The sequence below is a fragment of the Microtus oregoni genome, unplaced genomic scaffold (assembly GCF_018167655.1).
Source record: "Microtus oregoni isolate MIOR12 unplaced genomic scaffold, Mior012 000005F_ref0000423, whole genome shotgun sequence".
NCBI lineage: Eukaryota > Metazoa > Chordata > Mammalia > Rodentia > Cricetidae > Microtus > Microtus oregoni.
This window is the reverse complement of record NW_024543064.1, coordinates 23376026-23517032: the sequence shown is the minus strand read 5'-3', so window position 1 is coordinate 23517032 and position 141007 is coordinate 23376026. Positions and strand designations below refer to the sequence as shown.

Sequence of the window (141007 nt, the reverse complement as noted above, 5' to 3'; positions counted from 1 at the left end):
TCTGGGGTGAGTAAAGAAGTGTTTTGTCTTCCCCCAAGGAAAGTTTTGTCACACAACAGTGGTGCACGCCTTTAACCCCAGCACCTAGCGGGGCAGAGGCAACCAGATCACTGTGCGTGCGTTCGGGCCAGCCTGGTCTACATAGATGGCACCGGCTAATCCAGGGCTGTCAAAAAAGAAAAAAAAGAAAGAAAGAAAAGAAAAAAGAAAGAAAGAAAGAAAGAAAGAAAAGGAGGAGCCTACAAGAGCAGATTTTTGTCTCCTGTTCTGTTTTGTTTACTGGAATAGAGGAGTCACAAAGATGATGGAACCGGCTTGGACATGTTGAGAACAAGGTATCTCCATGACACAGGTTGCTGACTTTGACGTCTTCATTCTTCCTGTAAGTACGGACGTCATCTGAAAGCCCGGAGCAGTAGTTCCAGGGTCAGTGCTTCAGGCTGGGTTTTTTTCTTCTTCTTTTTCTTTGCTTTGTCATCTTAGCCCAGATCAGGATCATGTGGGAAGAGGGGAGTTCAGTTGGGAGGACACCTCTATCGGACTGGCCTATAAGCAAGGCTGTGGGGTCATTTTCTTGACTGATGATTAATGTGGGATGCCCCAGCTCGCTGTGACTGGTGCCACCACTGGGCAGGTGGCCCTGGGTTACGTAAGAAGGCAGGTGGCCCAAGCCGTGGGGAACAAGGCAGTAAGTATTGTTCCTCTGGGGTTCTGCCTCAGTTCCTGCCTCATTTGAGTTCCTGTCATGGCTTCTGTCAGTGATGGGATGTGAGCAGGACATGTAAGCCAAATAAATAAACCCTTTCTTCTCCAAGCGGCTTTCCTTATGGTGTTTATCACAGCAATAGAAAAAAGTTAAGGCAGCTTTTGTTTTGGAGCAGTTCCCCCTATATAGCCACACTGACCTTAAACCTACTTCTGCCTCAGCCTCCTGTGTGCCAGGATTCTAGACACGGGCCACCACTCCAGTCTAGGACCAAATTTTAAGCAATCCCTTCATCTAGTGGAGAGAAGAAGATGAAATTGCAAGTGAGTCCGAGAAGGGATTGGAGAGGGGGGAAGAGACACATGGGTCGATGTATTGTTACTGAAACCACAGAAGACCTCAATTCAAGAAGGTGGATAGAATTGGACAGGCATAGTTATCGCTAAGACATCAGGTCTTGGAGAAGGTACTGCTAGTCTTAACAAGCTGGAGATATTGATCTTTTGTTTGTTTGCTTGTTTGTTTTGTTTTGTGTTTTGAGACAGGGTTTCTCTGTAGCTTTGGAGCCTGTCCTGGAACTAGCTCTTGTAGACCAGGCTGTCCTGGAACTCACAGAGATCTGCCTGCCTCTGCCTCCCAAGTGCTGGGATTAAAGGTGTGCACCACCACCACCACCCGACCAAACAAAGACTCTTACTTGCCACACGGGAGTCATTTAAATAGAAGAGTAGAATAGAAACAAGAGTCCACCAATCAGGAGAGACTCACACCTGTCCCCAGCATTTGAAGCTAAAGGCTGGGAGGATCAGGAACTCAAGGTCATCCTTAGCCACACAGAGAAGTTGAGACTGTCTCAACCTTACCCTGTGCTTCAAAGAAACCAAAACAAGAGCGTCTACTTTCCCACGCTATTTACTAGGGCGCTGGAATTCTCAGGGCCCTCCAATCAGAAAAGCACCAGAAAAAGGACATGAACAGGAAGTGAAGCAGCCATGGTGCCCCTCCTTGCTGACGACATGATTCTATCATAAGACCCTAAAATGTCTTGGAAATGAGTAACCGTTTTCACAAGGGGCAGGATACAACGTAAACATAGAAATCGCCTTAGCTGGGTGTTGGTGGTGCACGCCTGCCTTTAATCCCAGCACTCGGGAGGCAGAGGCAGGCAGATCTGTGAGTTCGAGGCCAGCCTGGTCTACAAGAGCTAGTTCCAGGAAAGGCTCCAAAAACCTTGAGAGAAACCCTGTCTTGAAAAAGAAAGAAAGGAAGAAAGGAAGAAAGGAAGAAAGGAAGAAAGAAAGAAAGAAAGGAAAATTAATCCCAGCACTCGGGAGGCAGAGGCAGGCGGATCTCTGTGAGTTCGAGACCAGCCTGGTCTACAGTGCGAGTTCCAGGACAGGCTCCAAAGCCACAGAGAAACCCTGTCTCGAAAAACCAAAAAAAAAAAAAAAAAAAAGAAAGAAAGAAAGAAAGAAATCATTCACTGTCCTTCACACCTGTGGCAAACATGTTGAGGAAGAAATCGAGAAATCAAGAAACAGGCCTGTTCAAAATTGCCTCAATAAAGAAAGGAAGGAAGGAGGCAAACGGGGGACAGAGAATTTGCTCACAGGAGAGGCACTTGTTGCCAAGCCTGATGACTGAGTTGATCCTTGGGACCCACATGGTTGAAGGACAGAATGGACTCCCCGAAGTTCTCTCTCTCTCTCTCTCTCTCTCTCTCTCTCACACACACACACACACACCATACAATGAATAAATGAATAATAAAGTTTAAAAACAGGCCTTGCAATACCCAGAACCAGAGAAATGAACAATTTCTATATTAAAATCTTCAGAACATTCAGGGGAATGATGAGAACTGAAGGAGGTGGAATGACCTCCCATGCTTGGGCAGAGGAAGAATCAGCATTGTGAAAACGGCCATCTCATCAGAACAGATTTAATACCATCCCCACCAAAATCTCGATGCTGGGAACTGGAGAAACAGTCAGTGGTTACAAGCTCTTGCTGTTCTTGCAGAAAAATGGGGTTCAGTACACACACACACACACACACACACACACACAACAGCTCACAAGTGCCTGTAACTCCAGTTCCATGGAATCTGGCGCCCTCTGCTGGCCTGCTCGGTCATTTACACACATGGCGCATTCAGACACACACATATACATAAAAACACCAGCACCAGGCTTCCCAGAAATAGCACACTAAAAATTCATTTGTGGCCGGGCGGTGGTGGCGCACGCCTTTGATCCCAGCACTCCGGAGGCAAAGGCAGGCGGATCTCTGTGAGTTCGAGACCAGCCTGGTCTACAAGAGCTAGTTCCAGGATAGGCTCCAAAACCACAGAGAAACCCTGTCTCGAAAAAACCAAAAAAAAAAAAAAAAAAAAAAAAAAAAAAAAGAGCTAGTTCCGGGGACCGGCACCAAAGCTACAGAGAAACCCTGTCTCGAAAAACAAAAACAAAACAAAACAAAAAAAATGAAAATTTCTATGGGCATTTTCTTTCCATCCTTATCACGGACCATGGATACAGGCCATTTCTTGAAGCACATGTGACTAGTATCGTCCTAATGTTTGTTTGGAACTGGTGTTCTCAGGACGTGGACTTCCTTCCAGTTTTACCACGTGACTTTTTTTTTTTTTTTGAGACAGGGTTTCTCAGTATAATGGTCTTGGCACTCATTTTGTAGTCCAGGCTGGCCTCGAACTCACTGAGATCCGCCTGCCTCTGTCTCCCGAGTGCTGGGATTAAAGGTGTGCACCACCGCCACCCAACCTAGCATGTGTCTTTTAAGGCTTTTGAAGGGTAGGATATGTTGCGTACCTGCTTGCCAGGCTTGGGTGTGCTACTAGAGCTGGTGGTGTTCGCAGTGGCAGCATGCCGGTCCTGAGCAGGAACTCCAAGAAGTTTTGTGCATATCCATTGGTTCCCTTGCTCTTCCTCTCTGCTATAATGGGATCTTTTTACTGCAGAGATGTGAACAAGAGTCTATTCACTTCAGATAGGCCACCTATAGACCAAAGAAACAAGTCCCCTGAAGTGCAATGTGGTTTAAAAATGAGTTTATTGGGATTATTTCCAGAAGCATGGGTGAGAGGTAATTTACAGAAGCTTGAGTGATTAAAAAAAAAAAAAAGTCGCCGGGCGATGGTGGCGCACGCCTTTAATCCCAGCACTTGGGAGGCAGAGGCAGGCGGATCTCTGTGAGTTCGAGACCAGCCTGGTCTACAAGAGCTAGTACCAGGACAGGCTCCAAAACCACAGAGAAACCCTGTCTCGAAAAACCAAAAAAAAAAAAAAAAAAAAAAAGTCATGCCCCCCCCCACAATGACCTCATGAAAGCTGCGTCATGGAATCCCACCTTCAACTGTCTACCTCTTCTACACTGTCTTAGTTAGGGTTTCTATTGCTGTGAAGAGACACCGTGACCACAGCAACTCTTAACAAATGAAACGCATTCAGTTAGGGTGGCTGACATTTTCTGAGATTTAGTTTATGATCATCATAGCATCATGGTGGCATGCAGGCAGACATGGTGCTAAAGATGAAGCCAAGTGTCCTACATCTCGGCTTGCAGGCAACAGGAAGTAGTCTGTTTCACTGGATGTAGTTTAGGAGCTTAGCAGACCTCAAAGCCCACTCCCAGAGTGACGTACTTCCTCCAACAAGTCCACACCTACTCCAAAACTGCACTTCCTAATAGTACTACATGCCTTGGGGGGGTCATCATATTGGAAACCGCCATGTATGCTGTAGCGTCCCCCTCCACGTTCCCTCCCAGATTATGTTTTGCTGGGGGGCAGGAAGGACTGATGGGGGGATACCAGATGAGGGCCTGTGACCCCTGACTTCCTACTACTAAGGAGTGTTACCAGCTCACTAGTTCCTCTGGAGCTAACTATTAGTATTCAGGCATCTGTACTGAACAGATACTTGGGATATGTGTTCTCTGCTGTAGCCACTAAGAGCACCTACTGCGCACATTCACTACTTTCTCCTTCAAAAGGGCCCTGCCCACCTCTCATCTCTCCCTCTTTCTCTCTGTCTCTGTCTGCGTCTCTCTTCTCTTCTGCCATCCCTGTCCCCAGAGGCCAGTCTCACCTCTTCCCTCCCCCATTTCCCCATTCACTTTCTCCCAATAAAAACCCCCTCCACCTGAGCGCTGCCACATTGTATCTTTCTCTGGCGCTGCTTTTTCTAAATGACAACATTGGTCCCTGATCCGGAAAGCCTCTTCTGACACTTCCTCCAGCCTGCAAGCAGTCTGAGGCACACCAGGACCCTGGAACCCAGTCCACGTCTGTTAGCCTCTCTTTCTTCTCCAGATCGCCTGGTCCCTCCGTCTAAAACCGGCATGATTGGTTAGCCCCTCCCTTTCCCTCACCTCTGGCTATTTCCTCAGTGAGGACTCATCTCTCGAGCATTTTCATTTTTCGCCTTTTGGCCTTGTTAAGTCCTGGTACCAGGCAACCATAGCTCTTTCCAGCTCAGAGCCCTTGGCCCCCGCTCTTTGCCTGATGACTCACGGGGCAGCCTGTGCCTGTCTTGTTTCTCAGACCCTCGGGTCTTTCGACGGCCCCGCCACCACCCACCACACTCCTTCAGTGACTCACTGGGCCACTTGTGCCTTTCTCATTCAATCCTCGCTTGATAAAAACCTCTTGGATCTTGCTCTGCCTCACTCATGGGGAATAAGCTTACTAAAAACCTGCTTCCCAGGATTTCTCCATGTAACGGCCTTGGCTGGCCTGGAACTATCTCTGTGGTCCAGGCTGGCCTGGAACTCACAGAGATCCACCTGCCTCTGCCTCCCAAGTGCTGGGATTGAAGGCATGCGCCACCACCTCCCGGCTTCCTGGCACTCTATATCCTGACATTGTACAGGACCTCCGCAACATTCTCTCAGCCATCCTGATAGATGGAAGGAAGGAGGTTATCACTCTTCTGCTTCCCCCTCCCTCGATAAACCTCTTACATTAACTCTGTTGCCTGCGCTATGTTTGCTCAATGGCAGAGCCCACCGAAAGGTAATCACGGGGGACCCTACCCACCTGCTTCACCCTCAACAGATCTGCTCTCTTCCTCCTGCAACGAACCTGCTTTCTTTATTAACTAGCAGCTTGGCCTTCCATTCAATACTAGCAATCGGGTCTCTGGCAGGGTACCTGTCTCTGACCATTCTTTCCCAAGCACAGTCCTCTCTTCATCTTCTGTCTTTCCTCGAAGTCCTGGTTTCAGATGATTGTGTCTTTCTCAGGCTCAGAGCCCTTAGCCCCACATGCTTTGCGTGATGACCCACTGGGCAGCCTGTGCCTCTCGCGAAATCGACCCTCTCTGAATTCCTGGGACGCTAGGAATTGCAGACCCTTGGGTCTGAATCTCTGCCTGGTTCATGGGAACTGACTGCTTATACCTCCTTGTTCTCACTGGGATGTTTTTTGGAGACCCCCTGGCCATTCCTAATCAGCTATTGTTGCAGGACTACCAACTGTTGGCCATAGTGTGTGAGGCACAAGACCATCAAACATGTCCCTGTGGTGCTGTGGTGATGGGCAAGGATCAGATGTTTTAAGCCCTAGGGAGTTGACTTGGATGCACCTCGAACAGCATGTTGCCAAGTCCAAGCCACGCCTGATGGTTCCATAGAGCCTGGACAGTGAAGCTAAACAACCAGCTACTCCAGGACGTGGCCAGCATCCCAGCTTTCCCAGGACCCCCAGAGATGAACAACAACCCCCAGGTCAGCAGGAAGTAGTCTTGAGAATATGGCGGCTTCATCCCCGCCTTACCTGCTACCCCTCACCTTTTATAATAACTCCTCACCTTTTTATAATAAATAAGAAGGGATGAATGTTAGTATTCAGGCATCTGTACTGGCCTGCCCTTGGGGTCCTGACAGGATACATCCTCAGCTGCAGCCACTAAGAGCACCTCCTGCGCACATTCACTAGATTCTCCTTTCAAAGTGCCTTGACCACCTCCCATCTCTCCGTCTTTCTCTTCTCTTCTGCCACTCCTGTCCCCAAAGGCCAATCTCCTACCTCCTCTCCCACTTCCCCCATTCACTTTCCCCCCAATTAAAAACAAAACAAAACAAAAACTCCCTCCAGTATGAAGACAAAAGCAGGCAGATCTTTGAGTTCAAGGCCAAACTGGTCTACAGAGAGAGTTCTAGGAGTGGGGGGGGGGGGGTTCTCAGAGAAACCCTGTCTTAAAGAAAGCAAAACAAAACAAAAACAACAAAAATCAAAGAAGAAAAAAGCAAACAAAACCCAGGAGATATATGCAAATGTCAGCTGTTGTAAACCAAGGGTTGGTAAATTACAGACCACGTGCCCAATCTTGTCCATTGTCCTTTTTTTCCTTAAAGCTTATATTCTAACATTGTCTTTGTTTTACATTTTTTTACGGGTTGAAAGTAACCAAAGAAGAACATGTTATGAGATGTTATTTTTCTGTCTGCTTGCTTCAGGGCTGCATCTGAAACAGGTATTTTGACTGCCTTCTGCTGCCCTGCAGCCCCTCAGTGCTTAGGCCAGGGTATGGTGGGACTTCTGGACCCACTGGCAACAACTCTGTTGCTGCCACCAAATGCAGTTTTTTTTAATCTTTTTTTAAAAAATATTTATTTATTTATTATGTATACAATATTCTGTGTATATGCCTGCAGCCAGAAGAGGACATCAGACCTCATTACAGATGGTTGTGAGCCACCATGTGGGTGCTGGAAATTGAACTCAGGACCTTTGGAAGAGCAGGCAATGCTCTTAACCACTGAGCCATCTCTCCAGCCCTAGTTTTTTTTTTTTCAACTAAGTCTCTATTGTTCTATTTGAAATTACCTGGCTCTTAGCCGGGCGGTGGTGGCACACGCCTTTAATCCCAGCACTCGGGAGGCAGAGGCAGGCGGATCTCTGTGAGTTCGAGACCACCCTGGTCTACAAGAGCTAGTTCCAGGACAGGCTCCAAAACCACAGAGAAACCCTGTCTCGAAAAACCAAAAAAAAAAAAGAAATTACCTGGCTCTTAACTGCCGAGCCATCTCTCCAGCCCACACACCTTAATTTTTTTTTAGATAGTTGTTTTCACTGACCTTGGAGCTCCCTTAATTCGGTTAGACTAGCTGGTCAGTGAGCTCCAGAGACCTGCGCATCCCCCAACCCAGCACTGGGGCTGCAGGTGACCTCAGAATCCCACTTCTAAGTGGGTCCTGGGGATCCAAACTCAGGTCCTCATGCCAGTGTGGAATCATGTCTCCAAGTCTCCAGCCCTGAGTTTTTTTGCCCTGAGGGGGAGTCTCACTATGGCGCCTAGCCTGGCCTCAAAATGAAGGGTTGGTGGCCTTAAGCCATTCTCCTGTTTCTGCCTTCCAAGTAGCTGAGTCAACCAGTGTATTCTGACATATTGGGCTAGTGAAGAACTCAGAACTACACAGATTGCCTCCAAATAACATGGCTCAGTTAGGTTTGTTGGTTTGTTTTTTTGAGACAGGGTTTCTCTGTGTAGACCTGGCTGTCCTGGAACTCACTCTGTAGACCAGGCTGGCCTCAGAGATCCATCTACCTCTGCCTCCTGAGTGCTGGGATTAAAGGCATGTTATTTATTTTGAGAGATGGTCTTGGAACTTTCTCTGTAGCCCAGGTTGGCTTCAAAGTCCAAACAATCTTCCTGTCTTAACCTCCTGAGGGTGAGGCATAAAGGTGTGTGATCTTATACTAGTTTCTCATGGCATTTCTCTCTCTGTCTCTCTTTCTCCCTCCCTCTTTTTTTCCCTCCTTTGGTTTTCTAAGACAGGGTTTCTCTGTGTAGTCCGGGCTGTCCTGGAACTCACTTTGTAGATCAGGCTGGCCTCGAACTCACAGAGATCTGCCTGTCTCTGCCTTCCAAGTGCTGGGGTTAAAGGTGTGTGCCACCACTGTCTGGCTCCCATAACATTTTCAAACATGGATTAAGTAGCCAGTTTGAAACCATGATGGATCGAGGGGTCAGGAAGACAGCTCAGGCCCTGAAATGCTTGCAGTGAAAGCTGGAGGACTTGAATTAGGTTCCCAGATTGCAGCCTAGTGGCAAGGATTTGTAATCCCAGCAACTAAGAGGTGAAGACAGGAACATCCATGCGGTTGGTTCTCTGGATACAACTTAACAGCTCGGCAAACAGCAGACCAATGGGAGACACTGTCTCAAAAGACAAAGGTAGACTCCATAAATTCAACGAATTAAAAAAAAAATCATAGGGGGCTGGAGAGTTAGCTCAGTGGTTAAGAGCACTGCCTGCTGTTCCAAAGGTCCTGAGTTCAATTCCCAGCAACCACATGGTGGCTCACAACCATCTATAATGAGATCTGGTGCCCTCTTCTGGCCTGAAGAACAATGTATATCTAATGAATAAATAAATCTTTAAAAAAAATCATAAAAATAAGATATGGAGCTAGGAGAAAGACATGGAGAGGGGGGGTATGGGAGGTAGATATGAGCAAGCTATATTATATACATGTATAAAATGCTTGAATAAATAATACATTTAAGACGAAACAATGAAGGCAGACGGCTGCTGAGGAATGGCATCAGGACTTCTGATCTCCACACAGCAATATCAACACAACACATACATACACACATGCACACACAATTATGATTAAACTCTAATATTGCAAAGCCAGCAAACTTTTTTCTGTAAAGGGCAGATAGACATTTGGAGTCCTCAGGCAATTTAGTCTCCTTGAACAAGCCCATGTGACAGGGCTCCAAGGGAGCCGGCCACTTAGGGACACTTAACTTCAGAATGGATGTCGTTTTCACATGTCAGGAAATATTATTGCTCTTTTGATTTTGTTTCAGCCATTTAAAGTTTAAAAACTAATTTTAGCTCACAAGGATACACTAATGGGCAGAGAGCCAGCTCGGGCCTGTAGGTTGTAATTTGCCTACCTCTGCAAAATTGCTTTCACAGTACGATTTCAAGGAACTAAAAGGAAACATCTACTACACAAAGAAAAGGCTGAGGGGCCGGCAAGGTGGCTCAGTGGGCAGCGGTGCCTGCCACCAAGACTGACTGCCTGAGTTCCGTCTCTGGGACCTGTATGACAGAAGGCAAGAACTGATCCCTGTTTTATCTGCCCTCCACTCCACACGTGTGTTGTGACATGTGATATTCCCATAACACCCATAACAAATAAATGAATTAAATGATTAAAAGGCTGAGTATAACCCTACCAAAGCGTGGGCTGGTGTTGTGTTTCTTTGAGATAATCTTGTTTTGGAGCACTGGTTATCCTGGATGTCTCCATCCTCCTGCCTCAGCTTTCTGAATGCCAGGATTACATGGCTGTGGTGGCTGGTTTTCCTTTCTTTACTTTTGGTCTGAATTTTACTGATGTGTAGGAGCTGAAGAGTTGGCTCCGTGGTTAAGAGCACTGACTGCTCTTCCAGAGGACGCAGGTTCAGTTCCATGACTCCACATAGCAGCTCACAACTACCCATGACTCCAAATGTAAGGGGTCCGACACCCTCTTCTGGCCTCCAAGGGCATCGGGCATACTTGTGGCACACATCCACTCACAGAAAACTAAAACTTTCAATTTTGCTGAATTTTTACTTTACTGTAATGACAGAAATGAAGAACACATGTGTTAGCGCTCATCCACACACGTGTTAGCGCTCGTCCTTCCTGCAGGTATTTACACGTGTGTTAGCACCTGTCCTTCCTGCGGGTATTTACACGTGTGTTAGCACCTGTCCTTCCTGAGGGTATTTACACGTGTGTTAGCACCTGTCCTTCCTGCAGGTATTTACACGTGTGTTAGCACCTGTCCTTCCTGAGGGTATTTACACGTGTGTTAGCACCTGTCCTTCCTGCGGGTATTTACACGTGTGTTAGCACCTGTCCTTCCTGCGGGTATTTACACGTGTGTTAGCACCTGTCCTTCCTGCGGGTATTTACACGTGTGTTAGCACCTGTCCTTCCTGCGGGTATTTACACGTGTGTTAGCACCTGTCCTTCCTGCGGGTATTTACACGTGTGTTAGCACCTGTCCTTCCTGCGAGTATTTACAGGTGTTAGTGCTCATCCTTCCTGCAGGTATTTACAGGTGTGTAGCACCTGTTCTTCCTGCAGGTATTTACAGGTGTTAGTGCTCATCCTTACTGCAGGTATTTACACGTGTGTTAGCACCTGTCCTTCCTGCGGGTATTTACACGTGTGTTAGCACCTGTCCTTCCTGAGGGTATTTACAGGTGTTAGTGCTCATCCTTCCTGCAGGTATTTACAGGTGTTAGTGCTCATCCTTACTGCAGGTATTTACACGTGTGTTAGCACCTGTCCTTCCTGCAGGTATTTACACGTGTGTTAGCATCTGTCCTTCCTGCGGGTATTTACACGTGTGTTAGCACCTGTCCTTCCTGCGGGTATTTACAGGTGTTAGTGCTCATCCTTCCTGCAGGTATTTACAGGTGTGTTAGCACCTGTCCTTCCTGCAGGTATTTACAGGTGTTAGTGCTCATCCTTCCTGCAGGTATTTACACGTGTGTTAGCACCTGTCCTTCCTGCGGGTATTTACACGTGTGTTAGCACCTGTCCTTCCTGAGGGTATTTACAGGTGTTAGTGCTCATCCTTCCTGCAGGTATTTACAGGTGTGTTAGCACCTGTCTTTCCTGCAGGTATTTACAGGTGTTAGTGCTCATCCTTCCTGCAGGTATTTACAGGTGTGTTAGCACCTGTTCTTCCTGCAGGTATTTACAGGTGTTAGTGCTCATCCTTACTGCAAGTATTTAGAAAAATAGCAGAGGGAGGAAAATACAGTGATGACTGTTACGGGGTTGATTGGAACTGGAGTCTGTCCAGCCAATCACTGTATGTATTTTATTCTATGTATAACTCCATAATCACTGTATGTGATTTTCTTTTTTTTTTATTTTTTATTTATTTATTTATTATGTATACATATATTCTGTTTGTGTGCATGTCTGTGGGCCAGAAGAGGGCACCAGACCTCTTTACAGATGGTTGTGAGCCACCATGTGGTTGCCGGGAATTGAACTCAGGACCTTTGGAAGAGCAGGCAATGCTCTTAACCACTGAGCCATCTCTCCAGCCCCCTGTATGTGATTTTCCTATGCCATCTAAGTCACCTATCAGTGTATGAGATCTCCACTGAGGGCCTCACAGCAGCAACACTGCAAAAGCTATGAACTCCCATATAAACCTTTGTTTCTTTTTTCCTTCTCTTCCTCCTCTCCCTCCTCCTCACCCACTTCTTCATGACAGGACTCACTGTGTAGCCCTGCTGGCCTGGAAGTCACAACTCAATATGTACACTCAGAGATTTGTATACCTCCCCCTCTGAGTACCGGAATTAGAGGTGTGTGTGTATAAAGGTATAGATATAGATATAGGCACATTTGTATGTGACGCCCAGCCCACCATGATTCTTTTTATTTTGTTTTTCTTTTTTTCTTTTGTTTTCAAAGGTGAGGTCTCCTGTGACAACATCTGCTTTTTCCTGTCTCTGTGCACCTGTGCTCAGATTACAGGTGTGTACCACACTGGGCTCAGATCTGGTTTATAAATTCCTGCTCTCTGGTGGGGCCTACATATAGAATCGTAATATTTGGGAGGCCCAGGAGGCAGGCTCCAAAATCTAAAACCAGCCTGAGCCTGAGGAAGACCCTGTCTGATGTGGGCTGTCCTTCTGTATATGTGTTGCTTTTATTGGTTAATGAATAAAGTGGCTCTGGCCTATGGCAGGGCAGAACATAGCCAGGCTGGAAGAGATAGAGAGAGCAGGCGGAGTCAAGGAGACGCCATGTAGCTGCCAATGGAGAAGGAAACATTACTGGATAGAAATGGGTTCATTTAAGGTATAGGAGCTAGCTAGAAATATGCCTGAGACATTGACCAAACGGTGTTATCATTAACACAGTTTCTGTGTGATTATTTGGGTCTGGGTGCCCAGGAAACGAATGAGCAGTCTCTGTATATAGCCGTTTCAAGCTGATGTGTTCTTTATTAAGCAGGACCAGGACAACCTGTAGAAGTATGTGATTCTAAGCCTCAGCCTGGCCTGGAGAACGTCCGAGAGTCCAGAACGCCCTGTGTCAGGAGGAGGGATAGTCAAAGAGCAACTGGGGCACATCGAGTGGGAACACAGGCAGCTCACTTGAAAAAGCTCTCATTGGCTTAGCTTTGGAACATTAAAAATGAATGGCATAGCAGATTACAACCCCGAGAATAAAATAAGACACGGTGAGTCTGCGTTTTAAAAAATGATTACATTTAAAGTGTTTAAAAAGAAACAGGTGTGGCAGGAGAGATAGCCCAGTGGTTTAGAGCCTTGCTGTTCCAGAGAACCTGGGTTCAACTCCCATACCCATTCGGTGGCTCACAACCATCCAAAACTCCAGTTGCAGGGGATTCTCTGATCTCCAGGCACCAGGCACACATGTGAGGCACATACATACAGTCAGGAAAAACATTCGTGCATGTAAAATAAGTAATTTTAAAAATAAATGTAAAAGAAGAGAAATTGGTAATTTAAGTACAAAATTCTTTTTAATTGCCAGGGGTAACTTTCCAGCAAAAAATTCTGGCAGACGTCACCTTAATTTAGGACAAAAACGAACATTATCAGTAATGAGACCTGACAGATTTAAACTGTGTACTGGTGAATACCAAGCGCCGAGGACGCAGCATCGCTTCTGCAAGAGCCTAAGATGCACAGCAGAAGTGAATCAAGACCAACACAGCCTCCATAAATCCAGGCTTGACCCTCCCATGGCTGCGCGCCCGACTGCTGCCTCATCTGCCCTGCTGCCGCCAGAAGGCTCGGGTGCCTTCCTTGCCTTTCACCGGCAGAGGCCGGGTATAGCTCAGCCATTATCCCACAGTCCTTCCAGGGGAGCATCCTCTACCATGGGGTCTCCCAGGAGTCCAGAAACAGTAACTGGACTTTTTCATTATGGCAAAATACACATCGATGTGTTGCATGATAAAAGTTTAACATTTTAAAGGACAATTTAGCTAGGTGTGTGGGTGCATACCTGCAACCCCAGCCCTCAGCAGGCAGAGGCAGAAGATCAGGAGTTCAAGGTTATCCCTCAACTGCACAAGGAGTTAAAGCCCCACCCCGTGCAGGTCCGGCCAGCCCAGTCAGGCAGCCACCACTACGTGGCAGTCTCTAAGGTCTTGCCTATTCTGGATGTTAGCTATAAATGGAATTGAAGAAAACACAGCAGCCCTTTGTCACCGATTCTCTCAAGTTGGAAACAAAATTCCTCAAAGGAATGAGGATAATCTAAAAGGTGTTTGTGTCTCTCTGGTTACCTGGGCCATTGAAACAAAGCAGCCTTGGAAGTCGGGATTTTCCCTCAGGCTTCACAGACTGGGAGAAGGAAAAGGCTGAAGCCTGCTGCCAAACAGGGAATATGGATCCGTGAAAAGGGAAGTGATTTCAGCGGGAGCCAAGACAATGGCTGGTCAGTGATGGGCAGAACCACACCTTAGCTGGGACTGATTAGATATACACATTATTAATATTTATTTATTTCTAAAGATTTATTTATTTACTATGTATACAATATTCTATCTGAATGTGTGCCTGTAGGCCAGAGGAGGTACCAGGTCTCATTATGGATGGTTGTGAGCCACCATATGGTTGCTGGGAATTGAACTCAGGTCCTCTGGAAGAGCAGCCAGGGCTCTTAACCCTGAACCATCTCTCCAGCCCACTTAATTGTTTTTACTTCTTGCCCTCAGTTGGAACCTTACTCTCGTGTTCATATGTGGATATCCTTGGAAGGCCACTGAATCTCTTTGTACCTTGTCCCAGTGTGGCCGTTATGAATAAATCTCTCTCTTTTTTTTCTTTTCATTATCTCTTGGGGTCTTTTAATTGGCTTATCAAGGACATGTGACTGAGCCTGGCTTGCTAGGGCTTCCAGGGACACAGGCTCTCACCCTAACTCAGGTAACATTATCACCTCTAGTGCCCCCCCGCTCTAATGTATGAATGTTTGCCTATGTGAATGTATTTTACCACATTCATGCCTGCTGCCTGTGGAGGTCAGGAGAGGGAACTGGATACACTGGGACTGGAGTTACAGACGGTGGTAAGGCCATGTGGGAGCTGGAAACTGAACCTGGGTCCTCTGGAAGAGCAGCCAACGCTTTTACCTGCCGAGCCCCCTCTTCAAGCCCATAATTTTTATTCTGGCGATGCTGGGGGTTGAACCAGGAGCCTCATGCCTGCTAGGTAAGAGTTCTGCCACTGAGCTACATTCCCAGCTCCATGACACAATTTTCTTCTTCTGTGAATCTGATCCTACCCCAATTTCCAAATGAGCCATTGCACCCCACCATACCCAGCCTGCCTGGCTGAAGGGGTGCCCTGTCATCTGAGGAAATGCCTTTTCTGGGCATTGAAATGTTTTCCAACCTGTGCCAGGCAAGATTTCACCCATTAAGCGACATAGACCCTTAGTCCACTTTGGAAGAGTTTTGCTTTTTTCCCCCTGTAGTGCTGGGCAACCTCGCAGGGCCTCTTGTGTGCTGGGCACCACTCTTGTTCTGAGCTCAACCCCTTTCTCTTTTTATTCTCTAGTTTATTTGTTTTTTTGTTTGTTTGTTTTTCGAGACAGGGTTTCTCTGTGGCTTTGGAACCTGTCCTGGAACTAGCTCTTGTAGACCAGGCTGGTCTCGAACTCACAGAGATCCGCCTGCCTCTGCCTCCCAAGCGCTGGGTTTAAAGGCGTGCGCCACCACCGCCCGGCGGTATTCTCTAGTTTAAACTGAGTTGTCCAAGCTGACCTAGAACTCACTTTATAGCCCAGCAGGCTTTGATATTCACTCTTCCCTCCCGAACCTCCCAAGTCTGTGCCACTAGGCCTGCCTCTCCCTGAAGGATTTTATGTGTTTTGTTAAGGCAAGGTCTCACTATGTAGCCCTGGAACGCACTCTGTAGACCAGGATGGCTTCTCTCTAACACCGCCTTCCTCCTCCCATGCTATAGGTCAAGTCAATTCTTTATTCATAAACCAATAAAAGCAACACATAGACAGAAGTACCTCCTACGCCAGCCAGATGTTTGGGATCCCAAGCCTTTCCCAGGGTGAGCTTTTAAGCACAAAAACCATGCCTTGGGCTGACACTTTGGTTAACAGGAAGAGTTAGCCATAACCAGATCTACAGAAGCCAAAAAAAAAAAAAAAAAAAAAAAAAAGCAAGGTTAATACATTTATAGGCTTTCCCAGAACCATGGACTTTGCTTGATTAGGTCTTTGTTTTCTTTTGGCTGGTGGTGCTGTCTAATGCTGAGTTTTACAGCCTACATGGGACTTCCACCATGCACTAAGGTCTGGGTTCGTGCTGGAAAACACAACTCCTCTCAGACCTTGTCTCCTACTGTCACAGATGCAGCTGAAGTTGGTAGTTCTGACACCAGCCACTCTTTGACATCTGTTGCCTTACGCTTACAGGTGTTTGTTCCTTGAAAGTAAAGGCGCTCTGATCAAAACAAATGCTCTGCCTGGCAGTGGTGGTGCACACCTTTAATTCCAGCACATGGAATGCAGAAACTGGCAGATCTCTGTGAATTTGAAACCGATGTAGTCTATACAGTGAATTCTAGGACAGCTAGGACTATGTAGAGAAACCCTATATCAACCACCAGGCCCCCCCAAAAAGTCCCAATGCTACGGCATCCCTCTGGGATGTCTACTGCTAAACCGGAGGTGCCTGGAAGGCAGATCCTGTGGATAGGGGTGTGGTTGAGCTGGTGACTGCTTCCCTGACATGAGTGAAACCCTGGTTTCAATGCCCAGCAGAGAATAAGATGGACATTGGTTGCATCCACCTGCAATCTCAGCACTCAGGAGGTGGAGTGCAAAAGATTGGCACTTTACGGTCATCAGCTACAGTTTGAGGTCAGCCTGGGCGACAAGAGCCACTGTCTTACAACAGAGCAGACCATGGCTGTCTCTATTGTTAGCTCATCAGCCAGACTTCAGCTCTCTGCCACTATCTGTCAGCCAGAGGAGTACTAGATACTACCCCGAGGTGCTGGGTGCCGTGACAGAGCAGGCAGAGCCCCTGTTCTCCCTCCTTACAGATTGGTCTAAACCTCCTGGAGGAAGAGTAACAGCTCTGCAGTCCTGTCCGTGAGAATAATAGGTAGGCAAATGTGGAAAGTAGTGGTGAACAGCATATATGTTAATCTTCTGTTGCTATGGTAAGATACCATGACCAAGGCAACTTATGGAAGAAAGAGCTGGAGTCCACGGCAGCAGGAAGAGGAAGCCTGAGAGCTCCCATGTTGAACCCAAAGCAGAGAGAAGGAAAACTAGGAACCGCGTGGTGAGTCTTTAAACTCTCAACTCCCGCTCCAGTTGCGTATTTCCTCCAGCAAGGTCTCACCTCCCAAACCACCCAAACAACACCACTAACTGGGCACCAAGCGTATGATGCCTGAGGTTATGGGGGACATCTCATTCAGAACCACCACAAACATTTTAGGCTTTGCAGATAAAAGATGCCAGTCACAACCAATATATGTTGCCACTACAATGGAAAAACTGGCATTGGCAACACAGAGGGGGACCTGGAAAAAAAAAATCGTTTACAAAAACCAGGCAGCAAGCAAGAAGTGGCCTAATCCCTGTTCCACCAGTAACAGAATAAGAGCTTTTTTTCTTATACTAAATGAAGTTAATGAGTCTTCAGACAGACGGGAAGTGTATTTAACATTAACAGTTATATATTGTTATGTGGAATCTATAAATGTTTTCCCCAAGTGCAGGCAGCGAGCCCAGCTCATCTTAAATAAACTCAGCTTCAACATTTTAAAAAATGTAAAATTATATCAATATATTGCTGAAACTGGACCAACTTCCTGCTTTCAAATGAAAAATATTTGAAACTGTTGTTCAGCTGAGATCACTCTAAAACCCAAATATGCACATATGTTTTAAAACCATCAAGATAAAATGTTGAGACAGCAGAGATGAGAAGTCAGTTTCCTGTGGGTGATAGCCACTGATTTATTACTTTACTATTTCATGGTTTTATATATATATATATATATATATAGTTATGTGTACATATATATAAGTATACACACACACACACACACTCACACATATATATAAACCCAAAACAGGGGTTAGAGAGATGAATCAGAGGTTAAGAGCACTGGCTACTTTTCCAGAGATACTGAGTTCAATTCCCAGCACCCACATGGTGACTCACAACCATCTATAATGAGATCTGGTGCCCTCTTCTGGCCTGCAGGGATATATGCAGGCAGAACATTGTATACTTAAAATAAATCTTTTTTTTTAATATTTATTTATTTATTTATTTATTATGTATACAATATTCTGTCTGTGTGTATGTCTGTAGGCCAGAAGAGGGCACCAGACCTTATTACAGATGGTTGTGAGCCACCATGTGGTTGCTGGGAATTGAACTCAGGACCTTTGGAAGAGCAGGCACTGCTCTTAACCACTGAGCCATCTCTCCAGCCCCCCCTAAAATAAATCTTTAAAAAGAAACTTGAACCAGCAAAGCAACACAGAATGTGGACACTGCTGGACCAGAAGACCGGACCTGGCTTGAACATGAAGGCCCCAAAGTTCTTCATTTGGAGGGAGGAAGGCTTGAGGTTGCGTCTGGTCTCAGGACGGGTCTCAAGTTTGTGGCCGTCTTCCCCACCACACCTGTCTTTCTCCCACATGCTAGGATGACAGGTGTGAGCAGCTGTGTTGGTTGCTTCTCACCTTTTTTTAAGGATTGATTATCAGCTGCTGTTTGGCTCATGATCAAGATTATTACCAATTTTGACTTCTCTCCTTCCCTGCCCCCCCCCTACACTTTTTTTGAGACAAGGCCTCTCTCAACTTTAACCTTAGGCAAACTCTTCAGACGAGGGCAAAAAGCAGTCATACTCTTCACCAAAATATCCCAAGCACGATTTCTAGGCAACGTGCTAAAATTCTTCTCTGAAACTTTTTTTTTTAATTTTTTTATTTTTCAAGACAGGGTTTCTCCGTAGCTTTTGGTTCCTGTCCTGGAACTAGCTCTTGTAGACCAGGCTGGCCTCGAACTCACAGAGATCTGCCTGCCTCTGCCTCCCGAGTGCTGGGATTAAAGGCGTGCGCCACCACCGCCCGGTGCTCCTCTGAAACTTCTTGAGCCAGTCCCTGCAGTTCAAATCGGTCTTAGTACCGCTGTCTCCCGTGTTCTTACTAATGTGACCCATGAAGCAGCACTTAAAGCATTCATTCCACTGCTTTCTTAGCCCAAACTCCCAAAGTCCAGACTCCTCCAAACCAAAGCTTGGTCAGGTCTTTCATAGCAATACCCCACTCCTGGTACTAACTTCTGTCTTAGTTAGGGTTTCTATTGCTGTGAAGAGACATCATGACCACGGCAACTCTTATAAAGGAAAAACATTTAATTAGGGTGGCTTACATTTTCAGAGGTTTAGTCCATCTTCAGCATGGTGAGACATGGCGGCGTGCACACAGACATGGTGCTGGAGAAGGAGCTGCTACATGTTGATATGCAGGCAACACGCAGTAGACTGTCTCATAGGCATGGCTTGAGAACATATGAGATGTCAAAGCCCTCCTCCACAATGCCACAATGCCTGGAACAGAAGGTGCTGAGGATCACACTATCAAGAGAACTACATCTCTAGCTCTGAAGCGTGTACACTTTGTTTCTGTCCCGGAACAATCGGGAGTTCACTGCCGTGGGGTCACAACGAAGGAACTTGGTCAAGACAGCCTGTGCTGAGGCTGTAAGTCAGGGTGAGGGCTCCCACCTGCCTGTTCCCTGAGCTCCTGCTGGCATCCACCACACACTGTGTGACAACCGCTTTCCCTGAAAAGCACGGTGCTCGCTCACTGACAAAAATCAGAGTCTGACGTACAGTCAGAACTTCATAAATAATTGTTGGGTAACTCCTGAATAAATAACCAGCTATCTTCACTTATTGATGGGAAACAACTGAAGCAGGCAAGGGCACTCGGGCACTCCATGACATAGCAATCACGGAGCCCAGTGTTTGCTGGCTCCTGGGTGAGTACAGGGTTCCCATCAGACTACCACAGGTGGGACCTCAGGAGCTTCCAGTCAATAATCTCCCTATAGTAAGACATATACACCTGTACATCATATATACGACTATGAACAGCACCAGAGAATATAGGATTTTTAAAAAGAGCTTCCTTTGTAGATAGATAGATAGATAGATAGATAGATAGATAGACGGATATATGTAGTGGTTTAGTTTTTTTTTTTTTTTTTGGTTTTTCGAGACAGGGTTTCTCTGTGGCTTTGGAGCCTGTCCTGGAACTAGCTCTGTAGACCAGGCTGGTCTCGAACTCACAGAGATCCGCCTGCTTCTGCCTCCCGAGTGCTGGGATTAAAGGCGTGCGCCACCATCGCCCGGCTTTAGTTTTATTTTTAAAGTCAAACTGAATTATTTTTAGCTATTTATTTTTATTTTCTGTACAATGGTGTTTTGCCTGTATGTATGTCTGTATGAAGGGGCAGATGCCCTGGACAGGAGTTACAGGCAGTTGGGAGCTGCCGTGTTGGTGCTGGGAATTGAACCCAGGCCCTCTAGAAGTGCAGCCAGTGCTCTTAACCACTAACCCATCTAGCCCCTAAGGAGAGGTTCTTAGTATTCCTGGTAGAACTCAAACTTGCTATGTAGCAAAAGATGACATTGGACTTTTAGAAATAATTATTTTATTTTATTTATTGGTTTTTCAAGTCAGGATTTCTCTGTGTAGCTTTGGAGCCTGTCCTGGAAATAGCTCTGTAGACCAGGCTGGCCTTGAACTCACAGAGATCTGCCTGCCTCTGCCTCCCAAGTGCTGGGATTAAAGGTATGCATCACCACCACCCAGCTTAAAACACATTTTTTTTTCGATTTTTCGAGGCAGGGTTTCTCTGTGTAAGAGTCCTGGCTGTCCTGGAACTAGCTCTTGTACACCAGGCTGGCCTCAAACTCACAGAGATCCACCTGTCTCTGCCTCCCAATTTCTGGGACTAAAGGTGTGTGCCACCACTGCCCAGCTTAACACATATTTTCTGTTAAGATTTATTTATGTAATATATATATATATATATATATACACACATACATACATACATAGTGTTCTGCCTGCGTGTATGCCTGCAGGCCAGAAGAGGGCACTAGATCTCATTACAGATGGTTGTGAGCCACCATGTGGTTGCTGGGAATTGACTCAGGACCTCTGGAAGAGCAGTCAGTGCTTTAACCTCTGAGCCACCTCTTGAAACCCTGTAACACATATTTTTATATGTATTATATATGGGTGCTTTGTCTGTACGTACATCTGGACATCAGAAGAGGGCATCAGATAGTTGTAAGCTGCCATGTGAGTGGTGGCAACTGAACTCTGTAGACAGAAGTTTCTGTCCAGCCTGGTCCTACAGCCTTTCAGTCCCAAAGAGATCCTCTTGCCTCTGCCTATGCCTCTCGAGTGCTGGGATTAAAGGTGTACACCATCACTATCTGGCTTTATGACATTTTTTTTTAAAGAATACTTTTCACTTAAATATTTTAATCATACCAGGCAGTGCTGGTGCACAATTTTAACCCCAGCACTTGGATACAGAGGCAGGTGAATCTCTGTGAGTTCAAGGCCAGCCTGGTCTACACAGTGAGTTCTAGGACTATCTCCATGGCTACTGGGAAACTCTGTCTCAATAAAAAAAAAAAAAACAAAAAAAAGAAAATGTTTGATCATATTTCCTCCTCAAATTCCTCAAAGTTCTTCCCCACCTCCCAACTTTGTTCTTTTTTACTTCTCTCTCTTTTTTTTTTTTTTTTTTTTGGTTTTTCGAGACAGGGTTTCTCTGTGGTTTTGGAGCCTGTCCTGGAACTAGCTCTTATAGACCAGGCTGGTCTCGAACTCACAGAGATCCGCCTGCCTCTGCCTCCCGAGTGCTGGGATTAAAGGCGTGAGCCACCACGGCCCGGCTTTACTTCTCTCTTTAAAAATAAACAAATAAAAGACAAAATAAATAAACAAGAAACATACACACAAAAAAAAAATCCCACAAAAAAATGAGGCTAGAGCTCAATAGGCTGCGTTCTTTTGGAACGCACGCAGATCGGGGTTCTGGTGACTCTATCCGCGTTCGCTCCTCCGTCCTTTCGCTCACCCACCGCCGTAGCCGGCAGACCCACCCCCTCCTGTGCCAGGAACGTGCTGTCACTGGCACCATGCATTACCCATACCCAGCACTAACCCCGGAGCAGAAGAAGGAGCTGTCTGACATCGCTCACCGAATTGTGGCTCCGGGCAAGGGCATCCTGGCTGCAGATGAGTCCACTGGAAGCATTGCTAAGCGGCTGGAGTCCATTGGCACTGAGAACACTGAAGAGAACAGGCGCTTCTACCGCCAGCTGCTGCTAACTGCTGATGTTCGTGTGAATCCCTGCATTGGGGGGGTGATCCTCTTCCACGAAACACTCTACCAGAAGGCGGATGATGGACGTCCCTTCCCCCAAGTTATCAAGTCCAAGGGCGGTGTTGTGGGCATTAAGGTAGATAAAGGCGTGGTACCCCTGGCAGGAACCAATGGTGAGACCACCACCCAAGGGCTGGATGGGCTGTCAGAACGCTGTGCCCAGTATAAGAAGGATGGAGCTGACTTTGCCAAATGGCGCTGTGTGCTCAAGATTGGGGAGCATACTCCTTCAGCCCTTGCCATCATGGAAAATGCCAATGTTCTGGCCCGTTATGCCAGCATCTGCCAGCAGAATGGCATTGTATCCATTGTGGAGCCTGAAATCCTTCCTGATGGAGACCATGACCTAAAGCGCTGCCAATATGTAACCGAGAAGGTACTGGCTGCTGTGTACAAGGCTCTGAGTGACCACCATGTCTATCTGGAAGGCACACTGCTAAAGCCCAACATGGTCACCCCAGGCCATGCGTGTACCCAGAAGTATTCCAATGAGGAGATTGCCATGGCAACTGTCACAGCCCTGCGTTGCACAGTGCCCCCTGCTGTCACTGGAGTCACTTTCCTGTCTGGAGGGCAGAGCGAGGAAGAGGCGTCCATCAACCTCAATGCCATCAACAAGTGCCCACTGCTGAAGCCATGGGCCTTGACTTTCTCTTATGGCCGGGCCCTGCAGGCCTCTGCTCTGAAGGCCTGGGGCGGGAAGAAGGAGAACCTGAAGGCTGCCCAGGAGGAATACATCAAGCGAGCCCTGGCCAACAGCCTTGCTTGTCAAGGAAAGTACACCCCAAGTGGTCAGTCTGGAGCCGCAGCCAGCGAATCTCTTCATCTCCAACCATGCCTACTAAGCAGAGGTGATCCGAGGCTGCCCCATCAACACTCCAGGCCCCCGCCTACGCACTTGCTTTTGAAGAGGGGGCCTTCAGGCTTTCCCATCCATCACTATTGCTGCCCTTGTGACTGGTGTGGTGTTGTCTGCGAATGCTAATTCTACCATCCCTTCCATCCCACTGCCAATAAACAACTATTTAAGGGCGAAAAAAAAAAATGAGGCTAGGGCTGGGGCTGCGCGCCTTTAATCCCAGCACTCAGGAGGCAGAGGAAGGCAGATCTCTGTGAGTTTGAGTTCTGGCTTATATAGTGAGTTCCAGAACAGATTGGGCTATGTAGAGAGACCCTGTCTGGAAAAAGAAATTTAAAACAGATAGAAAAATAAACAAGCAAAAGACCAATAAGACAAAAAAATGCCAAACAAAGCAAAATGAGACAAAGTCTACAAAAAATACTACTTTGTTTTGTGTTGATGAACTTCTATTGGTTAATATTCTCAGGGAGACTCCACAGAAGGAACTGGTTTTGTTTGTTTGTTTGCCAGCAAGTGTCTTGGTTAGGGGTGGGGGTCTGTGTCCCCTTTCCCCTTTCAGTGCTGTTACCCTATGTTCTCTAAACCTGTAAAGCCTTGTGTGTGTTACTACAGTCTTTGTGAGTTCATATATGCATCTGTCCTGATGTATCTGAAATACACCATTTCTTTGGACTCATTCATCACCTCTGTCAATTACAATCTTTCTACCCTCCTCCTACTCACAGATGCCTGAGCCTTGTGGGGAGTGTGGGTGTGAGGTGTGGGGTGGACTTTGATGAAGACATCCCATTAAGACCTGGTGCACCAAAATCTCTCACTCCCTCCACACTGCCCAGTGTGGGTCTCTGTGTTAGTTCCCATCTACCTCAAGAAGCTTCTCTGATGACTGAGCGAGCAACTGATGTTTGGCTGTAGCAGAATGTCATTAGTGGTCGTTTATTGCTATGTTCCTGTAGCAGAGTAACAGCACCAGGTTTGTCCCTAGTTCCATGGCCTGTCTAATTGCAGGTTCTCAGTCCCTTTAGCAGTATCAGGAATGGGTTCCATCTCTAAGATTGCACCTTCATGTCTAATAAAAAAACCGTGGTTGGTTGCTCAGGTGACATCTATGTCAGTACTGCGCTGGTCTGTCCTACAGGCAGGTCATTGTTGTAGGTTGCAGAGCTTGTAGCTGGGAGATAGTGATGATTTCCCTTCTCCTCTGGTAGTATGCAGAGGACCTTCAAGTACCATGAACACTTGATAGACAATATTTTGATGATCCCATTTTGATTGCTTATCCAACTCTTATAATACTTCAGAGCAAGCTGAGCAGTGGGGGTGTACACCTTTAATGATGTGGGATGTCTTTCTATGCATTGCTTTTATTAGTTAATGAATAAAGCTGTTTTGGCTGATGGATTAGCAGAGTAAAGCCAGGCGGGAAATCTGAACAGAAATATAGAAAGAGAGTAGGCAGGAGATGCTATATAGCTGCCAAAAAGAGAAAGACACTAGAACAGAACTTTACCCAGTAAGCTGCAGCCTTGTAGCGATACACAGATTAATAGAAATGGGTTAATTTAAGATGCAAGAGTTAATTAAAGAAGCCTAAGCTATTGGCCGAGTAATGTTGTAGTTAAATTAGTTTCTGTGTGATTATTCGAGTTTGGGCAGCCAGGAAACCAAAGAGCGGTATCCATTTACAGGCAGGAGGATCAGGAGTTCAAGGCCATCCTGAGCAATATAGCTAGTTCCAAGTTAGCCCAAGCATAGTATCCTATCTCAAATAATAAATAAATCCCTTGTCAGTACTAATTTTGTTCCTATTTTTCTGATAAAGAAACCAAAGATAGGAAAGGACCTAGCTATGACAGAAGCAGGACTCAGAACTGATTTTTCTGGTGTCAAATCAATGGATCTTATGCACTGCATTCTAGTCTCTTCAAGGTTCAAATGGCATTTTCCTCATGGAGATACACAGATTAATAGAAATGGGTTAATTTAAGATATAAGAGCTAGCTAGAAATACGATTGAGCCATTGGCCAAGTAGTGTTATAATTAATATAGTTTCTCTGTGATTATTCAGGTCTGGGCAGCCGGAAAACATAAACATAGTTTCAGGTTATACTTTAATCCCAGCAATTGGGAGGCAGAGGCAGGCGAATCTGAGTTCAAGGCCAGCCTGGTCTACAGAGCAAGTTCCAGGACAGCCAGGGCTACACAGAGAAACTCAATCTCCAACCCCCCCAAAAAAACCACAAAAAAAACCCTTCAGTAAAAATTGTAAACAATGTATCACTCATAAGTAGCTAAGCACAAGAATGAACATTACTCAAGAGAGGAAAACTGAGTTGGTGATGGCTATGTATTTCTCTCTCTCTCTCTCTCTCTCTCTCTCTCTCTCTCTCTCTCTCTCGTGTGTGTGTGTGTGTGTGTGTGTGTGTGTGTGTTTGTGACATAGTACAGGTACCCAAGAAAACCAGAAGAGGGAACAGATTCCCTGGAGCTAGAGTTATAGGCAGATGTGAGCTGAGCTGTCTAGCATGGGTCCTCTGGAAGAACAGCAAATATTCTTGATGTTCTTTGTTTGTTTGTTTGCTTGGGTTTTTGGCAGCGGGGCGTTGGAGACAGGGTTTCTTTTTTTTTTTTTTTTTTTTTTTTTTTTTTTTTTTTTAAATATTTATTTATTATTATACAATATTCTGTCTGTGTGTATGCCTGAAGGCCAGAAGAGGGCACCAGACCTCTTTACAGATGGTTGTGAGCCACCATGTGGTTGCTGGGAATTGAACTCAGGACCTTTGGAAGAGCAGACAATGCTCTTAACCGCTGAGCCATCTCTCCAGCCCCCGGAGACAGGGTTTCTTGTGTAGCCTGGCTGTCCTGGAACTCACTCTGTAGAGCAGGCTGGCCTCGAACTCAGAGATTCACCTGCCTCTGCCTCCCAATTGCTGGCATTAAAGGTATGCACCACCACCACCTGGCCACAGCAAATGTTTTTAACTATCAAGCCATCACTCCAGCCCTAAGTTGCTGGCTATATTTTGATAAGAAAATTCTCTGATTATAAGAATTAGGTGGAGTATCTATTGTGCAATTACTTCATATTTGATAAAAATGATTCATTTGCTTTCTGTATGAGGTTTTTGAACTTTAGTTAGCTTTCCTAGCTCTGTTCCCCTGACAACCTGATAAGAGTCATACATTTTAAAGTATAAATAAATAAATTTTTAAAAAAATTTCAGAGGGCTGCTGAGAAGCCAAGGACAATGGCACGGGGTTTTGATCCTACTGGCTTTGTGGAAGCCTAGCCTGTTTGGATGCTCACCTTCCTAGACCTGGATGAAGGGGGGGAGGTCCGTGAACTTCCCACAGGGCAGGGAACCCCGACTGCTCTTTGGACTGGAGAGAGAGGAGGAGAGGAGTGGGGGGAGGGGAGGGAAATGGGAGGCGGGGAGGAGGCGGAAAATTTTAATTAAAAAAAAATTTTCAAAAAGTGGCTGGAGAAGCCGGGCGATGGTGGCGCACGCCTTTAATCCCAGCACTCGGGAGGCAGAGGCAGGCGGATCTCTGTGAGTTCGAGACCAGCCTGGTCTACAGAGCTAGTTCCAGGACAGGCTCCAAAGCCACAGAGACACCCTCTCTCGAAAAAAAAAAAAAGTGGCTGGAGAGATGGCTCAGTGGTTAAGAACTCTTTCAGAGGTTCCAAGTTCAATTCCCAGCAATCACATCAGGTGCCTCACAACCATCTGTAATAGGATCTGATGCCCTCTCCTGGCATGCAGGTGTACATGCAGAGAGTTCATACATAAAATATATAAATAAATAAAATTAAGAGTCGTAAGTTTACTATGTTGCTAAGCAATATCATATATGGTAGAAATGCCCCTAAATGGTAAACTACACCTGGAATGAAAGAACTACCTACACCTTAACAGAGCCACAGCTCTGGGCTTTCCTGAGTATGGTAGCTTTTAGAACAGGCACGTCTTACTGAGACCCTGGAAGCTACGTCTGAGGCTGTATAGAAGGTTAAAAATGCAAGACAGCTTCCATGCTGTGTCATCTGTACACGGCACCTAAGCCATGCCATACGGACAGCTTCAGGGACCTGACAGGAGCATAGTAACCGGTTCTGCCCAGCTGCCCAGCTGAGCCCATCTCTACCTTTCCATGCCAGCCTGGTGCCAACTACCCGATGCTCATACATCTGGATGTACCTACCTTCGACCTACAGAGCCCCTGGATGGCACAGTAGTACTGTTTGTCTCCTTTCTCTGAGAGTAGAGGACACCCAAGGGCTATGGATGTATAGCAAAAGATGCGCAAGTGTCTGGAACGCGTCTTCTTCTTCTAAAGGAAAACCCTCACCACACCCCGCACAGCCCTCCACAGCTGGTTCACACCCACGCCATCACCAAGGTGTACATCTTGGTGGATTCCTTCCCTCGAAATCCCCATACCTGCTCCTACCAACCCTTCGCCAAAGCACAGAGTTCTCACCCTAAGCTAGTGATCATTTTCTCTCTGCTCCTACACCCATTAAGAGCAAAATAGCATCTTTCTGCCAAATGGTCAGAAACCACACTCAGAGTAATTTCTTCATTTTCCCCCCTTTTGAGTCAGGGTCTTACTTACTGTATAGTACTGGCTAGCTTAAATTGCCTATGTAGACCGGACTGGCCTCCAACTCATAGATCCACCTGCCTCTGGAACCCAAGTGCTGGGATTAAAGGTGTGCTCACCACTTCCTGACTTCAAAGTCATTTCTTAATTACAAGTTGTGGGGTTTTTTTTATTTATTTATTATGCATACAGTGTTCTGCCTGAATATACACCTGCAGGCCAGAAGAGGGCACAAGATCTCATAGTTGGTTGTGAGCTTGCTGGGACTTGAACTCAGGAACTCTGGAAGAGCAGTCAGTGCTCTTAACCTCTGAGCCATCTCTCCAGCCCACAAGTACACTCCTTCCCTCCCCTCAAGAGAACCAGATTCCTAAACAGGCACTTTTGAACCTCACTTTAAGTTTGTATCTTAGACCCATCCACGCATTGAAACTACTACAAGACAAAAATTGCCTTTTATGAACTTGGACTGAATGTGCCAGAATGATGTAATATAAACTCAAGTCAGTCGTGGTCAGTGTTGGACCCAGCTGTGAATCTACCTATAAAAATGTCATTATGGACAGCCAGAGCTACACAGAAAATCTCTGTCTTGAAAAAAAAAAGGGGGGGGGGCAAGGGCTACAGGTATGGGTCAGTGGTATGCTGTTTGCTTCTGATTGCTTAGCTGTGAGCAGCCTTGGGTTCAATCCCCAACATAAACCATTAACCTCATGAGATACTAGGATGATAAACAATGACCACTAAATGTGAAAGCATGTTTAAAAGGCGATCCTGCTTACGTTCTGACAGTACACGCCAGAGAAGCAGCTCGCTTTAAAACATGACAGACTACAGTGAACCAGCTATTGTTATAATGTACTTGACGCAAACCCCAGACAGTCAACTAGGAAGGAACGATCAGAGACAACACAGAGTACTAACACAGTACACACTGGGCTTCGCAGCCTGATTTCCTCCAAGATTCCGCCACCCCGAGGCAATCACCCAGGAGGCAGAGGTGGCAGGCCTCTCTGAGTTTGAGGCTGAGTCCCAGCTGAGGTGAGGCAAACAGTGAGGTCCCATCTTAAAACAATAAAACAAAACAAAAAACACCAAAAGGTCAGAGACAGGAAGGCACGATTCTGGGTACATAAACCAGAGTTGGAGTCTTTTCTTTCTTTCTGGATTTTGCTCTTACGTGTGCTTTTGTATGACTGTGTGGGTGTGAGTAGATTCACATGAATGCAGCTGCCTGCAGAAACCACAGGCATCAACTGCTCCTGGGGCTACAGCTACAGGCAGCAAGGATGCTGGGAACCGAACTCGGGTCCTATGCAAAAGCAATGAGAGCTCTTTAACCACTAAGCCATCTCTCCAGTCCCTCAATCTTTTTTTTTTTTTTTTTTTTTTTTTGGTTTTTCGAGACAGGGTTTCTCTGTGGTTTTGGAGCCTGTCCTGGAACTAGCTCTTGTAGACCAGGCTGGTCTCGAACTCACAGAGATCCGCCTGCCTCTGTCTCCCAAGTGCTGGGATTAAAGGCATGCGCCACCACCACCCAGCTCCAGTCCCTCAATCTTATTCTAAGTTTTTGAGACAGGCCCTCTTGGCCCTGGAATTGGTTCTGTAGACCAGGCTGTTTGTAGCTGAGGATGACCTTGAACTCCTGATCCTCTGGCTGAGACACCTGGTACTTCATACCCGTACAGGGCTGGATGTCTAAGTTTCTGCATTATAAAGCTACATCAGACATTGGGCAAACTGTGAGACACCTGGTCTCAGAAACGGAACACAAAACTTGTTTGTTTTGTTTTGTAAGACAGGGTTTCTCTGCGTAACAGCCTCAGCTACCTGGACACTGTAGACCATGCTGACCTCAAACTCTCAGAGAGTGACTTGTGCCTCTGCCTCCTAAGTGCTGGGATTAAAGCCACACCACTCAGGACAAAACACAAAATTTAAAAATGAAAGATCATTTTTAAAACCCCAATTTATGGGGGCTGGAGAGATGGCTCAGTGGTTAAGAGCATTGCCTGCTCTTCCAAAGGTCCTGAGTTCAATTCCCGGCAACCACATGGTGGCTCACAACCATCTGAAATGAGGTCTGGTGCCCTCTTCTGGCCTGCAGACATACACACAGACAGAATATTGTATGTATAATAAATAAATAAATATTAAAAAAAACCCAATTTATAATTTATCTAGAATTTCTCAATCTTGGTACTACTGATTTTTTTTAATTTTTATATTTATTTACTTATTTATTTTGAGACAGGGTCTCACTATGTATCCCTAGTTTGCCTAGAGGTAGCTATGTAAATCAGGGTGGCCTCAAACTCACCTGTCTCCACCTCCTTGAGTACTGAGAGTAAAGGCCTGCTGACCTGCTTCTGGGGCCTCTCCAATGTAAGATGGCTCAGCAACATCCTTGGCCTAGACCTACCAGAAGCCAGGAGTTCCCCGCCCTGCTTCTAACAATCAAAGGTAACCCAGATGATGTCAAATTTCTGTGTAGCACAAAATTATATCCAGCCGAGAAGCAGTGTTTTATGGTAAAACCTTTAAATTGATTTTTTTCTTACCCAGAGACATGAAGAAGTCACAAGATAGCTGAAGAAGATCAGTCATGGCTCTACCCAAGGAGGTAGGAAGCAGGCAGAGAAGCTGAATTGTGAGATAGAAAGGCCATATTAAAACAGAAACAGATTAAATAAGAGCAAAATATCAACTACAACTCCTGTAAGGTAAATGCATACATCCATTTGAGTGCCTGTTCTGTTGAGATCTCTCGTAATCTATTACAGACAGCGTCTTGCTACGTACTATGTGGCTGTGGCTGGCCTACAAATCCTCCTGCTTCGGCCTCCTCAGGACTAGGCTCGCAGGTATGGGCCAACATGTCCCACTGCAAATAACGGTTTTGTTTCAGGCAAGAAAAATCTTTCTGGACCCTGATAACGTTCGAAGTGTAACCCTTGATCTAGTCAGTGAATTCGTTTTGCAATGCTGAGGACTGAATCCACATCCCCAACGCTTTTTGTTTGGCTTCAGGTGACACGTGGTACAAGACTGGCTTAAAAAACTTTCAACACTTTAATAAAATTCCAAAACTTTATTTACTTACTTATTTATTTTTGAGATAGAGTCTCACGATGTATCACAGACTGGTCTGGAACTGTATAGACCAGGCTGGCCTTGGACTTATAATAGAGATCTGCCTGGTCTACACAGTGAGTTCAGGGCAGCCAAGGCTACACAGAGAGACCTGTCTTGAAAAACAGACAAACAAACGTTTTAACCCTCCGATGACCAGATAATACCTACAAGTCCATTCATAAATTCTTCTGATTATTGTTCAAGAGGCAGAAAGACGGAAGATTTCACTGCCTTTTGAAACTGTATTAAAATTAAAGGAAGACAAGGGGATTTTTAAAATCCACTTTGGATACTTTACTTAAGAAAAGGCTATGAAAGTGTCTTCTAGCACTTTGTTGGCCCTTCCTGCCAGCTGATGCTTTAAAGATGTTTGCTTTGCAACAATAGTGACCTGGCTGCAGCATGGGTGAAAAGCAGACCGGCCTTAAAACCTGTTCTAGCCAGCTCCTTCCTTCTAGAAGGTCTTCTAAAAGTCGAAGGATCTGGGCTGGAGAGATGGCTCAGAGGTTAAGAAGTCCTGAGTTCAATTTCCAGCAACCACATGGTGGCTCACAAACTATCTGTAATGAGACCTGGTGCCCTCTTCTGGCCTGCAGGCATGCATGCAGACAGAACACTGCTTTATAAAATAAATAAATCTTTAAAAGGGAAAAAAAAAAGCAGAAAGACCTAGAAATACAGCGTTAGACAAGCCTGCGCTTCTCCCCAGCTCAAGTGTGGGCATAAACCAGGTGAAAGAATGTTAGTGCGACAGCCATCTCCAGGTGCACCGAATCGCTGCACGGAAATGACTACGAAAAGCAGGGGAACATTTTACATTTTGTCCGAACAACTTGTTTTATGATCTCAGAATAGGGTATTTGTGTGTATGCAATTGTCAAATAGCCTACCAGCCTGGCTCACAGGCTCTTTGGGGGTGGGGGTGGGGGAGCTTGTTAATTTAACTTCATCCAGCTGGGCAAGCCTGGGAGCCCTAATGAACTTACTACAAACTTGCAGAGTTTGTCTGCACACAGCTCCCAACCTTCAGGAGTGCAGACTGCAATTTAGAGAGGACCTTTATGACCATGGACCCAGCCCTTCCTGCTTCTTATCAAAGCAGGTTCCCTTCAACTTAGCCAGAAAATTAAACTGTGGAACTTGATATGAAAAGCTTGGCAGGGAAAGACTGGTACCCAGCCAGCACATTTTGCCACCTTTTCAGAAAACGGTAACGATAAGAGAATGCAGAAGGTTGAAAGAGTGGTAAGCAGGGAGGATTTTCTTATTTTCCTCCCACCCAGAGTTGGCTTCTCAAAAAGGAAATTAGGAAGGCTCGGGACCAACCTTGATTCATTCGGAACCAAGGTGAGGCCCACAGAACCCGCAGAATCCATGCTAAAAATCAGTCTTCTGAGTCACGACATCCAGACTCGGCTATGCAGTCTAACAAGATGGAGGGGGAAACAGCCCCTAAGTTCCACAAAATTAAACAGACGGTCGCTCTTACTGTAGAACAAGCAGCAACACCTAAAACCACTTTCCCAACGATTGATTCACGTAAGTGTCTCTCGGTCTGGTAAGCTGGGCCGACTGCGCGGCTTGTCATCGGACTCGTCCACAGCTGGGTCATTCTCTTCACCAGACTCCACATAGATGGGCCAGTCGTCCGCGTCACTCTTCCCGTGGCTTTCGGAAGAAGCCTCCCCCAGGCTAAGGTTGACGGGCATCAAATCGTCATCTTCATCGTGGGCGTCTGTGACACACGTGCAGCCGTCACACAACCCGAAGCGCCGCAGCCCCTGGGACAGGTGACTGGTAAAGGTTCTTCGACAGCCTTTGCAGATGATAGGACGGTTGGATCTGTGGACCTGGCAGCAGAAGCGGAGGCGGTAAATGCAACAGAAAAGGGGTCAGGGAGCTGGAGAGATGACTCAGCAGTTAAGAGTACCGGCGGGACAAATGGAAGTACATTGCTCTCCCACCCCAGGATGCTGAGTCTGGTGGGAAATTGGGGATACAGCTTACTCTACATCCATATCAGGGGGAAGAGGCCCACAGTCTGCTGGCCCTGCCAGTTCTGGCCTCATGACAGCCATCCTTGAGAAAACCTGAATGTTCCCATGCCAGTGTTAACTTTCTAAACGCCACCAGCCCGGCTTTAATCTGGCAAAAGAAAACGCCACCAAATTCTCTAAAAACCTACAGGGAACAGAGACGTGAAAGGCAGGCTTGCCCTCAGATTAGAAAACAGACGTAGCCCTTGCAGTAACGTCACCGACACTTACGCTCAGGGCATGGCTCCGAAGGTGCTCCTGCCGTGTGAACCTCTTGCCACAGGTCTCGCAGGGGTAAGGCCGCTCCCCAGTGTGCGATCGGATATGCCGCTTGAGGATGCCCTTCTGCTTGGCAGTGTAAGGGCAGAAAGGACACTTGTGGAGCTTGATGGGGACCACCAGCACGTCACCTGAGGAATCCAATAGACCGTAAACCGCATCAACCACAGCCAGCTTGCAGGGTGGGACTGGGAAACCCCATCCATCCCAGACAGAGGGAGAGTCAACAACCCCACCTGCTAGCAAGCAGCAAGATGCCAGTACTTGTCCAATTTTGTCTGGCTCCTGAAAGGTCAAAGGTCAAGTTTGCTAAGTGGGCTCCCCCCCACTTTTCCTTCCCTGTGCTGGAGACTGAAGTCAGGGCCATGAGTGTGTTACACAAACAGTCTGTTACTAAATGTCATCCCTATACGTCTAGCTTGGTTTCTGGTCTTGAGTATTAGGCTTTAATGGCTGAAACATCTCTCCAGCCCATAAAAGTTTTTTGCTGTTGTTTAAGATTTATTTTTTATGCCGGGCAATGGTGGTACATGCCTTCAATCCCAACACTTGGGAGGCAGAGGCAGGTGAATCTCTGTGTGTTCAAGGCTAGTCTGGTCTACTTATGTGGGATTCTCCTCTGTATGCTGTGATTACCACTGATTAATAAAGAACCGCAGAACAGAACTAGGTGGGGGAAGCTAGGCTGAATGCTGGGAGAAAGAAAGTGGGGTCAGAGAAAAGCAATGTAGCCCCCAGCAGAGACAGATGCCATAACTTTACCCAGTAAGCCACAGCCTTGTGGCAATACACAGATTAATGGAGATAGGTTAATTTAAGATATGAGTGAGCCAGAAATACGCTTAAGCTATAGGCCAAACAGTATTGCAAATGATATGGTTTCTGTTTGATTATCTTGGGGCTCAGCACCCGGGAACAAACAAACAGTCTCCTACAACAAATTGGCGCCAACGTGGCCAACTAAAATCCACTTAAAACCTGAGAGGGTTTAGGAAGGAATTCCAGGCACAAAACAAAACAAGACAAAACCAGAGTTAAGCATGGCTTAATGCCATGACTCCTTTAAGAGAGGTTTTCCTGATTCAGTGATAGCAGAAAAAAGCCACACAGTTTTGAAATGGCGGCTTTCTGGGCATGAACTCTGGACCTTTCAGGAGTTTGTGGGCAGTGTGCTGCAAGTTACTTGGTGGCAGCATAGGCCAACTGGTTATCAGAGTTGATGTGGTGAGGACAGCTCCTACTGGGCAGTCTCAGAGGCAGTAAATATGCTTCCTCCATGTTGAACTGGGCAGAGCAAGCAGGCAGGGCCATGTTGTCCCTAGCCACACCCACTTAGCATTAAAAAAAAAGTGGTTCTAGTCAGAAAAGGATTACAGATACAATAAAGACAAATCCAGATTAAAAAAAAGACCTCTATGTTGGATAAATGTACATAGGGTTGGGACAGAGAAGAAAAAGAGCATAGAGAGTTATAAAAAAATAGGAATAAAGGGGGCTGGAGAGATGGCTCAGTGGTTAAGAGCATTGCCTCCTCTTCCAAAGGTCCTGAGTTCAATTCCCAGCAACCACATAGTGGCTCACAACCATCTGTAAAGACGTCTGGTGCCCTCAACTGGCCTTCAGGCATACAGACAGAATATTGTATACATAATAAGTAAATAAATATTTTAAAAAAAATAGGGCCGGGCGGTGGTGGCGCACGCCTTTAATCCCAGCACTCGGGAGGCAGAGGCAGGCGGATCTCTGAGAGTTCGAGACCAGCCTGGTCTACTAGAGCTAGTTCCAGGACGGGGTCCAAAACCACAGAGAAACCCTGTCTCGAAAAAGCCAAAAAAAAAACAAACAAAAAAAATAGGAATAAAGAAAAATAAGCCACGTAAAGATGGAATATACACAGAGAGTATGCATTATGTAAATTATCGTGTTTTCTTTGAATTTATTAACTGTAAAGGAACTAAGTACAGAGAGACATTTCATTGTATGGGCTGCTAAGATAAACCAACATATATGTTTTAAAGGTTTCTTGATTTCAAAATATGGGTCAAAGGATATGTTGCTTTGGAAAAGAGGCTCTTCTTTTGTTTTCACAGAGGATGAGAGCCTGTGGAATCCTTCCAGATAATGTGGTTTGATGGACCAAGAGCCCCTGAAAGGTCACTGTGAACACCACCAAAAATTACTTTGCCCAACAAAAAGCAGGAAGCAGTTTGGAGAGAACTGTGCCCCAATTCCCTGAATGATTGTTTATAAACATTTGTTTACATTTAAAGGGAGATATGCTATAGAGATTTGCATTGGTATGGATCTTGATTTATTGATACAAATTTAAGATCAATTTTGTTATATATGTATATTTCTGCTCTTAAGGTAGGGTGTTTGTGCAGCTCATTTAAAAATGTGATGTATAATTAAGAAATATAGGTTAATAGATAGTCATCTATAATAGTCAAGCTTGTAGTCCTGTTAGGTTTTCTAGATATACAGAGATATATTTCAGATAGATAGGTATTCTACAGATCTTTCAAAGACTACAGAATATGGGCATTTAAAATGTTTTAAGAAGTTATGACTTTTCATAACAGTGAGACATTTGCTCCTGGCAGCACCAATCACTTCAAGAGGAAGATAGGCATTGAAGAGGCTCCTCATGGAGCTTGTTAGCCATTTGGGCAAGAAACTCCTCTTGCCTGAACTGTCTGATGGGCCTATAGGCTGAAGATAGATGTTCTAACGGTAGAGAAGATCTCTGGGTGACTGTCCAGGCAGAAAGATGTCTCTGTCAATTCTAGAGTTTTGGAAGTTGCTAACAATACACTTCCTGTTTACTTAGGTAATATTATATCCTTCTGGAGTTTTTGATAGAGTTGAAAAATATATTGCCAGGCAGTGGTGGCGCACGCCTTTAATCCCAGCATTCGGGAGGCAGAGGCAGGCGGATCTCTGTGAGTTCAAGGCCAGCCTGGTCTACAAGAGCTAGTTCCAGGACAGGCTCCAAGGCTACAGAGAAACCCTGTCTTGAAGAAAAAAAAAAAACAAAAAAAGAGTATATAGTTATAGTTACAGTTTTTCTTAGTTATGATAAAAGATAGATGTAAATATTATAACTATAATTCTTGCTTGATACCTGTCTTGTTATATGTAATTTTACTCTTAATGTAATTTTATATGTAATTTTATATGTTATGTATATATTTTAATGTAATGTTATATGTAATTTTACTATGTTAAAGGGGAGGTGATGTGGGATTCTCTTCTGTATGCTGTGAATACCATTGGTTAATAAAGAAGCTCTTTTGGGCCTGTGATAGGATAGAGCAGAGGAAGGTGGGGAAAACCAAACTTAATGCTGGGAGAAAGAAAGCAGAGTCAGGAGAAGCCATGTAGCCCTGCCAGAGACAGAAGCCAGAACTTTAGCCGGTAAGCCACAGCCTTGTAATGATACACAGATTAATGGAGATGGGTTAATTTAAGATATGAGGTAGCCAGAAATATGCTCAAGCTATTGGTCAAACAGTATTGCAAATAATATGGTTTCTGTGTGGTTATTTTGGGGATAAGCAGCCAGGATCAGCCTCCTATAACAGTCTACGGAATGAGTTTCAGGGCATTCAGGGATACACAGAGAAACCCTGACTCGAAAACAAAACAAAATGGAATAGGTATGGTCTGCTTGGAGGTGTGTCATTGGGGACAGGCTTTGACGTTTCAGAAGATCAAGCAAGGCCTGGTGTCTATCTTCTTCCTGCTGCCTGCAGATCAAGATCGAGAACTCTCAGCCCCTTCTCCAGCACCACGTCTGCCTGCACACTGCCATGCTTCCTGCCACGATGATAATGGACTGAACCTCTGAAACTGTGAGCCAGCTCCAATGAAATGTTTTATAAGACTTCCCTTGTTCATGGTGTCTCTTCAGAGCAACAGAAACTCTAAGACAAGTAGTGTACTTGGGAATACATGTGCCATAAGGCATGACAAACTTGTGGCTGCACCTAGAAGTTTATTTTGTTTTATTTTTTTATTTTTTGGTTTTTCAAGACAGGGTTTCATTTTAAACATGATGAGCCTGGGATTCCGTGATAACCCTGAAAGAAACCTAAAACCTCACCAAAATCTCAGGGAGAGGCATGCTTTCACTTTAATTATTGTTGGCATTGGTTTTCCAGAACTAGCTCCAAAGCCAGGAAAATGCCAATATGCACCAGGGAAGATGGACAGAGCTGGATTTCTGGGGGTCACAGGCCGGCCAGTTTAGCAAAACTAGTAGGCTGAAGGTCAACAAAAGATACTGTCTCTAAAAACAAAGTAGGGGCTAGAGAGATGGATAAACACCTTAGAGCACTGGTTGCTCTTCCAGAAGACATGGGTTCAATTCCTAACATACCTGTGGCAGCTCACAGCCATCAGTAATTTCAGTCCAAGGGGATCTACCACCCTCTTCTGGCCTCTGCATGCATATGATGTACAGATAGATATTCACACAGGCAAAACTTCCATACATATGAAATAAAACAAATTTCCATTTAAAAAATGAAGTTGGGTGGTGGTGGCTCATGCCTACAATCCCAGCACTTGGGAAGCAGACATAGTTGGATCTCTGTGAGTTCAAGGCCAGCCTCGTCTACAGAGTGAGTTCCAGGACAGTCAGGGCTACACAGAGAAACCCTGTCTCGAAAACAAAACAAAAAACAAGGTGGACATCTCTTGAGGTGCAACATCTATTATTGTCCCCTGGTCTCCACACGCATGCACACACACGGTACACAGAGTCTACATACAACAAGTACTCGATTAGTACTGGCGGTGGTGGCAGCAATGCCGGCGGTGGTAGCAGTGGGGAGACGGTGGTGCTGACTGTCATGACGATGGGAGAACACAAGGCACAGACAAATGTGGGGAGACAGAATGACTGTGATCGGAACTCACCTGAGTCCTCTCTATACCAGTCATTCTGAACGTCCATCACGGAACTCATGGCCGCTCCTGCACCTTCCAGTCTCCCCCCCCAACTATGAGAAAACTGATGATCCGAGTCATCTTTGCTCTGGACAGCACCGCTGCGCAGGAGAGCTTCCAGGAACTGCTTCACATGGTAGCTGCTGTAAGTCAAGTCCAAGGCCTGGTGACCGGACAGGCCGTCCTCCGCATGGGCCAGTGGGGCGGCATACTGCTGCAGCTGCTCGCTGGCCTCCACTTCCACTCCGGCCACATCAAACTCTACCTTGGGTTCAACCCGCGTGGGCACAATAGAAAGGTCACTGTCAGAGGCGCCGGAGCTCTGGCTGTCTTTGACCACCAGTTCCAAGGGATGGCAGTCATCACACGGGGATGCTCTCGTACACTCCGCACTCCCTTCTCCCCCTACTGGGGAGGAGACAAAGCTCTTGGTACCACAGGACGTCCCCTCCGGTCCTGAACTTGGACTTCCACTGTCTATCTGATGAGCTGCAGCAGCGGCAGCTGCTGCCGCGGCCGCTGCCACAGCTGCAGCCACGGCAGCTTCTTTCTCCATCTTTCGGCAAATGTCAAGGGAAGACCTGATGTACGCCTTGCAGAAGTTGACCACGTCATTCATCTGCAGGTAGCTGGCAGCTGACATAACTTCAATCACATTCTCGCCACACAAGTCCAACTTCCCGGAGTAGAGAAAATCTAAGATGGTGGAGAAGGCGTCCGAGGTGACAATGTCCAAGGAGGCAGTGCTGTGCCGCCCACTGTCCTCAATGTAGTGAAGGAGCAGGGCCCGGAAGTAGCCACTGTTAGCAAACAAGATGTTCCTGTGGGCCTTGAAGACACGCCCTTCCACAATGATGCTGCAATCACAGAAAAAGTCCCTTTTCCGCTGCTCGTTCAGCTCCCCCAAGAGCTTGGCGCAATAGGACTGCGCCTCCATTTCTCCACCAGCCACTGCCGCTCTGGAGGGGCCTGGAGCTCTGCCAAGATTTTTAGATATAAAACTTTAGATTCACCAAGATAAAATCGAGTATTTTCTCTAATTTTCCCAAATACAAATGGACTGGATATTGTAACTGTAATTCTTTTTTGTTAACCTTTTTTTTTTGTATATAATTTTACTATGCTAAAGTTAAAACCTTCCTTTTAAATTAGAGAAAAGGGGGAAATGCTGTGGAATAATCCTCCTGTACACTGTGTGAATATATGTCGCTATGATTGGTTTAATAAACAAGCTGACTGGCCAATAGCTGAACAGGGTAAGGTTAGGCAGGAGGAAGGGCAGAATCAGAGGAGATGCCAGCCAGCTGCCAGGGAAGCAGGACATGTAGAAAATGAGGTAACAAGCTATGAGACACATGGGGGCTGGAGAGATGGCTCAGAGGTTAAGAGCACTGGCTGCTCTTCCAGATGTCAATTCTCTGTAAATATATATATATATATATATATATATATATTTAAAGATGAGGCTATATATCTTCATCTATAATGACATCTGGTGCCCTCTTCTGGCATGAAGGCATGCATGCAGACAGAACATTATATATAATAAACAAATCTTTAAAAAAAGGAACAAAAAGTAATGATAGCTAACTGCATGTCACAGTACTTGGTGTTTTACATGGGTTCTTTCTACAACTTTTTATAAAAACCTTGTGGGAGGAGCAGGTATGGTGGTCCATACTCATGATTCTTGTATTCAGAACTCTGAGACAGAAGGATCAGAAGTTCCAGGCCAACTCAGAATAGAGAATGAGACCCTGTCTATAAATAAACAAACGGGGGCTGGAGAGAGGACTCAGTAGCTAAGAGAACTTACTCCTCTTCCCAGGGGACTGGAGTTCAGTTTCCAACATCCATACTGGGCAGCTCCCAATCACTTGTTACTTTAGCTACAAGGGATTCAATACCCTCTGTTTGCCTGCATGGGCACCTACATACCTACACATAAAAATATATCTTCCAAAAAATGGAAAAATAAAACTGGCTGGGAGATGGGGTAGTACACAACTTTAATTCCAGCACTCACGAGTCAGAGGCAGGAGGGTCTCTGTGAATTCAAGGCCAGCCTGGTCTACAGAGGGTTCCAGGACAGCCAGAGATAAACAGAGAAGCCCTGCCTCAAAAACAAACAAACAAACCATAAATTTGACACTTGAGAGGCAGAGACCAGAGAATCAGGAGTTGGTCATCTTTGATTTTTCTACTCTTATTTATTTATATTACGTGTATGTATGTATATATGCATTTGGGCATGTGGGTACCATGGTGCACATGCAGAAGTCAATTCTTTGACCATATAGGTCCTGGAAGTTGAAATCAGATCATTGGGCTCAATGGCAAGTTCCTTTACACTCTGAGTCATCCCAACATCCCCAATGTCATCTTTGATCATACAGACAGTTCAATGCCAGCTTGGTCTAGCATTGAAACCGTCTCAACAAACAAAAAAGTCTGGGGATGTGGCTCAGTTGGCAGAGTGCCTGCCTGGCAAACATAAAGGCCTGAGTTCCATCTCCAGCCCCCCATAAACTGAACATGGTGGCAGACACCTGTAATCCCAGCACTAGTGAGGTAGGAGGATCAGGAGTTCAAGGCCCTCCTCAGCAATATAGCTAGTTCTAGGTTAGCCCAGGACGTAGCATCTTATCTCAAATAATAAATAAATCCCTTGTCAGTCCTAATTTTGTTCCTATTCTTCTGATAAAGAAATCAAAGATAGGAAATGACCTAGCTATGGCAGAAGCAGGACTCAGAACTGGGTTTCCTGGTGTCAAGTCAATGGATCTTAGGCACGGTGTTCTACTCTCTTCAAGGTTCAAATGTCAGTTTCCTTTTCAGTGTCCTGATGTGAACATAGAGATTAGGCTTAGACTCTTATCTTCTGTAGTAGTCTATTGTATGAGAGGCTGCTTGTTTGTTTTCCAGCCACTCAGACTTCTGAAATAACCACACAGAAACTATATTAATTAAATCATTACTTGACCCATTAGCTCTAGATTCTTACTGGCTAGCTCTTTACATATTAATTTAACCTGCTTCTATTAATCTGTGTATTGCCATGAGGCTGTGGCTTACCGGGTAAAGTTCTGGCATCTGTCTCCAGCAGGGCTATATGGCTTCTCTTTGACTCTGCCTCCTTTCTCCCAGCATTCAGTTTAGTTTTCCCAGCCTAGCTCTGCTCTACCCTATCACAGGCCTAAGACAGCTTCTTTATTAGCCAATAGTATTCACAGCATACAGAGAAGAATCCGTATCAGTAGTCTAAATAGGAATGACCCCTTTAGTAGTTTGAATGTAACTGGCCCCCATAATCTCATTGGGAATGACACTATTAGGAGGTATGGCTTGGCTTTGTTGGAGGAAACATCACTGTGGGGGTGGGCTTTGAAGTTTCCTATGCTCAGATACCACCCAGTGTCTCAGTTGACTTCCTGTTGCCTGCACACCACCATGGAATAAACATCTGAAACTGTAAGCGAGTCACCCCAATTAGATGTTCTCTTTATAAGAGTTTCATGGTCATGGTGTCTCTTCACAGCAATAAAAACCCTAAGACAGCCCCCATAGACTCAGGTGTTTGATTCCATGGCCATAGGGAGTGGCACTATTAGGAGTGTTGGGGATCTCCAACTAGGGGCCCTCTTCTCCATTCTGGTCTCACTCCTCCCACCGCCCCGTCCCTGAGAAAGCCTGCCACAAGTCCCCATGATGATCACATGATGTGGGATGTCCTGTATATGTGTTCCTTTAATTGGTTAATGAACTAAGCTGTTTGACAAATAGCTTAGCCAGGCAAAAGCAGTTTCTTGCTCAGATGGCTAGCAAACTCCATAAGGAGCCTCTTTGATGCCCATCATCCTCTTAAAGTAATTGGTACTGCCAGAAGCAGACATGCCTCACTGTCGAGAAAAGTCTAAGTTCTTAAAACATTTTAAATGCCATATTCTGTAGGTCTTTGAAAGGTTTGAAGAATACCTATCCATCTGAAATATATCTCTGTGCATCCAGAAAACCAAACTAACATGGCTACAAGCTTGACTATTATAAATGACTATTAATCTGTAATTTTTAATTATACATTAATTTTTTTAATGAACTGTATAAAAATAATACCTTAAACAAAAGTAGAAATATACATATAAAAATTGGCTTTATATTTGTATCAATAGACCAAGATCCATATCAATGTATTCATTTTTATATCATATCTCCCTTTAAATGAAAATATTTATAAACAATCATTTTGGGAATTTGGGTGTAGTCTTCTCCAAACTGCTTCCTGCTGTTTGTTGGGTGAAGTATTTTTATGGTTCAGAGACCTTTGTGTGTGGGGGGGATCTTATTCCATCAAACCACATTAGCCTGAAAGGAATCCACAGGTTCTCATCTTCTGTGGGAACAAAAGCAGAAACTCTTTTCCAAACATATCCTTAGACTCAAATTTTAAAGTCAAGATACCTAAAAAAAAAAAAAAAAATGCACAGGCAGTGGTGGCGCACGCCTTTAATCCCAGCACTCGGGAGGCAGAGGCAGGCAGATCTCTGTGAGCTCGAGGCCAGACTGGTCTACAAGAGCTAGTTTCGGGACAGGCACCAAAGCTACAGAGAAACCCTGTCTCAAAATAAATAAATAAATAAAGTCAAGATACCTTTAAAATATATGTGTTGGTTTAGCTTAGCAGCCCTCACAATCAATTGTCTCTCTACAGTTAGCTCATTAACAGTCAAAAAAATTAAAGAAAATACAATAATACACATAATCCAGATTCTGTATTTTCCATTTTTTTTTTTTTTTTTTGGTTTTTCGAGACAGGGTTTCTCTGTGGCTTTGGAGCCTGTCCTGGAACTAGCTCTGTAGACCAGGCTGGTCTTGAACTCACAGAGATCCGCCTGCCTCTGCCTCCCGAGTGCTGGGATTAAAGGCGTGCGCCACCACCGCCCGGCTGTATTTTCCATCTTGATGTGGCTTTTTTTCTATTACTTTTTATTTTTTTATGTCTATTACTTTTTATTATCTTTATACCTTTAACCCATGACTGTCTGTATTCTTTTATATTACTGTCTCTTTAAAGACTTTGTTTTATTTTTTAAAACTATTTACTTCCTTTTATAACTGTCTATACTCATTTTCCTCTCTCTTCCAATCCTACATACATCTTTAAATACACTGTGTCTTGTTTAGAGGTCTTTCATGTCTGAATCTGTTCTATTGTGTATCTGAAAATCCTTTTCTGACAAGGAGCATTTTAAATGGTAAGCATTTTAAAATGGTTCACATCTGAAATGTAAGCCATCCCCAATTAAATGTTGCCATGGTCAGAGTCTATTCACAGCAACAGAAATCCTAAGACATCTTCCATCACTGTTTTTGGGAAAATCTGGTAGATTCTTGGGTCTGTCAGCACACACATTCTCTTCTAAGGGTTCTGGAATCCCTCAGGCTGCTACAGAATCATTCTCCCCTCACTCTTGGCCAATGTGCTCTGCAGGACGCTGGCACCACCCAGCTCAGTCTCCAGGTGTGTCCGTTATCACACAGCCTACTACAATCAATGACTCTTACTCTCTGACCATCACTGACTCAGAAGGGGCACTGGGGCTTGGTTAGAACCAACGAATAGCAAGGGAGCTTTTGTTGGACAGATGAGGAGTGTGCTGCTAAGCCACCAGAAAAACCAGCCTTACAAAGGTGACATCAGGACTTAACCGATGGAACCTGGGGACAGTAGAAAAGCTCTGGCTCAAGCTGTGTCCCAATCAGTTAAGTACCTTTTTTGCCTTAGTTCCTCTTAGTGACTGAACTCTCTCTGCAACCACTGGCGAACACCTTCCTACTGTTTCAGCCCTGACCAGCTCTGTCTGAAGACTGCAAGCTCTTGAAAGGCACAGGCGTGTCTTGTTAAATTCGACAGCATTCATAGCAGCCAGCAGAGTGAGTGTTTTGGATAAAGAATGTTTGCTAAATTAAAAGGCACGCTCCTATTTTTAACTGCCAGGCAGAACAAGTATAATCAAGCTTGGAATCTTCCCGGCGGTGGGGAAAATGGAGGTGCTAGCTGTCTGCTCCAAGCGCTCCCCCTTCTCCCCTTCCCCCACCCCACATCACACCACAACCATCCATTAAGCACTCCTCCTTCTGATCCACTGAACTCAGAACAGTCCTGAAAACAAACACAGCCAGATCTCTGTAGCAGGGGCTTCTACATCCATGCATTCAGTCAACTATGGACTAACAATATTTGAGAGGAGAAATATTTTTGATTGATTTTATTGACTGCTTTACTGATCGATTGACTGACTGATGGATTGGAAGGGGGTACTAGGGGGCATATGTGCCACAGTATTTGTGTGAAGTTCAGAGGACAAGTTGCGGAAGTTGGTGCTCTTACCATGTGAGTTCTTGGGAATGAAACTCAGGTCATCAGGCTTGGCAGCAAGCACCTTTTACCCACAGAGCCAAATCACAACTAATTCCTATATTCTTAGGTTCATCTTAAACTCAACAAAATTATATCTTCATTTTAAAAAGTTTCCTCAGCCGGGCGGTGGTGGCGCACGCCTTTAATCCCAGCACTCCGGAGGCAGAGGCAGGCGGATCTCTGTGAGTTCGAGACCAGCCTGGTCTACAAGAGCTAGTTCCAGGACAGGCTCCAAAACCACAGAGAAACCCTGTCTCGAAAAACCAAAAAAAAATAAAAAAATAAAAAAATAAAATAAAAGGTTTCCTCATCCAAAGTAGATAAAGTAAACACTATTTTATTTTATTTTTTAAATATTTATTTATTATGTATATAATATTCTGTCTACATGTATGCCTGCAGGCCAGAAGAGGGCACCAGACCTCATTACAGATGGTTGTGAGCCACCATGTGGTTGCTGGGAATTGAACTCAGGAACTTTTGGAAGAGCAGGCAATGCTCTTAACCACTGAGCCATCTCTCCAGCCCCATAAACACTATTTTAAAAGGAAGAGCACTTCCCAGGCAGTGGTGGCACACAACTTTAGTCCCAGCACTCAGGAGCAGAAGCAGGCGGATCTCTGTGAGTTCGAGGTCAGCCTGGTCTACAGAGCAAGTTCCAGGACAGGCTCCAAAGCTACAGAGAAACCCTGTCTTGAAAAACAAAACAAACAATAAAGAAAAATAAAAAAGAGTACCATATTATATCTGTAGGATTCTTTTTGCTTGTTTGTTTGTTTTTGTTTTTTAAGACAGTGTTTCTCTGGGTAGCCCTGGATGTCCTAGAACTCACTCTATAGACCAGGCTGGCCTCGAACTCACAGAGATCTGTCTGCCTCTGCCTCCAGAGCGCTGGGATTAAAGATGTGAGCCACCAGTGTCCAGCTGCAGAATTCTTTTTAAAATATACTTATTATTTTTATTATATGAATGTTTTACCTGCACGTATGTCTGATTGCCACCCATGTGCCTGTCCCTGTGGGGATCCTAAGGAGGTATCAGATCCCCTGAAACTGGAGTAATAGATGGCTATGAGCCACCATGTGGGCAACAGGAATTGATCCCAGGTCTTCTGCAAGAACAGCCAGTGCTCTTAACCACTGGGCCATCTCTTTAGCCCCACAGCTGCAGAATTGTATTGCTTCTAAATAAATCAATCTGGGGACATTTCTCCAGCAAATAAAGCCTCATTGTGTCCTCATTCCTTTCTCTAACCATCCTCATATTCTTAGCAACTGTTGTTACTGTCTTTGATAATCAAAACACTATGGGACAAAGACAAACAGGATCTAAAAGGAAAAAAAAAACACTTAAAAAAAATACAGGACCTTGTTAGGTAACACTGGCTGGCTTAAACTCTCTATATAAACCAGACTAGCCTCAAATTTGCTTTGGTCCTCCTCATCTCTGCCTCCAGGGGGCTGAGATCCTGGAAAACACAACATGTAAATATTACTTTCATTCTCTCCCACAGCTCTAAAATCAAACCAGTCAAACTGATAACATCAGCTCTTTGTGCAAATACCCTGTGTGGTTGGGGATATAACTTGGACATCTTTGGGCTGGAGAGATGGCTCAGTGGTTAAGAGCACTGCCTGCTCTTCCAAAGGTCCTGAGTTCAATTCCCAGCAACCACATGGTGGCTCACAACCATCTGTAATGAGGTCTGGTGTCCTCTTCTGGCCTGCAGACATACAGACAGAATATTGTATACATAATAAATAAATAAATAAATATTAAAAAAAAAACTTGGACATCTTTTTGGAGAGGGAATTTGACAATATTTTTCCAAAATGTAAAAGGTATATCAGGAGCTGGGCAGTGGTGGTGTACACCTTTAATCCCAGCACTTGGGAGGCGGAAGCAGGCGGATCTCTGTGAGTTCAAGGCCAGCCTGGTCTACAGAGTTACAGGACAGCCAGGAATACATACCGTGAAATCCTGTCTTGAAAAAACAAAAACAAGAAAAAATTAAAGCCAACTACTAAGTATGGGGGCTGAAGGTATAGCTCGGATGGCCGGTACTTGTCTTCCTTGCACAAGGTCCTGGGTTTAATCCCCAGCACTTCATACACCGGGTGTATGGTGGAAACAAGAGGCAGAGACGGAAGAATCAAGATTCAGGGTCTTCCTTAGCTACAAACCTTGGCTAAGACGCTGTCTTCAAAACAACAGTTACTAACCGTACTAACCATGTATATTGCCTGATGGAAGGAAGCTATTAGGAACAGGAAAGCTAACCAGAGCTAGTGACGTCCCCAGAGAGACTGTAGGTGAAGCATAGTACAAACTTCTCGACCCCTAAAGGCATCCTAGCCAGACTACAGGACTGGTTTTAGTCAAGAGCCGAAAACAGGGGCTGGAGAGTTGGCTCAACAATTAAAGAGAAAATACTGCTTTCCAAAGGACCTGAGTCCAATTCCCATTGCTTAAATCAGGTGACTCACAACTGCCAGTATCTCCAGGGGTATCCACATCTCTGGCCTCTGTGAGCAGCAGCATTCCAAGACCTGTACTCACACACATTAAAAAAAAAAAAAAAGCCTGGCTTTGTCTCTTTTACCCCCATTTATTTTGCTTTTTTTTGGGGGGGGGGAGATACAGTTTGGCTGTGTAGACCAGGCTAGCCTTTACTTGCTTCCATTCACCTGCCTCTGCCTCCCAGGTGCTAGGATTACAGATATACACCTCCACCGCTGGGCCAGCCTCCTCTCTTTCTGACAACTCTCCTCCAGTCCCACCAACCTGAGAATAAAAATAGATCCTCAATTACAAGAATTTTCTGTGTGTCATTCATTAAGAAATGCTATTTAACTGCAGAGGCAGGAGCAAACGGATCTCTGTGAGTTCGAGGCCAGTCTGGTCTACAGAGTGAGATCCAGAACATCTAGGACTGTTACACAGAGAAACAGTCTCGAAAAACCAAAAAAGAAGAGAGAAAGAGAGAGAGAGAAAAGAAAGAAAAGAAGGAAGGAAGAAAGAGAGGAAGGGAGGGAGGAAGGAGGCAAAATGCTAAGCAAACTCCTTGAGAAGCACATCAGCCTTACACTAACACTTATGCGGTATATCTTCATTTTTCGGGGTGAGGGAGGGAAACTGAGGCTCAAAGATACAGATTACACGCTCAGGATTTAGAATCTACAGTCAACTGATTCCAGAGAGGAGATTATTAAAAACTATTTACCGATCTCCCCAAACCCTCTACCAAGTCCAGAGAAACCGGGAAGCCACTCCCTCCTCTGACCCATAGAAAGGAGGGAGTTCCCATTCGCAGGCGTAGGATTTCTGACCAATTGCATCTCCGGTTCTCCTGCTAAACTGCTTTCAAGACACAGGGAACAATCCATCCAGAGTCAGAGGACCAGAGGAGGCCACTGGCACCAGGCACTGGGCACAGTCCCTGGTGTCTGGGTGTGGAAACCGAGGCCTTGCCTCTCCCATGTCTTTCCGCCAGCAAAGTGACCATCGCCGAGGCGGACGCTGGCCCAGCCTGGCCAAGCCCTGGCTCTCGGGTATGGTTCAGGATCAGAGTGAGCGGAAGCTAGAACTCCCACTTGGACCACTCAGGGAGAGCCACCCACAGCTAGGGAGAGCGGGGCATGTGTCTCGTGTCCGTTCGCCCCACGTAAAGAGAGAGGGTCTGCCCCTCCGCTCAGCCGGGGTCCAGGGAGTTGCTGGGCCGGGCGGTCCAAAGCTGGCTGAGAAAGATAACCGTGCTTGCTACCCACACCCGGTCCCCCGAGTCAGCCCTCCGAGGTCCCCCCAACCAACTTTCCCCCAAAACCAACGAAAGCCGGCCGGATGCTGGATTCTCACCTGGCACCGGGTTCCAGCTGCCGAAAACGGGCTGCGAGCACCGACACGCCCCCCTTTCATTCACCTGCGCCCTCCGGTAAGAGGCGGGGGGGGAGACGGCCAATGGTGGGAGACCTTAGGCTGACGAAGGCGGGCCCTTCAGCCTGCAGGTTCGTCAATGGTCCCAGCACCCACCTCTAGAGGATGCGCTCTGAAAGCTCCAGCATTGATGGGGTGATGGGAGTTGTGGTCTCAGCGCTCTCTTTTCAGGAAAGAGCTAGTGGACAAGACTACAAGTACCAAGATGCCCAAGAGGATAAGAATCAGCGCTGGAAAAAAAAAAAAAAAAAGAAAAGAAAGAAAAACAAAAAGGCAAAGCCCTGGGCTGGAGAGATGGTTCAGAGGTTGAAAGCATTGCCTGCTCTTCCAAAGGTCCTGAGTTCAATTCCCACAACAACATGGTTGCTCACAACCATCTGTAATGGGGTCGGGTGCCCTCTTCTGGCCTGTAGGCATATACACAGATAGAATATTGTATAAATAAATACATTTTTTTTAAAAAAAAGGCAAAGCCCTAATAAGGCTGGAGAGGTGGACAGGTGGTGAGGTAGTTAAAAGCATGTACTACTCTTGCATAGCGCCTGAGTTCAGGCTCCATTCCCCTCAGGCTGCTCACGACCACCTGTAACTTCAACTCCTTCGGGCCTCAGGGGCACCTACATGCATGTATACATACCCCCACACAGGCATACATATACACAATTTTTTAATGTTAAATTAAAAAGATAAAATAAAATAAGTGGGGTAAATAAATTGGATAAATGATTATCCAAAAGTAAAGTGCTTTATACACAAGCATGTAGACCAGGCTAGCCTCAAACTCACAGAGATCCACCTGCCTCTGCCTCCCAAGTACTGGGATTAAAGGCATGAGACACCCTCTAAACTCTCCCAACACACACACACACACACACACACACACACACACACTCCCACTCCCTACCCCTGCCATGAAGACCTAGGTTTAGATTCCCAGGATCCTCAAAAAAGCCAGGTATGGAAGTTACCGTGGCGTTGAGAGGAAGAGAGAGGTGCATCCCAGGGGCTCAGTGGACAGGCAGTCTAACCGAAACGTTAGTTCGTTCCAATAGATAAGTTCCAGTATCAGCAGGAAACTCGGTCTCAGAAAACAAGGAGCAGAGTGATGGAGGAAGATGCCGGCCATCGACCATTGGTCAACACACACACACACACGTGAACACACACACACACATATGTGCTCACACACACACGAACACACACACGTGTAAACACACACACCAAGATAAACACACACAGAGACAGGTAAACACATACATACATAGGTGAACACACACAGGTGAACACACGCACAGGTGAACACACACACACAGATAAACACACACATGTACAGGTGAAACACACACAGGTGAACACACACAGCTGAACAAACACGCACAGGTGAACACACATGCACAGGTGAACACACATGCACAGGTGAACACATACGCACACATACACTGCTTTGTTTTGTTTTAAGCTTTGAGGCAGCAGAAGCCTTGGTCAGGAAGAAATTAGATTCTTTCTCTCACAGGTTTGACCAAAATGTAAATACATCCATTTTTTAACTTTTCCTGATTTCTTCCGGAATCCATGTGCACGAGTGGTGACTGTGGAGGCCAGCGAGGGCTTTGATCCCCTGGAACTGGAGCTACAAACTGTCTTGAGGAACCATGAAGGAGCTGGGGAATCACACCCAGGTCCTCTCTGCAAGAGCTGCAGTGCTCTTAAGCCACAGAACCAACACTCCAACCACACTGTAACAGACAAGGCTTAGAATGGATCATACAATGCTTTTTTATTATTATTTTCTCTTTTTTGAGAGAGGATTTCTCTGTGTAGCCCACAGGAAGCCACTGAGAGCCCTGTCTCTATATGCCAGTGAGCCTGAGAGACTGTGGGACTAGAAATCCACACCCAGCTTCTTGTCCAGAACTTTCCTTAGCTTTGTCAGGCTCTGTGTTTGGATATTTGAGCACCATGCTGGGTACTATATGTTGATTTTTTTTTCTTTTTCTTCTTACTATCTTTCTTTCTTTTTTTTGAGACAGGGTTTCTCTGTATCTTTGGAACCTGTCTTGGAACTCACTCTGAGATCAGGCTGGCCTCGAACTCACAGAGATCAGAGATCTGCCTACCTCTCCCTCCCAAGTAGTGGGATTAAAGGTGTGCACCACCACTGCCTAACTGATGAATTTTTCTTTGGGCCACCAGTCCACAAAAAAAAAATGACACAGAAAGTTATTGTTAATTATGAAAGCTCGGCCTATAACTTGGGTTTGTCCTTCTAGCTTTTATAATTTAATCTATGTTTCACCTTGTAGCTTTTTACCTCTCTTCCATCTTGCACCTCCTGCTTCTTCTCTGTGTCCTCTGGCATCTCTCTCCAGCCCCCAAAGGTGGAAGACTTCAATTTCAGAGGAAATTGTTACACAACACTAACTGTTAACTATTTTCTCCTGAAAAATCAAAAAAAAAAAAAGGTTAAATATTCTCTGTATATAATGGCACAGGCCAAACATTTCTCTTCCAGAAAAGACATAGTAAGGAAAGAGTGAGCAAGGCAGAGCCAAAGCCAGGGCAGAAATAGCCTGGAGCCACACTCAGTGCCTAGAGCACCCCTCTGCAATCCCGCCACCTGCAGCACACACACGAGTAGAGTGGTGTGCACCTGCTAGTCCAGCCTGGGGGAGGCAGAGGCAGGAGGGTCCCTCATCTCGCTGGCCAGCCAGTCTAGCTGGATAGGTGAGTCACAGGTTAGTGGGAGAAGCTAGCTCAAACAGTAAGGCAGAAACAAATTGAGGAAAACATTCAGCATTCACCTCTGTCCTACACACACACACACACACACACACAAACCCAAACAACAACAACTACAAATGTGTTTTCAAGACAGGGTTTCTCCATGTAGCTCTGGCTGTCTACTAAATAAAGTGTAATTATTTTATTTACTTATTTATTGGTTTTCTACACAGGGTTTTGTGTGTGTGTGAGCATGTGTGTGTAGCCTAGGCTGTCCTGAAATTTGCTCTGTAGACCAGGCTGGTCACAAACTCACAGAGATCCACCTGCCTCTGCCTCTGAGCGCTGGGATTAAAGGTGTGCGCCACTACCGCCCAGTCACATTCTGAACTTCTAACAGTCAGTTCTAGAAGTCTGAACAAGAACCACTCAGTTAGCTTTCTCTATTTTACCTGTACCAGCTAGGTATATTCACTTGGTGCCAGATTACACAATATATTTAATCCTTCCTGCCAACTCTACGCTGGTGTCTCCACAGTGGAACCAGGGTGGGCTTGTGCCACTGAAACCTGCAGAAGGCCTAGAAGGCTTGAATCACCTCCCAGGACCATCCAAGGCCTGGCTGCCTTTCATTGAGATACCAAGTCTCTCCTGGGATCTGGAAGTCTTCTCAGGAACACTTCCTTGGAGAAGCAGCATATGAATGAACCCACACCGCCATCTAGTGGTGTATGCGTGTATGAGCTTCTTAGGAACAGGGCCAGGATCCTAGGGCAAGAACCATCACAGCTAATTTCCGAGCAGTGCTGTTAGGCTCCGAGGCTCTGTTAAGCAGTGGTGTTAGGCTCCGAGGACAGCGGTAGGAGGGTAAAACGAGGATAGTTCGCACGTGTAATCCTCACAACAACCGCAGTTTACATCGTAAGGACAGACACACCAAAGTCTGGAAAGGCCACACAGCTGGAAAGTGACTGACCTGAGATTTGAGTCCAAATCCACTTGAGGCTGGAAGTGATGCCAGTGGAGGGGGAGGGGTCCGGGATCAAGGCTCGGGAATGGATAGATGAGGAAGATGAGAGCTCTTTGAGTTTCTCTAAGAACCTTGAAGGCTTTGTGAGCAAGCACTGTCCTAGGCTTGAGGGTGAAGCCACGAGCTAAAGCCGACTCCACCGAAGGGCAGGAAGTCGTCCTTGCCTGGGTGGGAGGGCAGGAAAAGTAAAGGCATAACACGTGGGAAGAGCAGACACTTGAGTTTTAAAAATGTATTTTAGATTTAATTTTTTCCTTGTGAATGAATATTTTCCTATATGCATATATGTGCACTACTTATGTGTTTGTTGGAGTCCCTGGAACTGGGTGTAACGGGTTCCGGACCATAGCAGGCCTCTGAAACCTTAGCACAACTGACTCCAAGGTGGGAGTACCATTCAGGCTGTAAAACTCAGCATGTAGACAGCGCCACCTGCCAAAACTGAAACAAAGGTCTAATCCATCAAAGTCCATAGCTCTGGCAAAGTCTCTAAATGCAAGACCCTTGCTTTTTGGCTTCTGTAGTTCTGCTTCCAGCTAACTGTTCTTGTTAACTGAAGTGTATCAACCCAGGACGTGGTATTTGTGCTTAAGAACTCACCCTGAGAAGGGCTTGGGGCTACACTGGGATTCCAACACCCAGTGCAGCCACTGGCAGGCTACTAAAGACTTGAACAGTCTTTTCTGGTTAAAAAAACAAAACAAACAAACAAACAAAAACAAAAACAAAAAAACACCACAGTTTGGGCTTTTAGATGGTTGTGAGCCATCATATGGGTGCTGAGAATTGAATCCAGGTCCTTTACAAGAGCAACAAGTGCTCTTAACCACTGAGCCATCTCTCCAGCCCCAGGATCTTAATAGACAACATCAGGTTCCCATCAGAAATGCAGCCTTCCCAGATGTGTTCATAGGAAGAGATTCTAGGTCTCTGAATATAAACTTCTTAATTTATAAACGATTGGCTTAATAAATGACCCAGATTTGATCACATCATCGTTACATAACCGAAAACAAAAACGAACAAAAAAGACACAACCTTTTTTTGAGGCAGGGGTCTATGTAGCCCTGGCTGGCCTAGAACTATATATATATATATATATATATATATATATATATATATATATATATAATGTATACAATATTCTGTCTGTGTGTATGCTTGAAGAGGGCACCAGACCTCATTACAGATGATTGTGAGCCACCATGTGGTTGCTGGGAATTGAACTCAGGACCTTTGGAAGAGCAGGCAATGCTCTTAACCTCTGAGCCATCTCTCCAGCCCTGGCCTAGAACTTTCTGTGTAGTTCAGACTGATCTGTAACTCAGAGATACATATACCTCTGCCTTCTGAGTGCTGAAATTAATGGTGTGTGCCACTATGCACAAACAATCTTGTTATCCAACGGTGCATAGCTATAATCCCAGAATTTGTGTGGCTCTTACAATTACCCTTGGGTCTACACAGGAGTTGCAGGGGTGGTAAAAAAGTGACTCGATGCTGGTTTTGTTTTGAAGGCAGGGTGACAGCCTAGGCTACACAGATTCATTTTTACTTTCTGTGCATGGGTATTTTGCCTGCACAATGTATTATGAGCTTATGTGAGTGCTCTGTGTTATGATTTAAGTAAAAATGGCGCTGTTCCCTGAGTGGCTGACCTTGGTGGGGCAGCCAGTCCCATGAGGAGAGACAGACGGATAGGCATGCCCTGCAGAGTGAGGTTGGGTATTTATTTAGTAGGTTATAGAAGGGAGGGGGAGAGGGAGGAAGAAGGGGTTAGAGGAAGGAAGGGGGTGGAGAAGAGCCACTGCAGCGGTAACCTCTTTGGAAGAGGGACAGAAAGGAAGAGAGCTCAGGCTCTCTAGAAGCAGAAGGAAGATCTGCCTGCCTGGACTGGGGAGGGAGTGAGTGGGGCTTGTCTCTTAAAGGGACAGAACAGACCATTACACTTTGTGCCTACAGAAGCTAGAAGGAACCCTTGAATCTCTTAGAACTGGAGTTATACAAGGTTGTGAGCTATCATGTGGTTGCTAGGATGTGGAGGACCGAAAACGTGAGCCTATTATCACATTGACCAAAGGATAGAGAATTGGAACTTCCCTGTAGTTCCTTCAAGGTTATCCTGCCTCTATCTCAAACAAAGGTCCCACCTAGATTTAGGTTCTGCTCTCTCAAGGTTCACGTCAACAAGTGTGACTAATCAGACCTTGTACTCCAGGAATAGGGAAGTAGATGTGTTCCTACCTCAAACAAAACTCTAAGGATCCAACTAAGTTCCAATTCCCTTAAGGAGATAATTTTGGATTCCATACAGGGAATGGTTTGCCTACAGAATGTTTTGATCTAGGGTGTGAGTATGACTTGTTCTAGCAACAGAATGTTTAACTATGGCTGTAACCCGCAGCCTTGAACTGGTATGTTCATTTCCTTGTATAATGTTTTTTTTTGTTTTTTTTTTCGAGACAGGGTTTCTCCATAGCTTTTGGTTCCTGTCCTGGAACTAGCTCTTGTAGACCAGGCTGGCCTCGAACTCACAGAGATCCGCCTGCCTCTGTGCCTCCTGAGTGCTGGGATTAAAGGCGTGTGCCACCTCCGCCCGGCTTTCCTTGTATCATGTTAATGTAGTTTTTTTGTCTTACTCCTACCTTTGGGGCCAGGGGTATTTTAAGCAGTAGGAAATTAAATGTGGGAGAATCTCAGTACTCACTGGAATTCCCTTCTGATACTATTATATGTTTCTCTGTTTTATTATTTTCATTCACATCTTCCTATTCTTTACTAATATTTCCTAAATCCCCACGCCTCTACCCTGGCAAGAGGCATTTTTGTCAAGGCTGGTCCTGACACAAGAATTGGATCTGCTGAAAGAACTGCGGAGCAGTCTCTCCAGCTCTCACAAAGCCCGACTTAAAAGACAAAATTTAGAAACAAAAGTAAACATCAAACAAAGCTTTTGGTGATGTCATACAGGTAAGAAGGACATGCAGTCAGGGGGGAGAGCACTTGTCTGCCACATTTGAGGCCCGATTCAATACCCCAGCTCCAGAAGACTAAAAACCCCTCTGCCAACTCTCCTGGTGTCCAGAAGTCTCAGGCCCTGGGTGCTAACAGCCTTTGCTTATCGCCTCCGTCTCTCTCTCCTCTCATGTCAGCTGTTGCAGAGTGTTCCACGTCAGTCTTTGCCCAGGCTTTTGCAGTGCACATTCTTTCATCCACTCGACAACCGTTGAGTGTGGATCCTACACCAGGCACTGTGCTAGGCGCTGGAGAACGGACAGGCAGCCAAGACAGACAGAAAGCTCTGTCTTCATGGAAACCACATTTCTAGACAGAAGAGGCAGGTAATGTCTTTAAAAAATATAGACACTATCCTCTAGGGTGGTTGATTTGGGGAAAAGAATAAAGCAAGGAAGAAAGATGGTCGTACTGGGAATGTGAGCATGAATATTTTTAGTTTGGGTGGTATTGTTGTTTTTGGTTTTTTAATTTTTTTATATTTATTTATTTATTTATTTGGTTTTTCGAGACAGGGTTTCTCTGTGGTTTTGGAGCCTGTCCTGGAACTAGCTCTTGTAGACCAGGCTGGTCTCGAACTCACAGAGATCCGCCTGCCTCTGCCTCCCGAGTGCTGGGATTAAAGGCGTGCGCCACCACCGCCCGGCTGTTGTTTTTGTTTGAACTCTGTGTAAACCCGTCTGGCCTCAAACTCATAGAGATCTACCTGCCTCTGCCTCCAAGTGGTCAGAGTGGGTAGGAAGTTGAGGTAAGAACATTCTAAGCAGAAAGAACAAATTCAAAGGCTCTGGGTCAGGAAAGCACCAGAAATTTTCAGGGGACTCAAACTGGCCAATGTATATGGAGCAGTTTGTCCAACAAGGGCAGCAACGCAAGGTCAGATGGGGGCGCACAGGAGGAGAATGCAGGTGTTCAGTCTCTTCCTGTGTACAGAAAATGCCTTTTGGAAGACTGTGGGAGGAGGGAGGTGGGGATCTGACTGACATATATTTATGGGACCACTTCAGGGATGGGGATGGCACTGACTGATGGGAAGCTTGCTAACGCTCACACCTCAGGTTAAGGTTAAATCCTCTAGTCAGAAAAACAGAAATAAAAACACAACAAAAAAACACAAACACAATACACAAGCCCTCTTAACCATTTTGTTTGTGAGCTGAATTAGCCCCGCAGTGTGGTGTGTTCACATTGCTGTGCAGCCGCTCCTACCCACCTTCCCGAACTGAAGCCCTGTACCCATTAAACAAAAATCTGTTTTCTCTTCTCCCCCAGCCATCTACTCAACCATCTCTCTTTCTCTGAATGTGACTAGGTCAAGTGCTTCCCTTAAATGAAAGTCACGCAACAGTTATCTGCTTAGCATAACATCGTCAAGGTGCACCGTGTTACATAGCATGTGTTGGAATCTCTTTAAGGATGGGTAATATTCTTTTACAAACATACTTATATTTTGTTTATCCATTCACCCACCAACAAACCCTTCGGTTTCTTTCATGTTTTGGTTATTGCAAATGGTGTTTGAAGTTTCTGCTTTCGGTTCTCTGGGGTATATGCCCAGAAGAGGAACTGCGAGATCATACGGTGATGTTTTGAGGAAATCCTTACGTTACCACAAAAGCAGCAGTGTCAGCCTGCACTCTCAGAGACTAAGGGTTCCACGGAGAGAACAGACTCACTGGATCTACCAAAGCCCAGGCTCTCTCCCAGCTAAGCGGTACTTGACACCGAGACAAATGAAGGCGGTTTTGCATCGTCTCCATGGCAGCAGAGGAAGTGACTGGGTTCTGCCTTTGTTTTAAAGGAGGAGCCAACTGTATTGCAAGGGAGGAATCGAAGATAATTGGCTTGAGCAACTAGAGAAATGAGGTTGCCGTTTATAGATAAGGTTTAGGTGGACACACCAGAAGTTTGTGTTGGGACATGTGACATTTAATATGCTCATTACACATCTAGTAGATGTAAAGAATTTGGTGTTTTAAGAAGATAATTGGATGCTGAAAGAATCTCATAGTTGCAGGTGGCCTTCAAATCTTAAGATTTGGGCTGGAGAGATGGCTCAGAGGTTAAGAGCATTGCCTGCCCTTCCAAAGGTCCTGAGTTCAATTCCCAGCAACCACATGGTGGCTCACAACCATCTGTAATGAGGTCTGGTGCCCTCTTCTGGCCTGGAGACATACGCACAGACAGAATATTGTATACATAATAAATAAATAAATATTTTTTTAAAAAAAAGGACTGGGCTCTTGGACTTTCGAGAAGCAAGAAACAAAAATCTGTGTGGAAGAGATGTCCAGAGGACTGGTCAGGGAGGGCTCCGTGTCCTGAAAGCCCCAGGAGTCAGTCTCTGGGAAAGCGGGAAATGGATAACTGAGTATTAATGGTTCAAGTAAGAGGACAGGAAAATAGAACACAACAGACTCCATCGTTCTTTGACAAACTTCTGTCGGTGGATTGTGAGAAGGAAACAAACAACAAACAAACCAAAAACCTGACTGAGAGAAATTCAAAATATAATAAAAGAAATGGGGGACAATGAATAACTAAGTCAGGAGTCTTTCCACTATGGAGAAGCAGGAAAATGGTTGTTAAACCAGACACAATAATACACACCTTTAATCCTAGCACCGAGGAAGCTGAGGCAGAATAGACTACACAAGTTCCCAGCCAGTCCCGGCACGTGCAAGCGAAGAAGCCCTGTGGCAGAGGTGACTTTAGCTAAGGGGCATCCTTCCAGGAGGGGCGGCAAATAGGATCTACGGAATCCCCTTCCACAATTCAGTAGACCTCAATTCCCCTCTATCAGTCGATCTCAGGATTCTTCCAGAACACATTCAGCTCACGTTTTAAGTTAGGCCACCGAAAGTTGTGACAATTGAATGCGTATCTGCCTCTCCAGATGATACTGGGGGTCATCAGGAGGATAACCTGAAGTAGCCTCGGAGTTTTCCCAACCCTCCAAACTCTGGCTCGGAGCCCCGCAGCCCGAGCTTCCTGAACTAGCCCGGAACAGAACACTGAGCAGCTGCTAGGCAGCAGGTTTCACAAAGGGGAGCGATCCTAGCCCAGCGTTCGACGTTCGAGCCCGGCCCTCCCCTTTTCTCCCTCCTTCCAATCCGCGGTCTAGAAAGCCTGAGGAACTTGGCCCAGAGAGGCCACTGTAGTCAGGGGCTACCAGGAGAGCTAGAGGTTGGTGGGTGGGACCCGAGGGCAAACTTGAATAGGATTGGATCGAGAGTTCAGAGGCGGAGCTAAAAATCGAAATTGAGACTAGGATTAGACAGAGGCGAGGCACATTTGGGGGAGGGGGCGTGGGTTGGGCGGAGGGCTGAGCTTTGGACGACGATTGGGGCGCGCGCTTGGGGGCGGAGCCTGAGGGGGCGGTGCCGTGTCGGAAGTCAAAGGTCGGTAAATAGTGGTGATGTCATGCAGGCAAGATGGCGGAAGGGTGAGCCTGTCGTTCCTCCCTTTGGCGCCGGGGGCCTAGATTCTCCCGAGGTTGGGGTGGTGGGCCAGGATCCTTGTAGGGGACAGGCTGCCCGCGCGGGTGCGGACCGAGCTGAAAGGGCAGAGCGGAGGCGTGGTGCGATGGGGTAGGGAAGCGGCCCGCAGGCCTCACCACACTGCGGGGCCTCCAGATGTGTCTGTCTTCCACAGGGAGGACGTGGGGTGGTGGCGGAGCTGGCTGCAGCAGAGTTACCAGGCAGTCAAAGAAAAGGTAAGCCGGGCCGGCATCCTCCTCTTCTCCTTGCAACCGGATCCTGCTAGCCCTGCCTGGGTTTTTCACGCTTCTGGGAGGCCAGTTGGAAGAAAAGGATGAGACGCCACCACTAGCAACACCTTACCCTTACAGCAATCTAAATATTAGAGTATATGACAATCGCTACTCTCAAGACAGCCCGGGAGGGTACAGACCTTAGCTGAACTTGGGGCCTTAACAAAGCTCAGTCCGGAGGGGAGCGGGCAGCCGAACAAAATAGCCGCTTAGTTGCTTTTGTAAATACGGTGAAAGGAAGGTGCCTGACATCTTGTCCAGACTGGGGAGTCGTGAGCATGCCCAGGAAGGTGTAATAGAGAAGGTGAAGAGCAGGAACCAGGTAGAGATGAGGATCGCAGAGACACTGGTGTCTGGTGAGCCCTGTCTGAGTGAGAGGTTTTCAAAGGAGAAAGGAGATTGATGGCCAGAGAGTGGGGACCTGGGGAAATGAAAGGCTAAGTAATCCCTATGTAGGGAGTAATGCTTGTCCCTGCATAGGCTGTGCCACTGGCTACTCCTGTTTTGTCCCATGTTACTTTATTTAAAACCAGCCTAAGTTGTGGAAAAGCTAATTACTATTTACCCCAAGCGAATGAACTGAGTTCTGCTTTAGGGCAGACTCCAGGAGGCTTCTGATCCCAAAGCAGCCCAGTACTTTAGGAGCGATTTCTGTTTGTTTGGTTTTTTTCTTCCCTGACCTGGGCACTGCTGGATAGTCACTCAAGCTACCGCCCAGCACAGCTGAGCATTTCCCCTGAGCTGTTTGCTTTGTTGAAGAGGGAGGACTTTTCACTAAAGTTTACTATGAGATCTCAAAGTAGCGTGTTCCGGCAAGGAAAGTGTGGCATTCATTCAGCGGGCGGAGCAGGATGTCTTCCTGTGTGTTTCGAGGCTCCTCTCAGAAAGAGAAGACTGAATTTAGTTACTTACGTTTATGGGAACTTGGGCAATTCATCTTTTGGTTTGTTGTTTGTTTGTTTTGAGGCGGTCTGATTGTTTATGTAGCCCATGGCCGCTCTGGAATGCATAAGTAGACCAGACTGGCCTCAAACTCATAGAGATCCACCTGCCACTGGAGCACTGGAATTAAAGGCACAGACCACCATATTTGGCTTTGACCAGTCTTTTAACCTTTCTACGCTGAAAAATGAAGTAATAATACTGGTCTAATGGGTTGTCATGAGGATTAAATGATACAGAAAGCTCTAAGGACCATGTGTAGCACTTAGGAATCATGCAAGCATTCATTGTTTTTATTAAGTACTAATTATAAATAAAGCTTAGACAACATCACCATTTTTTTCTCTTCCACCTTTTTCTTGCTCTTTTGCTGCTTTCCTTGCCGTTGCTTCCCATCCTGACTCCCTTTGGATCAGTCACTTTTCTGCTCCCTTAACATACATTGCTCAGAGCCTACAATTTTGAGAGGGCCTGATAATCTGCCTTCTGCTCCCGTCCTGAGCCTCCTGTGTGTCTATATTGTTCATCCAAGTGCACACTCAGACACAATGTTAGAGAAGGCAAGGTTGTGTCTCTCCCCACTCTTAACAGGGTCTAGGTGCTCTAGAGAAGGAACGGGTAGCATCCTGCCCTGCCCTAACAGGGTCTAAGCACTCTAGAGAAGGCATGGTTGCATCCATCCCGCTCTAACGGGGTCTAGGCGCTCCCCAATAAACCTTTCATTCTCTTATTTTTCTCCTCCCCTTGTCTTCACAGACTTTAGAAAACAGGAGGTCAGCGATTCACCCCCTCCCCACCCCTGAAGCCACCACACACACTTATCACGAGTCACACACATTTCTCACTTGCCAGCTTATCTTTCTGGAACTTTCTACAGCTCTTGACACTAATATGTGCCCCTCCCCAACCCGTTTTGAAACTTAACTCTGTTGAGCTCATGTTTCTGTCTGTCTCTCTTTTTTTTTTTTGGTTTTTCGAGACAGGGTTTCTCTGTGGTTTTGGAGCCTGTCCTGGAACTAGCTCTGTAGACCAGGCTGATCTAGAACTCACAGAGATCCGCCTGCCTCTGCCTCCCGAGTGCTGGGATTAAAGGCGTGCGCCACCATCGCCCGAGCTCCCGGCCTGAGCTCGTTTCTCTGCCTGCCATTTAAGGATGGGGCTCTGAGTCTCTTTGTCCTTAGCTCACAGCTATGGGTAGTCTGCAGACTCTTCCTGTGGGTCACCTCCCCTTGGGAATTAGTCTCCTTTCTTTTCCTAGAGCCTTCAGTACTTAAGGATAGCTCTTACTGGACAACTACCCAGATAGCCTCTGGCCTCCTTGACTCTAAATGCCCAAAACTACGCCAATCACTAATGTAACATATTAAAAATGAAAACGTGCAAAGCTTTAATTCAACACTTGGGAGCCAGCGGCAGGCACATCTCTGTGAATGAGTTTGAGGTCAGCCTGGTGTGCAGAGCTAGTTCCAGGATGGTCTCATCGTGCCCTTCCTGCTTCAGTCCTTCAGTGGCTCCTCACCGTCTGCTCACAGTCCTGTCAGGGCAATGAAAAGTAGGCAGCCCCATCACAGGAAAAAAGAAAAACAAGAACAGGACACTCCAAACATGCTTTGGCTGGGCATGAAGGTGCAGATCTATAATCTGGGCATGATGTGCAGTCTTGAGGGAGGTGGAGGGAGAGGATCAGCCAACATAGTGAAACCTTCTCAAAACAAAGCATCCATGTGAAATGAGGGGACTCACAAAGTGGGGTGAGCACAGGTGGTTCAGGAAGTCATCTTGAAGTTGGTGGACATGATATCAGCAACACGGACATAGAAGGCAGCTGAGGACCAGCTGGCTCAAGCTAGTTCTGAAACAGGTTGGTTGGACAGGAGCAGATACCGTTCAGTCCAGAGAAAATTAATGGATAGGCAGAACCTGGAGCAGTGAGACTAAGACTAAGGGAGAATCCATCCTTCCTTGGAATTAAAAAAAAAAATCACATCCATCCTTATTGCCTGCCTGTGGTGGTGCCCATAATCCCAGCACTTGGAAGACAGAGACAGGTGGATTTCTATCAAGTCAGCCCGGTCTATATAGAGAGTTCAAGGTTAGCCAGGGGTAAAGTCAGACACTGTCTCAAAAATATTTTTAATTAAAAAGTAGTAAGTCACATACCTTTTATCATATTGGAAATTTCAAGCAGATAGGACTTATATCAAAGCAAGTTTTCAGTCGGTTTGGAGAGTAGGTATGTGTTCTTCCACTTGCCACTCTGCTTTCGAGGTCATTTGATAGGAGAGCAACAGTGACTAAATGAGGCGCACCCCTGGGACCTAGTTATGAGTGCCAGGGCTGAAACTCAGTCCCTATGCTAACGAGCAGGCGTTTCCCTCTCTGCCGCCGGCTAATCCAGGTCGGGGAATTGAGACAAGTAAGCATTATTCCCAAACCCTGGCTCTTCTGTCACCCGACGTGGAGTGATGGTGCCTGCCAGCTTTATCCTTCTCTGTCTTTCGTAGTCCACTGAAGCTTTGGAGTTCATGAAGCGGGACCTGACAGAATTTACCCAGGTGGTACAACATGACACAGCCTGCACCATAGCAGCCACCGCCAGTGTGGTCAAGGAGAAGCTGGCCGTGAGTACTACCCACCGTGATGGCCGCCCTTCACAATGTGGCCTGCTCTGGGATCCTGGTGGGGACCCCCAGCTTTTCCCTCATTAAAACCAAACAAAAAAACTTAGGGCCAACTAAATATAATTTTTAAAATAATTTTGTTTGTGTGTGTGTGTTTATGTGTTTGTGTGCACACTGTGCTGGGTTAGAAGACTACTGTGGGAATTGATTCTCTCCTGACTTCAGACCGTCAGCCTTGCATGTGCATTATTCACTGAACCTTCTCGCCAGCCCTAAATGCTATATTTTTTTTTTCTTGTTTCCTCTGACAGTTTTTTTTTTTTTTTCTAATGCTATATTTTTTAACATATTTGTTTTTATCCCTTTGGTCAGTCTGTCTGTCTTTCTTCCTTTTTTCTTCTTTTTTTGTTTTTTGTTTGTCAGATAGCCTAGACTAGCTCAAACTCAGTTTTGTGTCAGAGGATGGCATCAGACTTCTGATTCTCCCATCTTTATCCCCAAATGCATGAACCAACATACTTGAATCTTAACTGATTTTTTAATTATCTATTTGTTTATCTAAATGTGTGGGTATTTTGCCTGCATGCATATCTGTGTACCAAATGCATGCAGTGCCTATGGAGGGCAGACAGAGTCTCATCCCCTGGAACTGCAGTTACAGGTGATTGCGAATCACCATGTGGATGCTGGGAATGGAACTTGTGTACTTAAATCATTGCAGGCCTCATTCTACAGTATCCAGTTTAACAATAGTTAAATTAACTACAGTTACCTTCATGGCAGGGATTTTGGATATGTCTAGGCTAGGCTTTTCTTTATTTCTTTGCACACCCATTTGTTTATCTGCATTTTCTACAATGCATTATTTTGTGAAAGGAAAACATTTGTTAAAATAATACAGATGTGGAAAAACTATTAACTTATTTCCTTGACAAACAATTTCTTCAAACTGGGAGCAAAAGTATCCTTACGCCCCACGACTCATCCCAGACCCTCTTTACTCTTTACTACTAAAATGACGTGGATCTTCTTTGACTGTGTGTGTGTGTGTGTGTGTGTGTGTGTGTGTATGTATGTGTGTGTAAGTGTGTAAGTGCACATGTTCATGTGGGCTTGAAAATATGTGTGGTTCAGGCTGGGCAGTGGCAGTGCACACTCTGTAATCCTAGCACTCAGGAGACAGAGGCAGGCTGATCTCAGTGAGTCCAACCTGATCTACAAAGCAAGTTCTGGGACAGCCAGGACTAAGAAACCCTATCTCAAAAAAGGGGGGGGGGCAAAGGGGGAGAAAAGAAATACATGTGGTTCATGTGCTTATTTGGTTCACGTGCATCTGGAAGCCAAAGGACAACCTCAGGTGTTGTGAACCCCGCCACCTTGTTTGTTGAGACAGTGTCTCTCACTGGGCCTGAAACTTCTCAGCTAAGTTAGACGGTGCCCTCTGGCCAGCACACACCAGGGATCTCCCAGTCTTTGCCTCCTTAAATCTGTCACCACACCTGGCCTGCTACCTGCATGTGTGGGACTGAACTCAGGTCATCAGGCTTGCATAGTAAGCTTCTAACTGAACCATCTCCCTACCCCTCCTGCCAGTCTTTGATCAGCCAAGTTGGCTTTGATGTTTTGATGTAACAACCAGTTGAGCTCTCTTCAGGCCTACCTTGGCCCTGTTCAACATCCCCAGCTGGGACTAGAGGGCTCTACCTACCTCCTCCTCCAGTCTGAGATGGGGAGATGGATGGATGGTTTTTTTTTTTTTTTTTTTGTTTTTGTTTTTGTTTTTGTTTTTTCGAGACAGGGTTTCTCTGTGGTTTTGGAGCCTGTCCTGGAACTAGCTCTTGTAGACCAGGCTGGTCTCGAACTCACAGAGATCCGCCAGTCTATGCCTCCCGAGTGCTGGGATTAAAGGCGTGTGCCACCACCGCCCGGCTGGGGAGATGGATGTTAAGCATGTCTTATATCCTCACACCTAGTGCTCCTCTCCTGATGCGTCACCTTCTAGACCCCAGATTGCATTCCGCTCCTAAGACACTATTTTCCTTTCTTTGGTTTTCTCTGCAGACGGAAGGCTCCTCAGGGGCAACAGAAAAAATGAAGAAGGGGTTATCTGACTTCTTAGGGGTGATCTCAGACACCTTTGCCCCCTCACCAGACAAAACCATTGACTGTGATGTCATCACCCTGATGGGCACACCCTCTGGCACAGCTGAGCCATACGACGGCACCAAGGTATTCACTTACAGCCTTTGCTAAAGAGTCAAAGCGTTATCTATCAACCTTTTATCATAAAAGGAATATATGTTCAGTCTAAAAATATAGACAAGGGGATTGGAGAGATGGCTTAGTGGTTAAGAGCACTGGCTGTTCTTCTGGAGACCCTGAGATCAATTCCTAGCAATCATGTAGTTTACAACCATCTATAATGATATCTTGTGCCCTCTTCTGGCCTGGAGGCAAACTTGCAGGCAGAACATTGTATACATAATAAATAGATAAGTCTTTAAAAATATAGACAAATTTGGCCAGGTGGTGGTGGTGTACGCCTTTAATCCCAGACCTTGGAGGCAGAGACACGTGGATCTCAGTGAGTTTGAGGCCAGCCTGGTCTACAGAGTGACTTCCAGTCAGGGCTGTTACACAGAGAAATCTCTCCCAAAATAAATAAATAAATAGGTAGATAAATAAATAAATATAAAAAAGATAATTGCTTGGGGTTTTTTGGTTGGTTGGTAGGTTTTTTTTTTTTTCGTTTGTTTTATTTTGTCTTTTCGGGTTTTTCTAACCACGTTTCAGTGTCTTTAAATTCTTGCAAATGAGTACTAGAAAGATGGCTCAGCTATTAAGAGCACTGATTGCTCTCCTAGAGGACTGGGATTCAGTTCCCAACACCCACATGGCAGCTCACAACTGTCTGTAACTCTAGTTCTAGGGGACTGGACACCCATAGCAAAATACCAATGCACATAAAATAAAAATAACTTTAAAAAATTCTTGCAAGGGGGCTGGAGAGATGGCTCAGCGGTTAAGAGCACTGGCTGTTCTTCTAGAGGTCCTGAGTTCAATTCCCAGCAACCACATGGTGGCTCACAACCATCTGTAATGAGATCTGGTGCCCTCTTCTGACCTGCAGGTATACATGCAGGCAGAACACTGTATACATAATAAATAAATAAATCTTTTAAAAAAAAATTCTTGCAAATGAATATAGATAGCATTATTCAGTCACTTTCTGGTGTTACACATTTGGGTTCTTTTCAGTTTTCAGCATTAGTAAAGACCTGAAAAGAACATCTTTGGGGCATAATTTGTTTCATATTTCATTCTTTTAGACTAATTTCCACTGGAAATAAGTCTAGCAGTCAGAACCCATGAGTACCAACTAGAGCAGTGTGTTAGTGCTTCTGTCTCCTGTTTCCTGGGCCGTCTCTCTTTGTTGCATCTTATCACATTGAATTGCCATTCCAAACTTGCATTTCTGGGACTGTTTACTAACATGTGCCAGAATTTTGAGATTTTCAGTGATAAGAGTCTAAGTTATCATAGGGATTCATCACTAAAACGTACTGCTGAAGTTCCCATGCAGACAGCCCATGCTCTGTCTGGTCTGGGGAAGAAGGGCCTTTCTGTTTATCAGCTGAGCTGGGCTTCCTGTGGCCCCAGTAGAGCATCGCTTTACGGTGCATTTGGTAGAGTGGCTCTGAAATTTATCTTTTCTTTTCTCTTTTCCTGGGCCTAACTTTGTTCCCTGCTATGTTGGCTTTAAACATGCTAAGCAAGGGTCCCACCACAGAATTACATCCCAGTTCAAGATTTTTTTTTTTTTTTTTTTGACTTTTCGAGACAGGGTTTCTCCGTGGCTTTTGGTTCCTGTCCTGGAACTAGCTCTTGTAGACCAGACTGGCCTCGAACTCACAGAGATCCTCCTGCCTCTGCCTCCCGAGTGCTGGGATTAAAGGCGTGCGCCACCACCGCCCGGCCAGTTCAAGATATTATTAATGGAATTGTTATCATCATTATTTGGTTTATCAAGACAGGGTTTCTCTGTGTAGTCCTGGCTGTCCTGGGACTCAGTCTATAGAGCAGACTAGCCTCAAACTCAAGAAATCCACCTGCCTCTGTCTTTACTGGGATTAAAAGTATACATTACCATGCCTGGTTATTATTGATAAATTTTTTGTTTGTTTGTTTGTTTTTAATTTTAGGTTTTTCAAAACAAGGTTTCTCTGTGTAGTTCTGCCTGTCCTAGAACTTGCTCTGTAGACCAGGCTGACCTCAAATTCACAGAGATCCTCCTGCCTCCACCTCCTGAGTGCTGGGATTAAAGGCGTGCGCCACCACCGCCCGGCTGTATTGGATTTTAATTTTGGGACACTTAAATTATCTTACAATTTGCCCTTAAGTTTGGATTTTATTAACATAATTACATTTGACTTTTTTTTAATTTCATATATTCAAGAAGTTATACTATAATTTTATAATCTGTTTACTATAATTTCTCAGTTCTCAGGGTTGGAATATTGGGTAAGAGACTATTTTCCTGAGGGTCTTAGTTTTGGGGGCTACTTGAGTACCACTATATCATTAATAACCCATGGGTTTGGCAACCAACAAGGGGGAATCTGGGTTGTAGCTGATTTAATGCTATGCACAGAGGGGATTTTCTCTGCATCCACCTCCCCAGAATTTTTCTTCTCTCTTGCTTACAGGCTCGCCTCTACAGTCTGCAGTCAGACCCGGCAACGTACTGCAACGAACCCGATGGTGAGGGGTAGCAGTGGGGGTGAGCTAATGGGGCAGGAAGAGGGAGAAGATGTGGACTGTAGAGGGTCTCTATTCTAGATGCCACAGGTCAGGTAGCTCTGCATCCTGGGAACAGAGTAGGGTCGATATTACCTTATACTCTATGCAGATTATTGATCCCTTTCTTCCCTGAATCGCAGGTATTTTAACCCTAACTCTGTCTCTTGGAGAGACTTTGGTCTTACAGTCCCTTATCCTCTCTGTTCAGTTGTCTGCCGGAAGGGATTACTGCACCTTTGGGTTCCTGTCCACTATGCCCCATGCTAGGAACTAGAGACCAGAAGTGAGTTAAGCCTTCAAGCTGGCCATTCCTTCAGAACCAGGCTGCAAAGAGAAAGAAATGGGAGTCAAAGAATCAAGCAGAGGTAGAAAGAGTGGGTTGACTCTGCAGAATGGCATTGGTGTCCAGAGGAATGCACTTAGCTAGCTTAGCCTGTGGAGCCTGGGAGTAATATTTAGTAGTGGAAGGTTGTTCAGGCAAGGGCAAGAGTATGTTTAAAAAGCCAGAAAGAATAGTGAGCCCTTTTGGCGACACTAAATTAAAGTTCATGAGGAAGTGAAGGCAGCCAGCAAGCTGGTTGGGAGAGGGCTTTTGTGTATCAGAATAAGTAGCTAGTGTTTGGTCACGAAAGACTTATGATAGTGATTCTAGACTTTCCTTTAGTCACAGAGGCCTATAAAAATCTATTGACAGCAGGTATGATAGCATGCTCCTAAAATGCCAGCTACTTGGAAGCTGAAGCAGGAGGATTGAAAGATTGAGCGTAGGCTGATCTGTAATGATGAGTTCAGAGCCAACTTGGGCAATTTAGCAAAACCTGTACCAAAGTAAAAAGGATTTGGGATTTGTTTGCGTAGCATACACAAGGCCCTCGGTTCAATATCTAGTACCAGAAAAGTTTTAAAAAGAAACCAAAACAAAAACCTGATCACAATGATGCCCTTTCTCTATAAAAATGTATGTGTAAGGCCAGGCATATTGGTGCATGTGTTTGTTAATCCCATGATTTGGGTGGCAGAGGTGAGTGTATCTCTGTGAGTTTGAGAGCATCATGCTCTACATAGCAAGTTCCAGGCCAGCCAGGGCCATGTAGTGATACACTGACTCAAAAAAATAAATAAAAATAAATAAATAAATAAAACATACATATATATGTGCATACATATATGTGTGTGTTTACAGTGTTGGAATTCTTTAATTTTTGAAGATTTTCTGTGGACCCTCGCTTTAAAAGCTCACATTGTAGAGGACTGCTGAAGAGTTTTGAGGCCCCAAATGATCATCTTTTGTATTTTGTAAAGTAGCCCATGAGGCTGTGTTGTCAAGGAAGAGACAAAGATGGGAGCGTGACGTAGGGGTGCCTAGGGATCCCCTTGTCAGAGGTAAGGCCAGAGCCTGGGGAGGGGTGGACTGAATGGAGAGGAAAGGATGCAGCAGGAGAGCCTGAAGAAGGAGAGTCAGAGCGCACAGGAGGAAGGAGCTGGGGTGTCTTCTGGGTTTCCAGCAGTAGCCGAGTGGGGACAGACGTGAGTACATGTAGTGATGGCAGTTAACTCAGGGTTGCAAAGAAATAGGAATTGTCAGAAGAGGCCAGAATGATTTAGGGGAGACACATGAGAAAAGGCAAAGTGGGTGGGTGGGGGCTGGGAGGCTGGAGAGATGGCTCAGCAGTTAAGAGCACTGGTTGCTCTTGCAGAGGTCTTGAGTTGAATTTCCAGCAACTGTATGGTGGCTCACAGCCATCTGTAATGAGATCTGGTGCCCTCTTCTGGCCTGTAGTCAGACATACAGGCATAACACTGTATGCATAATAAACACATTTTTTTAAAAAAATGGCAAAATGAGAAAAAGGAGCTCGGGCCGACTTAGACTGTTCAGAGGAGGAGGAAAGGAATAAAAGAGGGAGAGGTCCTGTCACATGGCATAAGGGAGAGACACAGCCATTGTCTCTGACAGTATGGGTCCACATTGAAAAACGCTGTTTCTACAGCCCATGCAGAGGATGACGTGGCAGCAGAGATGGGAGACCTTGGTCCTTTCAGGAGATCTTGGAAGAACCCACCCGACCCTTGCTAACTCTTCCCCTTGGATAAAATGGCTTTGAAAATAACCCTTAAGCTTCCTTTACTGTTCAAGTGCAGGCTTAAGTGTTCTCTCTGGTCCCAGTGTTCTTTCCCTAGACACAGGAAACTGACCATCAGCGTTTGTCCCTCTGCAGGGCCCCCGGAATTGTTTGACGCCTGGCTTTCCCATTTCTGCTTGGAGGAGAAGAAGGGGGAGATCTCTGAACTCCTTGTAGGCAGCCCCTCCATCCGGGCCCTCTACACCAAGATGGTGAGGGCCCAGCCGGCAGGACCTCAGCTGGCTCTGAGGTGTTGGGAAGTGGGAGGGATGTGTGTAGTGGGAGACCCTGTAGAGCCAGATGGGCCATGTGCTGAGCCAGGAAGCTGCCAGGAAGAGGCTGATTTGCCAGGCTTCTGGCAGTCAGAGATGGTGAGAAGTGGAAAGACCAGCAAAGTCTTATGGCAGTTCTGGTCTCCTTTCCTCGCCACACTGGGCCCAGAAGGTGGGTTTGGTTGGATTAAAGTGGGGTAGAGGGGCTTTGTTGATTACTGCAAGGTCACTTTGTGTGTCTGCTCTAGAGTGATTGGGAACAGGCTGATAGGACTTTATATATCATTCCCCAATTCTCATCTCCATTTCCTCCCTTCAGGTTCCAGCAGCTGTTTCCCATTCAGAATTCTGGCATCGGTATTTCTATAAAGTCCACCAACTTGAACAGGTATGCTGGCCTAACTGGGGGAGACCCCATGACTCAGCCCTGGGGGAAGCAGACTTGTGTCAAGGCAAGAAAGAGTTGAAGACTGTAGTCCTTGGGCTGGAGAGATGGCTCAGAGGTTAAGAGCATTGCCTGCTCTTCCAAAGGTCCTGAGTTCAATTCCCAGCAACCACATGGTGGCTCACAACCATCTGTAATGGGGTCTGGTCTTCGAGCATAGACACAGACAGAATATTGTATACATAATAAATAAATAAATTAAAAAAAAAAAAAGAAGAAGAAGACTGTAGTCCTTTCTGGGGGTGCCAAGGGTTCTACAGTTATGACAGGGCCTGAGAGAAGGGTGCTGTACCTCCTGATCTTTATTCTTCCACCCTCAGGAGCAGGCCCGGAGGGATGCCCTGAAGCAGCGGGCGGACCAGAACATCTCTGAGGAGCCTGGCTGGGAAGAGGAAGAAGGTGAGAGGCCTTGAAATGAGATGGCCCAGGGACAGGCTTGGCTGTAGTATTCTAGAAGGCCTGAGAGGACATGGCATCCCTGGAAAAGCAGGGAATGGGTGCTGCTTGTGTGCTGAGCAGTCAGCTCTTACAAGGAGCTGCCGCAGGGCTCGTGGGACCTAGAGTTTGGGTACAGAAATCATATGTGCCAGTTGGAACAGATTGTCGTGTCACACATGAACCTGCTGTTGCATAACTATTGAGAAGCACACTGAACATCTAGATTCCGTCTCCCCGTGTCCCTTCTACAAAAGACTACAGGATTGTGGTTCAAGTGCCTGGTACTCGAGAGACGGGGGAAGGCAGATGTCTATGAGTTCAAGGCCAGCCTGGTCTACATCGTGAGTTCTAGGTCATCCGGGGCTACATAGTAAGACTCTATCTCAAAATAAAAAAGACAAGACTGTAGGTCAGGATGTGTGAAATACTTACACTGTATATCCAGCCCCCACTAAGAGCTTAGTGTATGGGTAACCTCTAGTGTATGGGTAATCTCTAGTGTATGGGTAACCTCTAGTGTATGGGTAACCTTTAGCAGAAACCAGTGTCCCTTCTCAGTAATGGGGTAGCAAGTTGAAAGTATGTCCTGGCTTGCATAGGATGGAACAGTCTGACAGGAACCTAGAACAGACCCACTTCCAGGCCTTGTCTCAGGCCGTGTTGTCAGCAGTCCAGCTTGGCCTCTGTAGAGACGAGACTGACTAGCATGGACTGTCTGATGAAGAGCCTGTGCTGAGGTAGCACCGAGAGACATGGGCTAGTCTTCACTGTAGTCAACATGACAGGACGTGCTTTCCAAGGTTGTCGTGGGGCTGACTGGGCCATACTCGCCCTTTCGCTACCTTTCTCTCCATAGAGGAGCTTGAAGACATTGCACCGTCTCCAAAAGAGGCAAAGGTTCCAAAAGAGACCAAAACCTCCCCAACCCCTGAAGCTGGACCTGGTCCCCAGAGCCCCTGTGAAGATACTCCAGTGGAACCCCCTGCAGAGGTGACTCCATCAGAGAGCAGTGAGAGCATCTCCCTCGTGACACAGATTGCCAACCCTGCTGCTGCACCAGAGGCGCCAGTGCTGCCCAAAGACCTGTCCCAAAAGCTACTCGAGGCATCTTTGGAAGAACAGAGTCTAGCTGAGGACGAGGGGGAAACTGGACCTCCACCCCCAGTTCCCTCCAAGCCTCCAACCCCTGCAAGCAGAGCCAGTGGCCCAGAGCCCAGGCCTCCCGCCAGAGTAGAGACCCTGAGAGAAGAGGTACCCACAGACTTACGCGTATTTGAGCTGAACTCAGATAGTGGGAAGTCTACGCCCTCCAACAATGGCAAGAAAGGTAGGTCTGGAGGCCTGAGTACAAGGGGCTCTATGAGCAGGGCAAGCAGGAGCTGCCACCATGCATGTCAGTGTGTCTGTGTCCGTTGTCATGATCCTAGGAGCAGATACACTTCATTTGTGATAATGGGGGGAGAACTATATGGGAGGATATATATATTGTCATACTCTATTAGCTAACATTTACATGGTCTTTGAAGGATACATTTGCAAGTTGTTTGGGTCTTTTTGTTTGGCTTGGTTTTGACTTTCGTTTTATTTTTATGTTTTATCTGTTTATCTGTGTGTACTGTCTACATGCAATGTCATTTTTTAAATTTTATATACGTTAGTGTTTTTCCTCCATGTATGTCTGTCTCAGTGAGGGTGTTAGGTCCCCTGGAACTGGAGTTACAGACAGCTATGAGCTGCCATGTGGTGCTGGGAATTGAACCTGGGTCTTCTGGTAGTGCAGTCATAGCTCTTAATTACCATGAGTGTGTCTTCGTTCGGGTTTTTGTTACCATGAAGAGACACCATGACCATGATAACTCTTATAAAGAGAGCATTTAATTGGGGTGGCTTGCTTACAGTTTCAGATTTCAGTCCATTATCATCATGGTGGGAGCATGGCAGCATGCAGGCAGATGCAGTGCTGGCTACATCTTGACAGGAAGTCAACTGAGACACTGGGCAGTATCCTCACCATAAGGAAACCTCAAAGCCCACCTCAACAGTGACATACTTCTCAACAAGGAAGCTGTACCTACTTCAACAAAGCCACACCTCCTAATAGTGTCACTCCCTATGAGATTATGGGGGCCAATTACATCTAAACCACCACACAGAGTCCAGGAGAAGTCCCAGTCCCTGAGACTGAAGTTACAGGCAGTTGTGAGCTACCATGTAGGTGCTGAGAATAAACCCAGAACCTCTTAAGTAGCCAGTGCTCTTAACTTCTGAGCCCCTGGCTTTGACTTTTTGAGACAGGACCTCACTATATAGCTCAGACTGGCCTTAAACTATGTAGCCTAGGCTGGCCTTTAACTCTTGGAACCTAAGCTTCCCAAGTGATAGAATTATAGGAATGAATCATCACCATGTGCAACATGGTAGGGTTCTTTTTTGTTTGTTTGTTTGTTTTATTTTTCGAGACAGGGTTTCTCCATGTAACTTTGGAGCATGTCCTAGAACTCACTCTGTGAGTCAGTCTGGCCTCGAACTCACAGAGATCTACCTGCCTCTGCCCCCCAAGTGCTGGGATTGAAGCTTTAGCATGTGCCACCACCGCCCAGCCATGCATGGTAGGGTTCTTAAAATCAACAAAACCAAGTTTATGTCAGGCCCTGTGATAAATGCCTCATGGTTTTGAGCATTTCCCTTTCCTTGGGTCCGTACTAATATCTTCATTCTACAGATGAGAAAAAATGACGTCTAGAAATATTAAGTAACTTTTTCAAATTTTAATGACTGAGAAGTGGAACTCCTAGCTTCAGCCCCAGGTCTGTGTCTGCCTTGAGTCCATGATCATGCCATTACCAAACTCTTGGCCCATTTCTACTCTTAAACAATTCGGCTCTGCCCCTGCTGGGAACCCGTGTGTGTGTGTGTGTGTGTGTCTTTTCCCTGGAAAAGTGTGGAGCCCCGGGAAAGTTAGCGTCTCCAAGCCTTGTCATGAGCCATGGAGACAAACCTTGAGCCTAACTTCAGGGAAACTCGGCTGAGCCACCTTCCACAGCAGGGCTTCAGTTGCATCTGTGTAATGGAGTCTTAGGGTGGAGACTGCATTTATGTGAAAGAGCAAACTTTTCAACTCCAGGAATTAAAGGAGAGGTACAGCTGTCAGCTTTCTGAGTCTCCCAAGATCCTGCTGCAGATTGTGACCCTTGACAGGCATGCTGCCGTGAAGCTTGCCCCTCAGGTGAGGTCTGGCCTGCAGCACGATGACAGCTTCAGGAGATGGGACATAGGCTCACCAGAGCTTCACCCTGCTCCCTGATGGAAACTTCCACATTTCGAGACTCTAACACAGTGCTCCTGTTAAACTTTGTTCAGTGAGGTCATCCATCCATCCATTGAATCTGCCTGCTCTTTAGGAGACGTGGAGGGGGGCAGGGCAGAAGGGACAGTCTTTGTGATAGAACATGATGAGCCGTTTGGGGCAGGTTTGATGCTGGAGGCATTCAGAGAAAGGAGGACTCTGAACATCAGCAGTGAGTCATCAAGGAGACAGCTGGAGAGTTGGGGCAGGTGCTGAGGAGTCGCAGTCCAGCTTGAGGGGACATGACTAAAGCCCCCCTCCCATACTTCTCCTGGGTAAGGGAGACACAATAGTGGGAAAGTTGGTTCTCTTTTGTTCTGTTTTGTTTGGAAACTGAGTCTCATTGCGTACTCCTAACTGGCCTGGAACTTACTATGTAGACTAAGCTGTCCTGGAATTTACACAAATACATCTGCCTCTTCTTCCCAAGTTCTAGGATTAAAAGTGTGTGCTACCACGCCCAGCCTGAGCAGGTTCTTAATTAACGAGAACTTATCATCTTAAGCTGGACTCAGGTGCAGAGCAGACAAACCCCAGCTGCGCTCATGAGCCACGTAACTTAGAAAAGTTACTGCTCTTGTCTAAGCATCTGCTTTCTCTTCCACAAATGGAAATTGTTTCAGACCGCCCTCAATCAGAAGCAACTTTGGTAGAGCCCTGCTTTGGGGACATGGTGATAGCCATCATAGAGTCCTTTCTATTGCTGTGATAAACACCATGACCAAAAGCAACTTGGTGTGGGAGGGTTTATTTCATCTTCTATGTCCAGGTACCAGTCCATCACAGAGGGAAGTAATGCTTGCTTCGGGGCAGGAGCTCAAGGGAGAAACCTGGGAGCAGAAGCTGATGGATGCAGAGGCATGGAGAAGTGATGCTTACTGGCTGTTCAATCTGCTTTCTTACATACCCTAGACTACCTTCCCAGGTAGTTGCCACCCACAGTGAACTGAGCCCTCCCACACCAATTGTCAGTCAAAAAAATGCCCACAGAATGACCAGACTGAGCGAAGCAGTTTCTCCATTGAGGTTCCCTCTTCCTAGATGACCCTAACCTTAGCTGTATTAAGTTGACCAAAAACACAAAAACAAAACCCTAACCAGCATAGTGCTGATGATAGGCAATATTCTTGGAGTATTTTCTGTCCCAGGCCGTGCTCAGCACTCTGTCTGCCTATCACTAGAGTCTCACAAAGCCCTTGACGAAAGCCTGGCGGTGTTAGCACATGCCTTTAATCCCAACACTCGGGAGGCAGAGGCAGGCGGATCTCTGTGAGTTCGAGGCCAGCCTGGTCTACCAGAGGTAGTTCCAGGACAGCCACCAAAGCTACAGAGAAACTCTGTCTCAAAAAACAAAACAAACAAACAAAAAAAGCCCTTGATGATTGGTGCGGTCCCCTACCTCTCTCCTGGTAAAAGTTTACAAAGCTGCAAAGGTGGCTCCGCAGTTAAGAGCACCTGCTGTCTTTCCAGAGGGACCGGGTTCAGTTCCCAGCACTCACATCAGGCCTCTCAAAGCCACCTGCATCTTCAGTTCCAAGGAGTCTGATACCCTTTTCGGACCTCTGTGGGCACCTACACTCACGTGTACAGATAACATGTAAATAGAAATAAAAATAATTTTAAAAATTAAAGAGAGGGCTGGAGAGATGGCTCAGAGGTTAAGAGCATTGCCTGCTCTTCCAAAGGTCCTGAGTTCAATTCCCAGCAACCACATGGTGGCTCACAACCATCTGTAATGGGGTCTGGTGCCCTCTTCTGGCCTGCAGCATACACACAGACAGAATATTGTATACATAACAAATAAATAAATATTAAAAAAAAAATTAAAGGGGGGCTGGAGAGATGGCTCAGTGGTTAAGAGCATTGCCTGCTCTTCCAGAGGTCCTGAGTTCAATTCCCAGCAACCACATGGTGGCTCACAACCATCTGTAATGAGGTCTGGTGCCCTCTTCTGGCCTGCAGATATATACACAGACAGAATGTTGTACACATAATAAATAAATATTAAAAAAAAAAAATTAAAGAGAAAAGCCAGTCAGCCCCCTGAAGTCAATAGGAAGATCACATTTAAGACTGAAATAATCTATAGGAAGGTGAACGAGCACGCACAGAACCTGATAGGAATGGGATGCCAGCTTCTGAGATTGTGGTCATGAGGGTTGTGACTACACCCACTGTTTTCCGGAGGGGGGTTGAGATAGGATCTTACTATGTACCCCAGACTGGCCTCATATTCCCTTCATTTTTGTTTAGTTTTTTCAAGACAGAGTTTCTCTATGTAACATCCTGGAACTCACTTTGTAGACGAGGCTGATCTTGAACTCACAGAGATCCTCCTGCCTCTGCCTCCCAGGTGCTAGGATTAAAGACCTGTATCCCTATTGCCCAGCTTCCCCCTCCCTTTTTTGGGTGGGGGGGCGTTTCAAGACAGGGAATCTACAGAGAAACCTTGTCTGGTGGGGAGCAGGGAGAGAACACTGCTCTTACAGAGAACCTGGGTTCACTTCCTAGCACCCACATCCTCAGGAGGATTAAGCCACCTGTAAGTCCAGCTGCAGAGATCTGCTCTCCTCTGGTCTGTAACTATGCGCACAAGCATAAACCTCCACACAGACACACACAAATACACATGATTAAAAATAAATCTATAGGGCCAGGCATAGTAACACATGCCTTTAACTCAGGAGGCAGAGGCAGGCAGATATCTCTGAGTTCCAGGATAGCCAAGGCTACACAGAGAGACCCTGTCTTGAAAAAAAAAATGTAATAAAATAACTCTTTGAAAAAAATAGAGTTATGATTCCTGATACTCAAAGTTCCCCTCAAAGTGCATGTACACACATCCACTCTAAGAACTACAATTCCGGGGCTGTAGAGATGGCTCAGCGGTTAAGAGCACTGGCTGCTCTTCCAGAGGTCCTGAGTTCAATTCCCAGCAACCATATGGTGGCTCACAACCATCTGTTGTGAGATCTGGTGCCCTCTTCTGGCCTGCAGGTAGGCACACAGGCAGAATACTATATACATAATAAATACATAAAAAAAAGAACTGCAATTCCATTTAGAATTTGGCCGCAAAGCGGATGATTAGGAAAATAATGATTGAAGCTGTACAGAGTTGTAATACTAATGCTCCTAACCATCTGCTGTGCACACCTTCACACGCTTGGCCTGGGATATGATACCCCTAAACTACAGGTGAGGAGAAGCTATGGTGTGGGCGCTAGACTAGGACAATGGAAATAGAACAGGGGGAAAGTCTCTGTGTGTGGTAGAACTAGAAATTGAACCCAGGGCTTCACAAATGCTAGGCACTTTTTTAAAAAAGATTTATTTTATGTATATAAGTGTTCTGTCTGCATGTACAACTTTATGCCAGAAGAGGGCATCAGATCTCATTACAGATGGTTGTGAGAATTGAACTCAGAACCTCTGGAAGTGCTCTTAACTGCTGAGCCATCTCTTCAGCCCTCTAGATAATATTTTTTGAGACATGGTCTCATCCAGCTTAGCCTCAAACTTGTCAGATAGCTGAGGATAACCTTGAACCTTGACCGTCTGGTCCTTCTGCTTCTACCTGCTTCCCACATGCTGGAATTGTAGATGAGTGACACCATGACCAGTTTGCACAGTGCTGGGTCCAACCGAGAGCCCCATGCACGCTGGGCAAGCATTGATTGACCAAGCTATAACCCCACTCCTTTTGTTTTAAGAAAAGGTTTTAAGTCGGGCAGTGGTGCAGTGGTGGTGCACACCTTTAATCCCAACACTTGGGAGGCATAGACAAGCAGATCTCTGTGATTGTGAGGCAAGCCTGGTCTACAGAGTGAGTTCTGGTATGGACAGCCAGGGTTAATCAGAGAAACCCTGTCTCCAAAATAAGGAGAAAAAAAAAAAAGAACAATAGAAAGGGGGTCTTTTTTAAAGATTTATGTTTTATGTGTATGAGTGTTTGTAAGTATGTCTATGCACCACACCTGTGCCTGGTGCCTGCAGAGGCCAGAATAGTACCTTGAATCCCCTGAAACTGAATCTATAGATAGCTATGAGCTATTATGTGGATGCTGGGATCTGAACCAGATCCTCTGCAAGAGCAGCAAGTGCTCTTAACTACTGGGCCCCTGGTTTTTGATTTATTTTTGTTTTGTTTTTTGCTTTATTTTTAATTTGTGTGTGTATGTGTGTTTCTCATTTGTTCATGAATGCAGGTAGCTGCAGAGGCCAGAAAAGACTCTCAGATCCCCTAGAGCTGAAGTCTAAGCTGACTGGGAAACTGACTGAGTCCTCAACTAGAGCAGTATACAGTCTTAATTGCTGAGCCATCTCTGCAGCCTGAGCCTTGCTTGAATCATGATCCTCATGCCTCTCCCTCACAAGCGTGTGTCCGCACACGTACATGAGTGTACTTTGTTCTTGCATTGTTTTCTTCAAAACGGGGTTTCTCTGTGAAACAATCCTGGCTGTCCTGGGACTCACTCTGTAGACCAGGCTGGCCTTGAAAGAGATCCACCTGCCTCTGCCTCCCAAGTCCTGGGATTAAAGGTGTGCGTCACCACCACCCAGCCCATCATGGTGTGTACATGGTGTGTACTTTATTCTTATTCATAGTGGTTTTTATTCTTAGACATAGCAAACCTGAGCTCTGGGCATGGGGGTTGTATTTGGACAGTTGGGTACTGACTCCTCTTCCCTCTTACCACCCCCACCACATCCTAAGCCGACACGAGGCTGGATCTGTGTGCAGCAGAGCTGCTCCAAGGGGCACTTGCCTCTTCAGATTCTCTGCAGAGCAGGGAAAGGGAAGTTGGGATGAGTATGTGACCTACAGCCCTGGGTTAAAGGCCCTACTTCACTATTACCTGTGGAACCTGTTTTTAATCTCCATTTATCTGAGGAAGTAGAAAAGCTATTACACAAAAAAATTACACTGTGGGTGATAGTGCCTTCTGGTTAGTAATTACCTGAAAAGGCACACCAAAACAGAACAGACCCAGTTGTGAAGGTTCTGGTGGTGTTTGGTTGGTTGGTTGCTTTTTCAGGACAGGGTTTCTCGTAGCTTTGGAGCCCCTCCTGGAACTACCTCTTTAGACCAGGCTGGCCTCGAACTCACAGAGATCCGTCTGCCTCTGCCTCCCTAGTGCTGGGGTTAAAGGTGTGCGCCACCACCACCCAGCCCATCATGAAGTCTTAATGTCCTTAAGCAGATCTTTTTACATGCCCCTGTGTGACCAAACAGGAAAGTGATTGACGTCTGTGCCATTAAAGTCTTTGTTCTGCCATGTATCAGTTAGTACTGTTGGTACCTGTCCTGGAAGGTAGAAGTGGAACCCCCAAGTGTCAGTTGATGTGTTTTCATTTCTAGAAGGCTCTATCTTAGCATTTAAGCCTGAAGGGAGTTTTTAGGTTCGAGAGATCAGTCAGAGCAGACCTACAGCCATGCAAGGAATTGGCCAGGAATCTGTCTTTTGACCCACAGGAAGCCACACTAACTGATAAACACATGCGTGTCCCGAGGGCACGGCACACGGAGTCTTTGGATACAGGATTAGAACTTGTCTTGGCTGTAGGTCTGCTCTGACTTGCAGTGGACCGCATGTAAAATTACTTAACTCTGAGATAAGACCTTTGAAAGAAATATGACCCTACTTCTCCATTTGTTAATTATCTGCTATATTCAGCGTGTAATTGGCACTTGACACTCAGACCCCTAATTCAAATGCCGTTGTTTCTCAAACAGCAAGCTCATTTCTAACACAGAATCCTGGGCTACACCTGCCTGCTGAGTCAAAATGCAGGCCAGGGAGAGATCTGTGTTCTCTAGTAAGCTTCTTTAGTGGTCTCGCAAAGACGGTGATTTGCCCTTGTTACATTTTTGCTGTTTGTTTTTAAGACTGGATCTCATGTGTCCTAGGCTAGCTTTGAACTCACTAAGTAGTTGAGGATGAACAAGAACTGCTGATCCTCCTGTATCCCAAGTGCTGAGATAACAAGGTGTGCCAGTGCTCCTGCTGCTGTTTGTCGTCAGTGCTGGGGACTGGACCAGGGCTTTGTCCATGCTAAGTGCTTTACCAACTGAGCTACTTTCCAGACCTTTCCCCAGCATAATGGGAATGATTTGCAGCTCGGAATAATTTGCCCCGTACTACACAGTAGGTATAATGATCAGTCCAGGTCTGCCAAGTTCCACAGACCTTGACTACACTGCATGATGGGATGAGGAGACCCCAAAAGGCCCTCCGTGCAGAATGTGCAGCAGGACAGCTATCTCTGTAGGTCACTTCTTACTGATAATTTTGACATATATGGTTTCAATATTACCTAGAAGAAATATTGTCCGAGTGTGTTTAAAGCAGATTGCACTGTAGCAGATTTGCACGAAGCAGCAGGTGGTACAGCCAGTGGTAAACTGAGCAGGGCCAGGTCTTAAATCCTGTTAGCTCTTTGGGCCATAGGCCCTCTGCTGGAACCCTTGAGCCCTGCCTTTACCACATAAAAGCATCCAGACGACATGAAAACAAGGGACGGGGATCTGTTCCAAATTTTTTTTATTTTTTGTTTTTTGAGACAGGATTTCTCCGTGTAACAGCCCTGGCTATCATGGAACTAGTTCTGTTGACCAGGCAGGCCTTGAACTCAGAGATTCTTTGCCTCTGCCTCCCAGATGCTGGGATTAAAGGATTATACCACCACCACCCTGCCCCCGAAGAAATTTTTTTAATGACTTTTAAATTTTTTTATTTTTGAGACAGGGTCTCTTCTCAAAAACACCCAAAAAAGGATTGTGCCACTTAAAAGATTTTATATGTATGAGTGTTTGCTTGCATGTATGTCAGTGTTCCACATGCATGTCTAGTGCCCTCACATCAGAAGAGGGTGTTGGATCCCTTGGAACTAGAGTTACAGAAGGTTGTGAGCTGCCATGTGAGTACTGAGAATAAAGTAACAAGTGCTTTTAACCAGCGAGTCATCTCTCCAGCTGTGTGTGTGTGTGTGTGTGTGTGTGTGTGTGTGTGTGTACCTAAACTTGTGAGTTGGTTCTCTCCTTCCCATTCCGTTGGTTTTGGGGGTTGAACTAAAGTTGTTAGACTTGACACCAAGCATCCGCTGAGCCATTCTGAAGGCCCTGTGTTCCATAGAAACAGTGGATTGAATTTGATAGGGGAAATAGTTGTCCAGCTGCTGACTTAGATAAAAGGTCTGTGAGTATTAGGTATCAACTTGATGTTCTAGACAACAGGAATTGTAGAAGGAAAAAACACAAATATTCCTGCCCTCTTGGAGCTCATGTTTAGATCCTTTATTACTGGATAATAAGCATAGTTAGCCTGAGTATATGTTAGAAAATATTTACACCCTTTATTATTGGACAATAAGCATAGTTACCTGAGTATGTTAGAAAATAAATGCAGTGGGGAAAAGAGAGGAGTGAAGGGGAAGGGTTGTGATTTAAAATAAGGTGGTAGAGTTTGCCCAGCTTGAACTCGTGATTCTCCTGCCTCTTATGCAGTCAGTCCTGGGGACAGAGCCTATGGTCTTGTGCATGGGAAACGCTGAGCTATATCACCAGCTCTAAGTGTAAGAGCGTGTGTGTTTCCAGGGATCTAACTAGACCTTGGTAGTGTTGTGTTATCTTACTACTGAGTTATATCCCTTACAAACTAAATTTTCTTCTACTTCCAGGATTTTTCCTTAGATTTCTACAAGTAAAATCATTGAGCCCAATGAAAGTGATTCTAAAGATGTATCGTGCCATCCCCTTTGAAGATTGCCACCAGACTGGATCATGGTGGCAAATCCCTGTAATCCCAGCACTCGGGAGGCAGAGGCAGGTCCATAGAGCCTGGTCTATAGAACAAGTTTCAGGACAGCCAGAGCTGTTACACAGAGAAAACTGCCTCGAGAAACAAAACAAAGACTGCCAGCACAGACACACACAAGTGAGCGTGCCTAAGTACCCACGCTGCTTATTACATGTCGCTTATGATTCCAGGCTCAAGCACGGACGTCAGTGAGGACTGGGAAAGGGACTTTGACTTGGACCTGACTGAAGAAGAAGTGCAGGCGGCACTTTCCAAAGTGGGCGCCTCCGGCGAGGTAAGTCGCCCTGGTCGGCCGGAGCAAGCTAGTGCAATGACATCAGGGTGGAAGTCCTTCCCCAGCACTCCTTGCTCCCTGCTATGACTCCCTACCAGGGAAGTGAAGTAATAGCTGCAGTAAGGGATGCTGCTGCTCAGTCCTAGGCTGGATGCATGAATGAGTTTTTGACCTTAGGTCTGTATCACAGTCACCCAAGGAACAAGAACAAAACAGATGCTGAGCAGGGCATGGTGACACACTCCCAGTATAAACCCAGTGCCCAGGAAGACACGGAGATTGCTGCTTGGAGTATGTAGCAAATTCAGGCTGACCTGGGTCTGGATTAAAATAGAGAGATATAGATGTTAAAGCCTGCCCCTGGTCTTGTGACTTATGGGGACAGAAGGCCTTTGATTGAGACCAAGTCATTTAACTTTCGTCCTCATCTAAAGTAAAGATGGAAAGTAGCTGGCTTAGAATTCTTAGCAAGGTAAACCAAGAAACACTCTTTAAGTGCTGTGCCTGTCATATGTCATCCAGTAGACATTAGTGACAAACACCACAAAACCCATTCCTGCTATTAAGTTTAAATGGACCTTTGATTGTTTTCATTCTTTGCTGCCTCCCCAAATCAAGAGTTGGTCCAGTTTCAGCCGAAAATGATGGCACACACTGAGGAGACAGGCAGACAGATCTGTGTGTTTGAATTCAAGGACAGCATGGTCTACATATCGAGTTCTAGAACAATTAGACAGGAGATCTGCCTCAAAATAAAACAGAAGTGGGCAGTTTAGAGAAAGACACACAAGGTCTGAGTCTTTGTGTGTTTTCCTCTCTCTCCTCTCTGTTCTCTCTCCCCTCTTCTCCCTCTCTTTCCTTTTCCCCCATTGTGGGGGTTATCGATAACTCACTGTATCCCAGGTTGGCTGTGAATTTGTAGCCATCCTCTTGCCTTAGCCTCCTGAGTTCTGGGATTGCAGGTGTGAACCACCAGGCTCAGTGACAAGGACCTGGTTTTTCATATTAAAAAGCTGGGGAATTAATGACCTTTTGCAACTATGACCTCACTGTTACAATAATTCTATTACTATTACCCCATGCCCTCTTCTGTCTTTTAGCTCTCTAGAACCTGATATGCTTGGCTGGGAATGTGACTCTGGTCAAGCACTCGCCAAAGCATTCAGGAGGTTCTCTGAAAGAATAAGCAAACAGTCAACAAAACCTACTAGGCAGTATACCTGAGCAGGCCACTCAGTCCCTCTGCAGCAGGAGTCAGCTGGAAACAGGCCAAGAGTAACAAGGCAAGAGGACAAAGTTAGGGTGCAGAGCCCCTGGAGAAGACCTTGTGCAAAGAACATGCATCCAACAGGAGGGGGAGGAAAGAGTCCATTGACCTGTGATGGATCCAAGTCGAGACTGCCTAAAGCTTGCGCGACTCCTTTAAAGTTGACAAGAGAGATAAAAGTTTTAGCTATATTGGCATCTGCAGCACCCTGCGACCCTGGTCCTAGTCCAGTGCCACTCTCAGTTCTTGGCTTTTACAAAGCATGGCCTTTGTCAGCTCAGCAGTTAGTAGGTTCTCCTTTTGGGGACTGCCTAACTCCTCAGGCAGGCCATCCCTTGCAGAGGCAGAGCTAGGTTTAGTTGGTAGAAGTAGAATTTGAAAGCAAAGAAAGCAGCAAGCCCTTCCTTCAGGCAGCTGCCTCTGTGTTCCCCAGTGTGGTCCCTAAAACTAGGGATTACTTGTGGGAATGGGCCCTTTCCAGTGGTAGCCTTGCTCAGCAGGGGGAGGTGGGCTTGGGCTGCCTCAGTGTGTGCTCTCATTATCTCCTCACCTTTGCAGCTGGAAGATGTGGAGTGGGAGGACTGGGACTGAGGAGAGCCAGAGCAAGCAGCTCCCCACCCAAGACATATCCCACCTCCCTTGCTCGCTAATCTCAGCCAGCCTTGGAAGACACTGAGAATGTCCCCCCCAAAATGGCCTCTACCATCCAGAAATTGGTGCAGATTCTGATGGCTCCGTGCTGGCCCTCTGCTCACACCTTGGAAGAACCTTTCCAAATACAAATCCAGAAGTCTGACTTGTGCCAACTTTAGGATGACTTAAAGGGAGGACCCGAACCCCACCGGAGAGCCTGCATTTCTCTACTGTTCTAGGGACTCCTGCTGGGAAACCTCCTGGGGTAGCTGTCTTCTGCACACACAGGAGCTGAAACACAGGTCTCTGAGAAGGCCATAAGCTAGTGAGCTAACAAGGGAGGCTAGCCACCTGCCCTTGGCTACACAGGGACAGTGAATAGCGTTTTGGTTCCTGTCTCAGTGAGTAAGAGGCAATCATCTCTGGGAAATTTGCCTCTCTCTGGAATCTCCCTCCCAAGTGTTTTCCACTCCTGTGAAGGTCCTATGGGTTCAGAATCTAAGACCAAATCTTGAATCTCCTTTAGCCCACACCGGGATATCCCTACATCTTCCCAGGGCTTTTTCCTGTCAGATGCACCCAAGTCCTTAGCCCAGCTGTGCCACTGCAAGAGTCTGCTCTTGTATTTTTTCCCCTCCCCAAGAAGGGAGGGAGCCACTTTCAGGCCCTTCTGGGTGTTGCCTGGTTGGATACCTGCTGCGAACAGCCACCTACCTTGACTCCCATAGCATAGGACACAAGCCAGCTGTGAGCTCTGTGAAGTGAGCAGAAACGTGCTCAGCCATCTGCAGGCCTGCTTCTCCTCAGCCCTCTGCTGAGGAAGGACCTCCTTCCTGAAGACTTTCCGCCTGGGGCTCGGTGAGGGCTGCACAGAGACCCGGTGCTTCAGATAGAATTCTGGTGATTCTGTGCTGGTGCATCCCCTAGTGACTTAAAGAGATCTTGACAGGGGCACCATGAGTAGTGGGCACCTCGCTTCAAACCTTCAGAGAAGAGGGTAGAATGAAGAGAATGCTAAATCTTTTTTCTTTTTCTTTTTGATGGGATGGGATTTTTCTCTTTGTAATTTTTAGTTTAATTAACCTTTTGGTTGTTTGTGCAATATTATATATTTTAAATTATAATGCATCTCCCCAGAGTATTTTGTAGCTGGGAAAAGGAAAAAAAAAAAGAAAAATTCTAACAGCTGTTAGTTTTGTAATTAAAAAGGAACAAAAAGCAAAGTTTGTCCTGAACCTTTTACAGATTTGTCATAACAGCATTAAAGTGATTGAACAGAAGCCAGAAGTGTCTGGGGATGTTTCTGTCCCCACAGCTGCAGGTGTGACTTCCTGCCCGGAGCTGGCACTATAGGTGGGGTACAGCCTGGGTCCTGAGGCCTCTGGGTTGAGAAAGGGATGAGCCCAACCCACGGAGGCAGGAGGCCATTTCTTCGTCTCAAGGACCTTTGCTTTTGTGTGGAAAACAGGTTGTAGTACCTGAGCAGCTCCAGTGGGGCATGTTCCTTCTCTCTTCTCCCTGCCCAGGATGGCTTTAGGGTCTAACTTAATGAACCTTAACTAAACACCTATAAACATCATTTTGAGAACCATTAATAAAAGGCCCTTAGTTCTAAGATCTTTAGAGGGAAAGATGTCTCGGTAAGGGATTTGTGGGACCTCCTTAGGAGGTAGAAGTAGGCTAAGTTAAGTGTCAAATATAGATCACCATTTTAGAAGCAGGTGTTTGGGTTTGCTTTCTCCCCCTACTTTATTGGGGAGGACTTGCCATTGCTTTTATCAAGTGCTTGCTAGCCATGGGTGCCAACTAACTTCTTCGATTGAAGGCCGGAGTATCATATCTGGTTCCAAGAGCCGCTTGAGCAGGTCCTGGCATTCGGTTGAGATGCCCAGATGAGTGGGGAAGGATACCCCCTTCTGTTGCTGCCACAGCATCTTGGGGATATCTGTGTCATCAAAAGGTAGGCTTGCACAGAGCATTACATACAGGACCACACCCATGCTCCAGACATCACCTTTCTTGCTATCATGGGGTATGCCCTGCAGCACTTCGGGAGCGGCATAGGCTGTGCTGCCACAGAAGGTCTGGCTCAGCTCCCTGCATGACTTGGGTAGAACCTTGGCAAAGCCAAAGTCGGTCAGCTTCAGGTTGAAGCCCTGCAACAAGGCGTTCTCACACTTAAGGTCCCGGTGGGCCACGCCACAGCCATGGCAGTAGCGAATAGCCTCAACCATCTGGCGGAAGAGGGCCTTGGCCCGGCTCTCGGGAAGCGGCCCTCCGTTCAGCACACAGTCAAAGACATCCCCTCCCTCAGCCAGTTCCATCACCAGGTAGATTTTTCCATCTGCTGACTCCAGCATCTCATACACCCGGATGATGTTTTTGTGGTCCAGGGTACGGACAATCTGGAGCTCCCGGGGCAGGAATCTCTGGATAAACTCTGAGGGGGAAAGTGGAGAGGCAAAATGGACTATCAAAAAAGGAGGGCCTAATTCCTCCCTCCTGGCTCCCGTTTCTGTCTTCTGGACACCCACCGTGTCTGTGTGTCCCTCCTTGACTCCCTGAATAGTCTCAGAAGTTCTCGCAGCAAATATCCCCTTTTCTGACTTCATAGTTAGCTCATACTTGGAACCTGCTCCCTGCAGCCTGTGAGACCACAGATAAGGGGGTACTTGGGAACTTCAAATAAAGCTGCTGAATCCCAGGGTTCTTTCCAGGAGCCCTGTTTTCCTGTCCCTTTTCCACCTCTCCTTACCAGTTCCTATCATCTAGCCAATACCTCCTGGGATAGGAAAAACTGAGGCCCCTTTGCCATATATTTTGTGAATATGGGCAGTGCAGCGATCCTGGATCTTCACATCCGTCTATTACAGACCTGAGGGCAGTAATCTGGCTTGTTTTGCCCGTCACCAAAAGGGAAGAGCTATTTCTGACTGAGCAAAGCACCTACCCACGTCTGCTAGCCCACCCTCCAAAGGGCCCCTGCTCACCTTCTGGCCCTCCCATCTTGTCTATAATTTTAATTGCCACTTTTCTTTGATGTTTTTTGGAAAATGCTTCTTTGACTTTTGAGTAGGTCCCTTCCCCAATGGTCTTGCCCAGCTGGTACCCATTGGAGAGAAGAAAGTCCTCCATGCTGTGTAGCGCCTCCTTTCGTCACCCTCTCAGCTCATGCTGCCTCTGCGAGGCAGCGCTACTCCACCATCGCCCTTTGCCTGCTTCTTTTCCCCCCAAGGACTTCATCCACAGCCGCCTCCAGGGCTAGAACATTCTCCGACTGGACACAGCCACAGGTGGTGGGGAGGGAGAGGACCAGACATTTTTAAACTCCTGCCCAATTGTGATGTAAATGCTGTGTGACCCTCAGACAACATGGGCAGTGTCCCTACTTGCCCTCACCACCACCAGCAAACCCAGCCTGAGTTAAGTCATTCATGAGTTGAGTAAGGCACCGAGTGGTAACAGTGCCGGAGAAGGGACCCCGGTGGCTGTTGTAGGCCAGGGAAGCCAGGTTCTGCTTCCAGGCAAGTCTCCCTCATCCCCGAAGTCTCCATCGAGCTGTTGGGAGATAGTGCAAACCGGTCACCAAACTGCGGTCGCCAGAGCCCTTTGGTTTCAGGCCCCGGGCCCTCACTAAATGCCCACATGGCCAAGGGTAGCCTAGAATTCCAGCGAGGAATAGGCTGTGTGAGGTCAGCACGCAGAGCCCAGGGTCACAATGCAGCCCTCCCCTTCGGCACTGGGGCCCCTGCGCTCAGCAGACACCTGCCAGGCTCCGCCTGGACCGGAGCGTCCTCCCGCCGCCAGGGCTCGGGCAGTTGCTTCCAGCCTGGGACCGGCCTCGGCCTCCGGCAGGTAAGCCACGACCCACGAGCAGCACGGGCAGGGAGCGTCCAAGGCTCCGGAGCTGCCTGACCGTCACTCCCCGCGCAGAGTGTCCCGGGCCCTGGACATGAGTGCCCAGGAGACCCCACAGGGTCGAAGATTCCCCATTGAGGCCGGAGACTCCCCTGGCCTTGCCTCCGCCCCCGAGTCCCAGGACAGCCCGGAGCCAGTAGCTACGGATCATAACCCTGTCAGGTGAGGCAGATGCCCTCTGTCCCTCGGCCCCGCCCCATCACCATCCCCAGGGCCCTACCCTAGAGGATCCCAGGCGCGCCCCAACACTATGCGCCCCCTGTCGCCTGCCGCTTTCGCCAGGCCGCTCCGACGCTGCCCGGGCTGCCACTGTCTGACGCTGCTGCACGTGCCCATCGACGTCTACCTGGCCATGGGCGGGAGCCCCCGGGCCCGTGCCACCTGAGTGCGCCTGTGCACGGCAGCTCCGCAGGAGCCGGGCAGGACGAGGCCAGTCGCGGGCCACCACGCTGAGGTCGCACGCGCCGAGCACGAGACAATGATGCACATTTTAAAATAAAAGAATGATGCACATTTTAATAAAGCACAGCATAAACTGTTCTTTCCACTCCGGGCTGGCCGTGTATGTGTATCCGTCGGATCGAGCTGCTCTGCCCTAGCCAGTACCGCCCCACTAGCCCTCCTCCCTCAGACCAACCTTCGACCCATCTCCACTTCCCAACCCGCCTCCCTCTAGGGTAGTGGTTCTCACGCTGTGAGTGGCGACCAGTCAGGGAACGCTTGAAAACACTTGAAGACTGTAGGAAAACACACAATTGGGGTTAAGAGGTAGCAACGAAAATACCTATGGTTGGGGGTCACCACAACATGAGGAACTGTATTAGGAAGGAGCTGTATTAACTGCATCAAGAAGGTTGAGGACCACTGTTCTAGGTAGGGGCTTGTTACCCTCTTGAGAGGAATTCTTGTAACTACCATTTACCCTGAGAATTCTTCAGTTGTCTTCCCCCCCCCCCCCCCCCCCCGTCCCGGGTTTCCCAAAGAAATCATTCTCTGCGGGACGCTGGCTGCTCACACCTGCTTAAGACTGGGGGAGGGGGAGATGAGCAGACAATGTGGAAGAAAATCAAAGGCTGACCACAGCAAGCCTATGTAATTCTTCCAAGCTAGAGTTGGATTCAGCTCCCTGCTGTAGGGGATCAAGGGACGACCCCACTTGCTCGAGCCTTTGGTTACAGTTCAGACTAGTAGTCTTGAGAAAATTTTTTTTTCTTTAAAGACTGATTTATTTTTAGTTTATATGTGTGTATGTTTTGCCAGCATGCCAGTCTGCTCACCATGGGCATGCACTGTCCACAGAGACCAGAAGAGGGTGTCAGATCCCCTGGAACTGCAGTTACAGGCAGTTGTGAGCCACTGTGTGGATGCCGAGGATCAAACACAGGACTTCTGGGACAACAGCCAGAGCTCTTAGCTGCTGAGTCATCTTTCCACCCCCTTTTTAATTTTTTTTTTTTTTTTTTTTTTGGTTTTTCGAGACAGGGTTTCTCTGCGGCTTTGGAGCCTGTCCCGGAACTAGCTCTTGTAGACCAGGCTGGTCTCGAACTCACAGAGATCCGCCTGCCTCTGCCTCCCGAGTGCTGGGATTAAAGGGTGCGCCACCATCGCCCAGCTCCCTTTTTAATTTTTTTTTTAAAGATTTATTTATTATGTATACAACATTCCTTCCATGTATGTTTGTATGCCAGAAGAGGGCACCAGATCCCATCACAGATGGTTGTGAGCCACCATGTGGTTGCTGGGAACTGAACTCAGGACCTCTGGAAGAGCAATCAGTGCTCTCAACCTCTGAGCCATCTCGCCAGCCCCCTCCCTTTTTAATTTTTAAGGCAGCTTTTCTATGTAGCACAGGCTAGCCGGGCACTCGACAACCTCCTACCACCATCTCAGGACTGAGATTACAGTACCATCACACCCAGCTAAAGTACCTTGTGTTGATTTCCTCACGAGCTCGCCCAGGTGGTCCTTAAATGCTAGGCTTTGTCTCATCCAGCCCAGGAATACCAAATCCTTCCACTCTCCCTTTTTCTTCTCACCTCTGGTACTTCCTTCCCTGCCCCACCCTCTTCTCAACCTTCATTTTATTTAAAAAGACCATAAAAATACGAAATAAATAAAAATGCTAAAAACAAACAAACAAAAACCCTAAAACCCTGTAACATAAGCATTTCCTGTACCTCCTATATGGTTGGTTTGTAAGGGAGCCTGACTTCAGGCGCTGACCTTGCCAGACAGATAACAGCTGTGCCAACTTGCTCTGTGAGCCAGAGAAAGGGCCATCCCAGGTGAAACACTGTGGGCAAAGGTTTTAAGGCAGGAAGGTGGAAAGCGGTTCTGGAATGAAGTTTTCACCTCCTCAAGCCCAGACGGTGTAGCATGCTGAGAGTCCGGGTTTACTGCAGAAACTCAAGGGACCACTCAACAGAGAAAAGGTACATCAAGGAAGCCTTGAGGCCCGAGCTGAGGAGTTTGAGCTTTGTTCTGCAGACAACAGACCAGGCTGGGCTCCATCCTCCTGTTTCTCTGTCTTCTATTCTTCTCCATCCTCCTATCTAGAAAAACCTCCGGCTTCAACTCCAATCCTGAGTTCAAGTCTTGTCTCTGCCACTCCCTGCTGCATGACCTTGGGCCGATATCTAAGCCTCTCTGAGCTTCCACATTCTTATCTGGAAGGGGGGGGGAGTGTTAAGTCCCCTCTACGAGGTTTTGGTAAGGTCATATCTATATCATACCAGGTAGGAGGCCAGACTCAGCCCTTGAAAAAGGCTGAAATTGTTGGCACTCTGACCTTTGATTTCAAGGGGCAGCAAAGAGCCAGGCAGCCATGGATACTGTCACCGTTCTGCAGAGGGTTGGATCTAGAGCCTAGGGAAGGGACAGCTTCTAGAAAAATCCTTAGTTAGAAAGGATTTTTTCTACATAACCCTACATGCCTCGTTCTCAAGGGTAGGGCTGCCCAGAGACTACGGTACAGGACCCCCTGCTCCCAAGCCTTAGCCTGGGCCTGAGCAATGACAAGGGACCCAGAAAAAGACATTTGAATCGCTGCCTTCTCTGACTTCTCTCACAGATACCTTATTAGCTAGCCCCTCCCTAAGGGACCCCCTTTTAGAAGGAAGGGGGCGAATCCAAGTACAGATGGACCCCCCAGGTTTCCATGGAGACGGCAGGGAAAGGGTTGCTGCATCACCATGGCAACAATTGACGTCAGCACTATTTCCCATCTCTTGATATGAGAGGGGGGCAGCCGCCCCAACCGCGAACAAATCCCCCACAAAGCCTCCTCCCCTCACTGAGCCAATCAGCTGAAGGGTGGACAGGCTTAATATAGCACTAGAGGTAAAAAGCAAGGCTCTGATGTATGTCAACCCTCGGTTCAAATCCTTGCTCTGCCTCATCCTCGCTGTGGAACTCTGAGCAGATTCCTTAACCCCTTCAAGCTTCAGAGGTAAAGCCAGGGAAAAGCCAACCTTCCTTCAAGGGCTGCAGGTCACACATTAGGACCGGGCCATGGGAAGAGTGCAGTGACAGTTTCTCATTTTGGGATCTGTCAGGGAGTGGTGGCCTTGCAGATACAGTCTCAACCAAGCGCTAGAGGGGGGCCCCAGGATGATCACGGACCAGACCCCAGGATGTGTGCTCTTGACGAAGTCAGTGCCAGTGGAATTTCCAGGCTCTGAGGAAACCACAGAATGTCACGGTCCCTGAAACCCATCACATCCGGACTCTGACCCAGCTTCCTCTCTCTCCTCCTCCCCGATGCCCTGGACTGAGCCTTGTCAGCAGTCTTTGACTTCCTGAGCCTCCATCCGCTCCTACAGGGAGAAAGATGAATGGGAGGACCGCGGGAAGACAGAGGCCAACCCTGCAGCAGGTCGGACAGGGCGGCCCGGAGCAATGATGGGTGTTCCACACCCATGGCCCCTTCCCCACGCGCCACTGGGCCTCAGAGGCATGCCGTTCCTGCTCATTTCCTCCAACCAAGGCAAACCCCGGCACCATTCTGAGTGAGATTCTGTCACCAGCCATCCAGACTCCTCTCATGTTGGCCCTAACCACTCTCAGCCTCCTCCTTGCTTGGTTGTCCCAGTCTCCAGCTGCAGGAGTCAGCCCTCCTTAAATCTCATCAGTGGCTTTATGTCGCTGGTCCAGCCACATCAGATACCAGGCAGCTCCTCACAAATCTATCTTCCTGCCTTTTTTTTTTTTCTCCCAAGACAGGATTTCTCTTGTGTAGACTTGTCTGTCCTGGAACTCCCCTTTAGACCAGGCTGGCTGGCCTTGAACTCACGGAGATCTGCCTGCCTCTGCCTCCCGAGTGTTGGAATTAAAAGGCACCACCACTTCCTGGCTGTGTTTTTTTTTTAACCTGCCTTTAGCCCCAGCCCTGGTGTGAGTGGAACATGAGGGCCACTGAGGCTTGTAGACAGAGGGGGGCTCTTGTCTCAGGGGCATAAGGAAGAGTCCACACAGCAGGACACCCAGTGTCCATCTCTGGCTTCTACCCTAGAATGTGGGCACATGCACACATACACACAGATAATAAATCCTTTTTTTAAAACAATAAAAGTGATGTACACACTGTTAATCCCCAGAGCATGTCTCTAAATAAACAGATAAATAAGTAAATAAATAAAAACCAGTCACCTGTGCTTTATATACTTCATTTAAGATGCTGGGCTGGAAAGCTGGCTCAGTGGTTAAGGGCACTGGCTGCTCTTCCAGAGGACCCAGGTTTAATGCCCAATACCCAAGGAGCAGCCCCAGTTACAGGGGACCCAATACCCTCTTCTGGCCTCCATAGGCACCAGGCAAATGAGTGGAGCACAGACATACATGCAGGCAAAACACCACATATAGGATGTAAATGAGAATTGAAAGAGGAAGAAGAGGAGAAAGAGAAGCGAGCCTAGACTTCTGATTCAAGCAAGTGTTTCTACAGGAGGACTTGATTGCTGTGAGACAGGAGCATGGCTGTCATGGTCACACAGCCTTGGAAGCCTCCAGGAGGCAGGTAGGGGTCGGGCAAAAGTCAGTTTGAAAGACAATAGGGTCTCTGACACCCACTGGAAGCACGAGAACCTAGATAGACTGGGACTTGCCCATGCCAGGGTGAGGGGGGTAAGCCAAAGACCGTGAACCTGCCACACTGCAAAAGCTTCTAAGATAGCAAGAACAGGAGCTCACAGTGTCTCAAAAACAAGGGCCCCAAAGTATCTCAAGCGGGAGGGAGGTTCTGACTGTGTGAGTGTCAAGTAGGCCACCGATGAGGGGTCCAGTCAGATAGGCTCCGTGCATCCATTGGATTTAGCAACAAGGAGGTCAGAGGATGACCTTGAGGAGCTGTTCCCACGGGTTGGTGAACGCGGGAGGAAACCAGATTGCGGCGGAGGCCACACAGCCAAGTCCCCTTCTTCAAGAATGCTGGTCTGTAACTGTAAAGGAGCTGGAGAAGGGAGTGGAACAGGAAGGCTTGCTTTTCTCGCAGAGATAGGCAAGCCCAGATCCTGCTGACTGGTGGGAAGGAGCCATCCTGGAGGGAGGGGCTGGTAGAGGGAGACTGTCCAAAGAGAGAGAAAAGATCCCTAAATATGGCTGCATGATTGGGGAGGGGGCAAGTCAGGGCCTGTACTGGACGCTGGGGGCTCCAAACAGCTGCCCACTCTCTCCTGAAGCCTGTGTGAGTCACTAATAGCCGAACTGGCAGTGTGGGGAAGGGAGCTAGGCCAGGGCATTCCTCAGGATCTCCAGGTCCGGGAGGGCCCAGTCTGGGCTCAGAGCCCTGAACACCAGGCTTCGAGCCGGACAAGGGCACACAGACCCCTCACCCGTTTATTTTTTACTGTTCTCCAAACCTTAGTGTCTTATTCAGCCAAAAGAGCGAATTCGAACAGATGGTGAATTTGTCATGATTTAGAGTTGAGGTGAAGGAAGTCTTCCTCTTCTACAGCCTCGGATGTGAAACTACGCAGGCAGAGAAGGCCTTTGCGATGTGGGTCCCTGTGAGCACCGCAACAGGGGTGTGGTATCAAGCTGGAGGCCTCTGGGGCAGTGAGGGGGTTCTCTCTTTTCAGCACCCCAAACTGTCCTTCCTTTAGCCCCTAGGACTAAGGGGCTGGGGGTCTTTATCTTGGAAGCTGAGGAGGCTGATGGGGACTAGATCCCATCAAAGACCAACTCAGACCCAGCTCCCTCTGCCAACTGATGCCCAAAGCAGCGAGCCCAGGGGAACTGTGAGCTGTCACGCCTCCCCCTCCACACCTACGCGGCTGTTAAATGATCCAACCCTGGGTCAAGAGGACAAGACAAGCTATTCGCTGAGCCTGCCCACTGCGTGGTGAATTCTCTTGTCCCAGCGAGGACTGGAGAGGACTGTGGGAGGGTGTTGCTGGCTAAACCACCCTCTCTTGGCAACAGTCTGGGGGTTGGAGTGAGGTGCCCAGATCCAATCCCCCTGAGAATCCCAGTCTCTCCAGGTTGACTACAGTGATCCCGACCGGTGAGAGAAGAGAACCCCCGAAGTGACCAATCCCGCACTGCCTGGACCAGAAGTGTATTTCTGGGGCCACGTCTCAGCCTGGGCAACTGCTGACTGAGCCCGCAGCGCCACCCCCTGCCGGGTCGCTGTCCCGAGAGCAAGAGGCTGCCTGCCCGGGCCACCCGCCGTCGGGGCAACGGCCACTGATTACTGCACCCAAGCGGAGGAGCCCACCAGGGAGCCGGTAGGGACTCTCGGGAAATCAGCGGAGGCCTGGGAGGGGTGGGGCTCTGGGGGAAGGGGGAGGGGCCGGACCGGGGCGGAGCCCCCGAGGAAGTCGCGGGGCCTGGGCTGGGAGCCGGGGGCTCCTCCGGGGATTCGAGCCCTTGGGAAAGGGCGGGGCGTGAGCTGGAGGCCGAGTCCTCGGGGGAAAGAGGTGGGGTCAGATGAGGGGGCGGGGCCTAGAGGAGGTGGGCGGGCAGCCTGATCCCCCCCCACCGTGTCTGCCCAATTCCCAGCCCCTCCAGGTAGAAGCTCTAGCAGAGGAGCGTTAACTACCAGTTCTTAGGAAGACGTCGGGTTTCCCCGCACCCGGCGGGGCGGGGTGAGGGACGGGACTTGGGCGGGGCCGGGGTGGGGAAGGGCGAGGCAGAAAAGAAGTTCCAGCTTCTGAAGGCCTCCACCGTGATTTTTTTTGTTTTGTTTTGTTTTTCGAGACAGGGTTTCTCTGTGGTTTTGGAGTGTGTGTGGAAGTCAAAGGACAACCTGCAGAATCAGTTCTCTCCTTCTGCCACGTGGATTTTAGGAGTTGAATTTAAATTGTCAGGTTTATCGGCAAACGCCCTTACCTTTTGAGCCAACTTGCACGGCACGAACATTTTATTTTAAAAGCTGTCAAATATGGCTACATTGAAATGCCTATTCACCAAAGAAGGGGTTCCAAACAAGTAACAGGCTGGAGCGATACCTCTGCTGTTCTCCAGAGGATCTGAGTTTAATTCCCAGTAGACATGTTTGTGGCTCACGACCTCTTGTAACTCTAGCTCTAAGGGATCCTACATTCTCTTCTTACTTCTGGGGGCATCTTCACCCCAGTGACATACACACATACAGATACACATATACACATTTTTTTAAAAAACAAAAAAGCCCGGCGTGATGTCATATGTTTTTAATCCCAGCACACCTTGAGACAGAGGCAGACAAATCCCTGTGTGTTGGAGGTCGGCCTGGTCTACAGCGTGAATGCCAGGGCTACGTAGAGATACCCTGCCTCCAACAGTAAGAGTGCCAAACATAATGCTAGCTGCGTGTCCAGCACAAGGAATTTAAGGACCAAGATATCCTCAGCTATTTTCTAGGTAGGCCTCAGAGTGAGAGTGATTTCATCCCAGGGCCTGGTTGGCAAGATAAATAGGCAAAGAAAAACTGTGGAGGCATCCTCCTCCTGTGTGTGTCTGTGTGTGCTTCTTTTTTTTTTTTTTTTAGTTTTTCGAGACAGGGTTTCTTTGTGTAACAGCTCTAGCTGTCCTGGAACTAGCTCTTGTAGACCAGGCTGACCTCAAACTCACAGAGATCCTCTTGCCTCTGCCTCCCAAGTGCTGGGACTAAAGGCGTGCGCCACCACCGCCCAGTCTGTGCTTCACATTTCTGTGCTACTCTGAAGTCTGTGTGTCTGAACTGCCTCTGGTCTCTAAGTCCATTTATTTATAAGTCCTGTTTTGGCAGCTTGCTAGTTTTTATTTTTTTCTCCACTGAGTTCTTGGGGACACTGGTGAGAAAGTGGAGGTCCCTGCTCCCCTAGGGTTTACACTCCTCCAGGAAACAGGCCATAAAAAGGTATGAGAGATAAGCAACACGTGTCCTGTTTGAGAACAGGGAGGGGCCAGGTGCTGCTCCAGGCCGGACGGGCAGGGACTGTCTTGCTCACAGGTCTAGACAGTGCCTGACACATACGGGACTCAGTACACCGCTTGGCCAGGAAGTTCTGTCAGCTAGAAGGCTGAGGGGGTCAGCTATTTCTAGTCCTTAGGGAGTGTTCTAGACGGAGGCAACAGCGTGTGTCTGGTTGGTGACCCATATCCTGTGGCTCTCCCCCTGTCTGCTGTCATCTCAGGGGACATGGATTGGGTTTAAACAAGCCCCAGAGAGTCCCCAGGACAACTGCCCAGCTGATTTACTCCAGCAGAAAACTGGCCTAGCCAGATAGAGTCCTGGCATTTCCCTGGAAGCAGCCTTACCCGGAAGTGCACTGACTTTTCCCGGAAGCAGCCCTGGACCTTGGCTGTTTTCCAGTGTAGCATCCTGCAGCCCTCGAGGAAGTCCTTTGTCCTGTTTAACCACAGCCCTTGCTGAGGCGACCCCAGCCTTTCCTGTCATGCTGCCTTGTGGGCAAAGGGGAGGAGATGGGCTGGCTGAGCTGTAGTAGGTTCTGGCTAGACAGAAAGTTCAGGGAAGACCTGACAAGTGTGGGGAGTGACAACTGCCTGAAACTCCTGGGAGGTGATGAATCTCCAAGGACAGAGATGATTGATCATGCAAGCATCCATATCATCCAAAGACCTTGCTGTATGCATGGGAACTCAGCAAGGCTCAGAGGGGAAGGGATGACTGAATTGAAACACCTTGACCAAGAACCCCGAGCTTTGGCTTCCTTTCTTCACTGCTTTCTACTCTAAGCATTGTTTCCACCTGTAGACGGAACCGTCAACACCTAAGTGGTCCTCGGGTGAGGAGCCTGAGGCCCGCAGACACTAAATGACTCATCCAAAGACTGCAGCCCATCTCTGGCAGGGCTGTTGGAGCTCAGTCGCCTGGAATGCTCAAGGAGACTCCCCGCGCCTTACAGAGCCAGAGTTTGTTTTCTAGGAATCTGGGGATGCAGACTTCAGGCTGCTTACCTAATGATCCCGAGGCTGACCGGTGTCAAGCCAAAGATGAACAAAGGTGGCCTGGGAGCATCGCACATCGGGTGTGCCCGCCCTATGATATTACCCACCTCCTCCCTCCTCCTCTTCCTCCCTCTCCCCTCCCACGGACTCTTGAGTTTCTGCACTACATGCCCCAGTTAAACAGCTGTGTTTCCCTTGAGCTGTCTCCACTTTGTGTGGTTGTGTGTGTGTGTGGGGGGGTGTCTACCCCCATGGCCCTCCCATCCCTCCTGTCTCATCTGTGTGTATACCCTACAGAGCAGGCTGAACTCACGCCAGAAACACAGGCCAGCTGGGTGAAGGGTCTCACGAGGGCGATAGTTTCTTTGGGGCATAGTGGATTATCTGAAGAGTCAGGAAGGCTCCAGGGGCATTGCAGAGGGGAGGGGGTGAGCAGAGAGAGCAGCATTCTAGGCAGGAGGTCAAAGTGAGGGAGGACAGATTGAGCAGTTGTGAGCCAAAAGGTTCATCTCTGTAAGGGGCCACCAGACATGCCACTAGGTTTGCTTGCCAGCTAAGGTCAGCTGAGGGTCAGAGTTGTAGAGAACACGGGGTTGGACATGCTGGAGGAAACTGAGAGCCATAAACAAGTTTAAAGTAGGGGAGGGCCATCGTCCACGCACATCAGTTCAGTCTGTGGTCTTCAGACACCTGTCTGCACTTTCGCATACACAGGTTCTGTGTGGTACTGAGGCCAGTGGTGGTCCTACCCACACCTCCCCATAAAGGTGTGGCTGAAAGTGCCATGGTCAGAAGATAGAAGTCTTAGGGCTGCCATCCAGATAAAGACAGGTAGTTGGGGCGGGGGGGGGGGGGGGCAGGCATGGTGACACATGTTTTTAATCCCAGCACTCAGGATGCAGAGGCAGACAGATCTCTGTGTGTCTGAGGCTAGTCTGGTCTAAATAGGCAAGTTCCATGCTGGCCAAGACTATATAGTGAGACCCCATCATTAAATTGAAAAAAAAATATTGACAATCGCAGTACCCCACTCCTGAGCCCAACAGATTCCAGGGCTGTCTCCTCTACCTGTCACCACCCAGTTGCCTCTGGCTGTCTCTAGCCTAGATTTTATGCCCCCCCCCCCGACTGTCCTGGAACTCACTCTGTAGACCAGGCTGGCCTCGAACTCACTGAGACCCTCCTGCCTCTGCCTCCCAAGCACTGGCTTCCACTGCCTTTCTTTAGACCAGTCCAACTGATTCTTCCCTGGACTTCTTGCTTCTTCCTGTCCCTTCCGATCTCTGTTGACTGGGGCCTGTTTGTCTATGTCCTCTAGGTCCCTGTGGGGACATCCAGAGTGACCTCTAAAGGCAGCTGGGGCCAGAACAGGCCTGGGCTAGGGACAGAGATCTCAGTCACCACCATATAGTGAGAAAGGGAGAGGAGACACAGACAGACAGGACAGACGGACGGATGGATGGATTATTCCTCTGTCTGCAATACAGATTTTTACTCCAAACTCACAGATCCTGGTAACATTCCAAAGGTACTCAAGTCATCCTGACCCTGACGATCCTGCTTCCACACACACACAGCCCCCAGCTCTGCTCTCGGCTTGTCCTGTGTAGCACTGCAACCCTTACCCCCCCCCCCCCCCCCCCGGCCCAAGCCTCAGGGCTACCCTTAGCCTTCTTCCTCTGTCCTTTCCCATGGCCTCTCGTCACATTTGGCAAGTGAATAAATCATTCGCTCCTTCCAGAAACTGCTTCTTCCCTCAGTCTTGACGACACCCCTGCCCCAGGGTCACTCTCTCCTCACTGGGCACCACCAATAATCCCTCCAGGTGCCATGCTTCGAGTTCCTGCACTGCCTTCTGGAGTCATACTTTGCCCCTAATGGGTCCCACTGTGTCCAGTGGCTGCAAACGTGGCTTTGTCCCCTGGTGAAACTTTGAGAAAAGAGCATCTCCTTTCAGCTCAGGTTCTCCAGCCACTAACTGCCAGCCTGCTCTCTCCATGGACTTCTCGGGGCATCTTCTAGTTCAGCTCCAAGGTTATGCCCTTAGTTCCAGCCCTGAGAACAGTGAGAACTGTGAGAACAGGCAGCGCAGGGAGAGCCCATGTTGGCTACATCTCCGGAAGGCTTCAAGGACTGTAGCAAGCCCTAGTCCTTACAAGACACAGCATGGAAAACAATCAGATGCAGGCCAGTGGTAGGGCAGCCTTTGATCCCAGTACTCGGGAGGCAGAGGCGGGTGGGTTTCTGTGAGTTCGAGGCCAGTCTGGTCTACAGAGCGAGTTTCAGGACAGCCACGGCTACATAGAGAAACCTTGCCTCGAAAACAAAAAAATTATAAAAAGGAAGAAAACAGTCAAACAGAGGATCATGGTACAAAGGCTTGAAAAAGAGGGGCCATGGCTGGGCTGGAAGCCAGAGTGTGGGGTAGGGGCCAGATTGTGCAGGCCTTAATTGCTAGGTGCACAGCCACAGAGGCCACTAAGAGTGACAAGGTCAAGTGAAGAGCATGTTTGTTTTATTGTTGATTGATTGGTTGGTTGGCTTTTGTTTTTAGTTTTTTTTTTTTTTTTTTTTTTTTGAGAAAGGGTCCTGGCTTTCCTGAAACTTACTATGTAGGCCAGCTAGCCTCAAACCTGCAGAGATCCTCCTGCCTCTGCTGGGATTATTGGCATGCATCACCAGGTTTAGACTCAAATGATATATGTTTGAATTCACATTTCATTAAGCCTTTCATTCTTTCTCTTAACTATTTAACAGAAATTGATTAGTGGTATAATGCAGCTGGTTGGGATATAGCTCAGTGGATATTGGCATAGCTTAGGTGGGGGTCTATCTGGCTGGGCTGGAGTGTAGTCACTGGGTTGGGGTATCTCACTGGGCTGAAGTGTATCTCAGTGCTGGTGAACATACCTTGAGGATGGGGTTATGCTGGCTCAGATAAATGGGTTCCATCCCTAACATTGAAAAAGCAAAAGTTAGCCAGGTGGTGCCAGCAGAGGCAGGTGCATCTCTGTGAGATCGAGGCCAGCCTGATCTACAAATTGAATTCCAGAACAGCCAGGGCTACACAGAGAAACCCTATCTTGAAAATAAATGAAGGAAGGAAGGAAGGAAGGAAAGAAGGGAGGAAAAGAAAGGAAGGGAGGAAGGAAGGAAAGAAGGAAGGAAAGAAGGAAAAGAAAGGAAGGAAGGAAGATTAGAATTGTGGAGAGCAGCTGGGGAACAAGTCTAGTGGGCCAGGAGAAAGCAAATCTCCCTCAGAGCCATGGCTAAAGAAAGGTAAAGAAAAGACAAAGCTGAGTTTAGCTGAGCAACGTCTTAACCCTGTTTCCTGTGTGAAGAGCACTGAGCAGAAGCCCTACAGCCCAGAATCATGGAGTCATTCTTTCCCCCAGAATGTTGGTGAAGCTAGAAGGTTCCTGGGCAATGCTTTGATCAGGGAGTGGTGGTGCCCAGGTGGATCTCTGTGAGTTCAAGGCCAGCCTGGTCTACAAAGTGAGTTCCAGGACAGCCAAGATTGTTTCACAGAGAAACCCTGTCTCGGAAAGAAAAAAAAAAAGTAGAAGACAGAGAGATGGTTTAGCAGATGAAGCAGAAAAGCTCGGCAGCCTGAGTTCTATCCGGGAGACTCCACATGCATGCAGCATACACCGACGACACACAGACACACACAGATAGATATACAGTGACACGCACAGATTCACACAGACACACACACACAGGCCGCACCTACACAGACTCACACAGGCACATGTATAGGCACACGCATGCACACAGAGACTCACACAGACAAAGACACTGGCACACAGAAACAGACACACATACACAGTAAGAAAAGAGAAGAGGGTAAAGTCAGAGCCTGAGGTTTTCTCTGTAGAGGGAAGGGGCATGTTCAGATGCCCTGGGGTGGCCGGGAGTTTAGAGTTCTCAGGGAATGAATAGCTGTGGAGTTGAAGCTTGTGGGGCTCTCAGAAGAAGAACTTCCTGAATGCCCCTGGGAGCTGTGGCCTCAGGTGCAGGGTTTCTAGGCTTCCCTTAATGCCCCCTAGCTTGTTCAACTCAAAATAATTAGTCATGGGGGTGTGTACAGTGATGAGTCCCTTTTTATAAATGTGGATGCTTAGGCTCAGAGATCCCAAAGCTATGTGACGTGACGACAGAGCTACCACTTTACGCTGCCATCACCTCCACACCACACCGTAAGGCAGCCTGAATGGCTCCGAAAGTCCTCATCTAAGAGAGATAGCAGAGCAGGATTTAGGGGAGGGACCTTGCCTCCGGTTACAGAACTGGAAGGTAGTGTGGTTTAGCTCACCCCGGGGGAGAGGCTGACTGGGAGAAGGAGAGGGAAAGGCTATCAGGGAGGTTATGTGGAGGAAAGGGTGTGATTGGAGGTGGACTGGGACTTTCAGTTTCCCTGGTAGAGGGACTTCCCCTTCGTGGGGGATTTTGGCTGGAAAGTTATAAGCAATCCAAATTTCACTGTCCGGAGAATCTTTCCTTAGAGGTGCCCAGGAGTTGAAAAGAAACTAAAAGTCATGAAAAGGGAGGGAGTCCAGGCAAGGGCAGGCTCCCCACAGCCTAGATAACTGGGTTGAGTTTCTGGTGACCTCATCAAGCTTGGGGAATTGAGCCAGGAGCACGAGCCTCTGCTATCAGGGCAACCGAGCCCCACGGAACTCAACTGGGCAGAGAATGTGCCCATCCAACCAACGTCTGTGCCATCAACCCTGCCCTGGCACCAGTAACACCCCCCCTTCCCAAACCCTCACGAATACACTTTGGAGGAAAATATGGGGAAGGAAAAACAAACGTTCAGGACAGCCTAAAATTCTGGACCGGAATTTTCAGGCCTCCCCTGAGGTGGCCCAGAATCCATAGGTAGGCTCAAGGCCTAGAATTGACAGGCGGGTCACAGAACTGATTTCTGCTGACAGTTGAGCCCAGAGAGCCCAGGCTCATGAAAAGCAACGCTGGGTCCAGAAGCCAGGATTTGAGGGTCTTGAGGGTCTTGGCCCTCTCCTCGGTGGACTCCTCTTTGCTGAGCCCCTTGCCACTGCTGTCTACCTGAAGTGTTTTTGCTGGCTGCCTCCAGCTGAGCCTAGCACCTGGTGCCTTTTTTTTTTTTTCTTTGCTGGTGCTGGCCTTTGTTGTAGTTAAAGCTATCAAAGCTCCAACACTGGGCTTAGCTTCCTTCCTCTGTCAATGGGAACTCTGATGGCTGTACCTCCGGGGTCCTGGGATAAGGTACTCAGTCAGCGCCATAAGCCACCAGCATTACCATCTGTCAGTCCTGCCTGGCTCGCTGAAGATCTCTCCCGTGTTCAGGGATTTCCTTCACTCTACACCCGGGAAGTTCTTGTTTCAGTCAGTTAGCTTCTTCCCAGGCCCTCCCCTGCTGCCTACCCCGCCCGCCCAGCGCCCAGCAGTGCTCCGAAGCCTGGGTACTTCCTGGATGACCTCATACACAGCAGAAACCAGAGGCCCAGATTTCCCGAGGAGGGGGGTTAGTCCTGCCATAAAAACCTGCCTGTTGTCCCTCGGGTCACTAGCCTTTGGCTCAGGAAATATGTGAATCTATGTACAGAAGCAAGGCAAGTTCTAGTGACCTCCTGACGTCTTCCTGGACTCCCCTAAACCCCTCAAGGCACGATTCAATTCAGCAACTCCCTGAACTCCCCTCCCAAGCCCAGCCTCAGTCAATGGATGTTTCACTGGCTCTCACCCAAAACAGGAAAGGAGGGGGCAGCATCACCCTTCCCCCATTGTCTCTCACTCATTCTCGGTAGCCTAGGATCCTGTCTTCCAGACTTGTCCCAGGCTAGCCCTTCCTTCCACCCGTACCTACAGAGAAAATTCGCTGCTTCTACTCTCTCTTCTCCTCCTCCACAAGGCCCACAGGCCTCATCTAACCCTGAATCTCTCTCTTCCCTCCCTTAAGTCACCAAAGGTCTCTTCCACTAGATAGAAAACACGTGTGAGCAGGGACCCTGCGGCTCAACACCGAACCCTCTCTAGTGTGAGCAGGGGAGATTCTGGTAAGTCTTCATGAGCGTGGATTAGGGGCTCACCTTCTCACTGTGTAACAAATTAAGGCCAAAGGAGAGAGAAAACTAGCAATAGAGTCAAGCAAGAGACTGGTCTGGACCAGATCTGAGTTTTCTAGCCAGACAGATGCTTCAGGAGATTCGAACCCCGGAGCTGAAAACCAGACAGTGCCAAGTAGGACTCCCTAGAGCCTCTAGGAGAACCAAGCCCCCTCAGAAGTGTCCTCCTATCCCAAGGCTTCATGTTTGCTATTTTTACCATTAGAAAGCTCACTGGCATCTACTCTCAGGCCTGCTAGAGGGTGCCTTTTGTTTGTTAGTTTAGAGATAGGGTTTTCCTGTAACTGCCCTGACTGTTGCCCCGAAACTAGCTTTGTAGACCAGGCTAACCTTGAACTCTGTCTCCTGAGTGCTGGGATTAAAGGTATGAGCCACCGTGCCCAGCGAGGGTACCTTTTTAAATTTTCTTTTTAATTTAATTTTTATGAGTCTGGCTGTTTTTGCCTGCTTGTCTGTGTGTACCTACAAAGAGAAGAAGAAGAAGAAGAAGAAGAAGAAGAAGAAGAAGAAGAAGAGGAGGAGGAGGAGGAGGAGGAGGAGGAGGAGGAGGAGGAGGAGGAAGACGACGACAGCTGGGAATTGAACCCAGGTCCTCAGAGTTCCTTTTATTCATTTGTTTGTTTATTTCAGCACAGGTTCGCATTGTGCAACCCTGGCTGTCCTGGAACTCGCTCTGTGCACCAGGCTGGGATTGAACTCAGAGAGTCCAACTGCCTCTGCCTCCCGAGTGCTGGGATTAAAGTTTTTGTTTATTTACTTTATGTGAATTGGTCGTTTGCCTTTATATATGTGTGTGAGGGTGTCAGAACCCTGGAACTGAAGTTACAGACAATTTTGAGCTGCCATGTGGTTGCTGGGAATTAAACCCTGGTCCTTGGGATGAGCAGGCAGTGCTTTTAACCACTGAGCCATCTCTCCAGCCCCCAATGCTGGGATTAAAGGCTTATGTCTCTACCACTCGGCCCTGTTCTTTATTTAGAGAGAACGTCCTCTTCTTTCCTCTGCCCTTTGATAGGCCTGCCCTCGGAGCAGGTCCCGGGCTCCTGCCAGGGGGTTCATTTCCCATGGCAAGGGTCTCTTACAAGAACTGGGACAGATGGAGATGTCAATGCATAGGTCTCTAGTTATGACAATTTCATGTCCCCACCCATCCCAACCACTGAGCCATCTCTCCAGCCCCCTTAGCTTTCTTACACAACTCAGGACCTACTAAGACATGATACTGCTTACAGCTGCATGGGCCCTTCTACAAGTAATCCAGGGACCTTCTCAGGCCAGTCTGATGTAGGCAGTTCTTCATCTGAGGCTCTCTCTACTCAAGGGACACCTCCAGGTTATAGCAAGTGGACCTGGACAGTCCGCTGTAGTCTCAGTGGCCCACAGAGGCCCCCGGGACGGTTCACAAAATAGTCACTCTTGGCCCAGTGTGGTGGTGCACACCGTTAATCCCAGCATTCGGGAGGCAGAGGCAGGTGGATCTTTCAGTTGGAGACCAGCTTGGTCTACAAAGCAAGTTCCAGGAAAGCCAGGAGTGTTACACAGAAAAACCTTGTATCTGGGAAAAGGGGGGGGGGCACTTTTCAGTCTCTGCACTTACAGATCTCCCTCGGCCTCACACACACTCAGCACAGACCCGTTGCATTCAGTCGCCAGCACAGTCTCAAGGAAGGCCAAGCATCCACACGGAAAGTCTCAGAGTCGTCAGCACAGTCTCAAGGAAGGCCAAGCATCCACACAGAAAGTCTCAGAGTCGCCAGCACAGTCTCAAGGAAGGCCAAGCATCCACACAGAAAGTCTCAGAGTTGCCAGCTGTCACCAAAGCTCTCTAACGCTTGAATACACAGAACCAAACAGAGCTGCAGGCTCAGCCAACAACAAATGCACCCACCTAGGGTCTCACAAAGTCACACACACACACAATCACAAGGCCATACAAAGTCACACACAGCGAACAGACACACAGTTGCACGCAGATTCTGGGAGTCTCGGAACAATGGGAGCATTGTCTGAGTTGGCAGCAGCTGGGGAGAAAGGAGCCACAGTGTGGACAGGAGGCCATGGGGGCTGCTGGACGCGGCCTCCAAAGTTAAAGCATCTTTCCTTTTCCAGAAGTTAGGTTCTGCCGGGACCTCCATTTGCTGAGGGCCTGACACCCGCTCCTCAGCCTCCTGGGATGTTTGGTGAAGACGCAGAGCTCTTAGGGGATCTGGGCCCTCATGCTCTTCCTTCTGGAATCTTCCCAGAGACTTGTCTTTCTCTCCACCAGGCAGTGCCTGGAAAGCAGGAGCCTGGAGATCCACTCCTGACCTCTGAGTCCAGCCCCTCCAGGACTCACACTGTCTGAATCCCGCTAGGCGGTCCGGGCAGCGCCTGGCAGCACTGTGGGTCTCCTATTGTGGCGGAGACAGAGAGCATGTCAGGACGTCCATCCCTTAGTGTTGTAAGTACCCTGCAGTGGGGACATGGTGCCCTTCCCTGTTCCCAAATAATTCTTCTTGCCTCTCACCCTCATCGGATAGTCCGGTTCTCAATAAGAAATTATTCAGGGGTTTTTCACCCTTAGCTATTCGTAGCTGTATGCCTCCAGGCAAGCCACTCTGCTATCCTGAACCCGGAGTAAAATGAGAGGCCAGTCAGGAGTGTCAGAGTCGGGGTGGGATTGAAGGGCACAGGAGTAAACACAGAATACAGATGCCATGCTACCTCACCCCTCTATGGTCACATCTGTGGGGAGTTGGGCACTGGAGTGTCTCCATACCTCACAGCTTCTAGCTTGGCAGGAGGCCTCCCCTAGGAGGGAAGGACATGCCGAGCAGTTCAAGACACAGCCTGCTTTTGCAACACTTGGCTTCCTCCAGCCCCCATTCTTGTCCCACTGGGGGACAAGAGGAAGTAGCTGTCCATACGTGAACACGTATCTGGGCCCAACCAAGAACTCTGGGGTTCTCACGGGCCTACCTGGGCCAAAGAAGGAAACAGAAAAGGACCAAGGTCTCCAAACAGGGTGGGTTTTTGGGGGTTATCCCTAATGCTGTGTCACAGATGTAGAGGAAGTCCAAATGTCTTCCCTCGCTTTAGGGAACTGGCTGGCGTTTGCAGTCTGCGGGGTCTCGCTGGCATTATGTTACCTGTATGGGGAAGCCCGGCATGTGAGAGGAGGGGAAATCTGGCCTAAATCAGTTATATGTCAACCGCCTCTGAGCCTCAGGGTCTTTTGCTTCAAAGTGGGATAAAGATACACAGACACAAACACAGACACACACACACAGACACACACACACACACAGACACAGACACACACACACACCCTGCAACCCCTGCCATGGGCTTGGTAATGAATGGACCCAGGCTGCAGGAAGGAGAAACTGGTCACCAACAGACGGAGAAGAGAGACTGTAGGATCTTACCACTCCGGCCAGAGGGACCCCAAGTTAGGTCAGACCCCCAGGTTGTTTGCAGTGGACTGGTAGGAATGTGACTTCTGGCCCGAGGGGGCGTCGAACTCAGAGTATGGGAGGGTGTGGGGTGCTGTGGGAGTTTGGTCAAATTTCTAGAGCATAACTCAGGACCAGCCGTCTGACGAGTCTGGACATGTGAGCCCTTCCAAGAGTTCAAGGAGCCAGAGTAGAGCCAGGGAATGAGGGCCTCTCCTCTGTGGAGCAGGGCTCAGGCTGAAAGTGAGGCGGTGTGAGCAAGGAATGACGGAGTGCTTCTTCCTCGACGGTCCCCTCCCAGTTCATCTCCCGGCGGGACCGGGAAGCTCTCCTTCCCACACCGAACCCTACCTGTCCTCAGTAATGCCTTGTGATGGGGGAACCAGATGGCTGGCTTTGCCCACTGCACGAGAGGGGCCCGAGCCCGACCCCGCCTCCGCCCCCGATTGGGTGCTCATTTAAATGTCCGGCCCCGCCCCGAGCCCCGGGCGAATACATATAGGCGGCTCGGCGGGCGGCGGGCGGCATTCTGGCGCGGAGCGCAGCGGCGGCGGGCGCAGCTACCAGGTCGGCTGCGGAGCGGGGGTGCAGCGCGCTTTGCCCCCGTACCCCTCCCCCTCGGACGCAGCCCCACCCCTCCGCCCGCCCGGCCGTCCCAGCCGAACTATCCCCTGCGGCGCCAGCGCGGGGCGGCTCCGGGCGCCCCTAGCAGACCCCCATCATGGGCAGCCAGAGCTCCAAGGCTCCCCGGGGCGACGTGACCGCCGAGGAGGCAGCGGGCGCTTCCCCCGCGAAGGCCAACGGACAGGTGGGTGCGCTCGGCGCGGCGGGCCCCGGTCCCCTACCCGCGCGCCTCGCCCCCTCTGGGGCCCAGGGCCGGGGCCGCGCGCTTTGTCCGGCCCGGGACACGCGGCGCCCCCTCCCCCGCCCGGTCCCTTTGTTCTCGGCGCCGCAGCCCCCGCGGGCGAACAAGGGGAGGGGCGGGAGGGGGCGCCGGCCGGGCTCGCCGCCTTCTTTGTTCGTGCCCGGACCGCGGGCGCTGCCCCCAGGCCGCCCCGAAGGCCGCGCGTGAAACAAAGGCGCTGCTAGGCCGCGCCAAGGGGGCGTTCGAGGCCGCGGGACCGGTGCTGGGCCCCCAGGGAGCCCCATCTGCAGCCCGGACCTCGGCGGCCCGCGGTGGCTTTTGAAACGGCGGGGAGCAGAGATGTGGGGAGACTCTGGGGTGGATGGGGGCTGTTCACACAAAGCGGGAGCCTGGGAAAATAGGCCGTCCAGGTGCAGGGAGTCAGCGCCCCGGGACTGCTTCCCGCCCAATAGCTCCGGGCAAGGCTTGCCCACCAGCCCGGGATACGGGCTCGGTGAGGTTCCGCGCGGAAAATAGAGATCGCGCCCCGGGGAGGGGGGTGGGGGCCCGTACCCCAGCGCCTCCTGCTGGCTGTGATCGGTCCAGCGCCTGTGAGGGGCGAGGGCGATGTTGGATGGGAGTGAGGCCAAAGCCAGACTTGGGTTACTGCAGACCCCGGTAGTAGGTTCCGTCGCCTGCAGGGAGCCAGAAGCGGGCTGGGGGAGGGAGAGAAGGGCCCCGGCCCTCACTGCTGTCTCCTCTGCCCCGCAGGAGAATGGCCATGTGAAAAGCAATGGAGACTTAACCCCCAAGGGTGAAGGGGAGTCACCACCCGTGAACGGAACAGATGAGGCAGCTGGGGCTACTGGCGACGCCATCGAGCCAGCGCCCCCTAGCCAGGAAGCTGAGGCCAAGGGGGAGGTCGCCCCCAAGGAGACCCCCAAGAAGAAGAAGAAATTCTCCTTCAAGAAGCCTTTCAAATTGAGTGGCCTGTCCTTCAAGAGAAATCGGAAGGAGGGTGGGGGTGATTCTTCGGCCTCCTCACCGACAGAGGAAGAGCAGGAGCAGGGGGAGATCAGCGCCTGCAGCGAAGAGGGCACTGCTCAAGAAGGGAAGGCCGCCGCCACCCCTGAAAGCCAAGAGCCCCAGGCCAAGGGGGCAGAGGCTAGTGCAGCCTCCAAGGGAGGAGACACGGAAGAGGAGGCAGGGCCCCAGGCTGCGGAGCCATCCACTCCCTCGGGGCCCGAGAGTGGCCCTGCATCAGCCAGCGCTGAGCAGAATGAGTAGCTGGGTGGGGGCAGGTGGGTGATCTCCTAAGCTGCAAAAACTGTGCTGTCCTTGTGAGGTCACTGTCTGGACCCGGTGCCCTGGCTGCCTTCCTGTGCCCAGAAAGGAAGGGGCTTGTTGCCCCCTTCCAGCCACGTTCCCTCCCTACTGTGGATTCTCCCATCAGCCATCTGGTCTTACTCTTAAGGCCAGTTGAAGATGGCCCCTTACGGTTTCCCAAGTTAGGTTAGTGATGTGAAATGCTCCTGTCCCTGCCTCCTTCCTACCCAGGCCCCACCCCTACAGAAGGCAATTGCTGGCTTTTCTCCCAATTCTTTTCCAAGTACGTTTTGTTTATTCTACTTCCGAAGCCCCTGAGCCAGAAGTGGGGGCTTAGACTCCTAAACCCTGAGTGTCCAGCCTTTTCCCTGTTGAGTTTTTAGTCTCTTGTGCTGTGCCTAGTGGCACCTGGGCTGGGGAGGACATTGCCTCTGTCTGGGTTTTATAACTGTCTTACTCAAGTTCAAACCTCCAGCTTGTGAATCAACCGCCTCTGACTTGATAGGCAAGTATTAGGCTTTGGGGCGGGAGGAAGGTCTGTGATGTGAAACAACTTTTTGTTGTCTTTTCCCCCTCCCATCGTTGTAAATAACTTTTAATGGCCAAACCCCAGATTTGTACTTTTTTTTTTCTAACTGCTAAAACCATTCTCTTCCACCTGGATTTACTGTAACATTTGGAAAAAGAATAAATGTTGTCCCTTTAGTGGTGATTTAATGAGTGGTCTTCTGGGTCATGGGGTAGAAGACTGGGGCAACCGGAAGACGCCAGGTGAGTCCAAGGGGCTTTCTGGGTGTGAGTCAAGAACCAGGGACACTGCCAGCAAACAAGCTCGCTCAGGAGGGTATAGAAATGTGCTGTTTTATTACAAAGAGTCTCACAAAATGAAAATATCTCAAAAAGGAAGCTAGGCTAACACCTCCACCTGCAGAGTTAGGGGAGACAGGGCAGTGGGCGTTTTTCTGCTTGCCTGAGTCTGGGGAAGGGTATAAACAGAACAGATCTAAAAGTGGCTGATTTTACCTAAGCCTGAAAACGAGGGGTCCCAGAAGACCCAGTCACCCCTTCTGGAAAGCTTAATAAGGGCATCTTAACAGAGCTCCTAAAGCAGGCACTTGGCAGTTCAGGATCTTTTCTTCTGGTTGTTTTCTTTCCACTCAGACCCTATGTGGTTGAAAGCTAAAACCTGAGCAGGATGGACAAGGTGTCTTTGGGAAAGAGTTCTCCCAGCACCTGGGCTCTGGTCCCTGGTTCCTATCTAGTCCTTGGAGACATTATATTTAATATATTTTATATAAATACACAGAGGAATAGAAAATATAAAATCTGAGAAATTGGGAAGCCGCCAGAGTTGCAGATCTTGCTCAAGCTAACTTGACCTCTTCTTTGACCCTGTGGAGAAAACAGACTGCCATGAGAAAACCACCTCTAGAGGGCTGGAGAAGGATGGCTACAATGACTTCCACAGGACCCTGGCTACCCCAGGTGATTGCTGGGGGCTGGGGCTTCCTAAGTTATGCAGAGACCCTGAAAGGGGCCTTTGTATGCTGAACCAGCTGTCCCTGCCCCTTCCCTTGGTAGAACACAAGGGGGGTGATGCTCCAATGCCAGGGAGATGGCCAGCAGCTCCTTCCTCACCCTTTGGCTTCTGGCTTCTCCTCCTTGGTTTTTTCCTCTTCTGTGACTTCTGGAACATAAGAGCAAAGGGCTGGTTGAAAGCCTCCGAAGACTCAGGTCAGGCAGTGAGATCTTCTATCCTGAAACCCCATCTTCAACATTACAGTTTACAGGTTACAGAAAAATGAGAAAAGCCCATCCCAGGTCCTCTGGTGAGTCTGGCTGAAAACAAACAGGTTAGACCAGTTTCCCAGCCAGTTTCAGCCAGAACACAGGCAGAGGCAGCCCCCTGGGAAACGGGGCAAAGTGCTGGGAAAAGAGCTTGGGTGCTATGTGAGAGGCAGGCTCAGTCAGCCAGCAGAGACCAAGAGTCATTGTTTTGTGGGTCTTGCTACTTCTAGGAACCACTGAAAGGCTCAAGAAACCCCCACAGAAGTTGGTGGGGCCCAGGTCACCCTTTCCTGTGCCCTACATAGACCCATGTCCTGGTCCAATGCAAACTCACCCTTTTTCTCTTCTGGATCTTTTTCTTTTTCATCCTCTGTTTTGACTCTTTTGGCTTTTTTGAAATTAGAAGAGTTCTTGCGACCACCTTCTCCCTCCTCATCTGAATCAGAAAATTCTTCCTCACAGGCAATCCGTTTGTCAGAGGAGCAGACTGGGGAGAAAGTGGACAGAAACATGGGTATGAGAGTAAGGGGCTATTTCAGGATCTATGCCCAATGTTTTGAGTGTCCTTCAAGAAATACCACAGGGACTGAGTGGCAGAGTGGTGCCTGGCACATATGAGAAGGTGCTGGGTTCCATCCTCAACATCCCTCCAAAGACACCAGAAGATACCAAGACAGGTGGGAGTAAGGAGTCTCAAAGCTAAGAATTCCCCCCACTCCGCAAGACAGGGTTTCACTGTTTAGCTCTGGCTGTCCTAGAACTCACTCTGTGGACCAGGCTGGCCTTGAACTCACAGAGATCCGCCTGCCTCTGCCTCTTAAGAGTGCTCGGATTAAAGGCTTATGAAATCAACACGTGGCAAAGCTAATAATAGGTAGAGTTTGGAAGAGATGAGAAGCGAAGGGAAGTTTAGAGCTGCCTACTGAGCAGGGCATATAGTCTTACTGGAGATGCGTTTGTCAGGGTCTTCTTCATCCTCGTCACCACTCTCCTCTGGGATGGCATCCTCAGGGATTGCCTGCATTTGGACGCCAGGCGCATGGGGCAGCATTCTCAAGTTCTCAAAGAGCCGCTGCCTACAGTTAACGGGATGGGCTGTGGTTAGAGACAGAGCAGACCTAGCCTGTCAAGAGGCAGCTTGGCAATGCACTCACTTGATCTTCTCCAGGTATTCATTAGTGTTCTGGTTAGTCATATTGGAAGGGCTGATGTGAAGTTTGAAGTCCGGTCCAAAGTATTCAAAGTAGTCATTGTATGGCAGTTCTGAGGGAGCACAGGAGAGCAGAGTCAAGACACAGCCAAGACAGGGCCCAGAAAGAAGCATATGAAGCTTCCTCTGGGTCCATTTACTCACCTAGAAAAGACTTGGACACCTACAAAAGTTTAATTTTTTTCTGTTGTGTCTTTTTGAAGACAGGGCCTCTCTGTGGCCAGGCTGGCCTGAGTTTCCTTCCCAAGGGCTGGAATTACCCTTAGGACCCACTGTACCTGGCTAGAACACCATTCTTTTTTATCAGCACTAGTGGAGTGTGTGTCTCTAGGATGGGAAAGGTCAAGTCCTAGTGTAGAATACTTGGCAATCCTCTATTCACTAGCCTATGCAGTAGAAATCCCAAACATCGAAATAATTGATAATCGAAATAATAACTGATAGGGAAAAACTGATGGTTACACTCTGCCTATCACAAGACCATTGGGAAAGAAGTTGTAAATGGGGAACATGAGGTCCACTCCCACCCAGCCCAGCCTGGTCCTGGAGCTAATACCATTAGGTATTTCTGTGTCCAGGGCCACAGCTGTTTCATAAGTCCAGCACCGAGCAACATTCCGGATGGTATATCCACCTCCTCCCAGCATCAGCATAGGCAAGTTGAAACTCTTGACAAACTCCACACACTTGGCATGCCCTTTGGAAGGAAAAGGGACGGTGGTTTACACAGGAACTCAGTAGACCCTGCCCACCTGTGTGTGTGCTACCTGGTCTCACCTTTGATGGTCAGATTGAAGCAACCTAACCGATCCCCAGATAGGGAATCTGAGCCACACTGTAAGACCACTGCACTAGGCTGGAACATCTCCATTACTTTGGACATGACCTAAAAAGATACACCTTGATATCAAAAACAAAACCAACAAACAAAACCCCCAACTGATACAGCACTTTCTTTTCACTTTCCACATACTGCGTGGTGTGTGGCAGACAAGAGTTTTCCAGTTTGAACACATCTGGAAAGATACAACTCTGACTGAGCCTTGAATGATCTCCCCCGTCAACTCCCTAATCTACTTTTCTTCACTGCCAAGCTCCCAAGATGAAGCTTCACAACCTCTAGCTGCATCTGCTCTCGTCAGGTAGCCCTACAGATTTAAGCCTTATACGGAGCCATTTTATTTTTGTATATTTTATTCTCAAACCTAAGCATATTTTACTCAAAAGTCGAAACTGAAGCTTCTGTCATCTTTACTAAGTACAAAACACGTACTCGTCTAAGTGACCACATGACTAACATTAAATAGTGTATTAAAAGTTTATTAATTTTTGTTTGTTGGTTGGTTTTTTGAGACAGGGTTTCTCTGTGTAGCTCTGCAACCTGCCCTAGAACTTGCTCTGTAGACCAGGCTGGCCTTGAACTCAAAGAGATCTACCTGTCTCTACCACAAGTGCTGGGAGGCTGGGCACCACCACGGCTTGGCCTATTTATAAAATATAATACTTGAACATGTCACTCAAGGTCCCTTTGAAATACAGATCCTGACATGCAAAGATTTTTAAAGCTCCAACATCCACTTCCTACCAGCTCCTTCCATTCCTCCCCAACACATTAACACAGCCTGCCTCACTCCATACTCATGCTAACCACCTCTATGTTGCAGATATTCCTTTTGTCCAATGTCATCCCTTTAGTCTTCACCTCCTTCCTTCACATAGGTAACTCCTCAATTTAACAATAAATAGCTGGGCGGTGATGGTGCACTTGGGAGGTAGAGGCAGGTGGATCTTTGAATTTGAAGCCAGCATGGTCTGTAAAGGGAGTTCCAGAACAGCCAAGGTTGTTACACAGAGAAACCCTGCCTTGAAACCCCAACCTCGACCAAAAGAAAAGGAAGAAAAGAGCCGGGCGATGGTGGCGCACGCCTTTAATCCCAGCACTCGGGAGGCAGAGGCAGGCGGATCTCTGTGAGTTCGAGACCAGCCTGGTCTACAGAGCTAGTTCCAGGACAGGCTCCAAAGCCACAGAGAAACCCTGTCTCGAAAAACCAAAAAAAAAAAAAAAAAAAAAAAAAAAAGAAAAGGAAGAAAAGAAAAATATTAGTGTTGTGTAACAGTCTCTGATTCCATCCTACAGGGAAGCTCCTTAACAGGAAAGGAAGGTAAAAGGACTCAAATTGCTTTAGGAAGTTCCTGAAATTGGGACCACTCCCTGTCAGAGTCAGCAAAGAGGTTCTCAGACCAGACCAGTTGCCTGGAAGAAACAAACCAGCTGAGATGCCTGGAAAAGATTTTGACCAACTCAAGTACCTGGAAAGGACACCCTGCTGAGCTGCCTGAGGCTGTGCAGTGTGCTTCAGGTTCCCAGCTTTTGTAATCTGTCACCCATGCTCGGTCGGCTTTGGTGTCTGAGTCACTTTTATTCCTGTAAGCAACCCCTTACCAATACGCTTATAAGTAACCCCAACAAACCTAACTGATTCATCAAGTTGGACTTTGGTGGTATCTGTACTTTGGTTTGTCGTGGGTCTCTTATCTGGGATGAATAGACCTGTTATGTCTCCCCAGGAAAAGTTTTGGCGCACAACAACTGACCACAAACTGTTGGGTACATATTGTTTACCTCCCACAAAGATTGTGCCTTACATGTTACGGTTCTAAGCAAAGGCTAGACTCACTGAGGAACAATGTCTTGGCTATGGTGGGTGCTTTGCTACCTTCCCAGAGTAGCCTGAGAGGTGACTTGGGCACTTACTGGCTTGAAAATGGCTTCATAGGACTCGTCATCGATCCCATCTCGGAGGGGGTAGTTAACAGCGTAGTACTTGCCTTTGCCAGCACCGATATCCTAATCAGAAGGAACAGTAAAATAAAATGGAAAGACAAATAGAAGGGGATTCAAAGACAGGGTTGGAAGACTAAGGAAAGAGACAGTGGTTCTGAGAGACAAGATGAGCCCATGAGATGGGCAGGCCACATTCCACAGTACAAGCTTTCTGGTGGGTCACGCAAGAAAAGCCCACTCCAACTCTGCCCAGAGTTTTCTGTATGCTCCCCTCTCTACTTTTACTCGTTCTAGGAAGCTGTGAATGGCAACAGTAAGAGAAGAAAACTTCTTCCAATTGGCTTCAAAAAAAGCTTCTTGTTTCAATGTTCACTGTATCTAACCTAACAATTTTTTTTTAAAATATTTATTTATTTATTAGGTATACATTATTCTGTTTTGCTTGTATGCCTGCAGGCCAGAAGAGGGCACCAGACCTCATTACAGATGGTTGTGAGCCACCATGTGGTTGCCGGGAATTGAACTCAGGACCTTTGGAAGAGCAGGCAATGCTCTTAACCACTGAGCCATCTTTCCAGCCCCCTAACAATTTAATCGGTACCATTTTCCCACCTAAGGGCGACTGGCAGGGCAGAGCTCTCACTGTATTCATGCTAACAAACAGGTGGAGCAGACTTGGGAAGGGCACAAGTCCATTAACGTCAGAGTCAGGCTTCCATGCAGTGTTCTGGAGAGTCCACTGCTTTCAGTTATATGGCTAAAGGGGAAGGGGACCTAAAACCCTGAGATGACTCCCAGTACCCCTAATCCCTCACTCCAAATTCAAGCTTAAGTGATATAATAGTGTGATTCAACTGAGCTATGTTGAGGAGGGAGGAACAATGAACCACTGACTCCTTGTGTCCCGATATCCCTCTTCCAGAATAAAGAATGAAAGAGACTGTCTAGGTGCCTCGGATGATAGTACAGTATTCTGAACGGCACAGGACAGGACCATTAGAGCTGAAGGTGAGGCGGTTGGTCTTGAGGGAGTTCTCACCCGTAGGTCCCCAGTTCCTGGGAAGTACTCTCCATATTTATGAAAGGACACGGTCATGACCCGATCTGTGGTATAGAAGGCCTCTTCCACACCATCGCCATGGTGAATATCAATGTCAATATACAGCACCCTCTGGTGATACCTAGGATCAAAAGGTGGTCAGAGGTCTGGGGCTCTTTGAGGATGGGACGCGCCAAGGGCGCCAGGTCCCAGCTTACCAGGCTAGCTGCCTCCCTCAGGTATCTCTAAGCACCAGAGACGTAGAAACTGGCTGAAGGAAGGTGGAAGAGCGGCCCGGTGTCTCCAGAGGCCTGACCAAGCCGACCATGTCCGATCTTCCTACTCTACAGCCAGGGTCAACTCCAGTCACACAAGGACACTCTGGAGGCGGGATCTGAGCAGCACCTGCCCCAGATCTTGCGTGGGCTCAGATCAAACCAAGACCCCGTCAAGGAGAGGGTGGCTAGAGACACTCATGGAACATATTCTAGCCAGCACACCATAAGAAAACCAAACTAGGGAGGCAAGCCCAGGGGAGAGGGAAGTGGGAACCTGGCCTAAGATGCTCCTCCAAGACACAAAGTCAGGCAGGCATACTTTAGCAGTTCCAGGATGGCCAAGACGATATCATTGACGTAACAGAAACCAGATGCTTCAGACTTCTTTGCATGATGCAGACCTCCAGCCCAGTTCACAGCGATGTCCGTCTGCTGCTTATTAAGTTTCACAGCACTTGCTGGGCACAGAAAAAGAACACAAGTCTGTTACTACACCATTCCCCTTCCCCCTTGAACCCAGAGAGAGATGGTTTATCATACAATGCAGACTATAAAATTCACTAGTCACCCACTTTTCATTTCAATAGGGAATAATATTTTTTTGTTTTGTTTTGTTTTAGTTTTTCAACAAAGGGTTTCTCTGTGCAGCCCTAGCTGTCTTGGAGCTAGCTCTGTAGACCAGGTTGGCCTTGAACTCACGGAGATCTACCTGCCTCTGCCTCCCAAGTTTGAAGGCAGCCTGGTCTACTTAGTAGTTCCAAGTATGTCAGGGATACATACGGACCTTGTCCTAAAAAAAAAAAAAAAAAAAACAAAAAAACAAACAAACAAAAAAACCACTAAAACAGTGTTTCAGAACACATGTATATTGTGTTAACTGTTGTATGAGTGTTTTGCCTGCATGAAGTATATGCATGCCGACATGGATGTTATGTGCACTGTTAGTGCCTGGTGCCCTCAGAAATGAGTAGAGCACACTGGACACCCTGAAACTGGAGTTACAGTTGTGAACCACTATATAGGGCCTGGTAACCAAACCCTTGTGTAAGAATAGTTAAATATTCCTAAATACTGGGCCATCACTCTGTATTTCTTTCTGATATCTGATTTAATTTCACATTATTCTATTATTCATCAAGGTCCTGAGACCCTATACTATATTTTAATACATAGCCTAGATATGTAAGAGGCCATACCATCTATCTATACTGTAATATTTATACAACAAAACTGTTTTATAACACATTTCTCAAAAACACATCCCCATCCTTAAACCATGTACAACTGCATGTTTAAGGCAACACACTAAGGTAACCCAGACGTCACTGCGGAAATGAACTGTGAGGAATATTATGACACCAGATATTAATGACCTCACTTTTTCATAAGACACAGATGTCCATCTTTTGTTTACAGAACTTTGTGGTTCACAAATTGCTTTTATATACAGTGTCTTCACAACCACTTAAGGTCTGCAGAGGATTCCTGTATATAACCTCTCCTGGCCGGAGAAGGGAGTTAAGAACACTCATCAGCACTGTGTCAAATACCTAAAGTAAAAACCCACAGCACCACCTCCGTGGCCGTAAGTCAGCGCTCAAAGGTTTCGTCTACGAGGCAGATCTCAATGTTAACAGGCTAGCAGTGTCTCAGGAACTGATTTTGTTTCCTTACCCACAGAGCCACCAGTAGACAGCTGACAGAACTCAAACAAGCCATCAAATACAGGACAGTCCTCACCAACGTTGACTTGAAAGAAATAAGCAAAAAGTTAGTTTGAACAATTTCTTTCATTTTTTAAATTTAGATATTTATGAACCAATAGGAAGAAGAAAAAACCAAAAAACAGATTCAGAAGGCCTGAGTTCTAGCTTAGGTTAACTTCTTGGAGATTTAGGCTATCAAATATAATAAGCAGTAATGATATTCATTTCAACCAGTCAGTGGAAAAATTAAGAGACCTCCCCTCATTTTAGAGACATGATCTCACTGTGTCCACAACCCGGTCATGAACTCCTGGCCTAATTTATCCTGCTGCCTCAGCCTTCTGAGTAGCTAGAACTACGGCACACACAGCCTTAGAAATCTTATAGGGAAAAAGCATTTTGCAATTTGGAAAATGCTGGTGAAGAGGAACCTACACAATAGTGTTTATGGCATGCCGCTCACTTCTAAGCACTTTAAATACCTGATGCACTTATCCTCACACAATCTTCTGAGGTAGAATTTATTCCCATCTTATAAATGAAGAAATAGCCTCAGAAAGTGAGCAGAGAGAGACCTATATAATTATTTGCTGAGTGCCAAAAGCATTCCATATGTTGCTGAGTGCTTTAAATACCTGATGCATCTTATCCTCAATCTTCTGAGGCAGAAATTTGTTCCAATCCTATAAATGGGGAAATGGGCTCAGAGAGGTGAACTGCTAACAAATACGGGAGGCAAAATTCAAGCCTTCGTGCTGTGCTGTCTGACCTAAAGGCATGAGAAAATGTATCCTGATGTTTTCCAAAGTGCTTTCACATATACATCCTCCTTTGATCCTTGAAACTCCCAAGAACTGAACAAGACAAGACTCGAACCCACCGTATACAGTAACAGGGATGTGCAAAGGAATTAGTGATTTGCTGAAGGCTATCTAACCAGGTAGCATCAGAACCAGAATAGGATCTAGGTGTCATGACTACCACAGTCCAGTGCTTTCCACTGCACAAGTGAAAACTGGAGCTATTTCAAGCCGGTGAGGTGAAAGTACAAAGTAGGGCATCGTGTAGAAAATACATGCAAACAAGAATGCAAATGAAACAACAGACAGGAAGCACACCTGGAGGGCGGAGTGTCAGAGGAGCCCCAGGTTATCTCCTCACAAAAAGAAAACTATTGAGATCAGGGGCAGGAGTGGGCCTTTATCCTTATCCCCTTCTCCAGTCTTTTATCAATAGGGGTTTCCAATGTAGAGCAAGAAGCTGGGAAGGGCTAGCCTGGATTATGGTAATATTGAGACAAAGGTATTATTTGCAATAACCTCCAGAAATATCAACTCTGTGCCAATGAGCTGGCTCAGAAGGTAAAAGTGCTTACTGTGCAAGCCTGGTAACCTGAGTTCAATCTCTGCAACCCACAAAAAAGGAATCAACTCTTACCTCCACCCATAAACTTATAACATGCTCACACACACCTCCATCACACACAGAAATCAATTTTTTTAAAAAAGTTACCAACTCCAGTGTTACTATAATGTGAAGAGAGCCCCAAAGCCGGGTGGTGGTGGCGCATGCCTTTAATCCCAGCACTCAGGAGGCAGAGGCAGGCAGACCCCTGTGAGTTCCAGGCCAGTCTGATCTACAAGAGCTAGTTCCAGGACAGCCTCCAAAACTATAGAGAAACCCTGTCTTGAAAAACCAGTCCATCTCCCCACCAAAAGTGCCAACTCTGGCTTACTTAAGGATGACTTCTCCCTACTTTCTTGGTAAACACTGGGAAGAAGCTATGTCCATAAGTACTTTGGTCCCTGGAGTCAGGCTATTTATCCAAGGGCAAATAGTTCTCCCTCTGGCTTTTTCCCTGCAGGAAAAGGTCTTGGTACCTGAGTTTCCAAAGGTTGGTTTATACCCCTTTTGTGGGATATGACATTCCCTGACATCCCCATGACGTAAGGGATGCCCTGTATATGTGTTGCTTTATTGGTTGATGAATAAAGCTGTTTTGGCCAATGGCTTAGGTGTATTCCTAGCTATTCTATTACTCTTGTATCACCGAGGCTGTGGCCTAATGGTAAGGTTCCCATGCTCTTCTCCTTCAGGAGCTACATGGCATCTCCTTGGCTCTGCCTACTCTATCTCTGTTTGGATTTCCCCCTTGGCTAAGCCACTCTGCTAAGCCACTGGTCCAAACAGCTTTACTCATCAATCAATAAAGCAACACATTATACAGAAGATCGTCTCACCATTCCCATGGGTGTTTTAGACAAATAACCATCAGCACCCAATTCAACATATAGCTCACACAGCCAGTCTGTTTATTTTCAATTCAGGAAGTTATGGGGCTGAGCAGTGACTGACACTTGTAATTTTGGCACCTGGGAGGTAGAAGAATGATAAAGATTCAACTTAGATACATGGTTTGAGACTACATGAGGCTTACTGTCTTTAAAAAGCATCATTCTAGGAGGGAGGGTCATGCCTGTAATATCAGTGCTTAAGAAAGTCTCCATGAGTTTGAGACCACACAGCAAGTACCAACCAGGTCTAAATAGTATTAGACCTATCTTAAACAACATATGGCAGCACTGGAGAAACCTGCATAGGATTAAAGACTAACTCTGGGATACAAGTTACACCTTGGCAATAAGGTCACAGAATGGGGGAGGGGATCGGAGAACTGGCAAAGTATAGAAACAAGAAGCTGTGCCAGGGGTCTTCAACCGTATTCATCGTGTCTTCTTTCTTGGGCTGTGAGGAAACACGGGTGTTCATTGTTTTTGATAACTGTTTTTTGTTTTAAAACAGGCCTCACACTGTAGCCCACTCATTCACTACGTTGCCAGGCTTCACCCGGGCTCCCTGACTTCAGTATTACCAGCATGTGTCACTAAACCCCACCGCTTCTTGATTTTGTTTTTTGAGTCAGGGTCTCACTGTGTGTAGCCTCAGATGGCCTGAACTCCTGTATTCTAAATCATCTCTAGAATAGTTATTATACCTAACACACTGTGCATGTTACAAAAATAGTTGTTACAGCAACTATTGTTTAGGGAATGACAGAAAACAAACCTGCTACTGTTTAGTAAAAAAGCATTCTTTGTTTTGATACAAGGTCTTACTCTATAACCCAAGATAGCCTCAGTCTCTCAAATGCTGGGATGACATTTCTGGCTATGAATGATTTTTTTTTTAAAGAGTGGTTAACAGAACCACAGACATGGAATGTAGGGACAGGAGCCACCTTGCCATCTAACTCTGATAACCTCATTTTACCACATGGATCAGTCTGCCAACAGACAAAAATGTTACCTGACTGCTCCACCTCCTGAATCTATCTCATGTTCCCCCCCAATTTATTTATTTTTATTTTATTTGCATTGGTGCTTTGCCTACATGTATGTCTGTATGAGGGTGTCAGATGTTGGAGTTACAGACAGTTGTGACCATGTACAACGTTATGTCAGATCTGATTACAGATGGTTGTGAGCTACTATGTGGGTGCTGAGAATTGACCCCAGGTCTAGGACCCAGGTCAGCACTCTTAACTGCTGAGCCATCTCTCCAGCCCCATTCTCATCATCTCATCAGCTTTATGTTCTGAGTATCTGCTCTAGAAATTACATTTATTTAGGGTCCCATCTTGATTTACTAAATATGAGCAGAGCAGACCATTTGGTCAAGGCTCTCCAAGTCTCAAATAATTTTTACGTGCACCAAGAGCACATCAACTCAGTTGGTTTAACTCAGACCTAACTCCTTAGGTTAGGTACTATTAAATATTAATAAGAGTCTGTAGGTTTTGCTTACTGCAGCAGTAAGACATTTCAGAAAGCACTTCACTGAGTGACATCTTAAGTTTTTACTACTTTGATTCCGAAAACATTATGAACCAAGTCTAAGGATTCATGAGGTTGAGACCTTCATCCTATTTACCTTTTCATTTTTTAAGATGAATTTTGATTTTATGTTAGTGGGTGTTTTGTCTGCATGTAAAATGTGTACTGTGTACAGTGCCCAGATGCCAGAAGGGGGCATTAGATCATCTGGAACAGATGGCTATAAGCCACCATGAAGGTGCTAGGAATCAAATCTAGGTCCTCTTGAAGAGCAATCAGTGCTCTAACCGCTGTCCAGCCCCATACCCATGGAATTTTCAATGAGAAAATTATAGACCTACTATTTTAAACATACAACCTTCTATTTTCTAAGAAACCAGAATACTGGCACAGCCACACCTACAACTAAGTGGACTAAGTGGTAACTGAGCATTTGAACCAAGACACAAAATCTCAGGACCATGAAGAAAGATCAACATAAAGGTGCTTGCAAGCAAATCTGATGGCATGATCTTGATCCCCAGATAATCAGTAGGAGAGACTCAACTTCAAGTTGTCCTCTCACACCTCCACATGTGCAAACACATGAAAAATAAATGCTTTAAAAAAAAAAAAAAAACTTGCCGGGTGGTGGTGGCGCATGCCTTTAATCCCAGCACTCGGGAGGCAGAGGCAAGCGGATCTCTGTGAGTTCGAAACCAGCCTGGTCTACAGAGCTAGTTCCAGGACAGGAACCAAAAGCTGTGGAGAAACCCTGTCTAGAAAAACCAAAAATAAATAAATAAATAAATAAATAAATAAAATAAAATAAAAACTTGGGCTGGAGAGATGGCTCAGCGGTTAAGAACATTGCCTGCTCTTCCAAAGGTCCTGAGTTCAATTCCCAGCAACCACATGGTGGCTCACAACCATCTGTAATGGGGTTTGGTGCCCTCTTCTGGCCTGCAGGCATACACACAGAATACTGTATACATAATAAATAAATAAATAAATATTTAAAAAAATAAAAACTCATTTTCTCACTGTAACACAGGCTGCTTCTCTAATGAAAGCTTGTTTTGTTGACAACTGAGCTTGGTTCTGTTGTCAATGTTTCATGGAAACCTCTAAAGTGATCTGCAGGAAAGAAATGATCGCCATGAAGTCAGCAAGACTTTGTCGATTCAGAAAGCAAACACACTTCAATCACAAAAGAGGATTCAGGTGTGACAATGTAGCCCTAAGTTTGAACAACACTTTCCCACGGCTAAAAGCAATCACAATGCCTACAAATAAGGTAAGGCTTTTGAGATGGGATATACTCTGCAGTTCCAGGTCCCAAGAGTCACCTCATCTCTAGTGTGTCCTTTGTGGCCTCTAAATTCTAAATACGAAGTAAGAACAAATACAAATGGACAGGAATCAGAAGCCACACAACTCATCCCAAACAGAAATCTTAGGGGAAGTGTCTTGCACAATCAGTTAAGAGCAGAACCAGTGTCTACTGTCTGCTTCTAAGCCAGAGCCTTTCCCATTAGTTAGAGCACTGTAACCCTAACTGGACAAAGTCCAACTCTACTATTTACAATCAGGAGACAAGAAAAACCAGATGAGATGAGAAAATAATACACTGGTACCTTTTGGGGACAAGACAAATCAGCTATGAACTAAATGGGGGCCAAGGTGAAATCCAACAGGGAGCTTTAGAGTGGAGTAGGGATGGAACATACTTACATCTCTGCATCTGCTTGCTGTACTCAGACATGTTATCTGGGCGAATGGAACGTAAAAATTTAATGTAGTCATCACTGTGGTACTTGGTCATCTCCTCAGCATTGGCTTTGTGAGGACGCTAGAGAGTATAGAAAGAAGGGCGTGTCAGCCTTGACCAAAGTTAGTCTTTTTTTTTTTTTTTTTCGAGACAGGGTTTCTCCACAGCTTTTGGTTCCTGTCTTGGAACTAGCTCTTGTAGACCAGGCTGGCCTCAAACTCACAGAGATCCACCTGCCTCTGCCTCCCGAGTGCTGGGATTAAAGGCGTGCGCCACCACCGCCCGGCATCCAAAGTTAGTCTTTACTCTTCTAGTTGAACCACTTCCATTTCCTCCAGCACCTACAGTCTGCTTTTCTGTACAATGCCTGTCCCATTACAGCAACAGCTCGGTGCTAGACAAAAACTAATATGCAAAGCTAAGTGCCTCATGAACAATGACTTATTATTCAACATGTGTCATGATCCAAAAGGCTCCAGGAGTTCAAGGGAAGGGTGACTAAAGATGATTAAAATATCTGGGAATTTTGTTATTTTGAATCTTTTGAGACAGGGTCTCATTATGTAGTATGGACTGCCTTGAGATCTACCTGTCTCTGCCTCCTGGATGCCAAGATTAAAGATGTAAGCCATTATATCATTTTTTTTTTTTTTTTGGTTTTTCGAGACAGGGTTTCTCTGTGGTTTTGGAGCCTGTCCTGGAACTAGCTCTTGTAGACCAGGCTGGTCTCGAACTCACAGAGATCCGCCTGCCTCTGCCTCCCGAGTGCTGGGATTAAAGGCGTGCGCCACCACCGCCTGGCTTATATTTATTTTTTTAAAGGTTTATTTATTTATTTATTAGGTATACAGGGTTCTTCCTGCACATATCCCTGCAGTCCAGAAGAGGGCACCAGATCTCATTATAGATGGTTGGGAGCCACCATGTGGTTGCTGGGAATTGAACTCAGAACCTCTGGAAGAACAGTCAGTGTTCTTAACCTCTGAGCCATCTCTCCAGCCCTATCATTTATTTTATATATATAATTTATTTATATGGGCAGGGCTGTGATTTGAGATAGACTTTCTCTGTAGTCCTGGCTATCCAGGAACTTGCTCTGGAGACCAGGCTGACCTAGAACTCAGAGATTCACCTGCTTCTGCTTCCCGGGTGCTGGGGATTAAAGACATGAGCCACCACCACCTGGCACTGGGAAATCTTTTATAAACCACTGCACCAAGAATTCTGATCAAGTCCTTCCCACTAAAACTTTGGCATGTAGAAATTTCATGATTACCCCAATGTATTTCCTCACAGTATTATTTATTTCATTGTATGTGTATGAGTGTTTTGATTGCATGTATGCCACATGTGAGCAGTACCCACGGAGGTCAGAAAGGGGCATTAGATCTGGAGTTGGGAGTTACAGACAGTTGTGAGCTGTCACGTAGATGCTAGGAATTGAATGTAGGTTTTCTGGAAGAATAGCCAGGGCTCTTAACTGCTGAGCCATCTCTCCAGACCCCAAGCCTCCTGTGTGACTATGCAGTTCAAGTTGACCTCAAATCCACAATTCTACCTCAGCACGAGTGCTGAGCTTACAGTGTTCACCATCACCACCAATTCTCCTTCCTCCTTCTCAAAAGGTCTCAGCTGACCATGGTAACACACACCTCTACTATATAGCACTCAGGAGGCAGAGGAAGATTACAAAGACCAGGACCACACACACAGTTCAAGGCCAGTCTAGGATGTGTAAGACTGTCTCAAAAACCCTTGGGAGACAGGACAAGTGGATCCCATCCAAAGTTACGAACAAGGCCAGCCGGGCTCTCCACAGATAAGCTTGTCTGGGAGGGGGACAGACTCCCTTCTCCCTGTCCCTTAGTGAAAGGTCACCCTGAAAGATGGCCATCTTCTCTATGGCTACACAACACTTATTGTTTTGTCTGTGCCCGTCATGTTCATATTTTATTGGCTTCACTTGAAGTAGAATTTTGCCAGTTACAACAGAAATGGCTACCCTGGGGTACACTTGGCTAGAAATGCAAATAACTAACTCTGGGCACTATTTTGGACCTCATTTAATCCTTAATGTAGGGAGAAAAGAAAAAAAATGAAATTAGTTTTCACCAAAAACACCCAGAGGCCAGGCAGAGTAACTCATATTTGGAATCACAGGACTGAGGAGGCTGGGACAAGAGAGGGAGTTTAAGTCCAGTCAGGGTCACACAGCAAGTTCCAGGTCAATGGAAGCTACAGAGAAAAGGGGTTTGTTTTGTTTTACATTTAGTTTATTTTGCATGTGTAGGTGTGTGAGTGCCATAGTGCACAGTGGACTTCAGAGAACAACTCTTCAGGGCTTGGTTGTCTCCTTCCACTTTGTCGATTCTGGGGATTGAGCTCAAGCTTGGCAACAAGTGCCCACACCCAGTGACCAATCCTGTCAGGGCTCCACAAACTGTGTTATAATACTAAGCCCTTTGCCATCTTCAAAATATTATCAGCAAAGTGGTTTTGGCTATGACTTCTAAGATACCATGTAAATTCTAACTTCATTTTGGTCCATGTGCTGAGTTGAACACTCACAATTATTTTTTTCTGAGACAGTCTCACCCTGTAGCTCTAGCTGTTCTACAACTTACTCTGTAGACCAGGATAGCCCTGAACTCAGAGACTGGTCTGCTTCTACCTCCCTAGGGATTAAAGGCATACACCACTATGCCCAGCTGAAGGCTCACAATTTTAATACGTACCCAGTCAGTTCTACTACCCAGTTATCCTTTAAGACTTTAAATTCGGTAGTACTAAACAATTTCTTGTCACATGTCCAACAGCACTTAAGTTCAATTTCTCTTTCAGAATTTCTCTTCTTTCATTTCTATTAATGAACCCAATATCCACCCAGGGTGAATGTGTCATTTAAAGTCTGGATGCATGCAAACAAACACACACAAAGGGGTGGTACACACAATTCTATAACTTCAAAGGCTGAGGCTGGAGGATCATGCTGAAGGTTACATAGTGATTTCAGGGGGAAGGGGCCCAATGGAAAGATTGCTCAGAGGTGAAGAGCACTGCTGCTTATCTATGGGATCAGGGTTCAGTTCCCAGCTCCACATGGCTACTCACAACTTTAACTCCAGTTCTAGATCTGACACCCTCTTCTGGCCTGCATGGGCACTGCATGCACATGACATACAGACATAGATGCAGGCAAAACAAAACAACCACATAAAAATAAAATGTAGGGCTGGAGAGATGGCTCAGTGGTTAAGAGCACTGTCTGCTCTTCCAAAGGTCCTGAGTTCGATTCCCAGCAACCACATGGTGGCTCACAACCATCTGTAATGAGGTCGGGTGCCCTCTTCTGGCCTGCAGGCATACACACAAACAGAATGTTGTATACATAATAAGTAAATAAATAAATATTAAAAAAAAAAAAATAAAATAAAATGTAATATAGAGCCAGGCATGGTGGCACACACATTTAATCTTTTAATCCCAGCACTGGGGAGGCAGAGGCAGGTGGATCTCTGAGTTCAGGGCCATTATGGTCTACAGAGTGAGTTTCAGGACAGCCAGGGCTATAAAGAGAACCCCTGTCCTGAAAAACCAACCAACAATATAAATATTAGAGGAAAGGGCAAAGGAGAGTGTCAGGAAGAGGAAAAGAGGGGGAAAAAAATGAGAAAATGAGGGAGGGAAAAAGGGGAGCTGGGGAAAAGGAAAGAGGGTTCATTGGTTAAAAGTACTGGCTACTCTTCCAGAGGACCTGGGTTCAAGTCCCAGCACCCATATGGTGGTTCACAACTTCTTGCAACTCCAGTTTCAAGGGAATCAGATGCCCTGTTGACTTTTCTTGAGTACTAGGCACTCACTGATACAGCAAAACACCCATAGCTATAAAATAAATTGATTAAAAAAAAATCTCACAGAAAAAATAAGAAAGAATACCATATAGAAAGTTATCTCTAGGAAGACAGGGTGGCACATACCATTAATCCTAGCACTCAGAAGAGGCAGGTGAACTTCTGTGAGTTCAAGGCCAGCTTGGTCTACATAGCAAGTTCCAGGACAACATAAACCTTTGTCTCAAGAAAAAAAACAAAACAAAAAAACCCACCAACACTGGTGGTGGTGCACACCTTTAATCCCAGCACTTGGGAGGCAGAGGCAGGTGGATCGCTCTCTGAGTTCAGGGCCAGCCTGGTCTACAAGAGCTAGTTCGAGGACAGGAATCAAAGCTACAGAGAAATCCTGTCTCAAAAAACACTCTTCATCCTTGGAAATAGATACAAATTTGTTTGGGTATTGATAAAAACGGCCCAAGAGATCAAATTGCAAAATCCATTAAAGTGGGAGGATGGCTGGAAGATGGTGAATGATCAAAATACAGCAAGGGAATTTTGCTACTAAATTTCTAGAATGGGTTTTCCCCTCTTACACAAAGGAGAGAGGGAGTGGAATGTAGCTCAGTTGGCATGGCACTTTCCTAGCATGCCAAAGCACCAGCACCTGGGAGATGCAGGCTCAAGGAAACCAATAGTTCAAGGTCATCTTTGCCAGTTTTCCCTCCTAGCTTTCTCAGGTGTCTCCCCTAGCTCTGAAAACACAATAAAGGCATCTGGGAAAGAAAATTCATCTACATTCAGTCTCTGAAATGCTGAAGATGTTGTTATTGCTAGGTTACTTAAGCTGTGAAGATAGCCATAACAGCCAACTGTAAGACTAAAGTAACAGGTCCTGAGCCTGCTTTCCTCATTCCGACTGTAGAGATAACTCCAAAGGTAACTAACTGGCCCTGCCATTTCTGTTGTTAAATTTTACTTCATTTTAGAGACAGGGTCTCCCTGTGTAGAACTTAGAGAGATCATTTTTCACAACTTGGTGAGCTGGAAGCCAATATGTATTTGGGAGGCTGAGGGCAACAAGACTGCATAAGGTTGGGGAGAGTTGGGACTATACACACAACAAAACCCTGCCTATAAAAACCAAAAGAAAACAAAATGCTCTCCATTTGTTCCTCACTGCCTCCAGAAGAGGTTAACTAAAAAAGAACTGAGCCAAATTTAGTCTACAGGAATATTGGTCTGTTTTCCTTGCACACCTGTTAAAAAACAGAAAAAGTCTGGAGATCACAGCCTATGTATAAGGTTGAGTTCTACCAACAAAAAAATAAAACAAAGACAAAAGCCTTGAGCCAACATTTTAAACTTAGGAAGATATTATATAATCCAAAGTTCAAGTTTTTCTTTTAAAATTGGAAGTTCAGACAAAATTCGTTAGAGCTGTATCTGGAAAGGACACATGAGCACACTGAGGCCGGGGATGCAGCTCAGCCAGGACAGTCTTCCAGCACATGAGGAAAGAGACCTGTGCTCAAGACCTCAGCACTGTATGAAGATAGCCATGGCGCGTGTGCCTATGAAGTTGTAATTCCAGAGCTTTAAACACAGCACTCAGAAGGAAGGATCTCAAAAGGGGAAAAAAGAAATCTTTATCTACATGCCAAAATAATAGCCACTGAGTGAATGAGCAGCTGAAGAGAGGAAGAGAAAGACTACACATGGGGACTGGAGCTTACGAAGGTAGGCAGGGGCAGAGTCCAGTAACTCACATAGATTTCCATTTTTCGGTAGAGACCATAGTTGAGTAGTAAATTGTGAGTCATGCGGATTCGGTGAGGCTTCATCGGGTGGCCTTGTCCATAATAGTAGTTTCCAACATCACCTGAACAGAGAAGTGTGGTTTCATTTTAGTTAGGTTTATTGAGACGGAGTTTCTCTGAGTAGCACTGGGTGTCCTGGAACTCACTCTCGAGACAAATGCTGGGATTAAAGGTGTGCACCATAACTTGCAATATGTGTGTGTGTGTGTGTGTGTGTGTGTGTGTGTGCATGCATGCCAGTGTAGGGTCTATGGAAACAATCTCCTGTGAACCATCTAATGTGGGTGCTAGAAATTAAACCCTGGTCCTCTGAATAAGCAAACAGTGCTCTTAACTGCTTAGCCATCTCTCCAGCCCTAAAAAGAGGTTTTAATAACATAGTTAAACACTCTCCTAGGAAAACCCAGCAAACTCCCAGAACAGTAATATACATTTCTAATTTCCATGATTCTTTCCCACCTTGAATAGGAGTAATTTCTGTAGTCCCCACATAACCAGCACTTACGTGTTGAGTCTAGCCTAGTTTCTCCTTTTAAAGCATAGGAACTGGATAAAATCTACTAGGAAAGAAGGAGCAGGCAGGGAGGGGACTCACCTCACCATACCTCTAAGGAATTCTTTCCCATAATAAACCACATCCTATAGATAAAACCAAACATTCTTGTTTGTTTCATCTATAGAAACAGCTTCTACCTGGTCCTTGGCTTGTGACTCATGCCATCTGACAAACTATAGTCATCTGAGAGGAGGAAATCTTAATTGAGAAGATGCCTCCAGAAGATCAGGCTGTGGGGCCAACCTGCAGATCTTTCTTTCTTTGTTGTCTGTTTTGTTTTTTTTTCCCCTTGAGCCAGAATTTCTCTGTGTAACAGCCCTGGCTGTCCTGGAAGTCACTCTGTAGATCAGGCCAACCTCTTAACTCACAGATCTACCTGCCTCTGCCTCCCATAGCACCTGAATTAAAGGCATGAGCCACAGTCACCTCCACCACCACCATGACCCAGTAAACATTTTCTTCATTAACAATTGATGTGGGAAGGCCCACATTGTGCAGCAACTCTGAACTGGTGATCCTGGGTTGAATAAGAAAGCTGCCTGAGAGTGGTAGTGGCCTATGCCTTTAATCCCAGCACTCAGAAGGCAGAGGCAGGCTCTGAGTTCAAGGTCAGTACAGTCAAAACCATGTGGGGGGGGGGTGGAGTGGATGGACGCACCAAGGACAACTTGCACTAGGCACACCAAGAAAGTTCCAAAAAAAAACCAAAAAGCAGGCTGAGCAAACTATGTGGAACAAGCTAGTAAGAGCACCCTTCTATGTCCTCTCCATTAGCTCCCGTCTCCAGGTTCCTGCCCTGCCTTCCTTCAGTGATGAACTACAATGTGGAAGCGTAAGCCAAGTAAACCCCATCTTCTCCAACTTGCTTTTTGGTCATGGTAACTAAGACACTGTCTTTCCATTTTCATCTGTTACTGCTCACCATCACCCTGGTTGTCTATTTTTGTTAGAAAGCTTCTGTTGGAAGCTGAGCTCGGTATTTACTTAAATACACCAGGTATGGTTATCTACAATCATAATCCTTGCACCCAGGAAGCTGAGGCAGGAGTCTAGAGAGATAACCTGGGATGCATGGTGACATACTGCTTCAAAAGCAGAAGCATCACTCAGGAGGTGGAGGCAGGTTGATCTTTGTTGAGTGGTCTACAGAGGAAACTCCAGAACAGCCAGGGCTACGTAGAGAGACTCTGTCTCGTATAAAATGTATTATTACCAACGTCATGTGTGTGACTAAAATGTATGTGTGCTACAGAATGCACATGGAGATGGGGCAACCTCTTAAGTAGTTTTTTTCCACTTTCACACAGGTTCTAGAAATCAAACTCAGGCTTTTGGGGCAAGCACTTACACTTGCTTTTTAATTATTTTTTGACACATAACCTGTTTCAAAAGCCCCAAACACTTCATGGGTCCACGTGATTGATCTTTTTCTCTAAAAGAAATCTATATATAGCACTTTACTCATTTTGTTTTGCTTTTACATACTTATTTATTATATTCATAAGACTCAAAGGCAAGGACAAATATATTTTTTATATCCTGAGGCTCAATAAACAACCAATGAATTAAACTGAAACTCAGGAAAATTAAGTGTCTGCCTAAGATCACTCAACTCTGATTCCAAATCTAGAACAAAAAGGCACCTTAGATTTCTGGGCACCTATTATTTCAAGTCTGCATTTACTCTGAAAAGCTCTGTGAAACCAAAAATGGAGACTTGCAAACGTAATCACAGCACAGACTGATCAGAGGGGAAGGATGACTACGTGCACCTTATTTGTAGAAAGTCCTTAAACAGTGTTCCAAACTCAAGTGGTCATTTTATTGTTTTCAGACAGGGGGTCATTATGTAGATCAGGCCTGAATTTGCAGCAATCTGTCTGACTCAGCCTTCCAAATTTGGAATTACAGATTCAAGTCACCACTCCCAGCTTAATGGTTTTAAATCAGGCTACTTTATAAAAAGTAATTATTTTGACTGGGCGCAGTGTAGTGGCACACACCTTTAATCCAAACATTTGGAAGGCAGAAGCAGGCTGTTCCCTGTGAGTTGGAGGCCACCTTGGTCTCACAGTCAATTCCAGACCAGCCAGAGCTACAACAAACAAATTCCTTCTATTTAGACACTAACTGTTCTCTTTTAGTACTGGGGATCAAATCAAGAGAATCATGCTGGGCCATGGTGGTGCACATCCCAGCACTTGGGAGACAGAGGCAGGCCAATCTCTGAGTTCGAAGTCAGCCTGGTCTACAGCAGTTAGTTCCAGTACAGGCTCCAAAGCTATCCATAAAGTGGCATATATAGACCGATCTGAGTTTGATGCCAACCTGGTTTACACAGTAAGTTTCAGGATAGCCAGGCCATAATACAGACAAATCCTCTCAAAAATAAAAACCAAAATTGGAAGGAAAAAAAAGTGGCCTATAAAAGGCAGAGTGACTTGCCTACTACTACAAACCTGACAGGCAGAGCCAAGTCCGAGCCCACCAGTAACAGAGCTGTAAGCCTGCACATCTAGTCCCTTCTCCAAGGTCTACTTTTCTCCTGGCTCCCATTTCACAACTGCTGAAGTTCCTACTCTCCAAGTGTCCTACAGCACTTTCATGACAGGAATACTCCTGGATTCACTGCACTGCAATAGGCTAGTGGAAAAGCCAAGGTCTTTTTGCCTCTGGCTTCCAGATGTTGAGATTACAGGGCTGTGCTCTTCTGACCGGCTCAAGAGTATTCTTACCTCACCTTGAAGACTTCTTACACTTTCTCCCTTCTACCCTTCCAACTTCCACACAATTTCCTCGTCACTTGTCCCTTCATCACAGACCAGCTGATGACTAGTACGCCTGCATAGATTTTTGCTTCTAGCTGATCTGTCTCCTCTGTAACCTCTATTACCAGCAAGCAGCTTCTATGCTGCGTCTGCAACTTCTTTGGTTTATTTTATGTATAGACTATTTGTTTGTAGGGAATGTTTTTGTTTTTCCAGTGGGGTCTCTGTGCATGGCCCTGGCTGTCCTGGAACTCACTTCTGCAGACCAGGCTCCCCTTGAACTTGGAGATCCACCTGCCTCTGTCTCCCACACAGGCATGTGTGACCACTGCCTGTCTTTCAAGGCTTCAAAACAACAAGACTGCGTCAAAGATGTGTGTGGTGGTGCTCAGCCTTAATGTCAGCACTCTGAAGGGGAAGACAGGTGATCTGTTAGCTCAAGGCCAGGCTACACAGCAGAGGCTCTGTCTCAAAGAGGAAGAAAGAATTCCAAGCTAGCTGGGTGGTGGTGGCGCACGCCTTTAAACCCAGCAGAGGCAGGCGGATCTCTGGGAGTTCGAGGCCAGCCTGGTCTACAAGAGCTAGTTCCGGGACAGGCACCAAAGCTACAGAGAAACCCTGTCTTGAAAAAAAAAAAAAAGAAAAAAAAAAAGAATTCCAAGCTAAAGTGGCCTTTCCACCTCTCTACGTATTCTGATACTACTGCAGTCTAGCTTTTACACCATCCTTGCTGGCTTCTCCACTCTCTGTCTTTCGGTCCTACAACTCAACACTTTCTAGTGTACTAACTTCTCTAGCCATTCTCTTAGGTATTCTTTGTCCACTAAAAAAGAAAAAAATTCTTTTTTTTTTCAGTGGTAGCCCACACCTTTGCTCCCAGCCTGGAGGAGGCAGAACTCTCTGAGTTCAAGGCTAGCCTGGTCTACAGGGTTCTAGAACAGTTAAGGCTACACAGAGAAACCCTGTCTTAAAAATAAATAAATAAACAAATAAATAAATAGCAGGGGCTGAAGAGATGGCTCAGTGCTTAAGAGTTCCACTTTCCTGAGGACCAGGGTTCAATTCCCAGCATGAATACAGCAGCTCACAGCTGTCTCTAACTCCTGTCCTAGAAAACCCCATATCCTTATACAGATATACCTGCAGGCAAAACACCAATGTACATTAAAAAATAAATGAAATAAAAATTTATCATTTATTTTGTGTGTATGAATGTCTTGTCTACATGTATGTCTGTGCACCACATTAATGTCTAACAAATGAAGCCTTAAGAGGTCACTGGATCCCTTGGAACTAGAATTACAAATGCTTGTGAGCCACCATGTGGGTTCTGGGACTTGACAAACCCTCAGTACAAAGTGTTCTAAAACTGCTGAGCTATTTATTTATCCAGCCACTCTATTTTATATTAATTATGTGTGTGTTGTGTGTCTGTGAGGGGGGTATGGATGGACACGAGTGCACGTGTCTGTGAAAGCCAGAAGAGGGTGTTGAATCCGCTGTAGCTGGAATCACCCAATATGGTGACTCTATGCACTACCAACTGCTAAGCTATCTCTCTAGGCCCTTTCTTCATTTAACCAACAAATACTTATTGAAAATTGAAAGGGAGGAGAAAATTATGTAATCCTACCAATCTCAAAAGAAAAAAAAATTTAAGTCTACTATGAGCTACCGACATTTTAGGAACTAGAAATACAGATATTTGGGGCTGGAGAGATGGCTCAGTGGTTAAGAGCACTAACTGCTTTTTCAGAGGACCCGGGTTCAATTCCCAGCACCCACATGGCAGCTCACAACTGTCTGAAGATCCAGTTGCAGGGGATCTGAAACCTTCACACCAATGCACATAAAATAAAAAATTAAATAAACTTTAAAAAAAAAAAGAAATACAGATATTTTTCTCCAAAAGTTTATTATCTACAAGAAATAAGAAAAAAGACAAAAGCAAAAAAAGCCAGGGGGACTGGAGAGATGGCTTAGCAGTTAAGCCACTAGCCGCTGTTCCAAAGGACCCAGGTTCAATTCCCAGCACTCACATGGCAGTTCCCAGCTGTCTATAACTCCAGTTCCAGGGGCTTTGACATCTTTACAGAGATACATGCAGACAAAATACCAGTGCACAAAATAAATAAATCAAAAAAAAAAAACACAAGATAAATAAATCTTTTTAAAAAACTGGCAACTGGGCATGGTGGGCCAAGCCTTTAATCCCAGCACTCTGGAGGTCAAGGTTGTCTGATCTCCTTTGAATTTGAAGTCAGCTTGGTCTACAAAGTGAGTTCCAGGCCAGTCAGTGCTACCCAGAGAAAACCTATCTCCAAAAACAAAACAAAACAAAACAAAAAAATATAAACAAGATTGTTCTTGTGCTAAGGGCATCACCGCTCCGGCACTGAAACAGGAATGTGGCTAACAGTTAGAAGACAGTCTGACAAATGAGCAATCAGGGCCACTGAACCTTCTTAGTTGGCTTCTTTAGATTTCAAACTGGCCAGGTCTAGGTGTAGTGGCACATGCCTTTAATCCCAGCAGTCCAGAGGCAGAAAAGTGTGAATATTTCTGAGTGAGAGGCAAGCCTGGTCTACAAAGTGAATTCCAGAACAGTCGGGGTTACATAGAGACCCTGATTTCAAAAAAAACAATAAAAAAATAAATAAGAAATAAAAAAGCAATTTCAACATAGTTTCTTCATCCTCTACAACCTGAGTGATTCTATCTTTCCTAAATCAACTATCTGCACTATTTTATGCTGACAATTACCTAAAGTAACTGTCTTGTGAACTTCAGACCTAAAGAGCCAATGGCCAACTGACTGGCTGGCTACACGTCCCCTAAGCAAGTTACTCCGAAAGCGTGCAAACAAACGCTAGACAAAGTAGTGCGGGCTTGGAGTGAGCACTCGGAGAGATGAGGAAGAATCTCGATCTCAGTTCAAGACCGACCTGAGCTACACAGTGAGACCCTGTCTCATATAAAGGTGCTGTCTCCTTCACCATGCCGTCCCCTCAACTTCCCTGGGACTGGTGAGCCACTCAGTTCTCAGGTCCTAAGCAATGACACACATCTGTCTGCTCCTTTCCCCTGATCCCACACTAACCCAGAAAGGTACTAGTGTCAGAGTCTAGCTCCCCCTTCAGACGGGAACTCCAGGCAGGAAATGTGACTCGCTGAAGCCCTCCAGCCCCAACAGAAACACAACCCAGAACAGAACAAGCCACTCCATACTGGATCAATGAAAAAGTCGGTTTGAACAAGTTACATCTTTCCACCTCGCATACCCGAGGAGCCCCATCTCCCAACTAGGAACGGCTGGCCCGACTCCTAGACTTGGGGGGAGGGTGGGGGAGGGGAAGCGGGTGGCCGGTCCTGCAGAACTCACCAAAAAAAAAAAAAAGAAAAAAAAAAAGACAAGGGGACAGTGAGGGACCTTTGTAGTCTCAGCAGAAAAAGGTGTCCTGGCAAACCGTCTCCATCAAATTGTGCTCCCCGAGCCAGGCTCAGCCCTCCCTCCGGGAGTCCCACTCCAACTTCCCGTCAGATTCCCTGAGAACCTCCCCTACCGATTTACCCCAGGCTACCCCTTCCGCGACCCCCGGACTCGGCCTCAGCCTCGACTTCCTCTCCTCACCTCAACCTCCACCTTCAGCCTCGACTCCCCCCCCCCCCCCCCCCCCGGTCTCCCCCTCAGCTTCGACCTCCTCTCAGGCTCCTCCCTCCGCCGCGACCTCTTCCCAGCCTCCTCTCCCAGCCTTTCTCCACCGCCCGGCCCCCACCGCCCGGCCGCCGCTCACCGTCGTAGTAATAACAGACTTTCCTCTTGGTGCCCTGAGTCTGCGCCATCTTGACTGCCGTCCGGCCCTCCCGTCAGTCGGTACGCCCGCCCGCCCGCCCGCGGCTCCTCAAGGCGTCCGACCAGGGGGGCGGAGCCAGCGCTGTGGCCCCGCCCCAGCCCCAGATTCACCAATAGCCGCACAGCCCGGGATCCAATCCCGCCAAATAGCTTTCGAGAGGCGGGGCCCGGAACTCGGCGGGGGGCGAGGGCAGCCTGGAGAAGCCGCCGCGGGCCCCCTGGGCCTGTACCAAAATTGGCCGCGGAGGGGTGGGGTCTGCCCGGGGCCGTACCATCAAGTCCCGGGGGAGGGAGCCGGCTCCGGCTCCGTGAACTCCGTGGCCGCGCTTCACAGTTGGGAGCGGGTGTAACGATCAAAGGCCATCTTTCTCAATTTACCGAGGAGACGCGGAGGCTTCCCAGGGGAAAAGACCTGCACAAGGTCACTTAGCTAAACGATTAGGTTGGGTCTGGATTAGAACTTGGGAGAGAGAAATAAATGGTAAGAAACAGAAAGAAAATACCCAGAGGCCTACTGTAGTGGGTGGAGCAAGAGCTTTTCATATTCTTAAGCTCTGATGATGGGCTTTTTTTTTTTTAAATGAAAAAACTCCATTTTATTTGGGCGTGGATGCGCAAACCCTTAACCCTGGCACTCTGGAGGTGGGGGGCAGGCCTCGGATCTCTGTCAACTGAGGCCAGCCTGGTCTTCAGACTGAAACCCTGTCCCAAAGAATAACCCCCTCCCCCACACACAGTTTACAGGTGAGGCTGAAGAACTTAAGGTCTTTGTGAGTTACTCAATGCTACAAATTAAATTCCATTTCCAAAGCTTACAATGCCCCAGCCCTGTGATAAAATGGCAGAACTTGGTGTTGTGTTTCGTCTTTAATTTATTGGGAGGGGGTGCTTCTATGCAGTGGGAGGTGAGTCAGAGGACAACTTGCAAGAGTCGGGAGTTGGTTCTCTCCTTTCACTAATTTAGGACCGGGGGATTGAACTCAGGTCCTGAAGCATGATAGGAAGCACTTTTGTCCACGGAACCATCTCACCCTCCCAGAACTTAGTTCCGTAAACTCAAAGCCTACCTCACTCAGTCACTCAGGTTGACTGAGGAGTCTAGGCAGGAGGTAATGGCATGGTCCCACCAACGAATTAGAGCAGCAAAATTTCTGGGGCACTGTGTGGTTTGTTTTGTTTTTTCAAAACAGGGTTTCTCTGTGTTTCCCTGGCTGTCCCAGGACTCACTCTGTAGGCCAGGGTGGCCTCAAATTCACAGAGATCTGCCTGCCTATGCCTCCAAAATGGTGGGATTAAAAGCAGGTACCACCATGCCCAGATAACAGCAAAATTGATTGATGGACTGAATTTTTCAAGACAGAGTTTCTCTGTGTAAGAGCCTTACCTGTCCTGGAACTCCGTCTGTAGACAAAACTGACCTCAAACTCCAAGAGCTCCCCCTACCCCTATCTTGTGAGTGCTAAGATTAAAGGTGTGCCACCACTGATCAGTGAAAACAAACTTTCTTAACCTTGCTACTCATGATATTTGGTAACAGAATTCAGAGTCTGTCTTGGGCATTGTGGATATTAATTGGCATGCTTGACCTCCTTAGACAACAGTAGCAACGCCCCTCCCCCCCAAACCTAGACTGTGACAACCAAAATTGTCTTTAGACATTAACAAATGTCTGGGGATCTCTATGCAGGTTCAAATCATCTCTCACCTTCCTGCAGAACTACTACACCAGATCCTGAATCCATCAATCATCCCAGAGCCATTACTGATAGACCAGATAGACCATCGGGCATAATAGCACATGCCCTTAGTCCCAACACTGGGTTGATCTCTGTGAATGGTCTACAAAGTGAGTTCCAGGACACCCAGAGCTACATAATGAGACCCTGTATCAGGCGGAGAAGAGAAGGAGGAAGGGGCCTGACTATTTCCTGACTTCTTACCATACAGCCAATATTGTGATGGGTTAGTTGCTTATTTGTATCCCTAAGGCAATAAAACATGTATTTTATGCTTTGTTTAATTTCTTTTAAGTTAGGGCCTTGGGGCTGGAGAGATGGCTCAGAGGTTAAGAGCATTGCCTGCTCTTCCAAAGGTCCTGAGTTCAATTCCCAGCAACCACATGGTGGCTCACAACCATCTGTAATGGGGTCTGGTGCCCTCTTCTGGCCCGCAGACATACACACAGATAGAATACTGTATACATAATAAATAAATAGCTGGGCGGTGGTGGTGTATGCCTTTAATCCCAGCTCTTGGGAGGCAGAGGCAGGTGGATCTCTGTGAATTCAAGACCTGCCTGGTCTACAGAGCTAGTGCCAGGGCAGGCTCCAAAACCACAGAGAAACCCTGTCTCGAAAAACCAAAATAAATAAATAAATAAATATTAAAAAAAAAGTTAGGGCCTTACTCAGTTGCCCAGTTTTGTCTTGAACTCTTCCTTCTTGATGTTGTTTGAGACAGGGTATCAGTATGTATTAAAGAGTTGTGCCACGACCCAGCCTGGTTTTGAAATCTTGAATTCAAGGGATCCTCCTGCTTTTGCCTCTCAAGAGCTTGGATGATCCTGGTGTGAGGGTCCTGCCTTTAATTTCAGCACTTAAAAGAGAGGCAGTCAGCCGGGCGGTGGTGGCACACACCTTTAATCCCAGCACTCGGGAGGCAGAGGCAGGCGGATCTCTGGTTCAGAGGCCAGCCTGGTCTACAAGAACTAGTTCCAGGACAGGCTCCAAAGCTACAGAGAAACCCTGTCTCGAAAAACCAAAAAAAAAAAAAAAAAAAAAAAAAAAAGAGCAGAGCTAGTTCCAGGACAGGAACCAAAAAAGCTACGGAGAAACCCTGTCTCGAAAAACCAAATAAATAAAACGCAAAAAAAAAAAAAAAGAAAGAAAGAAAAACAACAACAACAACAACAAAATAGCTGGATTTGAGGCTTGTACCCTATTTCATTTCTGTGCTGCCTCCCTACTGACTCCAGGTGGGTCTACATACCCTTTCTAGGACTCCCATTTCCATCTTTACAAAATGGAGAGAATAAGACCCCAGAATTTACCAGCTCCATGGCCACATACAGTACCTACTATAAAATCATGGATATTGAAGCATTTTGTAAAATGGAGAACAAGGGTTACAACTTTAGATGCCCAGAGGTCAGGAGGATGGTATAAATGGATGGTTTATATTCCTATGACTCAGATATTGTTTGTTTGCATATTTTAAAACTTGGAGTTTTTTGTCAGGTGTGGTGCCTTTAATCCCAGCACTCAGGAAGCAGAGGCATGTGGATTTTTATGAATTCAAGGCCATCCTGGTCTACAGAGCAAGTTCCAGGACAGCCAAGGCAACACAAAGAAACCTTGTCTCAAAAAAAAAAAAAGAAAGAAAGAAAAAGAAAAGGAAGAAAGGAAAGGAGGGAGGGAGGGAGGGAGGAAGGGAGGGAGAGAGAGAGAGAAAGTAACTTGGAGTGTCTTTAATTTTCTCCTTTCTTAGCAGACTAGTAGTGATGCACCCCTTTAATCCCAACACTTGGGAGACAGGCAGGTGGATCTCTGTTAGCTTGATTTCAGCCTGGTCTACAGAGAGTTCCAGAACAGCCAAGGCTATGCAGAAAAATCACATCTTGAATATATATAGTACATCTGAAGCCTGCAGTGGTGGCACACTCCTTTAAACCCAGAACTCAGGAGGCAGAGCCAGGTGAATCTCCTCTAAATCCAAGGCCAACCTGGTCTACGGAGCAAGTTCCAGAACAACCAGGGCTATACAGAGAAACCCTGTCTCAAAATACAAAACAAACAAACATGTATATCTGAAATCAAATATAGCCCTTTATTTAGTTTTGGATTTGACACAGGATCTTACTTTGTATCCTAGAATCATCTAGAATTCACTACATGGCCCAGCATGGCTTCAAATTCCTGTTGATCTTCCTACCTCAGCCTCAGAGAGCTGGGATTACAGGCATGAATCACCACACCCTGTTTAAATATGACCCTTCAAATGAGTAGCAATAAAAAGAGAGAAAGCTATTACTCTTATATAAAAGGGACCAGAGACCTATAACACACTCACACTCACCTCTTAGGAGGTGTCCTGTAAAGGCAGCTTAGAGGGGTAATGCTGGCTTGGGCTAGTGAGATAAGGTCAGGAAGTTAAGTACTTGCTCCTAAACCTGAAGACCTAAATTTCCTGCCCAAGACCCTTACTCCACAGGTATTCCACAGAATGCATATCCACACATGTATGTTGATACAGACATACCGATATACACATAGATAAATGGAAAAAAAATCTAAATGATGTCAGGGATGGTGGGTCCATCAAGTAATCAGGAAGCAGTCAGATCTCTGTGAGTTAAAGAGCCCGCTAGGGTTACAATAAAGAGAACATATGTCCAAAAGAGAGGGGGAGGAAAGAGAGAACATAAAGCTAACACTTCTATTTTAAGGGGTTTGTGGAACTGTTTTTTTTTTAAAGATTGATTTTATTTTATTTTTTAATATTTATTTTTTATTGTGTATACAGTGTTCTCTCTGCATATATGCCTGCAGGCCAGAAAAGGGCACCAGATCTCAATACAGATGGTTGTGAGCCACTATGTGGTTGATGGAAATTGAACTCAGGACCTCTGGAAGAGCAGTCAGTGCTCTTAACCGCTGAGCCATCTCTCCAGCCCCTGTGGAACTCTTTCTTTGGCCTCCTGCATCACAATAATTGGAGAAACATCAGATATATAGTTGGTCTTTTTTTTTTTTTTTTTTTTTTTTTTTTAAATATTTATTATGTATACAGTATTCTTTTTTTTTTTTTTTTTTTTTTTGGTTTTTCGAGACAGG

General features: G+C 46.9%; 6 protein-coding genes and 1 pseudogene across 7 annotated transcripts; 4 read left to right on the top strand and 3 right to left on the bottom strand.

Moving 5' to 3' along the window:
- Positions 1-21894: 21894 nt before the first annotated feature.
- On the top strand, positions 21895-23062 carry LOC121448310 (annotated as a pseudogene).
- Positions 23063-31944: 8882 nt separating this feature from the next.
- On the bottom strand, positions 31945-48575 carry Zbtb8b (zinc finger and BTB domain containing 8B). 2 transcript variants are annotated; one of them, XM_041652822.1, is made up of 4 exons: positions 48539-48575; positions 38062-39068; positions 33091-33269; positions 31945-32673 (listed from the first exon to the last, which is right to left on the bottom strand). In XM_041652822.1, the coding sequence occupies exons 2-4, from the start codon at positions 39026-39028 to the stop codon at positions 32359-32361; spliced, it is 1461 nt and encodes a 486-aa protein (XP_041508756.1). In that variant the 5' UTR covers positions 39029-39068; positions 48539-48575; the 3' UTR covers positions 31945-32358. The 2 variants fall into 2 exon arrangements, with proteins under 2 accessions (XP_041508756.1, XP_041508757.1); XM_041652823.1 differs by lacking the exon at positions 48539-48575 and adding an exon at positions 48365-48418.
- A 10036-nt stretch (positions 48576-58611) lies between these two features.
- Positions 58612-85085, top strand: Bsdc1 (BSD domain containing 1). The gene is made up of 11 exons (XM_041652360.1): positions 58612-58653; positions 58863-58923; positions 62427-62543; positions 64605-64772; positions 67250-67304; positions 69563-69678; positions 70058-70126; positions 70504-70582; positions 71478-71948; positions 81958-82061; positions 83887-85085. Exons 1-11 carry the CDS (start codon positions 58643-58645, stop codon positions 83917-83919), a joined length of 1284 nt encoding a protein of 427 aa, XP_041508294.1. The 5' UTR covers positions 58612-58642; the 3' UTR covers positions 83920-85085.
- Positions 85086-85646: 561 nt separating this feature from the next.
- On the bottom strand, positions 85647-87096 carry Tssk3 (testis specific serine kinase 3). Its single transcript, XM_041652362.1, has 2 exons — positions 86952-87096; positions 85647-86401 (listed from the first exon to the last, which is right to left on the bottom strand). Exons 1-2 carry the CDS (start codon positions 87094-87096, stop codon positions 85740-85742), a joined length of 807 nt encoding a protein of 268 aa, XP_041508296.1. The 3' UTR covers positions 85647-85739.
- A 9-nt stretch (positions 87097-87105) lies between these two features.
- Fam229a (family with sequence similarity 229 member A) lies at positions 87106-88392 on the top strand. The gene is made up of 3 exons (XM_041652361.1): positions 87106-87816; positions 87895-88041; positions 88162-88392. Exons 1-3 carry the CDS (start codon positions 87680-87682, stop codon positions 88262-88264), a joined length of 387 nt encoding a protein of 128 aa, XP_041508295.1. The 5' UTR covers positions 87106-87679; the 3' UTR covers positions 88265-88392.
- Positions 88393-107196: 18804 nt separating this feature from the next.
- On the top strand, positions 107197-109671 carry Marcksl1 (MARCKS like 1). Its single transcript, XM_041652139.1, has 2 exons — positions 107197-107597; positions 108405-109671. Exons 1-2 carry the CDS (start codon positions 107511-107513, stop codon positions 108918-108920), a joined length of 603 nt encoding a protein of 200 aa, XP_041508073.1. The 5' UTR covers positions 107197-107510; the 3' UTR covers positions 108921-109671.
- A 133-nt stretch (positions 109672-109804) lies between these two features.
- On the bottom strand, positions 109805-136230 carry Hdac1 (histone deacetylase 1). The gene is made up of 14 exons (XM_041652138.1): positions 136117-136230; positions 128948-129060; positions 123312-123429; positions 117734-117808; positions 116379-116517; positions 115782-115923; positions 114713-114805; positions 112735-112843; positions 112514-112654; positions 111902-112010; positions 111693-111823; positions 111082-111234; positions 110598-110646; positions 109805-110351 (listed from the first exon to the last, which is right to left on the bottom strand). Exons 1-14 carry the CDS (start codon positions 136163-136165, stop codon positions 110324-110326), a joined length of 1449 nt encoding a protein of 482 aa, XP_041508072.1. The 5' UTR covers positions 136166-136230; the 3' UTR covers positions 109805-110323.
- Positions 136231-141007: the final 4777 nt, after the last annotated feature.

Excerpts from the sequence above, each read along its gene's own strand:
- Marcksl1 (XM_041652139.1), top strand. The coding sequence starts at position 107,511 with ATGGGCAGCCAGAGCTCCAAGGCTCCCCGGGGCGACGTGACCGCCGAG. Across the intron at positions 107,598-108,404 it reads CCGCGAAGGCCAACGGACAG|GAGAATGGCCATGTGAAAAG; the intron begins GTGGGTGCGCTC and ends TCTGCCCCGCAG.
- Hdac1 (XM_041652138.1), bottom strand. The coding sequence starts at position 136,165 with ATGGCGCAGACTCAGGGCACCAAGAGGAAAGTCTGTTATTACTACGAC. Across the intron at positions 129,061-136,116 it reads AGTCTGTTATTACTACGACG|GTGATGTTGGAAACTACTAT; the intron begins GTGAGCGGCGGC and ends TTCTCTGTTCAG. Across the intron at positions 115,924-116,378 it reads GCCATCCTGGAACTGCTAAA|GTATCACCAGAGGGTGCTGT; the intron begins GTATGCCTGCCT and ends TTTTGATCCTAG.
- Fam229a (XM_041652361.1), top strand. The coding sequence starts at position 87,680 with ATGCAGCCCTCCCCTTCGGCACTGGGGCCCCTGCGCTCAGCAGACACC. Across the intron at positions 87,817-87,894 it reads CCGGCCTCGGCCTCCGGCAG|AGTGTCCCGGGCCCTGGACA; the intron begins GTAAGCCACGAC and ends CTCCCCGCGCAG. Across the intron at positions 88,042-88,161 it reads ACGGATCATAACCCTGTCAG|GCCGCTCCGACGCTGCCCGG; the intron begins GTGAGGCAGATG and ends CGCTTTCGCCAG.
- Bsdc1 (XM_041652360.1), top strand. Across the intron at positions 70,583-71,477 it reads TGGCTGGGAAGAGGAAGAAG|AGGAGCTTGAAGACATTGCA; the intron begins GTGAGAGGCCTT and ends TTCTCTCCATAG. Across the intron at positions 71,949-81,957 it reads CTCCAACAATGGCAAGAAAG|GCTCAAGCACGGACGTCAGT; the intron begins GTAGGTCTGGAG and ends TTATGATTCCAG.
- Zbtb8b (XM_041652822.1), bottom strand. The coding sequence starts at position 39,028 with ATGGAGGCGCAGTCCTATTGCGCCAAGCTCTTGGGGGAGCTGAACGAG. Across the intron at positions 33,270-38,061 it reads CTGGTATAGAGAGGACTCAG|GTGACGTGCTGGTGGTCCCC; the intron begins GTGAGTTCCGAT and ends TGGATTCCTCAG. Across the intron at positions 32,674-33,090 it reads TTCGGAGCCATGCCCTGAGC|GTCCACAGATCCAACCGTCC; the intron begins GTAAGTGTCGGT and ends TTCTGCTGCCAG.
- Tssk3 (XM_041652362.1), bottom strand. The coding sequence starts at position 87,096 with ATGGAGGACTTTCTTCTCTCCAATGGGTACCAGCTGGGCAAGACCATT. Across the intron at positions 86,402-86,951 it reads CAAGATGGGAGGGCCAGAAG|AGTTTATCCAGAGATTCCTG; the intron begins GTGAGCAGGGGC and ends TTTCCCCCTCAG.